We start from the raw sequence: 144,179 nt of genomic DNA, 5'->3' as shown, positions 1-144,179 counted from the left end.
TGAAGATTGTTCCATGTTGGAACATGGATATGTTGGGATATCACATTATCTATTATTTTAATTAATGCATCTATATAGTTGGTAAAGGGTGGAAAGCTCAGTCTTATGCCTGGTGTTTTGTTCCACTCTTGCCGCCCTAGTTTCCGCCATACCGGTGTTATGTTCCTTGATTTTACGTTCCTTACGCGGTTGAGGTTATGGGACCCCTTGACAGTTCGCTTTGAATAAAACTCCTCCAGCAAGGCCCAACCTTGGTTTTACCATTTGCAACCTAAGCCTTTTCCCCTTGGGTTCTACAGACTCAAGGGTCATCTTTATTTTAACCCCCGGGCCAGTGCTCCTCTGAGTGTTGGTCCAACCTATCAACCGCCGGTGGACACCAGGGGAAACTCTGGGCTGTCCTACTGGAAGTTAGGACAATCAGGTGTGCCCTGAGAACGAGATATGTGCAGCTCCTATCAAGATTTGTCGAAACAGTCGGGTGGTCTTCCTGGTCTTGTTTTACTATTGTCGAAATGTCTTGTAACCGGGATTCCGAGTCTGATCGGGTTGTTCCGGGAGAAGGAATATCCTTTGTTGATCGTGAGAGCTTGTGATGGGCTAAGTTGGGACACACCTGCAGGGTATAAACTTCGGAGAGCCGTTCCCGCGGTTATGTGGCAGATGGGAATTTGTTAATATCCAGTTGTAGAGAATTTGACACTTGACTTAACTAAAATGCATCAACCGCGTGTGTAGCCATGATGGTCTCTTTTCGGCGGAGTCCGGGAAGTGAACACGGTCTTATGTTATGCTTGAACGTAAGTAGTTTCAGGATCACTTCTTGATCACTTATAGTTTTTCGACCATTGCGTAGCTTCTCACCTTACTCTTATTTGTGTATGTTAGCCACCATATTTTCTTAGCGCTTGCTGCAGCTCCACCTCACTACTTTATCCTACCCATAAGCTTAAATAGTCTTGAACTCGCGGGTGTGAGATTGCTGAGTCCTCGTGACTCATAGATACTTCCAAACAGTTGCAGGTGCCGATGATACCAGTGCAGGTGATGCAACGGAGCTCAAGTGGGAGCTCGAGGAAGATCTTGGTCGTTGTTATGTGTCTTTTCCAGATGATCAGTAGTGGAGCCCGGTTGGGATGATCGGGGATCTAGCATTTGGGGTTGTCTTCCTTTATTTTGGTTCCGTAGTCGGACCTTGATTCTACTCTGGATGATGTATGTTTAACTTGTTCTTTGTGTGAAGTGGCGATTGTAAGCCAACTCTTTATCCCTTTCTTATTCAGTGCATGGGATTATGTGAAGATTACCCCTCTTGCGACAAAACCACCATGCGGTTATGCCTCTAAGTCGTGCCTCGACACGTGTGAGATATAGCCGCATCGTGGGTGTTACACGTTAGTCCCAAAAATTATATAAATAGCATATAAATGCATATAAAACATGCAAGATGGATAATATAATAGCATGGAACAATAAAAAATTATAGATACGCTGGAGACATATCGGTCGCGGGCTGAACCACCGGCCCCCGCCCTACCCTGAACCGCCCACCACCTCCGGTCTTCCGCCACCCCCGACCATCCCTCTAGCTAAACCCAACCCCACCCGCGTCGAGTTTTGCCTCTGGCAAGGCCCCACCATAGCCCGACAGCAGCCCCCCCACAACCAGTGTCCCCACCCGAAACCCTAAGATAGATAATGGGGCAACCCTCCGGCGAGCCCCTTCCTTCCCTCCGGCGAACTCCCAAAAATGGATTGACCCCAATTTGAGATTCAGTCGACTGTCATTTAAGCTAATATGGAATATAAAAGGGGAACCTCATAAGCATTGCAAGTATAGTGGTGAGCGTGCCATGGCAGATCTGAAGGTGTGAACCAGACAAAGGCAACTTCGCAACCAATGTTTGGCTTCAACTAACAAGTAAGATGAAGCTAGAGGACGCGATGCAAGGATCCTGGTCCAAAGCCGTGGATGAGAGAGGTCGATCTCTTGTAATGGATGATGGTGTCAGGGTATCAGCTCCGGCATGGTGGAGGAGGACGGCGGTGGATGGGGTGGCAGACGGAGGAGACTAGGGTGGAGAGGGTGTTTTGGCGCCCACGTAGTATGAATGGGGAAATGGAGGGAGAGAGGTAGGGGGAACCATGTATTTCGAGCGTGCTTGTCTCAAATGCGAGGAAATTTACAAACTTAGCCCCCGTTTATTAGTCGCTTGGGGATAGGACGGTAATCTCACATACACCGAATATTTGCTGACGGAGATTTCGGTCGAGGCGAGTTTGTTTTTGCGCCCACCGTGTATGAATCGGGGAGGTGAGAGGCGATTTTGGCCGAGGAGAAATTGTGTTTTGGTGCCCACCATGTATGAATCCGAGGAGGTGAGAGGCGGAGGCGGTTATGTCACATTTGAGTGAAATTACAAGCCTACCCCTATTGAATCCTATAGAAATCAAGCCAATAGGTTTTGCCTGTGAGGGATAGGCAGTAATTTCCATCTCACAGATTTTGGTTTCGGGCGATTACTGTGAGTTTCCTAGCTTCGTTCAATTTTTGTGCAGAAAAAGATTGCACGGTTACCGTGCCAACTCAATTTGAATCCATTTTTTCCGGGCATGATCCATTTTGTATTCAAATACAAATCTATATACATCATTTTTTTAAATATACTTTCAAAAGCACAACGCCCTTTATGCATAAATATGGTTTACAAATGGCATGATCTCAGATTCATAAGGCTGGATTCATCTTAATTTGGATTTTCAAATATTTGAAACCACTTTATGTTGAAATCCAATGTATGCATTCCTCACTAACTGTCTCCAATTAATGTGTGTTTCATGGGGGATTTTTTACTTCTCAAACATGTATAATGTGTTTGACACATGCAACATATAGTGTAATCCCGTTTAGACATTAATTGCATATAAACCATGCATTGTCTCTAATTAAAGAATCTATGGATCACTAATATTGATAAACTATATAACATTACACGTGTCCCCAAATTCAAATGAATATGCATGTTTGATAGACCAATTTTCGTTATGATATTATCGATGTCGTGATCTCTAATTTAAATATTTGAACCCCCTTTAATCCAGATATTCGTCTCATATAGCTATCACTCATGCTTATATAGACCTATACGCCTTCACCGTCTCTCGGGTATCTCTCGTGCTACTTGTATGCCGACAATGGTCTTTTATCTTCATAACACACTGGCGGTACTCTCTCCCTCAACCTTCTTCACTCTATCTCTCTCAACTATATCTCGCTTCCTGATATGTGTCTCTAACTATGATGCTCCCTGTGAAATCTCTTTCTCTCACACAAACACAAGCTTTGTCTCCCGGGCTCTCATTTCTCTCTACTATTCCCCTATATGCCACTCGCACACCCCCTCTCACACAGAGATGTCTTGCACTCCTTAGGTATGAGAAGCTACGACTCTCCCTCTTAAATATCTCTTTCTCACACACAAACACAAACTCTGTCTCCCAGGGTCTCATATCTCTCCACCATTCCCTTGTATGTCGCTAACACACACTCTCTCTCCCTAGGGATATCTCGTGTTCACTGACATGTCTCTCTAGCTATGACTCTTCTTGTGAAGTATTTTTCTCTCTCGCAAACACAAAACTCCGTCTCTCGGGATCTCATTTCTCTATAATATTCATTTGTATGTGACTCACATGCACCGTCTCTCTATCTCTCTCACACCCACACACATAACTCAGCCTTCTGTTCCACTCGTCTCTTATCTCTAACACACACACACACTAGCCGATCTCCCTCTAGCTAGCATCTCCATCTTTATATTTATCTTTTTATCCATCAACCTTCTTTCTCGCCCTCACTCTTGCTTCCTATCACACACACTACATATGTTTCTCTCTACATGCAGTCATGCGCCCTCTTTTTATCTTTCTCTCACACACACATAACTCACCCCTCTGAACCACTCGGCGGTATTCTCTAACACACAAACTAGCCGATGTCCCTCTAGCTAGCATCATGATAACCCACAAGTATAGGGGATCGCAACAGTTTTCGAGGGTAGATTATTCAACCCAAATTTATAGATTCGACATAAGGGGAACCAAACAATATTTGAAGGTATTAGCAGCTGAGTTGTCAATTCAACCATACCTGGAGATTAATTATCTGCAGCAACATTATCAGTAGCAAAGTAACATGATAGTTTTGATAATAGTAGCAGCAGTAACGGTAACGATAACAATGATAACAGTAGTTTTGTAACAAGTGCAACAGTAACGATAGCAATAGTAACTTAGCAATATCAATATAAGATAAATTTGTAGGCATTGGATCGGTGACTTGTTGGATGATATTCATCATGAGACAGTTATAACCTACGGCGATACGACACTAGCTCCAGTTCATCAATATAATGTAGGCATGTATTCCGTAAATAGTCATACGTGCTTATGGAAAGAACTTGCATGACATCTTTTGTCCTACCCTCCCGTGGCAGCGGGGTCCTATTGGAAACTAAGGCATATTAAGGCCTCCTTTTAATAGAGAACCGGAACAAAGCATTAACACATGGTGAATACATAAATTCCTCAAACTACGGTCATCACCGGGAGTGGTCCCGACTATTGTCACTCTGGGTTGCCGGATCATAACACGTAGTAGGTGACTATAACTTGCAAGATCGGATCTAGAACATGGATATAATGGTGATAACATAAACGGTTCAGATCTAAAATCATGGCACTCGGGCCCAAAGTGACATGCATTAAGCATGGCAAAGCCATAGCAGCATCAATCTTAGAACGTAGTGTATACTAGGGAACAGGCCCTAACAAAACTAACTCGATTACATGATGAATCTCATCCAACTCCTCACCGACCAGTGAGCCTGCGAAGGAATTACTCACTCCCGGTGAGGAGCATCATGGAATTAGCGATGGAGAAGGGTTGGTGATGATGAAGAATGAAGACCCCCCCTCTCCGGAGCCCCAAACAGACTCCAGATCTGGCCTCCCGATGAAGAACAGGAGGTGACGGCGACTCCATCTCGTGGATCACGATAATTCTTTTTGCCTGTTTTTTCTAGAAAAATAGGATTTTATAGCATCGGTTTCAGGGTCTGCGGGGCCACCAGGTGGGGACAACCCACATGGGCGCGCCCTGGTGGGTTGTGCCCACCCAGGTGCCCCCCGGTGGATCTTGGCTCCAGAAATTCTTATTTATTGTATAAAAAATCCTCGCAAAGTTTCGTTCCATTTTGAGAACCTTTATTTCTGTAGAAAAACAACACCATGGTAGTTCTGCTGAAAACAGCATCTGTCCGGCGTAAGTGTCATTCAAATCATGCAAATTAGAGTCCAAAACAAGAGGGAAAGCATTAGGAAAAGTAGATACGTTGGAGACGTATCAACTCCCCCAAGCTTAGACCTTTGCTTGTCCTCAAGCAATTCAGTTGATAAACTGAAAGTGAAAAAGAAAAACTTTTATGAATTATTTTGCTCTTGTTTGCATAAATAAGCTTAAATAGCTCCCAGGTTTTGAGACAACATTATAACTAACCATGCCTACAATAACTCTTAAAGATTATATTAATGCATATCAATAACATAATCAGTTAGCGAGCAATAATAAAATATCTCAAATGGCAACACGTTGTCAAAACAACCATGATATAATATGACAATAGTGGTATCTCGCTAGCCCTTTCTGAGACCACAAAACATAAATGCAGAGCACCTCCAAAGTTCAAGTAGTGACTAAACATTGTAATTCATGGTAGAAAAGATCCAATCATGATGCACCCAACATTATCTACAAACAATGCATAAGTCATGACAGCGGTGCTCTCAGGTTCTGGCGCTTGTTTTAGAAGGTGATGACACAACATAAAAGTAAATAGATAGTCCTTTCGCAGTGATTTGCAGAGGTGCCAGAGCTCAAGTTTTTAAGACAGAGGTAAATGATATTTTGAGACACACACCCTTCTTATTTACTTCATGACTATCAGTTATGAATATCTTCCATGCTAAGCACGCTAGTGGCGGTTCCCAAGCGATAAAAGTAAAGGTTTTGACCCCATTGGGAGTTTTTGTTAGATTATTTGTAAGCTTTTTTGTTTGCGGTTTGGGACTGGGCATCCCTATTACCACCCTTTTCTCGTGGGATGGCGAGTGAATAAACACTCGACCTGAGAATAACCCGCTTAGCATGGAACATATCGACCACCTCCTGTCATTCCATGAACAATCCAAGCACACAAAAAGGATATTTATTAGAAATTTTTAGAGGTGGCACATGCAAAATTACTTAGGACGGCGGGGTAATACCACATATAGGTAGGTATGGTGGACTCATCTGGAATAACTTTTGGGTTCAAGGTTTTTGATGTGCAAGTAGAATTCCCACTTAGTACATGTGAAGGCTAGCAATTAGATTGAGAAGCAGCCAGCTAGAGAGCAACAACGGTCATGAACATGCATTATGCATAAGTAACATTGGACACTAGCATGAGTACAATATGAACACCATGAACATAAATATCATAGAGGCTATGTTGGTTTTGATTCAACTACATGCATGAACATGTGTCAAGTCAAGCCACTCGAACATTCAGAGGAGGATACCATATCATCATACTACATCACAATCATTTTAATGCAATGTTGATATCTAAGATAAATCATTATTCACTCCTAGCTACTTATGCATGCCATGAGAAACTATAATCTCTAATTGTCATTGCAAACATGTTTAATCATAATGGGCTGAATCATGGGTACTAGGTTAAACATATTTACACAAATAGAACAAGTCAAGTTCATACCCGTTTCTCTCTGCCACGGCCAGTTCATCGAATATCGTCATTATTGCCTTTCACTTGCACGACCGAACGATATGAAAATAATAATAGTGCAAGAGTGACATGCAATAAGCTGGAATCTGCAAACATTTTATTCAACAGGAGAAGACAAGGTAAATGGGGTCTTTATTAGATCAACAGTTATTCATATGAGAGCCACTCAACATTTTCATCGTGGTCTTCTCCTCGGTAAGACTCGAATAAAAAGAAAATAAATTCAGAGAAACACATTGAAATATTTTTGGAGTTTTTGGTTTTCTTGAATAAGCAAATAAAAGGGAAAAGCAAAAAAACGAGAAAAACTATTTACATGGGAAAGCTCCCAACAAGCAAAAGAAGAACAAGGAAATCTTTTTGGGTTTTCTTTTTAATATTACAACTAAGCATGCATAGAACATAAATTAACTACAACTATTTTTTTGTTTTTTCTAAGATTTTTCAAACACACAAGAGAAAGCAAGAAAATAAATTAAGCATGGATTATACAATGAAAAAGTGTGAACACTGACAGATGAAATAAGTGAACATGAATGTAATGTCGGTGTGAAGCACGTACTCCCCCATCCTTAGGCTTTTGGCCTAACTTGGTAAACAGTTAGTAATCTAAATAGTAGTCGGCGTGGTAGCTCACGGAGGCTCTCGGTGTAGATGCCTAGGCCTGCCGTGCTGCCTCCACCGCTGCGTTGTGAGCTCGGGCCTCGCTCTCAAGAAGAAAATATCTTCCTTTGCTGTGATAGTCAAAAAGAGCAGGCGCGGGCAAATATGTGTGCACAGCAGATGTTTGGTTAAACAACAGATTGTAAGTGAAGTTGTGAATTTTTCTTTTAAGGATCTTATGACTTTTTAAAGCATCAAAGTCTAAATACTGCGTGGGTAGGATAGGGTCAAAGGGCAAAGGTGAAACACCCAGCCCTCGTGCTAAACGCGTAGCATATATTCCACCATAGAAATAGCCATTGTTAGCATTATGCTGCAGTCTGCGTGCAACAGTCGCTCCAAGGTTATAACTCCTTTCACTGGTGAGAGCGGTGTGTATGAGGCTCAAGTATGGAGCACAAAGCGTACAATAGTCCTGCTTGCCTACTATACATTTCCCGTTAAATAATGCAAAGTACTGAATTGCGGGAAAATGACTGCTCTTTATTCTACCTTGTGTCACTCCCCTCGTCTCACTGTAGCAAAGACTAGTCAAGAATGATTGGTACTCAGCCCTTGGCGGTTCGTCAAGCGAACCCCAGAATGGGAATTTGCAGTGGTGAGCAAAACTCTCTAGTGAGATGGTAAATGCATTTTCATAAAGCTTAAATGACACCTAGACTAAAGGGGATGGAATTTAAATCCTTTGACAAATGATTCAGTGAGAGTGTGGTGTTGTTCACACTTATCTGAAATGTAGGGACCGAGACCGGCATTGTGAACATATTGCTCAAATTCCTCCTTAATGCCCACACGCATCATATACTCATCGCAAGGCCATAAGCATGTTTTGGTGGTTGCATCTCGAATGGAACTTTCACTTGGTTTGACATAAGAGAGACGAGCGGAGTTGTCACTAGAAGATGCCCCCGAGGATCTCTTCCTCGAAGAACTCCTTCCAAATAGGTTCATCATGTTCGTGTACAATTTTTTGAAAAAATTTGAGTGACAAAAATTTATCAACGAAACTTTATAAGATTGATAGCAACTACTCATAGGGATGCATAGAGGCCACAGCAAGCATTCAAACTACTTAGAACTCTAAGAATTCAACATGCAAGATCATCTACAGCATCCCCAGTAAAACAAAAACTAATTGGACAAACGGTGGAATCACATACCAAGCAACAATCCCCCGAAATAGTTTTGAAAACGGAGCTTCAAGCAAAGAGATCGAAATCCATAGATTTGAGAGCAAGAACACGGGAGAGATAGAGCAATGGAGAATTTTTTTCTGGAGGTAAGTGATGATGTGGTGTGAAGGAATAAGTGTGGGGGCCCACGTGGGGACCACAACCCACCAGGGCGCACCCAGGTGGGTCGTGCCCACCTGGTGCACCTCCCTCTGATGTTATTTGCACCAGAAATTCTTAAATATTCACAAAAGAATCGTATTAAATTTTCAGAGCATTCTGAGAACTTTTATTGTTGGGTCATATTTTATTGCACAGGAAATTCAGAAAACAGACAAAACATGGCATTTTGTTTTATTTAACTGATAAAAACAGAAAATAAAAAGTAGGGACAGAAGGTAGTGCTTACTAAATTCATCAACTTCATACCGCTCAAAAATGATCCATTAATAAGGTTGATCAAGTCTTACTAACAACCACTTTCGATTAGCATGAAACCGAAGAACTATCGTAAATCACTAAGTTACCTCAACGGCGATATGAATGTCCCCAACAATAAGCATTCATATTTCTTTTTGACAGTAGGTAGAGGTATTTGAAAACTTCCAATAGTGGTTGTCGGAGATTTTTCAATAACATTAATACCATTCACTTGGAATTGTTTCTTTGAAAAGTGCACCATATGATCATTACCATTGATATGAAAAGTAACCTTGCTTTTATTGAAATCAATAACAGCCCCTGCAGTATTCAAGAAGGGTCTACCAAGGATAATGGACATGTTGTCGTCCTCAGGCATCTCAAGTATAACAAAGTCAGTCAAAATAGTAACATTAGCAACAACAACGGGCACATCCTCACAGATACTGCTAGGTATGGCAGGTGATTTGTCAGCCATTTGCAAAGATATTTCAGTAGGTGTGAGTTTATTCAAATCAAGTCTTTTATATAAAGAGAAAGGCATAACACTGACACCAGCTCCTAAATCACACAAAGCAGTTTTCACATAATTCTTTTTGATAGAGCAAGGTATAGTTGGTATTCCCGGGTCTCCAAGTTTTTTAGGTACTCCATCTTTAAGAATATAGTTAGCAAGCATAGTGGAGATTTCAGCTTCTGGTATTTTTCTCTTATTAGTGATGATGTCTTTCATATACTTTGCGTAAGGAGGCATCTTCAAGATATCAGTCAAGCGAGTACGCAAAAGGACTGGCCTCAACATTTCAGCAAAGCGTTCAAATTCTTCATCATCTTTCTTTTTAGTTGACTTAGGTGGAAAGGGCATAGGTTTTTGAACCCACGTTTCTCTTTCTTTACCACGTTTTCTATCCACAAAGTCTCTTTTATCATATATTTTATTCTTATGTTGTGGTTTATCAATATCAACAGGTGGTTCTATCTCAACATCATTGTCTGGTTCTTTTTCATTATTAGGTTGGGAGTCTTCATAAACATCAGTATTATCTTTTTCATTATCACTAGGTGAATGTTCATTGTCAGACTGAGTTTCAGCATCAGAGATAGAAGTTTCATTATCATTATCAGTAGGTTTTTATATTTTAGGTTCACTAGGAGCACGCAAAGTCCTATCAATTTTCTTTTTCTTTTTCTTTTTAGAAGAACTAGGTGCACTAGTGTTATTTATTTGTGAGTCTTTGATAATCCCCAAGTGCAGGGAATCATCGTAGCAATTTCCAAAGGTGGAAGTGATAAGTATGGAGTGTGGAACCCACAAGGAGCTAAAGGTAAGATCAATATTCTCTCAAGCCCTATCTGCGACTGATATGACTCTACGTACACCGAACATTTGCTTCCAACTAGCAACGAGAAATAAAACTATGTTGTGGGTGTGAAGTGGATAACTTTGCATGATATCAGAGAGATAAAATATGAAAGTGGGTGCTGTTATCATAAAGTTAGAATATATTAAATATTATAAATAGCGAGTGTGGAATAATGGTGGATCGGTGTGCAAAATTGTCCTAGGCAATTGTTAACAAGACCGATAGTCGTCATTGCAATTTCATATGAGGGAGGGGCATAAGCTAACATACTTTCTCTTCTTGGATCATATGCACTTATGATTGGAACTCTAGCAAGCATCCGCAACTACTAAATATCATTAAGGTAAAACCCAACCATAGCATTAAAGCATCAAGTCCTCTTTATCCCATACGCAACAACCCCCTTACACGGGTTTGTGTTTTAGTCACTCACGCAACCCACTATAGGCGAATCATAAACGTATTGCAACACCCTACAACGGGAATCCCTCACGCTTGCACGACATGGAGGGCACCATAGGACAGCACCAAAATAAAACATACAACTCGTACCAATCTAGATCATCAATCAACCCAAAGACAAAAGATATCTACTCAAAATATCATAGGACGGCAACACATCATTGGATCATAATATGTGGCATAAAGCACCATGTTCAAGTAGGGATTACAGCGGGGTGCGGGAGAGTGGACCGTGTAAAAGAGATGAGGATGGTGATGATGATGGTGATGTTGATGAAGACGATCACCGCGGCGATGATTCCCCTCTCGATGGCACTCCAGTGCCACCAAGAGAGAGGAGGAGAGGTTCTCCCCCTTGTGCTTCCTCCTCCATGGCCTCCCCTGGATGGGGAGAGGTTCCCCCTCTGGTCCTTGGCCTTCATGATGATAATAGTCCCTCCGGTATCCTCCTCCATGCCCTCCGGTGATGATGGCCCCCTCCGGCAGGGTGCCGGAGAGGACCTAGATTGGTTTTCGGTGGCTATGGAGGCTTCTGGCGGTGGAACTCCCGATCTAGGTTCCTTTCTGGAAGTTTTGGTTTATATAAGAGGTGTTGGAGTCGGGGACAAGTCAGGGGAGTTCCCGAGGCAGCCACGAGGCAGGGGGCGTGCCCAGGGGGTAGGGCGCGCCCCCCACCCTCGTGGTGGCCTCGGGACTCTTCTGGCCCACCTCCGGTACTCCGTGGGCTTATTCTGGTTCAAAAATGATCTCCGTGAAGTTTCAGGTCAATTGGACTCCGTTTGATTTTCCTTTTCTACGATAGTTAAAAACAAGGAAAAACAGAAACTGGTACTGGGCTCTAGGCTAATAGGTTAGTCCCAAAAATCATATAAAATAGCATATAAATGCATATAAAACATCCAAGGTTGATAATATAATAGCATGAATACTTCATAAATTATAGATACGTTGGAGACGTATCAGCATCCCCAAGCTTAATTCCTGCTCGTCCGCGAGTAGGTAAATGATAAAAGAAATAATTTATGAAGTGTGAATGCTAGCAAGTGCGTAAGTTTCATCAATGATAGTTCCAATCACTTTTTCTAGCATCAATATATATATCATAACAGTAGCTCATCTTCATAAAACTTTTCATGATCAAGTAACAAGCTATTCACATGTTAAAGTATAGATCATAAACTTTCTTGAAACTAACAAACTATATTCTCAGTCATCAAACAATTGCAATTCATCTTATTTTTAGGAAGGGTCTATGTCAGAGCTTTGGTTTAGCAAACTCCATGTCGGTGTCAAAACCGGCGGATCTCGGGTAGGGGGTCCCGAACTGTGCGTCTAGGCCGGATGGTAATAGGAGGCAGGGGACACAAAGTTTTACCCAGGTTCGGGCCCTCTTGATGGAGGTAAAACCCTATGTCCTACTTGATTAATATTGATGATATGGGTAGTACAAGAGTAGATCTACCACGAGATCAGAGAGGCTAAACCCTAGAAGCTAGCCTATGGTATGATTGTTGTTGTCCTACGGACTAAAACCCTTCGGTTTATATAGACACCGGAGAGGGTTAGGGTTACACAAGGTCGGTTACAAAGGAGGAGATATCCATATACGTATTGCGTAGCTTGCCTTCCACGCCAAGTAGAGTCCCATCCGGACATGAGACGAAGTCTTCAATCTTGTATCTTCATAGTCTAACAGTCCGACCAATGGAGATAGTCCGGCTGTCCGGAGACCCCCTAATCCAGGACTCCCTCAGTAGCCCCCGAACCAGGCTTCAATGACGATGAGTCCGACGCGCAGTATTGTCTTCAGCATTGCAAGGCGGGTTCCTCCCCAAATTCTGTGTACCTGTCGAAATAATGTCCGGTTTCTTGTGAATGTTTGTACCCCTCGGCTTCTACGCCCAATAATGGCCACTCTCCACGTGTTGAGCGAATGTGAAGAGCCACGGTGTTTTCACATTAACCCCCCTAGCTGTGTGAATGAGCTGCCTATTTAAAAAGACGAGGATTCAGATCCAAATCACACCATCCTCCCTTGGCGAGCCTTCATTGGAGCGTACCCGACAGAGATCCATTCCATCATGGCCGGTCGACGCAGCTCCTCCTCTCGCACCCCTAGCTCCAAGCCCGGAGATTGGGAGAGATGTTCCGTCCCGCACAGCAAATTAGTGATGCTTCAGTCCAAGGGATTTCTTCCCCCAACGTACCTGGTCCCGGTTCGAGCCGGGCTTGCCACCTATAATGGCGGAGAGCAAGCGAAGAGCCTTCCCAATCCCTCCAAGGGAGATCGGGTATGCCTTGTCCCTTATTTGGTAAGAGGGCTCGGATTCCCAATTCATCCGTTTCTTCGGGGGCTCCTGGAGTTCTACGGCCTCCAGTTGCACAACCTTACTCCTGCTTCCGTGCTGCATATCACAGGATTCGTAGCCCTTTGCGAGTTGTTTTTGGGCTGTGAGGCCCATTTCGCTCTGTGGAAGAAGCTGTTCTGCCTTGTGCCCCGTTCTCAGAAGGGGTCAATATATCAAGTGGGCGGAGCCGAAGTGTGGCGTATTGCCGGGACCGGATACCTGTCCGGGACCCCAAAGAAGACGTCCGAAGACTGGCCTTCAGAATGGTTTTATATAGAAGACGTCCCCCTCCCGGATCCTATTCGGATCGGCCTTCCTGAGTTCGACAATGCCCCTTTGAAGAAGCGCCGAAGCTAGCGTCCACGGAGCTCCCTGGAGGAAGATGACAGGGATATTCTTTACCTGATGAGCCAGATAAGTTTTTTAGCTCGATCCGGATTGACCATGATCGAGGTCATGGCTACATGCATCATGCGGGGGCTGCAGCCGCTTCAGTATAGAGGCCACCCCATGTGGGATTTCAACGGGGAGGATGACGCCACCTACCACGGCCGCAAAGGGTCGGGATCGGCTGCCGATCTAATAAAGATCTTATCCACTTTGTACAAGGGAGAAGAGGAGGAATTCCTTCGTGTCAACCCGCAGGGCGGATTTTCTATGTACAATCCTCTGAGCTGGGTAAGCAGAACTTTTTATCGCCCATCCATTTCGTATTCCCGTAGTTAAGTATTCATTCCAGCGATTTCATTGCAGGAGCTGCGCCAGGCTGTAAAGGAGATAAACAGCCTTCCTCCACAACCCGAGGACCCTGGACGGTCCCTTGACCCGGCCTCCCAGGAGGATCCGGACATATCTGTGGAGCTGATCGATGGGGTATTTTACCAATCGAGTAATGACAATGCTTTGGTGGCCATTACGGCCGATTACCCTGGGCTAGTTCCAGCCTCACAGGTGACTGAGACCGAAGTCCCGGAGGTTCAAAAAGGGATCCGTCCTTGCGTGTTTTTGATTGCCGTATAACAGCCGTGTTTTGCAGGGGAGGTCCTCGAGGCCGAAGGCCGAGCCTGCGGCGACTGGCCAACAAGGGGTCGCGAGGCCAGGCGGGTTGAAAAGACCCGCAGTCCAGATTGAGACACCGGCGCAGCGGTATAGCGCGCCGTCCTTATTACAAGACATTATTCTCAGAGGCATATTAACGCCCACGCCTTCTTTTCAGGAAAAAGAGCGCTCGCCGAACTATACCCGGAGAGGCTACCAACCGCGCCTCCACAAGCCAGGCTCCAAGGCCGGATTCGGAGACGGGAACGAATATAGGGCGTGCACCGGGTGATCCTCCGACAGAGGATGCGGATAAACTATCCGCCACCCATTCTGAGGTGGAAAGTGCCATGAACCACAGGCGTCGCCGGACTGTTCTTCGTGACACTTGTTTCTCCCAAGAGGCATTGGATGCTTTCAACTCGGGAGACACGCACCTCCGTGCCGCTCAAAATGGTCTAGCCAGAGCCACGGAGTAGTATGTATAAGACATACGGGTGAGAAAATTTGATGATTATATATATATCAGTAGCCCCTGAGACTTGAAATAGTTAGGATAACTGATTTAAGGATCTTTTGTTATGCAGGTTCTTATAGAAAAGAATACTCAACTATCCCAGGAGCTGGAAGAGTGCAAAGCCCAACTTCAGGCCGCACTGGCCGCGGCATGGGAGCCCAAAGAGATCCCCTCTGGTAACATATCCTTTGAATGATAAGTATCATATAGAATGCGGCGTATATGCAGATCTGACGATAAAATTGCAGATGACGCTGGAGTAAATCCGGATAAGCAACAACTCATACGCCAGCTGAAGGCCGGTGAGAGCGTGCTTACGAGGGTGAGGCAGGAGAAAAATGATCTCCAAGATGCCAACACCAAGCTGGGCGTGGAACTACAAGATGTTCGTGCCCAACTGTCGAATTCTGTTAAGGAAAATCGGCGGCTTCGACGCGGCATGTTTAGTAAGTGCTTGAACGAACTTTGAAAAAGAGTTCGGCGAGGAAGCTAGCTGACAGAGTTATGTCTGTAGGTATGCTAACAGGTTGTCCTGCCGAGGAAATGCCCGGTTCAACGGGTGACCTTCCCGAGCTCTCACAGCTGCACGAACGAGTTCGGCAGGTGATGCAAGGCATCGCCTAGGCCTTGTGGCCATCCATCTCCATACCCGAAGGCCTTGGAGAGCTTGCAGAAAAGCTGAAGGGAGCACGGCGGCGCTTCCGATTATGGAAGATATCGGCCTGCCGTCAGGGCGCTAGGGAAGCCTGGGCAATGGTGAAGACACGGTACACAGAGGCTGACCCGAACCACATGGCCGAAGTCGGACCTGTGGGGCCTGATGGGAAGGAGATTCCTGTGAGCTTAGTGTACGTCCAAGTAGAATTAGCCGCAAAGTATTCTCAACAGGACTGTAGACTAGACAACCTATTGGATGGTATTGAAGAGGAATTCAACCAGTCAAATTGACTATGTAATTTTAAAGTGACATGTATAATGCCTTCTAGCCGGATTGTAGATCGTTTGTCATGGTGGACCTTTTCGCTTCAACCTCGGGACCCGACAGTCCGGAGTGTATCCGAATACCCTCTCGGTTATTTAAGAACCGGGGCATGCATGGAGACCAGGCGTAGGGGTCATTAGTGCTTTATCAGACAAGTGCCCAACTAGTTATGTTATATTACATGGGTAGTAAGAAACATCTTCCAGGGAGAATAGTTCCGTTAAGGGTTCCTTTCCCTGGGTAAGCATGCCCGAAAGTGCACGTCTGGACTGCGATAAGAAGCGTAGAAAAATCATCTGGGGGCAGATATGAATAATAAAAGTCATCTTTTGTTCACCGACCAAATATTCCCTTAAGAACGCTAGCTTTCGGCTTCACCCAGTCTGAGGTACACGTCCGGCTAACCCGGCGGTAACAATCGCAGAGGTGCTCCCCTTATGCCCTAGCCGAATTAACGGGAACGTAGGGCATAAATACAAGAGCCAGGCAACCCAGCTTGGCCAAAACTTAAGTCATATCGATGCATATAATGGTGAAAAAAGGTACATGCGGAAGTATAACACATGTGTTGGGCGTGAGGCCCAGGAAAATAACTTAAGCTTCTGTGAAAGAAGCCCCCAGGTATGAAGAGTGTGGCCAGCACATCTGTAATGTACGAGTGAGGCGCAAGGTGACCCTTGAAGGCCTAAAGAAATAAAAGAAAGAAAGGGAAACATGACAGATGATGCATATGCAGAAAATGGACAAAGGGAGGGGACTAACATAGAGTCCGGTGCTAGGCGTAGAATCTTCGAAGCCTGGCTGCGTTCCATGGGTTCGGCTCGAGTCGAATAGTCGATGCATCCCGCAGCCGGTACGCTCCACCGGTCAGAACTTGGTCGATAATGAAGGGACCTTCCCATTTGGGCTCGAGCTTGTTCTTTTTCTTATCCGGCAGTCGTAGAACTAGTTCGCCAACGTTATAAGTTTTGGCCCGTACTTCTCTGCTTTGGTATCTGCGAGCCTGTTGCTGGTAAAATGCGGAACGGGCTTTGGCTACGCCGCGCTCTTCCTCCAAGGTGTCCAGACTGTCCTGCCGATCGAGCTCGGCTTCTCTTTCTTCGTACATGCGCACTCGAGGTGAGTCATGAATTATGTCACAGGGTAGGACTGCCTCTGCGCCGTATACCATAAAAAACGGTGTATATCCGGTACTACGATTTGGCGTGGTCCGCAGCCCCCAGAGTACGGAGTCGAGCTCCTCTACCCAGTGCATGTCAGACTCCGTTAAGGAGCGCACTAATCTGGGTTTAATGCCGCTCATTATAAGACCATTTGCTCGTTCGACTTGACCGTTCGTTTGTGGGTGATAGACTGAAGCATAATCGAGCTTGATGCCCATTTTGCTGCACCAGAGTTTTACCTCGTCGGCCGTAAAGTTCATGCCGTTATCAGTGATGATGCTGTGGGGGACGCCGTAACGGTGTACAACCCCGGATATGAAATCTATCACCGGTCCGGATTCGGCTGTTTTAACCGATTTAGCCTCTATCCATTTGGTGAATTTATCCACCATGACCAATAAGTATTTTTTCTTGTGGGTTCCCCCTTTAAGGGGTCCAACCATGTCAAGCCCCAGACCGTGAAGGGCCATGTAATGGGGATTGATCGGAGGGCGGTGGGTGGCATGTGGCTTTGATTTGCAAAGAGCTGGCAACCGGCGCAACGTTGGACCAAGTCCCGTGCATCTGCCCAGGCCATTGGCCAATAGAATCCTGTACGGAAGGCCTTGCTTACAAGAGCCCCGGCTGCGGTGTGATGACCGCCGAATCCAGCGTGAATTTCTGCCAAAAGGTTCCGCCCTTCCTCTTCGGAGATGCACCTTTGAAGGACTCCAGTAGTGCTTTTTTTGTACAATTCTCCCTCATGGACCCTGTAGGCCTTGGATCGCCGCACTATGCAGCGTGCCTCATTTTGGTCCTCCGGAAGTTCCTATCTAGTTAGGTAGGCCAGGAATGGTTCTGTCCACGGGGCAATAATGGCCATTATTTCGTGGGCTGATTGTGTTATTTCGGTGGCGGAGCCTCCGATTATGTCAGAGAGTTCGGTATCGGGTATTTTGGCCGGGTCCAGACTGTTGTTACCAGTGTCCCCTTCCCATGCTATGGATGGCTTGAAGAGCCGTTCCAGAAATATGTTGGGAGGTACCGCATTGCGTTTTGCGCCGATGCGGGCAAGGATATCCGCCGCCTGGTTGTTTTCCCGAGCCACATGGTGAAATTCGAGCCCCTCGAACCGAGCTAACATTTTTAGGACGGCATTGCGATAAGCTGCCATTTTCGGATCCTTGGCATCAAAGTCTCCATTTATTTGGGATATCGCGAGATTCGAATCCCCACGCACCTCTAGGCGTTGAATGCCCATGGATACTACCATCCGGAGACCATGTAGAAGGGCCTCATATTCGGCTACGTTGTTGGAGTCCGTATACATTATTTGTAGTACGTATTGAATGGTGTCTCCTGTTGGAGACGTCAAAACGACGCCAGCCCCCAGACCAGCCAACATTTTGGAGCCGTCGAAGTGCATGATCCAGTTTGAATATGTGTCGTACTCTTTAGGGAGTTCGGCTTCCATCCACTCAGCAAGGAAGTCAGCCAAAACTTGCGACTTGATAGATCGCCGTCGCTTGTAAGTTATGTCGAATGGGAGGAGCTCAATGGCCCATTTGGCAATCCGGCCTGTCGCGGTTGTTTATAATATCGTTAAGTGGTACTTCCGAGGCTACCGTTATCGAACACTCTTGAAAGTAGTGTCGCAGCTTCCGGGATGCCATAAATACCGCGTACGCTATATTTTGATAATGCGGGTACCGTGATTTGCATGGATTAAGGACAGTGGACACATAGTAAACCGGCTTTTGAAGGTGGAATTTGTGTCCGTCCACTTCTCGCTCGACGACGAGCACTACGCTTACTACTTGAAGAGTTGCCGCAATGTATAATAGCATTGGTTCGCCAATGTTTGGCGCGGCCAGGACTGGGTTTGTTGCTAATATGGCTTTTATTTTGTTGAGTCCGGCCGAGGCGGCATCCGTCCACTCAAAGTGTTCGGTGCGCCGGAGGAGGCGATAAAGGGGTAATGCCTTTTCTCCCAAGCGGGAGATAAAGCGGCTTAGAGCCGCCACGCATCCAGTCAATTTTTGTATTTGTTTGAGGTCTGTTGGGGTAGCCAAATGTGACAACACTCGAATTTTGTCCGGATTAGCTTCAATACCTCTACTGGAGACAATGAATCCCAGGAGCTTTCCGGCTGGTACGCCGAAAACGCATTTTTCTGGATTGAGCTTGATGTCATATGTTCGGAGGTTGTCGAATGTGAGCCTCAAGTCGTCTACTAGAATTTCGACATGCTTGGTTTTAACGACCACGTCATCCACATATGCCTCCACTGTTTTGCCGATCTGGTTTGCCAGACATGTCTGAATCATGCGCTGATATGTTGCGCCGGCGTTTTTGAGCCCGAAGGGCATTGTGTTGAAGCAGAATGGGCCATATGGTGTGATGAATGCCGTTGCGGCTTGGTCTGGCTCCGCCATTTTAATTTGATGGTAGCCGGAGTATGCGTCGAGGAAACACAATGAATCGTGTCCTGCGGTAGCATCAATGATTTGATCGATGCGGGGGAGGGGGAAGAGATCCTTTGGGCAAGCCTTGTTAAGGTCCTTAAAATCGATGCACAAGCGCCAGGATTTGTCCTTCTTTGGTACCATCACCAGGTTTGCTAGCCAGTCCGGATGTTTTATATCTCTGATGAATCCGGCCTCCAATAGCTTGGCTAGTTCCTCTCCCATGGCTTGTCTCTTAGGCTCGGAGAAACATCGAAGAGCCTGCTTGACTGGCTTGAATCCTTTTAGGATATTTAAGCTGTGCTCAGCCAGCCTGTGTGGGATTCCTGGCATGTCTGAAGGGTGCCAGGCAAAAATGTCTCAGTTCTCACGTAGGAACTCTCGCAGTGCGGCGTCGACATCAGGGTTTAATTGTGCCCCGATGGAAGCTGTTTTTGTAGGGTCCGTTGGATGGACTTGGAATTTGACTATTTCGTCCGCCGGTTTAAAGGATGTGGACTTGGATCTTTTATCGAGTATCACATCATCCCTGTTCATCGTGGAGCGCAGCGCAGTTAGTTCCTCGGCCGCTAGGGCTTCGAATAGTGCCTCGAGGGCCAGTGCGGCTGTCTTATTTTTGGCGCGGAGTGCTATGTCCTGATCACTAGCAAGAGTGATGATTCCGTTGGGCCCGGGCATTTTGAGCTTCATGTACCCGTAATGGGGTATGGCTTGGAAGATTGTAAACGCCTCCCGCCCTAGTAGAGCATGGTATCCGCTACTGAACGGGGCCACTTGGAATGTAATTTCTTCGGGCCTGTAATTATCCGGCGTGCCGAATACCACATCTAGTGTGATTTTCCCAGCACAGCGTGCTTCCTGACTGGGGATGATTCCTCTAAAGGTTGTGCTACTTTGCTCAATGCGGCTCCAGTCTATTTCCATCTTTTGAAGAGTTTCCTCATAGATGAGGTTTAATCCGCTGCCGCCGTCCATGAGTACCTTGGTGAGTCGAAAGCCGTCCACGATTGGACTGAGGACCAGTGCGGCTGGTGCTCGGGCTGTTCGGAATTTGGGTTCATCACTGGCATTGAAGGTAATAGCCGTGTCACTCCAAGGATTTATTTCTGCTATGTGGCAGATTTCGACCATGCTGCGGAGTGTTCGCTTGCGTCTATTATTTGACGCGAAGGTCTCAAAGACCGTTAACATCGTATTGTTGTCCACGGTATGGTGCTATGTGGTTTTTGGGAGGAGTAGATCCTCACCACTTTTGGCCACCTGCCGGAGTATCCAACATGCTCTAAGGCTGTGCGTTGGTATTGCATCCGCTGTACTATGAATTTTGCAGCGTCCATTGAGCCATCCCTCCAGTACGGTTCCTTGCCCCGTAGAGGGCTTTTGCTTTTTGATAGTTAACCCAGGTGTATTGTGATAATGCACCCTTTTATTTCGGACTGGGTTTGTATTCAGGGCCGGATTATCCCAAAATTTTATTTCGGTTTTCCAGGCGCTTTCCATCGCACAGTACTTTCGTACTATGGACACCAAGTCGGCAAAGCGTGTAATTTCGCGGCGACTTATGGCGTTGAGGATTCCCTTGTCCATGCAATTATTGCAGAAAAATGAAATTGCGTCTTCCTCGCGGCAGTCCTTTATCCTGTTCATGACCAGGAGGAATCTGGCCCAGTAATGGTGTACTGTTTCTTCGGGCTCTTTCCTGATTTGGGATAGATTGCGTATGTTTGGGTGGGTGGGTGGAATTGAATCCGAATCCTTACCCAATCTGAGACTCAGGGGCCAAGGAGTTTTCGAACTCGAAAGTTTGGATTCTTGGATGTTTTCCGATAAATCTAGCCCGCTGCCTTATTCTAGGTTCAGGCCTTGAGTGACGTCCTCCCCTTCGTGGGTATCCGGCTTGGAGGGATCGGGAATCCAGACATAGCTAGTCCTTAAGATAGATGAAGGGTTGCCGCATTGTTCCTCAACCACTGCAACGTGATGGGTGACCTGGGGAGAGTTGATCTCTCTCAGATCGGGTTTAGGCCCAATCTGATCGTAGTCTGTAGCGACTCCCAGGGCGGCAATGCGATCCAAGAGCTCGTTTAGGGAAGAGAGCTCCATTGGATCTAATTGCTCGGCGAGTTCCGAGTTGACGTGAAGATTGCTTTCGATGACCCGAGAAGTTATCATCGGCGCAGCGGCCGAACAGGCGGTCATAAGAAAACCACCTAGCCAGAGAGTTTGGCCGATAGCCAAAGCTCCCTCAGCAATAGTGCCGTATTTAAAGACGGGATGAGACATCCTTCCTGGTGGCGACAGCACAACGGAACTCTCAATGAAAGCACCAATGTCGGTGTCAAAACCGGCGGATCTCGGGTAGGGGGTCCCGAACTGTGCGTCTAGGCCGGATGGTAACAGGAGGCAGGGGACATGAAGTTTTACCCAGGTTCGGGCCCTCCTGATGGAGGTAAAACCCTATGTCCTGCTTGATTAATATTGATGATATGGGTAGTACAAGAGTAGATCTACCACGAGATCAGAGAGGCTAAACCCTAGAAGCTAGCCTATGGTATGATTGTTGTTGTCCTACGGACTAAAACCCTTCGGTTTATATAGACACCGGAGAGGGTTAGGGTTACACAAGGTTGGTTACAAAGTAGGAGATATCCATATACGTATTGCCTAGCTTGCCTTCCACGCCAAGTAGAGTCCCATCCGGACACGAGACGAAGTCTTCAATCTTGTATCTTCATAGTCTAACAGTCCGGCCAATGGAGATAGTCCGGCTGTCCGGAGACCCCCTAATCCAGGACTCCCTCACTCCACATACTCAACTATCATTTAATCTTTCACAATTTCTAACACTCATGTGATATTTATGGGTTCAAAGTTTTAATCAGACACAGAGAAAGATAGGGGCTTATAGATTCTCCTCCCAACCTTTTACCTCAAGGGTAATGTCAACAATAATAGTTCATGATAACTTACATCCAATTGGATATATATTAGGATCTTTCCAACACAATGTGCTTGCCAATGGATAAAATGTAAAAAGGACAGGTGAAGATCACCATGACTCTTGCATAAGGTAGAAGATAAAATTAAAAGATAGGCCCTTCGCGAAGGGAAGCAGAGGTTGTCATGCGCTTTTATGGTTGGATGCACAAAATCTTAATGCAAAAGAACGTCACTTTATATTGCCACTTGTGATATGGACCTTTATTATGCAGTCCGTTGCTTTTATTTCTTCCACATCACAAGATCGTATAAAGCTTATTTTCTCCACATTAATAGATCATACATATTTAGAGGGCAATTTTTATTGCATGCACCGATGACAACTTACTTGAAGGATCTTACTCAATCCATAGGTAGGTATGGTGGACTCCCATGGCAAAACTGGTTTAAGGAATGTTTGGAAGCACAAGTAGTATTTCTACTTGGTGCAAAGAATTTGGCTAGCATGAGGGGGAAAAGCAAGCTCAACATGTTGGATGATCCAAGACAATATACTTTATTTTGGATATAAGAAAACATAACCCATTACGTTGTATTCCTTGTCCGACATCAACCTTTTAGCATGTCATATTTTAATGAGTTCTCATAATTACAAAAGATGTCCAAGATATTATATTTATATGTGAAATCTCTCTTCGTTCAATATACTTTCATAAATTGTTCAAGTGACCAATTCTACGTTTGCTAACTTTCAATAAGTTTACTAACTATACTTATTCGGTGTGAAGTCATTACTCCCCATGGTATAAGCATATCAAACATATATAAATTCAGATTTATCATATTCAATTCATTCAACCATTACTCATAGGATATATGTGAAGCACGTGAGTAAATGACAAACTACTCCAAAAAGATATAAGTGAAGGACACTGAGTAGTCAAATAATTAACTAGCCATGGGAGGATTCTTTTTTTATTCAAGATTTCAGATCCAATGATTTTATTCAAAAAAAAAGTAAAATTGAAAATACGCTCCAAGCAAAACACATATCATGTGACGAATAAAAATATAGCTCCGAGTAAGGTATACCGATAATTTTGAAGACGAAAGAGGGGATGCCTTCCGGGGCATCCCCAAGCTTAGGCGCTTGAGTCTTCCTTGAGTATTACCTTGGGGTGCCTTGGGCATCCCCAAGCTTAGGGTCTTTCCACTCCTTATTATCCTCATATCGATATCTCACCCAAAGCTTGAAAACTTCAATCACACAAAACTTAACGGAACTTCGTGAGATAGGTTAGTATGATAAAGAGTAAACCATTCACTTTGGTATTATCAAAGACAAGGATCATAATTGTTCTCACACAATGCCTTCTGTACCATATCATTTCTACAATTTATATTGAGAAATATAAGCCATAGAAACTTGAAAACAAGCAAACTATGCAATGAAAACAGAATCTGTCAGAAACAGAACAGTCTGTAATGATCTGAACACCAACCATACTTATGCTACTAAAAAATATATTAAATAAATTAGTGGACGTGAGAAATTTGTCTATTAATCTTCTTCAAAAAGAATCAGGACCAAAGCACTCTTATGTAAAAAATGGCAGCTAATCTCGTGAGCGCAAAGTTTCTGTTTTTTACAGCAAGATCACATTAACTTTCACCCAAGTCTTCCCAAAAGTCTTACTTGGTACTTTATTGAAACAAAATATATAAAAAATGATTAATACAGTATCTTAATCATGTAAACACACACAAAACAATAAGGGTAAATATTGGGTTGTCTCCCAACAAGCGCTTTTCTTTAATGCCTTTTAGCTAGGCATGATAATTTCAATGATGCTCATACAAAAGATAAGAATTGAAACATAAAAAGAGCATCATGAAGAAGATGACTAGAACATTTAAACCTATCCCACTTCCTACGCCTAGGGATTTTGTGAGCACACAATTTATGGGAACAAGAATCAACTAGCATAGGAAGGCAAAACAAGTATAACTTCAGAACTTTAAGCACATAGAGAGGAAAACTTGATATTATTGCACTCCTACAAGCATGTATTCCTCCCTCATAATAATTTTCAGTAGCATCATGAATGATTTCAACAATATTACCATCACATAAAGCATTCTTTTCATGATCTACGAACATAGAAATTTTACTACTCTCCACATAAGCAAAATTCTCCTCATTCAGAATAGCGGGATCACTAGTTCCTAAAGTTGACACTCTTCCAAAGCCGCTTTAGATGATAGTGTTATTCATACTCCAAAAGATATAAGTGAAGTTCATGGAGCATTCTACAATTAATATAGACTAACCCATATCCAAGCTCAAAATTTATAAGTGAAGCACACGAAACATTCTATAAAACCATACTCAAAAGATTTAAGTGAAGCTCAAAGACCAATTCTATAAGATCATACTTAAAAGATTTAAGTGAAGCACATGAATTATTCTATAAATTGATGAAGGGACATCTCATACTAGCATGGTTATTTAAGAAAAAGAAAAACACAAAGGACACAAATCATGTGAACAAAACAAAAACCGAGTGAGGGAGTCCTGGATTAGGGGGTATCCGGACAGCCGGACTATATCCTTTGGCCGGACTGTTGGACTATGAAGATACAAGATTGAAGATTTCGTCCCGTGTCTGGATGGGACTCTCCTTGGCGTGGAAGGAAAGCTTGGCAATAGGGATATGTAGATCTCCTTCCTTGTAACCGACTCTGTGTAACCCTAGCTCCCTCCGGTGTCTATATAAACTGGAGGGTTTAGTCCGTAGGACGAACAACATACAATCATACCATAGGATAGCTTCTAGGGTTTAGCCTCTCTGATCTCGTGGTAGATCAACTCTTGTACTACTCATATTATCAAGAACAATCAAGCAGGACGTAGGGTTTTACCTCCATCAAAAGGGCCCGAACCTGGGTAAACATCGTGTCCCCTGCCTCCTGTTACCATCCGCCTAGACGCACAGTTCGGGACCCCCTACCTGAGATCCGCCGGTTTTGACACCGACATTGGTGCTTTCATTGAGAGGTCCTCTGTGTTTTCATCGTTAGGCTTGATGGCTCCTTCAATTATCGATAGCGATGCAGTCCAAGGTGAGACTTTTCTCCCCGGACGGATCTTTGTATTCGGCGGCTTCGCACTGCGGGCCAACTCGCATGGCCATCTGGAGCAGATCGAGAGCTACGCCCCTGGCCATCAGGTCAGATTTGGAAACTTGAACTACATAGCCGACGTCCACGGAGACTTGATTTTCGATGGATTCGAGCCTTGCCGAGTGCGCCGCACGGTCACGATGAGCATGATTTAGCTCTACCATCGGACAGTGTTTAGGAGATGCACCGGCGACCGCTCCGACCCTCAATTCAGAGCCAACTGCGCCCTCCAGGGACGGGTGGATAGACCCCGCCACGGAGGCCGCATTCTCATCGGCGATCGAGCCAAGTATCGACCTTACCCTTCACTAGAGCCATGACGCCAAACTGCCGGATTCTTCCCCCGCCACGGACTCCCAACCGCCTGCGCCCGTGCCTATCGAATCTGACTAGGCTCCGATCATGGAGTTCACCTCCGCGGATATCTTTCAGCACTTGCCCTTCGGCGACATACTGAACTCATTAAGGTCTCTTTCCCTGTCCGGAGAGTCCTGGCCGAACTATGTCCGGCAGGATTGGGATGCGGATGATGAAGAAATTCGCCGCCCACCCACCACCCACTTAGTGGCCACTGTCGACGATTTGACCGACATGCTCGACTTCGACTCCGAATACATCGATGGTATGGACGACGATGCAGGAGACGAACAGGAGCCACTTCCCACATGGCACTGGACGCCCACTTCATCATATGATGTATACATGGTGGACACACCCAAAGAAAGCGACGACGAGGAACGGAAGGACGCAACGAAGGGTTGTTTCCTCGAGATGCAGTCAAAACGGCGGCGTAAGCGCCACTCCAAATCCCGCCTCGGCAGAAACAGCGATCATATAGACCCAGCGATAGAGCAGGGTGAGCCAGCGGATGACAAACACGGCATTGAACCATCATCCGACCACGGCAACACGGGGAATCAAACCGAATAACCCGACTCCGTCGAAGATAACAGTCCGGACGACATCACACCGAACAGGCACTCGGAGCAACAGAATAAACATCAAAGGCTTGTTGCCACTGCGAGGAGTCTGAAAAAGCAGAAGCAAAGGCTCAGGGCTGCACAAGACACACTCAGAATTAGATGGAGTGAAGTACTCAACACTGCAGCAAAGTACGGCGGTAGTGGCCACACAAAGAGCTACCCGAAGCGAAAGCTTCTACCTGAATTCGATGAGGAGGCCTTAGATCCCCCTCAATCAAAAAACAAAACAGCCATCCGGTCGGATAGACAACCTCGTGGCCAACACAGAGCGGCAAACGATGCCGCACGCAAGCCAGTACGCGATCCACGTGAGGGCTCGCATCAAAAGGACGGCGCAACCAGATCCATCTATGGGCCAAGCAAGCGCGCTCCAGCACACAATGCAACACAACAAACATCCGAACACCACGGTACACCCAAATACAGGGGTGTCGCACACCCCCAATGTTTCATCGATGAGGTGCTGGACCATGAATTTCCAGAGGGATTCAAACCCGTAAACATAGAGGCATACGGCGGAACGACAGACCCTGGGGTCTAGATTGAGGACTACATCCTCCATATCCACATGGCTAGAGGAGACGATCTCCACGCCATCAAGTACTTACCCCTCAAGCTCAAAGGGCCAGCTCGGCATTGGCTTAAAAGCCTCCCCGAAAACTTCATTGGAAGCTGGGAGAAGCTCGAAGACGCTTTTTGGGCAAATTTTCAAGGGACCTATGTCCGACCACCGGATGCAGATGATTTAAGTCATATAACTCAACAACCCGGAGAGTCGGCCCGAAATCTTTGGAACAGGTTTCTCACTAAAAAGAACCAAATAGTCGACTGTCCGGACACCAAAGCCTTAGCAGCTTTCAAGCATAGCGTTCGAGATGAATGGCTCGCCAAACACCTCGGCCAAGAAAAGCCGAGAACAATGGCAGCATTAACAAGCCTCATGACCCGCTTTTGCACGACGAGGACAGCTAGTTAGCCCGATGTAGCACCAGCGATCCAAGTATATCCGAAGTCAGGGATGGAAACGGGAAGCCACGACGCAGCAAAAACAAGTGCCGGAATAAAGAAGACAGCCGAAAAGCACGGCGGTAAACGCCAGATTCAGAAGCTATCGGCCAAGTCAGCAAAAGTTACCCTCCAAAGGCAACAGAGACGAACTGTCCAGCCTAAATAAGATTTTGGACAAAATATGTCAGATCCACAGCACCCCCGATAAACCTGCAAATCATACCCATAGAGAATGTTGGGTCTTCAAGCAGTCTGGCAAGCTCAACGCCGAACACAAGGGGTATGATACACCAAGCGAAGACGAGGACGAGCCTCGCAAGCAAAGCACTGGGGAACAGAAGAAATTCCCACCAGAAGTCAAAACAGTAAACGTGTTACACATGACAAAGGGGAGAAACAAAGCGGCACTCCTAGAGACACATGCCCCAGGGCCTATCACCGCGGAGTTTTGCCACTGTTCGTCCCAACCGATCACCTTTGACAATCAGGATTACTCGGCAAGTATCCGGCATGCAGGATGGGTTGCCTTGGTGTTAGACCCGATAATTGACGGATACCACTTCACACGAGTCCTGATGGACGGCAGCAGTAGTTTAAACCTGATATATCAGGACACAGTCCGCAAAATGGGGATAGACCCAACAAAAATCAGCCATAGCAATACTACCTTTAAAGGAGTAACGCCAGGCCTAGAAGCCCATTGCACGGGCTCCCTGCTACTAGAGGTTATATTCGGCTTTCCCGGTAACTTCCGCAGCGAAAATTTAACCTTCCACATCGCTCCGTTCCAAAGTGGCTATCAAGCATTACTCGGATGCGAAGCTTTCGCTCGCTTTAATGCAATATCGCATTACGCTTATCTCATGCCCAAGATGCCCAGTCCACGTGGCATCATTACAACAAATAGAAATATTGAGCGCTACTTGCGCGCGGAAGACCATGCGGCCGTCTTGGCAGCCGCACACTAGACGTCCTCACCAACTAGAGCATCTGACAGGTCGTTAAGACCACGGCCACGGTTAGACAAGTCCGGTGTAGCTATATATAATTAATACAGGTTTGATGGCTATACCCCTATAAGAATACAAGGGGCTTAATGCGTGTAAACAAGTGACAATTAGGCTCAACTTTACTCATCTTGAACTGTACATGGTTTATTTAGTATAACCTACCTTTTTGCACGACAACTTTTCAACTAATTTCCTCTCTTTTATAGATGACCATCGTGCTACACCCGTCCAGGATATGGCACAACGGAGACAGAGGCGCAGACATGCAGCAGTGACCCGTTTCAAGGATTCTTTTTAGATTAAGACCCTGCGTAAACCTTTTTTACTGTCTCTTGTTGATACACATCCCTCGAATTCTCAGTATAATTGAGAAGGATGCTGACGTATTGGCATGTGGCCACGTCAGAATATTGCACATACCTGGACACTAGGGGCTTATTACAAAGGGCACTGTTTAAGCCCGGTTTACATCATAAAGACCGAATACCTTAGGGAGTGTGCGGCGTCGCGAGTTTGGCCTTATATGCACAGCTCCGAATCATGTCTTTGGTCAAATGTTGGGTTTGCCCGGCTCCTGTGTTTTGCTGCCTTACGTTCCGCTCTATCGGCTAAGGCGTCACTAGGAGAACTACTGCGATTGTGCCCTGGTTCATCCGGATGAGCACCTCAGTAGAGAAAGCCAAAAACTGACTGTCATGATATAGCGTGAGACTGGTCAACCACTCGATGACCTAGCGGAATCTTCGGGATTCCTCCGCCTTGACGAAGGGCCGTTTCCCGGTCAGGCATGTACACGCCCCGAATTCGGATGAGCGCAGAGCCACCAGGGGATATATAGTAGCCCCACTGTCAAACTCCTCTGGCTAAGTGAAAGTGTTAAAACATAATAGTCCGATTTCCTAGTTCGCTGCGCTATCACCTCCTTAATGGACCAAGACGTTGGATCAAGTGTGAACATGCGTCTTCTGCGAACACCCCCGCATTATATGCGTGGGGGCTGAAGCCGACGACTGCCATCTTTCAGGTTATATCTTTCCCTAATAATAAAGCACGGATTGACTCAGTGGGTTCACCGTCACAATACGCTTTTGCCCAGTCGCAATACACTTTTAGGATTCGTATAGACAAAATCGTAATATAAACGAGGTGGTACTAATAGCATGATGTTAGCACGTTTTCACCGTCGCGTCCTTTCTACACGAAGGTCACTGTACCATTTAGTAATTCGGCCCGCAGTCCTCATATTAACTGAACCTGGGCGGTACGAGTGATAGAATAGAAAAACAAACCCAGCCTTCCTCTCGATCTCATCTGGACATCCAGCCCCGCCCCGCCCCTCACAGCCGTCCGCCGCCGCCTCCTACCCCGCCACCGCGCCTACCCCTACACCAAGTGCCAACACACTCGCACCCATCCACTACCGGGGACCCGCGGCCTTCTACCGCCGGTGGCACTCGACGTCGCGGCCATTGGCGGCTCCCCGACCTTGCTACCATGGCGCCTCCGGGACTCCTCCCCGCTGCTTCCACCTTGACATTGGTTTCCCCAACACCGCTGGCTTCGCCACTAGCCACTCCTAGGCACACTCTATCTGCCGTCGGACCCATCCGCCTGGTTCCAATGGTGAACATCGCCACCACCCTATTGTGAGGCGAGGTGATGTTCTTCGAACTGCCGGCTTGATTCTGCCTAGGTAATTTCTTCTTTCTACTGTACCACTTCATAGAAAAATTTGACTGCCTAAAAATTCCCCAATTTGGTACACTTTTTTTTTTATCAGTGAGCTTTTCAACGGAAATTATACTTTGATCCTATCCAATCTTACTGTGACAGTAATATATTCCCCTTTCCTTTATATGAAAGGAAAATTGCGGCTCTTTATCATATTGTCATTATATTGTAACCGTGTGCAAGTGTGTTCAGTTCAACTAGATGTAACTCATTGACATATGAGATTCCATTGGGCCTGATAATCTTGAATTTTGCTTCACAATTTAAAATGTAGTATTAGACCTAGAGTTTTTATGTATTACAGAACCTGTCCTATAAATATGCCAGTTACAAATAAAGGTGATATTGATGTGGAAACACAACACACATGTAGTAGATAAATTGTATGAAGTAAATCGCCTTGGAATGATGGTTGCTGAATGTTACAATTATAGTCATCTACCTGGACGACCTTCAAGCACCAATAACTTAATCCTTTTAGGTTTTGTTCTTCTTTCTTTGGTACAAACATAATATTGTTTGGTGCTTCCCAATACTTGGATGTGAAAAATAAAGAAGTTTTACATTTTAAGAACTAATAGATTTTTAACAAGAAAATATGGTCCAAGTGGGACTACTACTTCTAAATATTTTGTCTTTCACGGAAGGGGATATCATACTTCTCCTAATCAGGATTGTTGTGTAATGGAATGATGGTAGGATGGTAAGTAACTACATCCTTTTTTGGTATGGCAAAGAAAAAAATACATCTTACCCATTAGATGATTTGCATCTGCAGCTGAATAATAATGGAAGAAAAAGGAGTAGAGGCTTTACCTAATGTACCTACAGCAACAATGGGTTGCCCCACCAAACATCACTAGAGGACTAGGAAGGGAAACGGTGATTTCTCAATCAGGTTCTATTGGCCGTTCTAGCATTAGCATCATGAAGATTCTGGAACAGTGCACGACGCCCAATCCCAAGGTCTTCCCTTAGCTGGTGAAGCACATGAGCCGGTGTCAAGCAATATCCCCCGTATACTTTGTCCTTGTGTTCTTTCCAGGTATGCATCCATATCAGCTGCATCAGGGAGCTCCATTCACAGTGGTACTACTTCCGAACGTGTAGAACATGCAATTGTATGTAAATCGCCTTGAAATGATGGTTGCTGAATACTGCATTATGCTTGATAGTCGTCTACCTGGACGACTTCAAGCGCTAATAGGTAAATCCTTTTAGATTTTGTAGTTCTTTTCAGTACAGAGATAATTCTGTTTCTTGCTTCCCAATTTTTGGACGACAAAACAGAGAGGCTTTACATTATAAAAGTTACAGTAATAGATTATAAATAAGAAAATAAGGTCCAAGCCAGACTCCAACTTATAAAGGTTTTGTCTTTCACGTAAGGGGATATCATACTTCATCTAATCATGGTTGTCGTGTAACCTAATGATGGTTAGTTACTACTCCCTCCGTTCCTAAATACTTGTCTTTCTAGCCATTTCAACAAGTGACTACATACGGAGCAAAATGAGTGAATCTACACTCTAAAATATGTCTACATACATCCGTATGTAGTAGTCATTTGAAATGTCTAGAAAGACAAATATTTAGGAACGGAGGGAGTACATCCATAGAGAAAATGAACATGGAGATATTCTCATGTCCATAGTTTCCAGCGATGAGAATGGGCTACCCGGCATTGCTCGGCTGCTGAAACTGAGCAAACTTTGTGTAGTTATTCATGGTAGAAATTCCTACTTAAATTATCTATTTCGCCAGATTGAGAAACTGCATACATGCCTTCGTCAATGCGCAATCGAACAGCCGTCAGGTGGTGATGAGAGGACTACTAAAAGCAAGGGAAACACACTTAAGTTTGCTATCCACAGTTTCTTCAGAATCTAAATACCAGTGGCATCACAAGTGGGCTTCTCAATTAATCCAAAAGATCCATCAGGTTGCAAAGATAAAAACAATGAACAGAACATATCTGAAAGCGGCCCAAGCATCCTCTACTACTTTCGTTTAGATGTTATTTATCTTGCTCTGTGTTGACATATTTTCTTCTTCCGTAGATGCAAAGCATCCAGGATGTGATCAATCATATGCTGGAGAATGGCATTGAGACCTTACTTCACTGGATAATGGCATTTATATGCGATTCCAGTCCTTTCACAGTGCAGGTGAACTGGAAATTCTATCAAAGACAACTGTCCTTTCTTTAGTGTACATGCATGATATTACATGATTAAACATACCATTTTTAACTTCATTTAGTTGTCTATATTATTCTCTATGTGCTATTACCAACAAAAATAGTGTTACCTCCGTACCAGGCCTTCCAAATATCTTATATTTTGGTACGGAGGTAGTACTTTTAGCCTGCAAAGCGACTTCTATGCCCATTGTGGCAATAATGTGTTTGCACCACTGAAGAGATAACTTATTTTTTTTCATTGTAAGAAACACATCATGTTTCTTCCCCATCATTTAAGTGTGTGCCATGTTATCTTTGTTCATGTTGCTGGCTGTACATTTTCAGTATTCTCAGGATATATCTGATTATGATGATGTTCCGTACTGCTCTAGAGCCGACAACTTTTTGGACTGCTCGATGTTTATAACCAATGAGACTACTTTTTTGGTTGTTGGCTGGAGCTATCACTATGACTGAAATTTTCTTTCCACCCAAGTAAATTTATATGGTCATCAAAAACCAACGACAGGTCAACACTTGTCAGCAGTTTGCAATTTGTATTACAGTATGCCTAAGCCAATGTTCAGACAATGTTGTTTTAGTTAGGAAATGTAGAAAACATGGTCATGATTTATGTAGATTGGACAGTCCCTTCAAACTGCAGTCTTTGATCTAGAGTGGACAATCTAACTATATGTTTCCTTTTAGAAAATGACTATATGTTCCATGAATTCACTGCTTATTTTGGCCAGATCAGATTAAACTAGGTCTTGATTTCAAGGTTCAGTTAAGGCAGTTGGTGCAGGTTTGTTTGCTGTAATACTAACTGTGCTATTTAGACAGAGACATTTGCTCTTTCTCATTCCTCGACATTTTCCTTTGCTACCAAGATTTTTCATTCTAGGTTGTGGAAAACGCATGTCGCGTTCCTTCTACAAGTCGTCATGAGCTGGGACATAGAAGAAGAGAGCCGACGAGAAGTCGCAAAGCGGTTCGCTCCGGTGTCGCTGCCAATGGCGCTGCACAAAGTGCAGATTGCAGGCTAGATGCGTACAAGTCCGTCCCTACTTCCACGACGTGGAAGCAAAGGAAATTTAGTCAATTAGATAGTATTTTTGGTTATGAAAGTTATCTTTTGTGTATGCAGTTTTGCCATCATTTTGTAAAAGCTTTGAGTTTTTTATAATGTAATTGTCTTACTAATCACACTTTTAATTGATTTGTGCCAAGGCTAATAGCCAAGTTATGCACAAACTGTTCATGTTTCCTTGATGACTGCTATTGTCAGAAGATTCTTTTCAGCATTTAAGTAATACCGATCCCACTTTCAGTTATGTGTGCAAAGGCCAGTAGCAAAATAATGACTGCTCCTTGCTGGTCGGATATTTCCTACTTCCAGGATATCTCATTATGCTTTCCGCAGCATGCTGATTTGTGAACGAGAACCTACATGATCACCCACCCTGATTTGTTAATTCGTAGTCACATCCAGACACTCAGGTATGCAATATGGTTTTGCTCTTTTGTGTGATTGTGAGCATTCCCCACTGTTTTTTACGATCAGAGAAAAACAAAAGAAGATTTCACTCTACAATGGACGTCTTTCTCCCAGACATATGTAATTTCACCTCTCTGATTGCCATCTATCTTTGATGGCGACGATGCTCTACCTCAACGCGGTCCAAGTCTATCTCCACCAGGTACGGTGCCATGAGGAAACACCCAAGGTACATGTGTGTGTGGGCGCTAATATAGATTAACTACAGATATGTACATCGATCCCATCAGTGATCACCTTGTAAATCAGCAGCAGCCAGCAGTACACGAATTCTCTTATAAATACTAAAAAAACATCCTACTTATTTTAACTCAAAACTAAGCTACTATTGTTCTAAAAATAATAAAATCACTTGACTTCGAAAACAATATTCTGGTTGAATTTAAGGTGACTTGCATATACTTAATGCTTTAGTCTATTCTTTCAAAGTGGAAGTTTAAAATACTTATTTTAGATTTTATATGGTGGAGAAATAATTTATTAGAAATAATTATGGATTTTTAAATAACTTCAACATTAAATGTTGTTGACCATGCCATAAGTTGGTGATGCTTGAACCGAAAACCGTCCATGATGCATGCATGTCTCCGTATAGTGTGCTAATGTATCATCGTATATTCTTGTCGTTTTCCTTTACCCACAATAACACATTATTCCACGTATGTCTTGAATAAATGGATTATCGCTAGCCTGTTTGTATGTACTTTTTAAATCTACATGCAAAGCATGTTGAAATAGACGAGCTGGAATTATGAAACAGATTCCTAGATTGTATACCATCTTTTCTAGATTAGAAGAGAATGTGATATATTTTTCTCCCGTTGCAACGCACGGGCCCTTTTGCTAGTATATATATATATATATATAAACGGCCGTACAGGAGGCATTATAGTACTTTCGGGAAAAAGTATAAATACAGCCTGGATAAATTCAATAAAACATTGTTTTTACAATGGGAATACATGTCACTCAAACATAATATTTTTCGAGCACTGAGCCTCTATCGAACGAGCGCCTTCAAGAACTTCTTCAAAGTAGTGCTCGGCAACCACTCGGCCTATGGACGAACCTTGTGACGCAATAGTGGTGGCATCCATCTCCGCCCAATATGTTTTGACACTGGCAAGGGCCATCCGCGAGCCTTCTATGCACGCCGACCTCTTTACAGCATCGATGTGTGGCACAACACCAAGGAATTGTTGCACTAAGCTAAAGTAGCTATTCGGCCTTGGCCCTCTCGGCCACAGATGATCCACAATGGACCTCATGGCAAGTCCGGATAATCTATGGAGCTCGGCCCACTCGGTCATTTGCTCATTCAACAGCAGCGGACAGGCTGGAGCATGAAACTGTGACCAAAATAGTTTTTCCACTTCGTGATCTTTCCGATCCTTGAAGAACTCAACCGCATCAGGAGCACTTGCAGCCAAATCCCCGTAGGCGTCCGCAGAACTCCATAGCCGGTCCAGAGGTGCATACTTCGGATCCCCAAACTTAGTCCGCAACAAGAAGGGCTTCCCAGATACAATATCAGCAGCTTGATGCAGCTCCTCCTTTGTCGCTCTAATTTTGGAGCGGGTTTCCTTGGCAGCCACCCGGGCCTTTTCTAGGTCCGTCGCCTTCGCCCAGTTTTCTTCTTCAAGAAGCTGGTAACGGTCAGCAGCATCTTTTAACTCTACAGCCATATTGGCTATTTTTTCTTTGCTCTCGCAATGCGCGGCCTGTTCGGCCCTTACCTCTTCGGCCGCCTTTAAAGCGGCCGCATTGCTACTCCTTGCTTGCTCCTTGGCTCGGGCAAGCTCCGCCCGAAGGGTCTCCACGGTGGCAGCTCCATCTGCAGTCACGACATATTAAAGATACATGCATCATGCTGCTCTTATTATGTGACAATCACCAGAAAAATCACTGACCCTATCCCTCGTCAAGCCGCTTGTTGACAAGCACGATGTCGGCATCTGCCGCATCCAGCTACCGCTTTAGTTCGGCAAATCCATCAGTCCGGCTTGCCACCGGAGCTTCAACCACCTGCGCATAAAGGCGGTCTGATTATTACCTGGGACTATGATCCTCTGTTTGCCGCCGTTTTCGACGACAACCAGAGTCTCAGGGGCTACTATCTACACAGGGCACATCTAAAAATGTGCGGTACTGTCAAAAATATACATCATTTCACGTACCTCAAAACCCGTCAGTAGACTCATAAAGGCTTCATGCAACCCGCTTTCGGCGGACGAAATCCTTTCGATCACCGTACTCATTAACGTGCGGTGCTCTTATGAGATAGCCGCTTGCTCCAGCAGATCCCTCAGTACGTCCGACCGCACACCAGACGGTGCCGGACTCTTTCGATTGCTCTCTTCGATAGCCAGATACTGAGGACTTCGGCTGTCCATAGGATTACCTTCTGGCCTTGCCGGATCAGGAGAAACCCTCCGCGACGACACCTCGGGGTCGCCCACCTCGTGAGGCGGTGTGGCAGGGGGAGGCGTTTCGCTCTCCATCATCTCTGGAAGAAGATCCCCTGAAGACGAGCTCTGCTGAGAAGGGCTAAGATCCGAACTGCAAGATAAATGCCTCGGTTAGTTTCCTCAGAGGTAAAGCGAGATATTTTCATTTACCCTTTTACTTACAGCTCGGTGGAGGGCTGATCCCCTTGAGGGCATAGTGGTGCCAGGGTATCCTCCAGGGCAGGACCCTTCGGCGGAGATTTCTTCCCCCGTTTGGAGACCGTTGTCTCCGGGTCCTCAGAGGCGGTTCTCTTCCGTCCCTGGGGAGAGGAAGTTTCAGTTCCCCCCCGGCTAACCTCCTTCGCGGAGGCGCTAGCCTCCTTGTTCCCCCCTTTATCTTCTCCTGAGGGCGCTTGATAAGGCGCGATCTCCAGCATCCTGGTTAGCACGGGATTTGATGAGGTCTCAGGGAGGGGGGCCGAACACCTAATCAACTTTGCCTTCCCTATCCAATCATGGGTCAAAGAGCGGCTTTTTTGGGGCAATGTTGCGATAAATAAATGGACAGTGTGTTCGGATGCGGGGCTACTTACTTGGGTATCTGGGCGATTGCAGCTCAGACCTGCATCCTCAGTGATGTCCGGACACATTATTTGTGGTCCGAAGAACAATTTGTACATCTCTTCGTGCATCATGCCGAGGAAATGTTGAATAGCTCGCGGTCCTTCCGGGTTGAATTCCCACATGCGAAGGGGCCGACGTTTGCAAGGCTGGACTCGACGAACTAGCATGACTTGCACTACCATAACCAGACTGAAATCTCTCTCAAAGAGATCTCGGATACGGCTTTGCAGTATTGGCATGTCCTTGGCGGACCCCAGCTCAGACCCCTGTTGATCCATGACACCAGTTGTGGTGGGGGCCTGAGCGAAAGGTGGGGGCAGCTACCCACTTGGCACTTCGAAGAGCTGTGATGTAGAACCACTCCTGCTGCCACAGTCCGGACACCTCTGGAAAGTAACCCTCAGGCCATGGAGCGTCAGCAATTTTGCTTATTGAAGCACCTTCGCACGCTGCGTGCTGCCCCTCGATCATCTTCGGCTTCACATCGAAGGTCTTGAGCCACAGGCCGAAGTGAGGGGTAATGCGGAGGAAGGCCTCACATACGACAATAAATGTCGAGATATGAAGAAGGGAATCCGGGGCCAGATCATGAAAATCTAGCCCGTAATAGAACATAAGGCCCCTAACAAAGGGATCCAGAGCAAGGCCTAGTCCTCGGATGAAGTGGGAGATGAACACAACGCTCTCGTTGGGTTCGGGAGTAGGGACGACTTGCCCTCAGGCAGGCAGGCGATGCGAAATTTCGGCGGTCAGATATCTGGCCTCTCTCAACTTCTTGATGTCCTCCTCCGTGACAGAGGAAGGCATCCACCGACCATGAAGGTTGGATCCGGACATAGTTGAAGCTCTGAAGTGCCTAAACCTGAGCTTTGGGTGTTGGAAGTCGAGGCGGGAGGCGGATTCGATTAAGATCAAGAGGAAAAGGCCTTGTCCCCTTTATAAAGAGGGTGAATAACAAGCGTCCTCCTCGTGGCCATTTGGGACTTGCCTAAGATCTAGGAGTCCTACCAATAGGCACGGTTGGGTTACCCGCGTCCGTATTTATGAGGATCCCGTAATAAAGGGGACACGATCTCTGCTTCGACAAGACGTGCCAAGGAAACCGCCTCGCGAAACACGCTGAGATTGGTTATGAAAAATGATTCGAATTAAGACCTGGCTGTGGTGTGATGTCACACTACGGGGTACGTCAGCAATTAGATTTATGGAAATATTATTCTCTCTACGGTGGTATGTGGAACTTGTTTTGCAGAGCCGGACACGATCCTCGTGTTCAAAATCTTCTATGAAGTATTCGGAGGAGGAACCCGCCTTGCAATGTCGAAGATAATCTGCGTGCCGGACTCATCGTCATTGAAGCCTGGTTCAGGGTCTACTGAGGGAGTCTTAGATTAGGGGGTATTCGGACAGCTGGACTATATCCTTTGGCCGGACTGTTGGACTATGAAGATACAAGATTGAAGACTCCGTCCCGTGTCTGGATGGGACTCTCCTTGGCGTGGAAGGCAAGCTTGGCAATACGGATATTTAGATCTCCTTCCTTGTAACTGAATCTGTGTAACCCTAGCCCGCTCCAATGTCTATATAAACCGGAGGGTTTAGTCCGTAGGACGAACAACATACAATCATACCATAGGCTAGCTTCTAGGGTTTAGCCTCTCTGATCTCGTGGTAGATCAACTCTTGTACTACTCATATTATCAAGAACAATCAAGCAGGACGTAGGGTTTTACCTCCATCAAGAGGGCCCGAACCTGGGTAAACATCGTGTCCCCTGCCTCATGTTACCATCCGCCTAGACGCATAGTTCGGGACCCCCTACCCGAGATCCACCGGTTTTGACACCCACACCGAGGTATACCGATATTTGTTGAAGAAGAAAGATGGGATGCCAACCGGGGCATCCCCAAGCTTAGATGCTTGAGTATCCTTAGAATATTTACTTGGGGTTCCTTGGGCATCCACAAGCTTGAGCTCTTGCCTCTCTTTATTCTTCTCACATCGGAAACTCCTCGTTCTTCGAACACTTCATCCACAAAAAACTTTTAACAAAAACTTTGTGAGATCCGTTAGTATAATAAGCAAATAACTATCTTTAGGTACTGTTGCAAACTCATTATAATTTCATATTCGAACTATATCTACTGTATTCCAACTTCTCTATGGTTCATACCCTCCGATAATAGCCATAGATGCAACAAAATAATCAAACAACACATGAAAAACAGAATCTGTCTAAAACAGGACAGTCTGTAGTAATCTGGATGTTTAGTAAACTTCTGTAACTCCAAAAATTATGAAATAAATTTGAAAAAATGAAAAATTTATATATAAGTAATGTGCAAAAAGTTTCAGACCCATTTGACTTTCCAGTAAAAAATGTAAAATCACGCGCTACAGCCAAAGTTTCTATTTTTGTTCTAAACGTAGTAAGCAAGCAATCTAATCATCCTAAAACCAAAGCTTGGCACATTATTTTTATAATACAATGCATATATATAATGGGATAATTATTTACAGAGAAACTTCCATGAAAAATTCTACATTGTTTCCGTGAGCATGAACACGAGTGCTCAAGGTCGACCCTCACTTCTTCAATGCATAACTTTCCAATCACTTCTCTTTTTGAAAAACTTTTTAGGCATGAGAGGAAAGTAATTTTTTTGTATTTTCATTATTTTAATTATTTTGTATGTTTCACCCACAACTAAACAGAAAAAAAAGGAAAAACAAAATCTACTTAGTGAAGAAAACAAACAAGCACACACGAGAATATCAACCCCACGCTATTGCTCCCCGGCAACGGCGCCAGAAAAGAGCTTGATAATCCCCAAGTGCAGGGAATCATCGTAGCAATTTCCAAAGGTGGAAGCGATAAGTATGGAGTGTCGAATCCACAAGGAGCTAAAGGTAAGATCAATATTCTCTCAAGACCTATCTACCACTGATATGACTCTACGTACACTGAACGTTTGCTTCCAACTAGCAATGAGAAATAAAACTATGTTGTGGGTGTGAAGTGGGTAACTTTGCATGATATCGGAGAGCTAAAATATGAAAGTAGGTGCTGTTATCATAAAGTTAGAATATATTACTAAATATTATAAATAGCGAGTGTGGAATAATGGTGGATCGGTGTGCGGAATTGTCCTAGACAATTGTTAACAAGACCGATAGTCGTCATTGCAATTTCATATGAGGGAGAGGCATAAGCTAACATACTTTCTCTTCTTGGATCATATGCACTTATGATTGGAACTCTAGAAAGCATCCGCAACTACTAAAGATCATTAAGGTAAAACCCAACCATAGCATTAAAGCATCAAGTCCTCTTTATCCCATACGCAACAACCCCCTTACTCGGGTTTGTGTTTCAGTCACTCACGCAACCCACTATAAGCGAATCATAAACGTATTGCAACACCCTACAGAGGGAGTCCCTCACGCTTGCGCGACACGGAGGGCACAATAGGACAGCACCAAAATAAAACATACAACTCGTACCAATCTAGATCATCAATCAACCCAAAGACAAAAGATATCTACTCAAAACATCATAGGATGGCAACACATCATTGGATCATAATATGTGGCATAAAGCACCATGTTCAAGTTGGGATTACAGCGGGGTGCGGGAGAGTGGACCCTGTAAAAGAGATGAGGATGGTGATGATGATGGTGATGTTGACGAAGACGATCACCGCGGCGATGATTCCCCTCTCGATGGCACTCCGGTGCCACCAAGAGAGAGGAGGAGAGGTTCTCCCCCTTGTGCTTCCTCCTCCATGGCCTCCCCCGTGGATGGGGAGGGGTTCCCCCTCTGGTCCTTGGCCTTCATGACGATAATGGCCCCTCTGCGATCCTCCTCCATGCCCTCCGGTGATGATGGCCCCCTCCGGCAGGGTGCCGGAGAGGGCCTAGATTGGTTTTCGGTGGCTACAGAGGCTTCTGGCGGCGGAACTTCCGATCTAGGTTTGTTTCTGGAAGTTTTGGTTTATATAAGAGGTGTTGGAGTCGGGGAAAAGTCAGGGGGGGTTCCCGAGGCGGCCACAAGGCAGGGGGGCGCGCCCCCACCCTCGTGGTGACCTCGGGACTCTTCTGGCCCACCTCCGGTACTCCGTGGGCTTCTTCTGGTCCAAAAATGATCTACGTGAAGTTTCGGGTCAATTGGACTCCATTTGATTTTCCTTTTCTGCGATAGTTAAAAACAAGGAAAAAACGGAAACTGGCACTGGGCTCTAGGTTAATAGGTTAGTCTCAAAAATCATATAAAATAGCATATAAATGCATATAAAACATCCAAGGTTGATAATATAATAGCATGAATACTTCATAAATTATAGATACGTTGGAGACGTATCAATCTTGTTCAATTCTTTTTGGGTATCCCTCAGGATAAAGTGGTTCCTGAGTCATTTTACCTCCTCTAGTTGCAACTCTAACAGCAAAGTCATGTATATTGGTATTCACTTCATCAAGCAATTCTCTTTGAGATTTAGCAACTTGTTCTAACTGAGTTTGAACCATAGAAGCATGCTTTCAACACCTCTAACATCATTTGAGATTCTAAATAACAAGTCACTCAAGCGAGCAATCATATCAGAATTGTATTTCAATTGTTTCATAACATTTGCATTGGAGTGATCCTGTTTTCTAATTTAGTTTTCAAACTCATAAAGACATTGGCTAGGGTGCATATTGTGAGGATTTTCATTATCATTGAAATTCATTAAAGAATTTACCTCTACCACCTTAGGCAGTGGTGGTGTATTAAGCCCATGTATTTCTTCGATAGGAGGTAATTTTTTGACATCCTCGGCTTTAATACCTTTTTCCTTCAAAGATTTCTTTGCCTCTTGCATATCTTCATGACGGAGATATAATATACCCCTCTTCTTCGGAGTGGGTTTAAGCGGTGGTTCAGGAAGAGTCCAAAAATCATGATTTTGCAATATATTATTCAATAATTGTTCAGATTGCCCAACAGTTCGTTTCCTGAAAACACAACCAGCACACCTATCTAGGAAATCCCTAGAAGCATCGGTTAGTCCATTATAGAAGATATCAAGTATTTCATCTTTCTTAAGAGGATGATCAGGCAAAGCATTAAGTAACTGGAAAAGCCTCCCCCAAGCTTGTGGGAGACTCTCTTCTTTGGTTTGCACAAAGTTAAATATTTCCTGTAAAGCAGCTTGTTTCTTATGAGCAGGGAAATATTTTTCAGAGAAATAATAAATCATATCCTGGGGACTACGCACACAACCAGGAGCAAGAGTATTGTACCAAGCTTTAGCATCACCCTTTAATGAGAACAGAAATAATTTGAGAATAAAGTAATAGCGAGTTTTCTCATCATGAGTAAAAAGGGTGGCTATGTCATTCAACTTAGTAAGATGTGCCACAACAGTTTCAGTTTCATAACCATGGAAAGGATCAGATTCAACCAGAGTAATTAACTCTTGGTCGACAGAGAATCCATAATTCTTATCATCAATAAAGATCAGTGAAGTAGCAAACTTAGGATCATATTTCATTCTAGCATTCAGATATTTTTCTTTATACTTGGATAATAATTTCTCTAGACCATCTGTAATGCCCCGAGACCGTTGCGCCAGGTGTCTTCAGTTATTCGTTGTTGTTGCCTGGTCTTTTGCTTGCGTGTTGCATCTTATCATGTCATCATGTGAATTGCATCATCATGTTTTAAAAACTTGCATCTGTCCCGGTCTCCTCGTTCCTTTCGTTGTCCGTTCTGAGCCCAACCACACTTGCACGCGCCTGCGGCATGTCCGAAATAGTATTTCATAAGTGGCCGGAAAATGTTCTCGGAATGGGTTGAAAGTTGGCATGTGGTGTTGTTATGTCGTAGGTAGGCCGCCTGCCAAGTTTCATCGCATTCAGAGTTCGTTTGATAGCCCAACGGATAACTATAGCGACATTATAGTCGGTCTAACGTCGGACGTTTTCGGTCTCCGGAAACATATGCCGGGCCCTCCCTCTCTCTTCTCCCCCTCGCAGTCTCGCCACAGCCCACCTAGTCCATCCTCCTTCCCCTCTTCGCTTCCGGAGTTGTCCGATGCGACCGCACAGTCCGAAACCCTCTCTGCACAGTGCATCGAACTCCTCCCGCGCGCGTCCGAAATCTGTCCCGGACCCGACCCGGACAGTCGTTACCGCTGTGTCCGGATCGTCCCCAAACGTCTATAAAACATCTCTGTTTTGTTAACTAGACTTCCTAACCTATATTTTCTCGACCGCTCGATAATGATCGGATGTACCAGATTAGTCCCAAACCTAAATCCGCCCGCTATATATATCGCCAACCCTAAAATTGAGGAAGCTGTCCCATCAATCCCGTCTCCGCCGCCGGCTGACCAACCCCCCTCCTTCATCGGGATCTTGCCCGATCCAATCCAACAACAGCCGCCACCCTCCTTGGAATCCTCCCGATCAAATCCATCCATCTCCTCCATCCAATCAATCCAACCCATCGCCGCAGTTTCCTCCTCCTCCTGCCGAGCTACCACGTCCGCAGCGACGCCGCGCACGAGCCCCACTGCCTCCTCTGCTTCCTGAGCGCCACCGCAGCAACAGATGCAGGCCCCTTCCTCGTCCCCTTGCACCGCCAAGCCGCCCGAGCGCGTCGCCTCACCGACCCCGCTGTCGCTCCCTCCAGCGGCCTCGCTCGTCGGTGTCCTCACCACCAGCAGGAGCCCCATGACGACGCCATGGAGGGTTGCAGCCCGAGCTCGCATCCGTCACTGCAACAGAGTCACCACTGCATCTCCACGGATCCGTCGGGTCTTGGCCATCCTCGTCGTTGCCGGACCTGCTTCCTCTGCCTCGCCCCAAGCCGCGTCCTCGCAGGATCCGTCGCCTCGCCAAGTACCTCGCCGGAGAGCACCTCCATGGAGCCGAGGAGCTCCTGCACGCTGCCTCCGCCCCGGTGCACTTTGCCTCTGCCGTCTCCAGCACCACGCCATGGCCGCGCCCTTTGAAGCTTGGAGCTCCAAGTCCGCCAGCCCGCCGCCGCGTTGATCCAGCAGGGAACGGGCACACCAGCGACCTCCTACGACGGGATCCTGGTCCGCCTCCCTCTGCCCGTCCCTCTCCTTCTCGTTTTCCTTCCTCCCTCACCACTGCTTCTCTGAACTTGTTCCCCTGCCATGTCCTTGTAGCTCCTCCGCCGCCCTACTCCGTTCGTCACCGTCTCCGCAAGCCCTGCACCCCTTTCGCCGGAGCACGCCGCCCCGTTTGCATGGACCCGCGCCCGGACCCCTCCATCCCCGGCGAGCTCCGCCTCCCGTTCCCGTCGCTCCGGCCGCTCAAGTCCCGCCTCGCCGTGCCTCTACTTCGTGCGGGCTGAGACAAGTCGACCGCTGCCGTACGCGGGTCGTGGGAGCGTTGACCACGCCTTGCCTCCAAGGCCCAGATCCAGCGCCAAGGCCGGCCCAATACCAAGACGCCAAGGCCCGGTTCCCTAAAGCCCAATGTGAGGAAGCCCACCTCCTGTTTGCTCCTGTGCGGCCTAGTTCGGGCCAGTTTCGGCCCGACTCCTGTTTTTTTTCCTGAGGAGTGATTTATCTATTTATCCAGTTAAAAACAGAATTGCAAAAAAACCCTCAAACTTCATGCATATCATATATCTCAAACTGTGCATCATATGGAAAAACTTTATATATGAAATATGCTTAGAATTGCATCTAGTTTCATATTATGCCATTTTCCTCCATGTTTGATATGTTTAAAATGTTGTTTGTTTAAATTTGCTCAAATGCCATGCTAAACTGCTTTATTTCATAACTAATTAACCGTAGCTCGGTTTTAAACAAACTTTATATATAAATGGGGTAGAAAAATGCCTAGTTTAACATGGTGTACTCACTTTGCATGTTTGATAACTCTAAAATATGGTTTAGGGCAGAACAGTACCAAACCTAATATATGCATATGGGGATTTACCGAAATTGTTGTTCGTTGCTTCCGGCCTCATTTAAACTTGACTAGATAGGTAGTTTTAACTTTGCTTCACCCTCTTGCCATGTTTAACAACATTTAATATTGTTGGGTACATAAACAAGAGGAACTAAATAATTGATGTGGTGGTTCGTTAATATGCAACTCGTTGCATATTGAGCTCCACTTAATTTGTAGGGTGTTTGTGCACTTTGCCATGCCATGCCTCGTTAAACCGGACATGCATCATACTTGTTTGCGCACCATGCCATGCTTATGTGGTGGTTGTTTACCATGATTGTTTGCTCCTTTCCGGTGTTGCTTCTTCGGGTTGGTTCCGATAACGTCGTGTTGTGAGGATTCGTTCGACTTCGTCCGTTTGTCTTCTTCATGGACTCGTTCTTCTTCCTTGCGGGATTTCAGGCAAGATGACCATACCCTCGAATCACTTCTATCTTTGCTTGCTAGTTGCTCGCTCTTTTGCTATGCCTATGCTGTGATACCTACCACTTGCTTCTCATGCCTCCCATATTGCCAAGCCAAGCCTCTAACCCACCTTGTCCTAGCAAACCGTTGTTTGGCTATGTTACCGCTTTGCTCAGCCCCTCTTATAGCATTTTTAGTTGTAGGTGAAGATTGAAGTTTGTTCCTTGTTGGAACATGGAGATGTTGTTCCTTGTTGGAACATGTTTACTTGTTGGGATATCACAATATCTCTTATTTAATTAATGCATCTATATACTTGGTAAAGGGTGGAAGGCTCGGCCTTATGCCTGGTGTTTTGTTCCACTCTTGCCGCCCTAGTTTCCGTCATATCGGTGTTATGTTCCCGGATTTTGCGTTCCTCACGCGGTTGGGCTATAATGGGAACCCCTTGACAGTTCGCCTTGAATAAAACTCTTCCAGCAATGCCCAACTTTGGTTTTACCATTCGCCACCTAGCCTCTTTTTCCCTTGGGTTCCGCGGACTCAAGGGTCATCTTTATTTAAACCCCCCCGGGCCAGTGCTCCTCTGAGTGTTGGTCCGACCGAGCAGACTGCGGGGCCACCTCGGGGAAACTTGAGGTTTGGTTTTACTCGTAGGATGTCTCATCTGAGTGTGCCCTAAGAACGAGATATGTGCAGCTCCTATCGGGATTTGTCGGCACATTCGGGCGGTGTTGCTGGATTTGTTTTACCTTGTCGAAGTTATCTTGTAGAACCGGGATGCCGAGTCTGATCGGAATGTCTCAGGAGAAGGTTTATCCTTTGTTGACCGTGAGAGCTTGTGATGGGCTAAGTTGGGACTCCCCTGCAGGGATTGAACTTTCGAAAGCCGTGCCCGCGGTTATGGGTAGATGGGAATTTGTTAATGTCCGGTTGTAGATAACTTGAAGCTTAACTTAATTAAAATGCATCAACCGCGTGTGTAACCGTGATGGTCTCTTTCCGACGGAGTCCGGGAAGTGAACACGGTGTTGGAGTTATGCTTGGCATAGGTTGTTCTAGGATCACTTCTTGATCATAGTTTCTCGATCGTACTTTGCCTTCTCTTCTCGCTCTCATTTGCGTATGTTTAGCCACCATATATGGTAGTCGCTTGCTGCAGCTCCACCTCATACTTTTACCTTACCCATAAGCTTAAATAGTCTTGATCGCGAGGGTGTGAGATTGCTGAGTCCCCATGACTCACAGATACTTCCAAAACTAGTTTGCAGGTGCCGATGAATCCGTGTAGGTGACGCAACCAAGCTCAGGAGGAGCTCGATGAAGATCTTGTCCTTTGTGTTGTTTCGTTCTAGTTGATCAGTAGTGGAGCCCAGCTGGGGTCGATCGGGGATCTGTGTAGCATTTGGGGTAGTCTTCTTTTATTTTGGTTCCGTAGTCGGACCTTGATTGTATCTGGATGATGTAATGCTTTATTCATGTAATTGTGTGAAGTGGCGACTGTAAGCCAACTATGTATCTCTTTCCCTTATGTATTGCATGGGTTGTGTGAAGATTACCTCACTTGCAACATTGCTTTCAATGAGGTTATGCCTCTAAGTCGTGCTTTGACACGTGGGAGATATAGCCGCATCGAGGGCGTTACAAGTTGGTAATCAGAGCCTTCCCTGACCTTAGGAGCCCCTTGCTTGATCGAATAGCTGGCGTTGTGGAGTCTAGAAAAAAATGTTTTCAGTCATTTAGGAATTATATATCAGAGAGTTTAGGAATTCTTTTTACTCCCCAGTCCCTTCATCGCTCTGGTAAGGCATCCTAACGTAGAGTTTTGACTCTTCTCTTCTCAAATTTCACTAAAAAAATTTTAGGATCATGCAGGTATCTTGGAATCGTTCCGATGGATTTGTGACGAGAACATTGTTCTTGGTGCCTCCTGTCATTTAGGGTTGTGGCAGTGTCCCGGGGAGTTGAGCTCCGAGGTGTTGTTGTCACAATTTTATCGTTGCAGTTCTGGAATACCTGAGATTAGTTTCGCCGACATCAAAAATCTCTTTTATGCAGTTGTTGGTGAGATAACCTCGACGCCACCCAATACTGGGGCTGGAGTTCGGGAGTATTGCCATAACTTGTATAACGGATGCTTTTCGAAGGTTGAGGTAGATGATTTTCGAAGGTTTCTTGGTTATGTGTTGAAGGATGGATACAGCTGGATGTAGGATTTGCTAGTTCTGGGTGAGATATTATGCTTCCCCTATATCCCCAACACCTGATTGCATAACCGAAAAGTTTCGGGAGTTTATAAGTGGGAATTCAAGTAGCTCTTAGGATATCTTTCCAACAGATGTATGATATGAAATTGGGGTTCGACGTCTAGTGGTCCGCCTATTCACGGTTGGTTTTACAGTGGTCTCGTTGTGTCTTAAAGAGTCCTTGGCTATGCCGACTCGGGGACGCTTCGTATGTCATGTGCACTGCCTTGTACATGATGGTGTTGTACGATCGAGCCCGTGTAGGCCCCACCACGAAAACTTCGGACGAAATCTCTATCATATGTCTGTTCCGGTTTATTCTGCAAGCCAATCATTTGTTTTGTTTTGAGTTGTGGTATTCGAGTTGCTTCAGAGACAAATGTGGATTCCATCCCTTTCCTAAATGGTCTTCTCATATTTATATGTGGATACTAATCCTTCTCGATCATCGAGTCGGTCATGTCAATCCTGTTCAACCGGTGTGTTTTCTCTTCAAGCGGATCCGTTCATTTTCAACATCCGCAAGATTCAATCTCAGATTTCTCAATGTTGTTTGTTTCATCCATCCCATGTTGTCTTTGTTTTTCCCACCCTCCCACCCTCTTTCTTCGAGGACTCGGATGTCTTAATCAAGTATCATTTTATTGATGTGAAGTCTCTTCTTTCTTTCCTTTCAATGTTCTTACCCGGTGTTTCTCATGAAGATTCTAACGGAGCTTCTAGTTCATCATTATTCATCCTTTTCTTCTTTGGTGGGTCGAATTCAAGTTTTGGTGTTGACCATATCCTTTCCTCGTTTCAAATGTTTTTCCATGCCGGTGCACCTCTTCATTTGTTCGGGTGTGCTGAAGGTATCTCGAAGGTTCATGTTTCCACTCCGCATTCATTCAAGCTCTTTCGAGATTGTTATCTCATTCAAGCCATTTAATTCAACCGGTGCAACCTCTCTTTTAAATCATTTCAACGGTGCTTCTTCAGTGGGCCCTAACCCACAGGTCTTTTCCCAGGATCTTACCTGTCTCTTCTTATTTTTCCGGAGCTTCTCAAATTCTTTTCTAAAGTTTGACGTAAGAATGAATTATCATAAGTCTTATGTTTTTCTCCAAGATCGTCCACAGACTTTTCATCGTTGGCTCAACATCTTTGCTTTTGATTCTTCCAGAGTGTCTCAACAATTCATGGTGATGTTTCTCGTCGTCATTCTCGGATTTTGAATACCGAAGAAGAGTTTCTCTTTAATCTTCCTCCATTCTCTTCAAGGTTCATGGTTCTAGCTTGATGCCACCATCTCATTATTATTTTTTATTGTGGGAATTCTCTTCATCCATCTGGAGCATTTCATGAGTTGTTTTCTCTTTTCCTTCCTCCGGAGCCCATCATTTCAGAAGACTTATTCATTCTCAGCTTTCAGCTCTCTTTCTCCAAATCTTACCAGTGCATCATTCAAGTTTTCTCTAATCAGCTCGGGATCTCTTCGTTCTCATGGATCTAAATTCCCTCAAGCACCTTCATTCATTTGATAATTCTTCCTGGTGTTTCTTTATCTTCTCTTCGTTCATTTTCAATTCTTACGGTGGTTTGCTCAAGATTCTATTCCATGGTTATCATATCAACTCATTCGTTGTTTTCCAAATCCTACCGATGGCTTGTTCAAGACCGTCTCAAGTTTATGTTATATCTCTCTTAATCTTTCTACGAGAATAAGTAATATGTCAAATCCATTGTTTGTCATCAATTTAATTGGTGAAGGAGAAGCATAATGTAATTCTTATTCTTGTTTGATCGACTAAATTCAATTCCTTATTCTGGAGGATCATCAAATTCTTGGTTTCAATAGCTCATCTTTCTTTTCTGGAGTTCCAAGCTCTCGCAATTATATCATCTCGGAGATACATCTAAAGCATTACAAGGTTTCACCTTGTGTTTTTTCGACCTCTCTTTCCTTCTGTTTGATCATTTCTTTTGTTGCCGGAGTTCTTCATGAAGGTTCTTCATGATGGTTCATCAAGGATTTAATTCCTTCTTGAAGTGTTCATTGAGATTCTTTTCAGAGGAGCTCAATCATTCTTCATCTTGCAATCCGGAGTGCAATTCTTTCTACCGTATCATCGGAGGTGGTATTATGTCACTCTTGACAATTTCAGTTCGTGTTTTATGATACAACAATTGTCAAGAATGCGATAGTTAAACCCACCAATTTCTTCGAGCATGAGCTCTTCTCAATCCATCAATCGCTTTGTTGGAGTTATCTTGGGTTGTATTTCACCTAAAGCTTTCCCTAAGGATTGTTGCTATTTATGGTGCTTATAAATGACCCAAGTTCTTCATTTATCCTCCCGATGAAATAAGTTTCTTGTCTCCTTGTTCATATCAATCCAATCTTGTTTCCATTTATGGCAGGTTTTCACCTCAAGTTCTTGAGATATTTTCCATAAGCCCTCAACAAGCCTGTTCTTTTCGTTGTTGATTTACCAACAACTCCGTTCAATCCTTCTTTTTATGGATGCTCTCCCAAATTCATTTCAGGCAGAACTTGTTGTCTTCTTCTTTGTTCTTTTGTTTCCATTCTTATATTTCTTCCGGAGGCATTGTGATGATGCTCTCTTCACTCATCATCTCGTATTGTGAAGTTCATGTTCTTTCTTTTGCTTATCCATCCAACCGGAGTGTCGTGTTTTCATTTGAGCTCTCTCATCTTATAAAATTTTGACTCCCTTCTCAACCAGAGTGCTGTTTGAGATCCTTCTACCCCCCCTTGTGCCATTCTTTCAATAGTTCCGAAGACAGTGTATTGTTGATTTCATCAAGCATACTCTCTTCTTGTCAAGTTCTTATTCAATTCCTTTTCTTTTCAGTCGGAGTGCTGTCTAAATTATACCATTCTTAATCCTTCTCTATCTTGTTTTAATCGGAGTGGTTTCAATATATATCTTGCCCTTCAACCTCAAGGTTTTTTTCGCAATGCTCCTTGTTCCTCTTTTCTAACAGAGTGTTTTCGACTTTTTTCATCTCCGTTGTATTATTTTCTCGAGAATGGCTTAACCTTTTCAAGGTTCTGTGGTCTCACTCGTTTGTTAAAGAAGCAACTTAGTTTTACCTCTTCTCTTTCTCTTCCGTTTTCCCTCCGGTGCCATTCTAGATCTCGGGACGAGATCCTCTCGTAGTGGTGGAGTGTTGTAACGCCCCGAGACCGTTGCGCCAGGTGTCTTCCAGTTATTCGTTGTTGTTGCATTGTCTTTTGCTTGCGTGTTGCATCTTATCATGTCATCATGTGCATTGCATCATCATGTTTTAAAAACTTGCATCTGTCCCGGTCTCCTCGTTCCTTCCGTTGTCCGTTCTGAGCCCAACCACACTTGCACGCGCCCGCGGCATGTCCGAAATAGTATTTTATAAGTGGCCGAAAAATGTTCTCGGAATGGGTTGAAAGTTGGCATGTGGTGTTGTTATGTCGTAGGTAAGCCGCCTGCCAAGTTTCATCGCATTCGGAGTTCGTTTGATAGCCCAACGGATAACTATAGCGACATTATAGTCGGTCTAACGTCGGACGTTTTCGGTCTCCGGAAACAGATGCCGGGCCCTCCCTCTCTCTTCTCCCCCTCGCAGTCTCGCCACAGCCCACCTAGTCCATCCTCCTTCCCCTCTTCGCTTCCGGAGTTGTCCGATGCGACCGCACGGTCCGAAACCCTCTCTGCACAGTGCATCAAACTCCTCCCGCGCGCGTCCGAAATCTGTCCCGGACCCGACCCGGACAGTCATTACCGCTGTGTCCGGATCGTCCCCAAACGTCTATAAAACATCTCTATTTTGTTAACTGGACTTCCTAACCTAAATCCGCCCGCTATATATATCGCCAACCCTAAAATTGAGGAAGTTGTCCCATCAATCCCGTCTCCGCCGCCGGCTGACCAACCCCCCTCCTTCATCGGGATCTTGCCCGATCCAATCCAACAACAGCCGCCACCCTCCTTGGAATCCTCCCGATCAAATCCATCCATCTCCACCATCCAATCAATCCAACCCATCGCCGCAGTTTCCTCCTCCTCCTGCCAAGCTACCACGTCCGCAGCGGCGCCGCGCACGAGCCCCACTGCCTCCTCTGCTTCCTGAGCGCCACTGCAGCAACAGATGTAGGCCCCTTCCTTGTCCCCTTGCACCGCCAAGCCGCCCGAGCGCGTTGCCTCACCGACCCCGCTGTCGCTCCCTCCAGCGACCTCGCTCGTCGGTGTCCTCACCACCACCAGGATCCCCATGACGACGCCATGGAGGGTTGCAGCCCGAGCTTGCATCCGTCACCGCAACAGAGTCACCACCGCATCTCCACGGATCCGTCGGGTCTTGGCCATCCTCGTCGTTGCCGGACCTGATTCCTCTGCCTCGCCCCAAGACATGTCCTCGTAGGATCTGTCGCCTCACCAAGTACCTCGCCAGAGAGCACCTCCATGGAGCCGAGGAGCTCCTGCACGCTGCCTCCGCCCTGGTGCACTTTGCCTCTGCCGTCTCTAGCACCACGCCATGGCCGCGCCCTTCGAAGCTTGGAGCTCCAAGTCTGCCAGCCCGCCGCCGCGTTGATCCAGCAGGGAACGGGCACACCGGCGACCTCCTGCGACAGGATCCTGGTCCGCCTCCCTCTGCCCGTCCGTCTCCTTCTCGTTTTCCTTCCTCCCTCACCGCTGCTTCTCTGAACTTGTTCCCCTGCCATGTCCTTGCAGCTCCTCCGCCGCCCTACTCCATTCATCGCCGTCTCCGCAAGCCCTGCGCCCCTTCCGTCGGAGCACGCTGCCCCGTTTGCTTGGACCCGCGCCCGGACCCCTCCATCCCCGGCGAGCTCCGCCTCCCGTTCCCGTCGCTCCGGCTGCTCAAGTCCCGCCTCGCCGTGCCTCTGCTTCGTGCGGGCTGAGACAAGTCGATTGCTGCCATACGCGGGTCGTGGGCGCGTTGACCATGCCTTGCCTCCAAGGCCCAGATCCAGCGCGAAGGCCGGCCCAACACCAAGACGCCAAGGCCCGGTTCCCTAAAGCCCAACGTGAGGAAGCCCACCTCCTGTTTTCTCCTGTGCGGCCTAGTTCGGGCCAGTTTCGGCCCGACTCCTGTTTTTTTCCTGAGGAGTGATTTATCTATTTATCCAGTTAAAAACAGAATTGCAGAAAAACCCTCAAACTTCATGCATATCATATATCTCAAACTGTGCATCATATGGAAAAACTTTATATATGAAATATGCTTAGAATTGCATCTAGTTTTGTATTATGCCATTTTCCTCCATGTTTGATATGTTTAAAATATTGTTTGTTTAAATTTGCTCAAATGCCATGCTAAACTGCTTTATTTCATAACTAATTAACCGTAGCTCGGTTTTAAACAAACTTTATATGTAAATGGGGTAGAAAAATGCCTAGTTTAACATGGTGTACTCACTTTGCATGTTTGACAACTCTAAAATATGGTTTAGGGCAGAACAGTACCAAACCTAATATATGCATATGGGGATTTACCGGAATTGTTGTTTGTTTCTTCCGGCCTCATTTAAACTTGACTAGATAGGTAGTTTTAACTTTGCTTCACCCTCTTTCCATGTTTAACAACATTTAATATTGTTGGGTACATAAACAATAGGAACTAAATAATTGACGTGGTGTTTCGTCAATATGCAACTTGTTGCATATTGAGCTCCACTTAATTTGTAGGGTGTTTGTGCACTTTGACATGCCATGCCTCGTTAAACCGGACATGCATCATACTTGTTTGCGCACCGTGCCATGCTTATGTGGTGGTTGTTTACCATGATTGTTTGCTCCTTTCCGGTGTTGCTTCTTCGGCTTGGTTCCGATAACATCGTGTTGTGAGGATTCGTTCGACTTCGTCCGTTTGTCTTCTTCATGGACTCGTTCTTCTTCCTTGCGGGATTTCAGGCAAGATGACCATACCCTTGAAATCACTTCTATCTTTGCTTGCTAGTTGCTCGCTCTTTTGCTATGCCTATGCTGCGATACCTACCACTTGCTTATCATGCCTCCCATATTGCTAAGCCAAGCCTCTAACCCACCTTGTCCTAGCAAACCGTTGTTTGGCTATGTTACCACTTTGCTCAGCCCCTCTTATAGCGTTGTTAGTTGCAGGTGAAGATTGAAGTTTGTTCCTTGTTGGAACATGGAGATGTTGTTCCTTGTTGGAACATGTTTACTTGTTGGGATATCACAATATCTCTTATTTAATTAATGCATCTATATACTTGGTAAAGGGTGGAAGGCTCGGCCTTATGCCTGGTGTTTTGTTCCACTCTTGCCGCCCTAGTTTCCATCATATCGGTGTTATGTTCCCGGATTTTGCATTCCTCACGCGGTTGGGCTATAATGGGAACCCCTTGACAGTTCGCCTTGAATAAAACTCTTCCAGCAATGCCCAACTTTGGTTCTACCATTCGCCACCTAGCCTCTTTTTCCCTTGGGTTCCGCGGACTCAAGGGTCATCTTTATTTAAACCCCCCCGGGCCAGTGCTCCTCTGAGTGTTGGTCCGATCGAGCAGACCGCGGGGCCACCTCGGGGCAACTTGAGGTTTGGTTTTACTCGTAGGATGTCTCATCTGAGTGTGCCCTGAGAACGAGATATGTGCAGCTCCTATCAGGATTTGTCGGCACATTTGGGCGGTGTTGCTGGATTTGTTTTACCTTGTCGAAGTTGTCTTGTAGAACCGGGATGCCGAGTCTGATCAGAATGTCTCGGGAGAAGGTTTATCCTTTGGAATGTCATTCAACTTAGTAAGATGTGCCACAACAGTTTCAGTTTCATAACCATGGAAAGGATCAGATTCAACCAGAGTAATTAACTCTTGGTCGACAAAGATTCCATAATCCTTATCATCAATAAAGATCAGTGAAGTAGCAAACTTAGGATCATATTTCATTCTAGCATTCAGATATTTTTCTTTATACTTGCATAATAATTTTCTAGACCATCTCTATCCCTACAAGCAAGAATATCTCTAGTTGTCTCCTCATACATAACATAACCTTCTGGTACCTTAGGCAATTCATATCTAGGAAGGCTAGTTCTAGCAGGTGTTTCAAGAGTTTCAGTTTCAAGCTCATCATCAGATTCAACAACATCATGTTGTATTACTCTAGCAATTTGTTCATCAAGAAAATCACCAAGTGGCACATCATTACTATAAGGCAAGGTACTAGCATCATCATAATTATCATTCATAGCAGAAGTAGCATCATCAATAACTTGCGACATATCAGGATTAATAACATCTGGTGGTGTTGCAAGTTTTCTTATAACAGAAGGTGAATCTAAAGCAGAACTGGATGGCAGTTCCTTACCTCCCCTCGTCTTAGAGGGATAAATCTTGGTCTTAGCATCCTTCACATTCTTCATAGTGATAAATTGATAATAATCCCAAGTGACTCAACAAATATAGCTATTCTCCAGAGCAATGGCGCTAGAAAAAGGTCTTGATAACCCACAAGTATAGGGGATCGCAACAGTTTTTGAGGGTAGAGTATTCAATCCAAATTTATATATTCAACACAAGGGGAGCCAAAGAATATTTGAAGGTATTAGCAGCTGAGTTGTCAATTCAACCACACCTGGATTTTAATTATCTGCAGCAACGTGATCAGTAGCAAAGTAATATGATAGTTTTGATAATAGTAGCAGCTGTAACGGTAACATAACAATGATAACAGTAGTTGTGTAAGAAGTGCAACAGTAACGATAGCAGTAGTAACTTAGCAAGATCAATATAAGATAAGTTCGTAGGCATTGGATTAGTGACTTGTTGGATGATATTCATCATGAGACAGTTATAACCTAGGGCGATACGGCACTAGCTCCAGTTCATCAATATAATGTAGGTATGTATTCCGTAAATAATCATATGTGCTTATGGAAAGAACTTGCATGACATATTTTGTCCTACCCTCCCGTGGCAGTGGGGTCCTATTGGAAACTAAGGGATATTAAGGCATCATTTTAATAGAGAACCGGGACAAAGCATTAACACATGGCGAATACATGAACTCCTCAAACTACGGTCATCACCAGGAGTGGTCCCGACTATTGTCACTCCGGGGTAGCCGGATCATAACACGTAGCAGGTGACTATAACTTGCAAGATCGGATCTAGAACATGGATATAATGGTGATAACATAAACGGCTCAGATCTTAATCATGGCACCAGGGCCCAAAGTGACATGCATTAAGCATGTCAAAGTCATAGCAACATCAATCTTAGAACATAGTGGATACTAGGGATCAGGCCCTAACAAAACTAACTCGATTACATGATGAATCTCATCCAACTCCTCACCGACCACCGAGCCTATGAAGCAATTAATCACTCTCGGTGGGCAGCATCGTGGAATTGGCGATGGAGAAGGGTTGGTGATGACGAAGAATGAAGACTCCCCTCTCCGGAGCCCCAAACGGACTCCAGATCTGGCCTCCCGATGAAGAACATGAGGTGATGGCGGCTCCGTCTCGTGGATCGTGATAATTCTTTTTCCCTGATTTTTTTCTGGAAAAATAGGATTTTATAGCATCAATTTCAGGGTCTGCAGGGCCACCAGGTGGGGACAACCCACCTGGGCGCACAGGAGGTGCGGGTGCGCCCTGATGGGTTGGGCCTACCCAGGTGCCCCCCTCCAGTGGATCTTGGCTCTAGAAATTCTTATTTATTGTATAAAAAATCCTCGCAAAGTTTCATTCCATTCCGAGAACTTTTATTTCTACAGAAAAACAACACCATGGTAGTTCTACTGAAAACAGTGTCAGTCTGGGGTTAGTTTCATTCAAATCATGCAAATTAGAGTCCAAAACAAGAGGAAAAGCGTTAGGAAAAGTAGATACGTTGGAGACTATCACATTTCTATCTCTCTATGTATCTGAAGTTTCTCCATCAACCTTTCTTTCTCGCACACACTCTTGCTTCCTATCACGCGCACTATATTTGTCTCTCTATACATGCATCTATGGGTCGATCTCTTTTGCACAATCATTGTGTCTCGCTCTCTCTCCTCATCATAGATGCATGCTCCAGCCCACGTCACTATCTCTTAAAGACAAAACATATGCTCAATTATCGGGCCTTCTTCCCTCCACTCTGACATGCATGCATACTGTCACACCGATCCGTCTATCCCATGCCGTTGATCTTATGACTTATGTATTCTTTCTTTTATCTTGATCACGCGTGCGCGTGCACACACATGTCCCACGTATACATGTTTACCTCTCGCACATGCACATTCAAGGTCTCCTATGTCTCCATATGTAGTTAATTACCCTAAGCCCTCACCCCACATCGAATTGTTCTCTTCGTGTGTGCACATGACTTCCGCCTGGATGGGTCTCTTCTCTAAAACACACACTCACACTTAACAATCTCCTTCTAGCTACCCCCTCTCTCACTCCTTCCCCATATCCCCGAAACTAGTAAGACTATACCTTCATTTAATTCCCACCTAGATGCACCATCAATATATAGTAGTCTTCCTTAGTGTCTCTTGAACAAACACGTTATATCGATGTCCACTCCTCTCACGCGCACACACCTTCTCTTCCCTCTTTGCGGGCCTATTCTCTCTCGCACCCCCTCGTTGGAGGCCTCTGCCATACACATCACCTCTCCACGATGAAGCCACACACACTTAAATTACTTTCCCCACCGAAGACTCCGTGTGACGCCCCCGATTCAATCATACACTAATCATACACGCAAATGTGTACAATCAAGATCAGGGACTCACGGGAAGATATCACAACACAACTCTACAAATAAAATAAGTCATACAAGCATCATATTACAAGCCAGGGGCCTCGAGGGCTCGAATACAAGAGCTCAATCATAGACGATTCAGCGGAAGCAACAATATCTGAGTACATACATAAGTTAAACAAGTTTGCCTTAAGAAGGCTAGCACAAACTGGGATACAGATCGAAACAGGCGCAGGCCTCCTGCCTGGGATCCTCCTAAACTACTCCTGGTCGCCGTCAGCGGGCTGCACGTAGTAGTAGGCACCTCCCAAGTAGTAGTAGTCGTCGTCGTCGACGAAGGTGTCGGGCTCCTGGGCTCCAACGTTTGGTCGCAGCAATCGGGTATAGAAAGGGGGAAAAGAGGGAGCAAAGCAACCGTGAGTACTCATTCAAAGTACTCGCAAGCAAGGAGATACACTACATATGTATGCATTGGTATCAAATGGAATACGGGTATCATATGAGGACTGAACTGTAGAATGCCGGAATAAGAGGGGGATAGCTAGTCCTGTCGAAGACTACGCTTCTGGCAGCCTCCGTCTTGCAGCATGTAGAAGAGAGTAGACTGAAGTCCTCCAAGTAGCATGCTCATAGCATAATCCTACCCGGCGATCCTCTCCTCGTCGCCCTGTTAGAGAGCGATCACCGGTTGTATCTGGCACTTGGAAGGGTGTGTTTTATTAAGTATCCGGTTCTAGTTGTCATAAGGTCAAGGTACAACTCCAAGTCGTCCTGTTACCGAAGATCACGGCTATTCGAATAGATTAACTTCCCTGCAGGGGTGCACCACATAACCCAACACGCTCGATCCCATTTGGCCAGACACACTTTCCTGGGTCATGCCCGGCCTCGGAAGATCAACACGTCGCAGCCCTACCTAGGCACAACAGAGAGGTCAGCACGCCGGTCTAAATCCTATGGCGCAGGGGTCTGGGCCCATCGCCCATTGCACACCTGCATGTTGCGAGGTCGGCCGGAAGCAGAACTAGCCCCCTTAATACAAGAGCAGGCTTACGTTCCAATCCGGCGCGCGCCGCTAAGTCGCTGACATCACGAAGGCTTTGACTGATACCACGACGTCGAGTGCCCATAACTGTCCCCGCGTAGATGGTTAGTGCGTATAGGCTAGTATCCAGACTCAGATCAAATACCAATATCTCGCTAAACGTGTTATCTTGAAATAACCACAAACGCCGACCAGGGCCAGGCCCACCTCTCTCCTAGGTGGTCTCAACCTGCCATGTCGCTTCGCCACAAAGATCCACTCGCGGTGTAACACCCCGGATGTAACTTTCCCAATTTGTACCCAACTCTTTCCATTTCCGGCGTTAAGTTATATTCATTTTCCTCGGGTTCGGGTTTTGTCTCCGTGTGTTGTTGTCGTTGTCATGCATCTCATATCATGTCATCATGTGCATTGCATTTGCATACGTGTTCATCTCATGCATTCGAGCATTTTCCCCGTTGTCTATTTTGCATTCCGGCGCTTCGTTCTCCTCCGGTGGTCATTTCTAGCTTTATTTCGTGTGTGGGGATTAAACATTTCCGGATTGGATCGAGACTTGCCAAGCGGCCTTGGTTTACTATCGGTAGACCGCCTGTCAAGTTTCGTATCATTTGGACTTCGTTTGGTACTCCAACGGTTAACCGGGGGACCGAAAAGGCCTCGTGTGTGTTGCAGCCCAACACCCCTTCAATTTGGCCCAAAACCCACCTAACTCTGCCCCATCATCTAGAGCGTTCGATCACGATCGCGTGGCCGAAAACCAAACCTCATTTGGACTCTCCTAGCCCCTCCTATGCCTATTTATACCCCCTCCCCGAAAAATCCGGATCCCCTCGTCCTCAAACCCTAAAAATCCGTCTCCGTCGCCGCCGGACGTGTCCAGGGGAGCCGGACAACGTCCGCCCGCCACCGCAGCCAACCGCCGGCCGCCACCTGTCCGCGCCCCGCGCCCACTTCCCCGCCGGCCCGCCGGGCCCGCCTCCGGCCCCCGCGGCCCAAAGGTCTCCGCCGCCCGCGCCCGATCTCCGCCGCCCGCGCCTGTCTCCGCCCCGCGACCGGACCCCGCCGGCCGCCGCGCGCCGCCGCCTCGCCGGTCGAGCTCGTCGCGCCGCCCCCAGGCCGAGCTCGCCGCGGCGCCCGCCGCCCACGCCGCCGACTCCAACCGCCGCCGCCGCGCCGTGGCCGCCGCCCCCGCCGCCTCTCTGGCTCCCCGCCGGCCGGATCCGGCGAGATCCGGCCCGGGAGCACCTCGCCGCCGTCATCCCGCTTCGGCGAGCTCCATCCCCACCGTGAACAGTGCTCACGCCGCCGCCTCGGTTTGCGTGCAGATCTGGAAACCCTAGGTCGTTTTTTTTCTCCAACTCCCGAAATTGCAGATGCAAGTGCCTCTGTTCGTGGCCCCGTAACTTTGCATCCGTAACTCCGATTCATGCATATAGCATATCAAAATGTTAATCTCAGAGAGTACATCATTTCATTCCATTGCATCATTTTCATTTGAGTTCATCTTGATGCCCGAAATGCTGTTAGAAGAGGGCTACTTGAGATATTTGTCAGATCTGCTGCTCCATTTAGGTTTTTGTCATTTTTGCCATGATTAATGTGTGCATGTTATGCCCTGATGCTCTACATATGTTTTGTTAAGGGTTTTGTCATCTTTCCATAGGTGCAAACCATGTATTTTTGTGATGTGTGTGGTGACTTGTGCAAGCTTGCAAAGTGGTGCACTTGCTAATTCTGTTTTCAGGGACTTAGCAATTCCACTAAGTCCTTGAGCTGTTTATCTCATGATGCCATATGTTCATGTTGTTTCCTATTGATACGTGCCTCTTTTGAGGATGATCAGTAAGGATGTTTTGTTAATCTTGTAGTGCTCTATCCATCCATGTCTTTGTTTGCAATTATGGAGCACCCTAGCTTGAGTCAATCGAGCTCTACTTTTGCTACTTTGTGAATCTGGGTAGATTGTCAACTTGTTTGCAATTTTGCCGATGTTGTTGTAGTTGATCCGTGCATGCTATGCTATTGTTCTTTCCATGTCTAGATTGCATTTTGTGCCTTCTTGATGGATGTATGCTTGTCCTGCCATGACTTGCACCGTAGTGAGTGCATCGAGCTCGTAAACATGCCTACTTGGGTTATATTTCAGCATGTGTCAGTTTTCACTAAGTCTGAAAACTGATTATGTTTTTGCTATGTTCACATGCTTGCAATTGTATTTTCTGATCCCTTTTGGCTCAAGGTCACTAAGGGACTTTTGTTAAGCTCTTTGAGTAGCTCCATGCCATGCTTTACTTTTCCATGATCAGATCCTGTAGCATGGAGTTTTGTTGCTCCGAAGGGGGCTACCTGATCTGAAATTCCAGACAAGTGTTGATTTCACTAAGTCTGAGATCTGTTTGTCATATGCATTTTTGCCATGCTTGTTTGAACCTGTTAATGGATGAATTGCCCGTAGCTTAGAGCTAGAATTTTGTTAATCATCTTGTGTGCATCCCTGCCATGTATTTTGTTGTCATGTTTGGGTGCTGTAGCATGTTCATTTCGTTGCATTTAGATGCCTACTTGCTGTAAATCGCAGACCGGTGTCATATTTGAATCGCTTGCCATTTCCAAACCGTAACTCCGATTCCGGCGTTCTTTATATCGTTTTCAAGCGATTTCATCTCATATTTCCAGTGGCACATTTGGTTTTCCAAGTTGAGGCCAGGTTCATGCATTTCCTGTCATATCTTGCATTTTGCATCCCGCATCGCATCCCGCATAACATATCATCATTTCATCATATTGCTTGGTCTTGCACGTGGTTGATTGTGTCCTTGTTGCTTGTTTGTCTTGTTTGGGTAGAGCCAGGAGACGAGTTCGCTAACGAGGAGCCCGTTGAGTTTGCTTTCGAGGATCCAGTCAACTCTGACAACTGTGCAGGCAAGATGATCATACCCTCGAAATCACTACTATCTTTGCTATGCTAGTTTGCTCGCTCTTTTGCTATTCCAATGCTACGATGCCTACCAATTTCTTGCAAGCCTCCCAAATTGCCATGTTAAACCTCTAACCCACCATGTCCTAGCAAACCGTTGATTGGCTATGTTACCGCTTTTGCTCAGCCCCTCTTATAGCGTTGCTAGTTGCATGTGAAGATTGGAGGCCGTTCCTTGTTGGGACATTTATTTACTTGTTGGGATATCATTATATTGCCATGTTATCTTAATGCATCTATACACTTGGTAAAGGGTGGAAGGCTCGGCCTCTCGCCTAGTGTTTTGTTCCACTCTTGCCGCCCTAGTTTCCGTCATATCGGTGTTATGTTCCTGGATTTTGCGTTCCTTACGCGGTTGGGTTATAATGGGAACCCCTTGATAGTTCGCCTTGATTAAAGCTTTTCCAGCAATGCCCAACCTTGGTTTTACCATTCAAGGGTCATCATTATTTTACACCCCCGGGCCAGTGCTCCTCTGAGTGTTGGTCCAAACTGTCAGCCGCCGGTGGCTACCAGGGGCAACTCTGGGCTGGCCTACCGGAAGTTTGGACAATCTGAGTGTGCCCTGAGAAAGAGATATGTGCAGCTCCTATCGGGATTTGTCGACACATTCGGGCGGTGTTGCTGGTCTTGTTTTAACCTGTCGAAGTGTCTTGAATTACCGAGATACCGAGTCTGATCGGAATGTCTTGGGAGGAGGTCTATACCTTCGTTGACCGTGAGAGCTTGTCATGGGCTAAGTTGGGACTCCCCTGCAGGGATTTGAACTTTCTAAAGCCGTGCCCGCGGTTATCGGCAGATGGGAATTTGTTAATGTCCGGTTGTAGATAACTTGAACCTTAACTTAATTAAAATGAATCAACTGAGTGTGTTACCGTGATGGCCTCTTCTCGGCGGAGTCCGGGAAGTGGACACGGTGTTGGAGTAATGTTTGCGCAGGTTGCTCTCTAGTTTCTCGCACGCGCTTTGCCTCCTCTTCTCGCTCTCTTTTGCGAATAAGTTAGCCACCATATTTTTGCTAGTCGCTTTTTGCAGCTCCACTCATATATTTACCTTGCCATACCTATAAGCTTAAATAGTCTTGATCGCGAGGGTGCGAGATTGCTGAGTCCCTGTGGCTCACAGATTACTATTACACCAGATGCAGGGCCTGATGATTCCGCTCCAGCAAACGCGTATGAGCTCAAGTGGGAGTTCGATGAAGACTCTCAACGTTACTATGTTTCCTTTCCCGATGATCAGTAGTGGCGCCCAGTTGGGGGTGATTGGGACTGTGTCGCTTGTTGGGTTCTCTTTTATTTTGGCGCCATAGTCGGGCCATGAGTGTTTGGATGATGTAATGTTATTTATGTACTTGATTGACGTGGCGAGTGTAAGCCAACTATGTTATCTCCCCTTTCATTATTATATTACTTGGGATGTTGTGAAGATTGCCTAACTTGCGACATATGCCTTCAATGCGATTATGTCTCTAAGTCGTGCCTCGACACGTGGGAGCTATAGTCGCATCGAGGGTGTTACAAGTTGGTATCAGAGCCTTCCCCGACCTTAGGAGCCCCATTGCTTGATCGTTTTTAGCGGCCGAGTTGTGTCTAGAAAAATGTTTTGAGTCTTTTAAGAATTATATATCGGAGAGATTAGGAATTCTTTTTACTTCCCAGTCTCCTCATCGCTCTGGTAAGGCATCCTGACGTAGAGTTTTGACTCTTCTCTTCCCAAATTTCACTAAAAAATTTTAGGATCACGCGGGTATCTTGGAATCGTTCCGATGGTTTTATGATGAGAACATTGTCTTGGTGCCTCCTGTCAGGGGTTTAGTGGAAGTGTCCCGGGGAGTTGAGCTCTAAGGTGTTGTCATCATAATTTTATCGTTGCAGTTCTGGAATACCAGAGTTTAGTACGCAGACAACAAAAATCTCTTTTATGCAGTTCGTTGGTGAGATAACCTCGACGCCACCCAGTACTGGGGCGGGAGTTCGGGAGTATCGCCATAACTTGTATAACGGATGCTTTTTGAAGGTTGAGGTAGATGGTTTCCGAAGGTTTCTTGGTTATGTGTTGAAGGATGGATACAGCTGGATGTAGGATTTGCTAGTTTGGGTGAGATATTATGCTTCCCTTGTATCCCCAACACCTGATTGCATAACCGGAAAGGTTCAGGAGTTTCGTAGGTGGGAATTCTAGTAGCTCTAGTTCTTCTTCCACGGATATTGGTTTGAGATTGGGATTTCTTACCGATTATTCGTTCTTGATCCGTACCTTGTTGATTTATTTCTCTACCTTAATTCTACGTGGCTTCTCAATTTATGGATATGTGACCATTTCAAGAGGAATGCATTCGTTCATTTTGTTCGGATGTGAAGACTATATGTTGCAATTTTCATTCCATTGGATTCAGCTTCAATATTTTTCTATCAATGTGCTAATGGTGGTCAACCTCTTCAGGATGGCTCCTCCAACGCGCACGACTCCGAATCCTGATCCGCCACCACCTCCACCTCCTCCGGAGGCATGGCAAGCTGTGATGGCCGCAACCAATGCAAACACACAGTTGATCATGCAAATTCTTCAAGAGCGCAATCAAGGCAACCAAGGGAATCAAGGCAGCAATCAGAATCATTTTGCTTCACTCAACTAGTTCCTTGCTAACGGGCCAAAGACTTTCAGCAATTGTGTTGAGGCAACCGATGCTGACGATTGGCTTGTGGATCTGTGCAAGCATTTCGAGTGCAGTAACGTCAGGCCTGAGGACTTTGTTAAGTTCGCTTCCTTCCAACTCAAAGATCAAGCTGCAGAATGGTTCCAGCAGTACAAGGACTCCAGAGGTGGACGTGTTATCACTTGGGATGATTTCCATCGAGATTTCCGAGCTCATCATATTCCACAGAGCGTGGTTGAAAGCAAGCGTGAGGAATTCCGCAACCTGAAGCAAGGCTCTTTGTCTGTCTATGACTACAACAAGTTGTTTCAGAAGCTCGCCCGCTTTGCCAAGCAGGACGTCCCTGATGAGAAGAGCATGATATACCAGTTCAGGGGTGGTCTCAGAGAAGAAGTTCAGCTAGCTCTTGTTCTCTTCGAGCCCTTGAAGTACGATGAGTTCTACAACATGGCACTGAAGCAAGAGGCTGCTCAGTTGAGGTGTGATGCTTCCAAGAAGCGAGTCAGAGATGTTACTCCTTCTCCCTCTACTCAAGTGGCCAAGCAGCAGAAGTATTGGCTTCCTCCTCCTCCGTTCCGTCAGCCGTATCAGCAGAAGAGCAAAGGTGGCAGTGGTTCTTCCCACCCACCCAACCCTGGCTTTCAGAACAAGACTTCGTCTCTACCTCCAAGATCGAGTGCTCCGTATCACCGTCCGCTTTCAGAGGTCACGTGCAACAAGTGCCAACAGAAGGGTCACTATGCCAACAAGTGTTTCAACCAGAGGCGTCTTCCTCCTCCTCCTCCTGTCAGATCGACAAGTACAGCTGTGGTCAAGCATAACCCCAAGCATGCCAAGGTCAACTTGATGAATGCAGCTCAGGCAGAGGACTCGTCAGATGTGATCATGGGTAACCTTCCTGTTAACGATGTTCCTGCAAAAGTTCTTTTTGACACGGGTGCATTGCATTGCTTCATCTCGAAACCTTTTGCATCTAAGCATGAGTTGACTTCCCAAGTTATCCATAAACCGTTAGCAGTTGTCTCTCCGGGTAAATGTTTGCTTGCTAATCACGAGATTCCGGATATTTCTATCACGTTGGGCGATTACAAGTTTCTTTCTTCTCCTATGGTGCTTGGTAACTCAGATATTGATCTTATTCTCGGAATGGATTGGCTTTCTAAGCACAAGGCTCAGCTTGATTGTGCAGCCAGGCAGATTCAATTGACTCATTCGTCTGAGGATGTAATTGTCTTTGCCGCTCGGGATAATACCATCCGTCTGTTTTCTCTCAATGAGAAGGGTGAACTCGATGCCATCTCTCAAATTCCAGTCGTTTGCGAATATCAAGACGTCTTTCCAGAAGAGCTTCCAGGAATGCCTCCGCACCGGCCAGTTGAATTCGTTATTGATCTTGAGCCTGGCACGGAACCTGTGTGCAAGCGTCCTTACAAGCTCGGACCTAAAGAGTTGAAGGAGCTGAAGAAGCAACTCGATATTCAAGAGAAAATGGGTCTCATCCGCCCTAGTTCTTCTCCGTGGGGTTGTGGTGTTCTTTTTGTGAAGAAGAAGGATGGAACGGACCGACTTTGTGTTGATTACCGTCCAGTGAACAAGAAGACCATCAAGAACAAATACCCACTTCCCAAGATCAATGAGCTGTTCGAACAACTCAAAGGTGCCCAAGTATTCTCCAAGCTTGATCTCCGTATGGGTTATCATCAGATTCGAATCCGTGAGCAAGATATTCCCAAGACGGCTTTTAGGACAAGTTTTGGTTCATATGAATACACTGTCATGTCTTTTGGCCTCGTCAACGCTCCTCCGACGTTTTCTCGCATGATGAATTTCATCTTCAACACCTACACCAATGACTTCGTTTTGGTCTATCTCGATGACATTCTGGTTTTCTCCAAGAACAAGGAAGATCATGCCAAGCACTTGTGTTTGGTTCTTGATAAGCTCAGGGAACATCAGTTCTACACCAAGTTCTCCAAGTGTGTATTTTGGCTCGATGAGGTTCTTTATCTTGGTCATATCATCTCTGCCAAGGGCATTGCCGTGAATCCTGAGAAGGTGTCTGCAATTGTGAATTGGGAACCTCCTCAGAACGTGAAGCAACTCCGCAGTTTTCTCGGTCTCGCAAGCTATTGCCGAAGATTCGTTGAAAACTTTTCTAAGATCGCGAAGCCTCTCTCTAATCTTCTCCAGAAGCACGTCAAGTACGTTTGGTCTCCGGAGTGTGACATTGCTTTAAACACTTTGAAAGAGAAATTGATCACTGCTCCAATTCTGACTCCGCCTGATGAATCCAGGCCGTACGAGGTCTTTTGTGATGCCTCTCTCCAAGGTCTTGGCGCGGTATCGATGCAAGAGAAGAAAGTTGTTGCTTATACATCTCGCCAGTTGAAGCCTAATGAGAAGAACTACCCCACTCATGATCTCGAGTTGGCGGCAGTTGTGCATGCTCTTTTGACTTGGAGACATCTTCTATTGGGAAGAAAAGTGGACATTTTCATTGATCACAAGAGCCTCAAGTACATCTTCACTCAGCCTAATCTCAACCTCAGGAAAACTCGATGGGTCGAAATGATTCAAGAGTATAATCCGAGTATCGAGTATACTCCAGGCAAGGCCAATGTGATTGCTGACGCTTTGAGCAGAAAGGCTTACTGCAACAGTCTGATTCTCAAGCCTTATCAACCCGAGCTTTGTGAAGCCTTCCGCAAACTTAATCTGCAAGTTGTTCCTCAAGGTTTCCTCGCCAACCTTCAAGTCTCTCCTACCTTGGAAGACCAGATTCGCCAAGCTCAGCTTCTTGATGCTATGGTGAAAAAGGTGAAGATTGGGATTGCCAAGAGTCAGTCCAAGTACAAGTGCTACCGCCTTGATGACAAGGACACTATCTTCTTTGAGGATCGTATTATTGTACCCAAAGGTGACCTCCGTAAAGTGATCTTGAACGAGGCTCAAAATTCTCTCCTCTCCATCCACCCTGGGAGCACGAAGATGTATTAGGACCTTAAGCAGGCTTATTGGTGGACTCGAATGAAGCGCGAGATCGCTCAATTCGTGAACGAATGTGATGTTTGCAGAAGAGTGAAGGCAGAACACCAAAGGCCAGCGGGTCTCCTCCAACCTCTTGCCATTCCAGAATGGAAGTTTGACCACATTGAAATGGACTTCGTGACTGGGTTTCCAAAGTCCAAGCGTGGCAATGATGCTATATTCGTTGTCATCGACAAACTCACCAAAGTGGCTCATTTTCTGCCTATCAAAGAGTCGATCACTGCAGCTCAATTGGCGGAACTCTATACCTCTCGTATTGTCTCTCTGCACAGTATTCCTCAAGTGATCTCTTCAGACCGTGGCAGCATCTTTACATCGAAGTTTTGGGATTCTTTTGAGAAGGCCATAGGCACCAACATCCGTTTCAGCACAACTTTCCATCCTCAAACTAGCGGTCAAGTCGAGCGTGTCAACCAGATTCTTGAAGATATGCTCAGGGCTTGTGTGATCTCCTTCGGCATGAAGTGGGAGGATTGCCTTCCTTATGCTGAATTCTCCTACAACAACAGTTTTCAAGCAAGTTCGGGCAAGGCCCCATTTAAAATTCTGTATGGCAGGAAGTGTCGTACCCCTCTCAACTGGTCTGAAACCGGTGAATGTCAGCTTTTGGGTAATGACTTAATCACAGAAGCAGAAGAAATGTGCAAAGTCATTCATGATAACCTCAAAGCAGCCCAATCCCGCCAGAAGAGCTACTATGATAGTAAGCACCGTGATTTGGCTTTCGAGATCGGAGATCATGTTTACCTCCGCGTCTCTCCTATGGAAGGTACTCGTCGTTTCGGTATTAAAGGGAAGCTTGCCCCTAGATACGTGGGACCTTTCAAGATTGTCAGCAAGAGAGGCGACCTCGCCTATCAACTCGAGCTTCCTTCAAACTTTGCAAATGTTCATGACGTGTTCCATGTCTCTCAGCTTCGAAAGTGCTTGAAGACTCCTAGCCGCACCGTCAACTTCGAGGACATTAAGCTCCAAGAAGATCTCTCTTATCGTGAGCACCCAGTTGCTATTCTTGAAGAGACTGAACGCAAGACTCGCAACAAGTCAATCAAATTTCTCAAAGTCAAGTGGTCACACCATTCCGACCGTGAAGCTGCCTGGGAACGCAAGGATCACCTCCGTTCTGAGTACCCGGCGTTCTTTCAGTCCTAGACCTCGGGACGAGATCCTTTCGTAGTGGTGGAGTGTTGTAACACCCCGGATGTAACTTTCCCAATTTGTACTCTAACTCTTGCCATTTCCGGCGTTAAGTTATATTCATTTTCCTCGGGTTCGGGTTTTGTTTCCGTGTGTTGTTGTCGTTGTCATGCATCTCATATCATGTCATCATGTGCATTGCATTTGCATATGTGTTCATCTCATGCATTCGAGCATTTTCCTCGTTGTCCGTTTTGCATTCCGGCGCTTCGTTCTCCTCCGGTGGTCATTTCTAGCTTTATTTCGTGTGTGGGGATTAAACATTTCCGGATTGGACCGAGACTTGCCAAGCGGCCTTGGTTTACTACCGGTAGATCGCCTGTCAAGTTTCGTATCATTTGGACTTCGTTTGGTACTCCAACGGTTAACCGAGGGACCGAAAAGGCCTCGTGTGTGTTGCAGCCCAACACCCCTTCAATTTCGCCCAAAACCCACCTAACTCTGCTCCATCATCTAGAGCGTTCGATCACGATCGCGTGGCCAAAAACCGCACCTCATTTGGACTCTCCTAGCTCCTCCTATGCCTATTTATACCCCCTCCCCGAAAAATCCGGATCCCCTCGTCCTCAAACCCTAAAAATTCGTCTCCGTCGCCGCCGGACGTGTCCGGGGGAGCCGGACAACGTCCGCCCGCCACCGCCGCCAACCGCCGGCCGCCACCTGTCCGCTCCCGGCGCCCACTTCCCCGCCGGCCCGTCGGGCCCGCCTCCGGCCCCCGCGGCCCAAAGGCCTCCGCCGCCCGCGCCCGATCTCCGCCCCGGCGATCGGACCCCGCCGGCCGCCGCGCGCCGCTGCCTCGCCGGTCGATCTCGTCGCGCCGCCCCCAGGCCAAGCTCGCCGCGGCGCCCACCGCCCACGCCGCCGACTCCAACCGCCGCCGCCGCCGCGCCGTGGCCACCGCCCCCGCCGCCTCTCCGGCTCCCCGCCGGCCGGATCCGGCGAGATCCGGCCCGGGAGCACCTCACCGCCGTCATCCCGCTTCGGCGAGCTCCATCCCCGCCATGAACAGTGCTCGTGCCGCCGCCTCGGTTTGCGTGCAGATCTGGAAACCCTAGGTTGTTTTTTTCTCTAACTCCCGAAATTGCAGATCCAAGTGCCTCTGTTCGTGGCCCTGTAACTTTGCATCCGTAGCTTCGATTCATGCATATAGCATATCAAAATGTTCATCTCAGAGAGTACATCATTTCATTCCATTGCATCATTTTCATTTGAGGTCATCTTGATGCCCGAAATGCTGTTAGAAGAGGGCTACTTGAGATATTTGTCAGATCTGCTGCTCCATTTAGGTTTTTGTCATTTTTACCATGATTAATGTGTGCATGTTATGCCCTGATGCTCTACATATGTTTTGTTAAGGGTTTTGTCATCTTTCCATAGGTGCAACCCATGTATTTTTGTGATGTGTGTGGTGACTTGTGCAAGCTTGCAAAGTGGTGCACTTGCTAATTCTGTTTTCAGGGACTTAGCAATTCCACTAAGTCCTTGAGCTGTTTATCTCATGATGCCATATGTTCATGTTGTTTCCTATTGATCCGTGCCTCTTTTGAGGATGATCAGTAAGGATGTTTTGTTAATCTTGTAGTGCTCTATCCATCCATGTCTTTGTTTGCAATTATGGAGCACCCTAGCTTGAGTCAATTGAGCTCTACTTTTGCTACTTTGTGAATCTGGACAGATTGTCAACTTGTTTGCAATTTTGCCGATGTTGTTGTAGTTGATCCGTGCATGCTATGCTATTGTTCTTTCCTTGTATAGATTGAATTTTGTGCCTTCTTGATGGATGTATGCTTGTCTTGCCATGACTTGCACCGTAGTGAGTGCATAGAGCTCGTAAACATGCCTACTTGAGTTATATTTCAGCACGTGTCAGTTTTCACTAAGTCTGAAAACTGATTATGTTTTTGCTATGTTCACATGCTTGCAATTGTATTTTCTGATCCCTTTTGGCTCAAGGTTACTAAGGGACTTTTGTTAAGCTCTTTGAGTAGCTCCATGCCATGCTTTACTTTTCCATGATCAGATCCTGTAGCATGGAGTTTTATTGCTCCGAAGAGGGCTACCTGATCTGAAATTCTAGACAAGTGTTGATTTCACTAAGTCTGAGATCTGTTTGTCATATGCATTTTTGCCATGCTTGTTTGAACCTGTTAATGGATGAATTTCCCGTAGCTCAGAGCTAGACTTTTGTTAATCATCTTGTGTGCATCCCTGCCATGTATTTTGTTGTCATGTTTGGGTGCTGTAGCATGTTCATTTCGTTGCATTTAGATGCCTACTTGCTGTAAATCACAGACCGGTGTCATATTTGAATCGCTTGCCATTTCCAAACCGTAACTCCGATTCCGGCGTTCTTTATATCTTTTTCAAGCAATTTCATCTCATATTTCTAGTGACACACTTGGTTTTCCAAGTTGAGGCCAGGTTCATGCATTTCCTGTCATATCTTGCATTTTGCATCCCGCATCGCATCCCGCATAGCATATCATCATTTCATCATATTGCTTGGTCTTGCACGTGGTTGATTGTGTCCTTGTTGCTTGTTTGTCTTGTTTGGGTAGAGCCGGGAGACGAGTTCGCTAACGAGGAGCCGTTGAGTTTGCTTTCGAGGATCCAGTCAACTCTGACAACTGTGCAAGCAAGATGATCATACCCTCGAAATCACTACTATCTTTGCTATGCTAGTTTGCTCGCTCTTTTGCTATTCCAATGATAAGATGCCTACCACTTGCTTGCAAGCCTCCCAAATTGCCATGTTAAACCTCTAACCCACCATGTCCTAGCAAACCGTTGATTGGCTATGTTACCGCTTTTGCTCAGCCCCTCTTATAGCGTTGCTAGTTGCAGGTGAAGATTGGAGGCCGTTCCTTGTTGGGACATTTATTTACTTGTTGGGATATCATTATATTGCCATGTTATCTTAATGCATCTATACACTTGGTAAAGGGTGGAAGGCTCGGCCTCTCGCCTAGTGTTTTGTTCCACTCTTGCCGCCCTAGTTTCCGTCATATCGGTGTTATGTTCCTGGATTTTGCGTTCCTTACGCGGTTGGGTTATAATGGGAACCCCTTGATAGTTTGCCTTGATTAAAGCTTTTCCAGCAATGCCCAACCTTGGTTTTACCATTTGCCACCTAGCCTTTTCTTTCCCTTGGGTTCTGCAGACTCAAGGGTCATCATTATTTTACACCCCCCGGGCCAGTGCTCCTCTGAGTGTTGGTCCAAACTATCAGCCGCCGGTGGCTACCAGGGGCAACTCTGGGCTGGCCTACCGGAGGTTTGGACAATCTGAGTGTGCCCTGAGAAAGAGATATGTGCAGCTCCTATCAGGATTTGTCGACACATTCGGGCGGTGTTGCTGGTCTTGTTTTAACCTGTCGAAGTGTCTTGAATTACCGAGATACCGAGTCTGATCGGAACGTCTTGGGAGGAGGTCTATTCCTTCGTTGACCGTGAGAGCTTGTCATGGGCTAAGTTGGGACTCCCCTGCAGGGATTTGAACTTTCGAAAGCCGTGCCCGCGGTTATGGGCAGATGGGAATTTGTTAATGTCGGGTTATAGATAACTTGAACCTTAACTTAATTAAAATGAATCAACTGAGTGTGTTACCGTGATGGCCTCTTCTCGGCGGAGTCCGGGAAGTGGACACGGTGTTGGAGTAATGTTTGCGCAGGTTGCTCTCTAGTTTCTCGCACGCGCTTTGCCTCCTCTTCTCGCTCTCTTTTGCGAATAAGTTAGCCACCATATTTTTGCTAGTCGCTTTTTGCAGCTCCACTCATATATTTACCTTGCCATACCTATAAGCTTAAATAGTCTTGATCGCGAGGGTGCGAGATTGCTGAGTCCCTGTGGCTCACAGATTACTATTACACCAGATGCAGGGCCTGATGATTCTGCTCCAGCAGACGCGTATGAGCTCAAGTGGGAGTTCGACGAAGACTCTCAATGTTACTATGTTTCCTTTCCCGATGATCAGTAGTGGCGCCCAGTTGGGGGTGATTGGGACCATGTCGCTTGTTGGGTTCTCTTTTATTTTGGCACCGTAGTCGGGCCATGAGTGTTTGGATGATGTAATGTTATTTATGTACTTGATTGACATGGCGAGTGTAAGCCAACTATGTTATCTCCCCTTTCATTATTATATTACTTGGGATGTTGTGAAGATTGCCTAACTTGCGACATATGCCTTCAATGCGATTATGTCTCTAAGTCGTGCCTCGACACGTGGGAGCTATAGTCGTATCGAGGGTGTTACACGCGGGTACTCCTATGAGCCGACCCGTCTTTTAGTCATCACATGTATCATGTATAAAGTATATAGTATATACCCGTGATCACCTCCCGAGTGATCACGGCCCGATAGTATAGCATGGCAGACGGACAAGAATGTATGGCCATTGATGATAAACTAGCATCCTATACTAAGCATTAGGATTGCAGGTAAAGGTAACAAAACTAGTAGCAAGGACAGGCTATGCATCAGGATAGGATTAACAGAAAGCAGTAACATGCTACACTACTCTAATGCAATCAATATAGAGAAGAGTAGGCGATATCTGGTGATCAAAGGGGGGCTTGCCTGGTTGCTCTGGCAAGAGAGAGGGGTCGTCAACTCCGTAGTCATACTGGGTAGCAGCGGCGTCGATCTCGATGTCCAGCGAGAGAAGAGGGGGAAGAAACAATAAATATAATGCAAACAAATGCATGACGATGCATAACATGACAAGTAGCGGTGCTAGGGGTGCCCTAACGCGGTAAGAGGTGGTACCGGTGAAGGGGGAAAACATCCGGGAAAGTATTCCCGGATGTTTCGCGTTTTCGGACAAATGAACCGGAGGGGGAAAGTTGCGTGTTTGCTATGCTAGGGATGCGTGGCGAATGAACGGGCTGCGTATCCAAATTTGTTTCGTCGTTCTGAGCAACTTTCATGTTGAAAATAATTTAATCCGAGTTACAGATTTTCTAAAGATTTTATTAATTTTTGGAATTTAATTAATTATTTAAATTAATTCAAAATTGGATTTATGACATCGGCATGATGTCATGCTGACGTCAGCAGTCAACAGGGTTGACTGGTCAACCTGACCAGTGGGTCCCACTAGTTAGTGACACATTTTAATTAAACAATTTAATTGACCTAATTAGTATTAATTAGGAGGGTGGGCCCCACTATCATACTAATTAATTAGCTAATTAACTAACCAGGTTAATTAGATAACTAATGTTTAATTAGTTTAATTATTTGTTTAGTCTAATTAATCAAAATTAATTAAGTTAATTATTTCTGTAATTAATTAATTAATTAATTAAATTATATATATTTTTTATTTCTTTCTTCTTATTTTTTTCATTTTCATTCTGGGCGTGGGCCCCGTTCATCATAGGCCCAGGGGGAGGTTGCGGGCGCCGGGCGAAATGGGCACCGGGCACCGCGGGTGTGGCCCGAGCGGGCGCACGCCCAGGGGCGGGCGTACCCGGCCGGGCACCGGAGCAGAGGAGGTCAGAGGCCACGGCACCGCCCAGGCGGTCGGAGTGGCGCGGCGAAACTGCGGCGAGGACGAGTGGTGGAGGCGGCGATGGCGCCTGGAGATGGCGCCGCAGTGGAGGGGCACGCCAGCGAGGCGGCGATAGGCAGCGGTGGGGCGCGGCGCCGGCGAAACATGTGCGGGCGGCACGAGCGGCGGCGAACAGGGGCCGCGGGTGGGGCCGGCGAGGTGCCTGCAGGGGGCGGTGGCGAGCGCGTTCGGCTGCGGTGGCGGGGCGATGCGGCGGCAGGCACGGTGAGGTCGCGAGAAGCAACGGCAGCGGCGCAGCAGGGCGCACGCGGGGAAGGGCGCGGCCCGAGCGAGCGCAGTGAGGGGGAACACGGGCGCGGACCGCCACCGGTGAACGAGCAGCTGCGGGCAGCGGCGAAGGCAGGCGCCAGTGCGGGCGAGCAGAGAGGGGGGGTCCGCGGGTGCTGGCCGGCAGCAGCGGACGGTGGGGTGCGTGTTGCGCGACACAGGGGTGAGAGGAGGGCGAGGCGTGTGTGGGCCGGCGGCGAGATGCGTGCGTGCGGCCGGAGCGCGTGCGGGGCGGCGAGCTGCAGAGGAAGGGGCGAGGGAGAAGGCGGCGGCTCACATGGGGGCGTAGGGACGGGGCAATGGGCGCAGGGAGGTTCGGGGAGGGCCATTATGGAGGAGGACAAGGCAGCCCGGGGGGACGCGCCGGCGAGGAGGAGGCGAGCGGTGACACGGGCGCGGCGTCGGGGCGCCGTTCGCGTCATGGACGCGGTCTTGGCCCGATCCAGATCTGGATCGGGGGTGGAGGGAGGGGATCGTGGGGGTGGGGGCGAGTGGTGGGGGGGCTAGGTCACGGGGGGAGAGGGGGTTAGATGTGGGGTGGCTCGGTCTGAGTGGGTCGGCCAGTTGGGCCAAGGGGGCCTTTTATGTTTTCTTCTGTTTTGTTTTGTTTGTCTTTTGTATTTTCCCTTTTCTTTTATTTCCTTTCCTTTTCTGTTTTAATTAATTCTAGCGCATTTAAGGATTTTATAAAATTGTATTTTCTTTACTATAATTACCCTTGTAATATTCAGCACCGCCCGAACATTTTTGTTACAGCTTTTGAAAACTTTTGTTGTTTAAATTAATTTAAATTTGAATTTGATGCGGTTTGAACTAACGATAGTTTAGCAACAGTAATCGAGGTGACGTTGCATGATTAGCGTGGAATTACTGTAGCTTGATTACCCGGGCGTTACAAAACTCCTCCACTACAAGAAATCTCGTCCCGAGATTTTAGGAGGTAGAAGGAAACAGTGCGGGGTATTCATCACGCAGGCGGTCCTCGCGTTCCCAAGTGGCTTCGTCTTCAGAGTGATTCGACCACTGGACTTTGAGGAACTTGATCTCCTTCTGATGCGTGCGGCGTTCAGCTTGGTCGAGAATGCGGACCGGATGCTCTTTATAGGAGAGGTCCTGTTGCAATTCGAGCACTTCACGATCCACTGCTCGGATTGGATCCTTGAAGCAATGGCAGAGTTGTGACACGTGGAACACATCGTGAACCTGAGAAAGGTTCGGCGGAAGCTCCAGTTGATATGCCACTTTTCCACGCCTTTCGAGAATAGTGAAGGGACCTATATAGCGAGGAGCTAGCTTGCCCTTGATCCCGAAGCGGTGAGCACCCTTCATTGGTGTAACTCGAAGATAAGCCTTTTCGCCAGGTTGATAGACCATGTCTTGGTGATGACGGTCATACTGACTTTTCTGATGTGACTGAGCAGTCTTGAGATTCTCGCGAATAATGCGAAGTTGTTCTTCGGCCTGTTGGATAATATCCGGACCGAAGAGTGGACGTTCCCCAGTTTCTGACCAGTTCAGAGGGGTTCGACACTTTCGTACATATAGCACTTCGAAGGGGGACATCTTCAGACTAGCTTGATAGCTATTATTATAAGAGAACTCGGCATATGGAAGAGATTCCTCCCATTTCTTGCCGAATAAAATTACACAAGCTCGAAGCATGTCTTCGAGACCTTGGTTGACACGTTCAACCTGTCCTTGCGACTGAGGATGAAACGCCGTACTGAACGATAGGTGAGTTCCCATAGCTTCTTGGAAACTTGCCCAGAATCTTGAAGTGAATAAGCTGCCATGATCTGAACTGATAACCAGTGGAATACCATGAAGTGAAACAATTTTGGACATGTAGAGAGTAGCAAGCTGACTAGCAGTGATTGTCTCTTTGATCGCCAGAAAATGTGCAACTTTAGAAAGCCGGTCAATGACGACAAGAATAGCATCATTACCTTTCTGCGATTTGGGAAATCCAGTGACGAAGTCCATTTCAACATGGTCCCATTTACACTCAGGAATAGAGATAGGTTGCAGAGTTCCAGTGGGCCTTTGATGCTCTGCTTTGATATGGCGACAAGCGTCACACTCAGCAACATAACGAGCAATATCCTGCTTCATATTAGACCACCAGAATCTTTGACGAATATCTTGGTACATCTTTGTACTACCAGGATGAATAGACAAAGGCGTATCATGAGCTTCTTTCATAACCCCTTTAGTCTGATCCAGGTTTTTCCTTGAACGTGGTACCACTAGGCGGCCTTTGAAGTACAAGGCGCCATCATCGGCGATAGAGAAGAAGGAGGGCTTTCCTTCTGCTAGATGACGTTTAATCTTATGGACTTCAGAGTCACAACCTTGAATAGTCTTTATACCAGCTACAAGATCTGGTACGACAGCCAGGGTATTTAGAGAACCCTTAGTAACAACACGAAGATTCATCTTCTGAAACTCTGGGGGAGGGGGCGAGTGCTCCAGGAGGAACAATATGAAGGTTCAGCTTTCTAAATTCTTCGACAAGCGAGGGCTGAACTTTGTGAACCTGGAGGTGATTGCAGTAAGACTTGCGGCTCAAGGCATCAGCCATTACATTAGCCTTGCCGGGGGTATAGGATATACCCACGTCAAAGTCTGCAACAGTCTCTATCCATCTCTGCTGACGGAGGTTCAGATCTGGCTGAGTAAACATATACTTCAGACTTTGGTGGTTGGTGAAGATTTCGCAACAATTTTCGAGAAGGTAATGTCGCCACTGCTTCAGTGCATGAATGACAGCAGCAAGCTTGAGGTCGTGAACTGGGTAGTTTTCTTCATGAGGGCACAGTTGACGAGAGGCATAAGCAATCACTCTGCGCTCTTGCATTAGGACACAGCCTAATCCTTGACGGGAAGCGTCGTAGTAAATGACGAAGTACTTCTTAGTATGAGGTGGAGCAAGCACGGGGGCAGAAGTCAACTTGTCTTTGAGCGCCTGGAAACTTTCCTGACACTTGTCTGTCCAGTCAAACATGACACCCTTATGTAACAGATTAGTCAGAGGCCTGGCAATCTTAGAGAAGTTCTCGACGAATCGACGACAATAGCTGGCGAGACCGAGAAAACTTCGGACTTGCTTGACATTCTTCGGAGGAGTCCAATCGAGAATAGCCTGAACTCGTTCAGGGTTGACGGCAATACCATCCTAGGATATGACATGCCCAAGATAGGTTACTTCGGGGAGCCAGAATTCACACTTGGAATACTTAGCATACAGTTGATGCTCTCGAAGCTTTTCCAGCACAAGACGAAGATGTCCAGCATGTTCTTCCTTGTTCTTGGAAAATACCAGGATATCATCCAGATAAACCACGACGAACTTGTCGAGGTAATCCATGAATATATAATTCATCAGGCGAGAGAAAGTGGCGGGAGCATTCGTTAAGCCGAATGACATGACGGTGTACTCGTATGACCCATACCGAGTCACGAAGGCGGTTTTTGGGATGTCCTCTTCACGAACACGGATCTGTTGTTAACCCAACCTCAAGTCGAGTTTGGAGAACACTGAAGATCCAGCCAGTTGATCATACAAATCATTGATCCGAGGAAGAGGATATTTATTCTGAATGGTAGCTTGGTTTATAGGACGGTAGTCTTGGGCTAATCGGTTTGTCCCATCCTTCTTCTTAACAAAGAGAGAAGGTGCTCCCCAAGGAGAGCAACTTGGGCGAATGAAACCTTTGACAAGAGATTTGTCGATTTCCTCCTTAAGCTCAATGAGTTCATGTGGCGGCATCTTGCAGGGACGTTTGGCTATAGGGGTGGTGCCGGGTTTCAAGTCGATGATGAATTCGACAGCTCTAGTAGGGGGGATCCCTAGAAGTTCTTCTGGGAAGACGTCTTAGAATTCACGAACGATGGGAATGTTTTCAATGCCCTCGAGTGGTGCAGCGTTCAACGCATTCAAGGCATAAAGCCGTGCCTCGGCGTTCTGAACTAGATGAGCTTGGTAAGTAATTATTTCATCAGAAGGGTGTAGCAGATGGACGACCTTAGTGGCGCAAACTATAGAAGCAGTATGCGCTTTCAACCAATCCATTCCCAGAATGAGGTCGATGCTACAAGACTTCAGTACGATGGGAGAGGCAAGGAATTCTAGTCCTTCGATTTCAACGGGGACGTCGTTGCAAATCATGGAGGTCTGACATTGGCCCGCGGGAGTATGTACTAATAGCGAAGTGTTCAGGTCCTCGCTTTTAATGCCATGCATGAATGAAAAATCCTCTGACATGAATGAATGTGATGCACCTGTATCAAATAAAACAGATGCTGGTGCTGAATTTACGAGGAGTGAACCCATCACGGTAGCGGGCTGGTCTAGAACTTCATTGAGATCAACGTGGTTTGCATGAACACGACCATAGGACTTGGCATTGTTGTTGCGGGGCTGGTTGTTTCCACGGCCAGTTGCTGGGAGGGCCAGTTGATTCTGGTTCTGATTGCAATCCCTAGCACGGTGACCTGGTTGACCACACTTGTAGCACAGACCATTATTGGGAGTGGGAACAAGAGCTTGGGGTGGCGGAGCTGGAAGTCTTGGCTGCCTAGTTGGTGGAGCAGGCAGACAAGGTGCAGCATAGGACTGCCTTGGGGCAGGTGCAGTTGGCTGGTACATGCTGTTGGGAATCCATATCTTACGCTTCTGCGAGGACGGGCCCGAAGATGAGCCCGTGTCACAGTTGCGCCTGTGAGAGCTTTGGTATTCCTGCAGACCAGTTTCGACATTGATGGCCTTGTTCACCAGGGTGGCGAAATCAGCAAAGTCATGCACTAGAAGTGCGAGCTTGATGTCAGCTTGAAGGCCATCACGGAACTTCTCCTGTCTACGTGCATCAGTTGCAATGTCTTCTTCAGCATAGCGGGACAAGTCAAGAAGCTCCCGCTGATAAGCTTCAACAATCTTGTTGCCTTGGGTGAGGTTGCTAAACTCGCGCTTCTTACGGGCCATGACTCCCTGAGGAATGAAGCGAGCACGGAAGGCAGCTTGGAAATCTGGCCAGGTGATGATTGTTCCAACTGGCAAGTACGCCTGTGGCTGTCCCACCATTGAGCTGCGGGTCCCTTCAGGAAGAAGGAAGCAAAGGTGACATAGCTGGCAGGGGCTACATCAGCAGACTCCATCTCATAGGTGATGTCACGGAGCCAGTCATCAGCATCCAGAGGCTGAGTTGAGTTGCGGTAAACAGTTGGGTTCAGGCGCATGAAATCCTGCAGAGTTACTGGGGTTGGCTGCTGGTTCATATTGGGGCGAGGAAACTAAGCCATCATATTCTCCATGAACTGGTGATTCATCTCAAGCTGTTGGATCATACCAGCCATGTACTCAGGCGGTGGTGGGAGGTTGCCACCACGTCCACGACCACCTGGTCTAACCATCCTGCTAATATATAACAGGGGTAGTTCAGCATCGAGAAATTTGCAAAGACAAGAATCATTCATGATGAAACATGCAAAATGAAAGCAGCACGATAGATACTACATAGTAGTCGGCATATCTTACAAAAGAGATCATGCATAGAGTTCGGTACATAGAGTTCAGTACATAGACTAATACATCATAGGCGGCACGCAGGCTCGCGACGAATGCATCTAACACTAACAAGCAAGCCTACATCAGTCCCAGGAGGAACTGTGGAGGTAGGTGTAGCCTGACAGCTGGTAGTGACGCGAAGGGAAGACCTCCACGCGAGTAGCATGGGGTCCGCAGATACTCTGGTGCGGAACCCGATGCACGGGTGACAGGAGAGGACCAAGTGCAGGAGAGTAGCCCCCCACATCTGGCCAGCCGACGCCCTGGGGCATCACGGTCCTGGCAGGGTAGATCGCAGAACGCGACAGATCACTAGAGCGGACAGAGGGGTGCAACAGCGTCAGAGCACGATACATATGCTGACGGGTGGTATACAACTCGTGGCGAAGAGCTCGGTTAGCTCTATCCAGCCCATCAGCATGCAGAACCAGGTTCTGATGGTAGAAGGGCTCTCGGGTGACAGTGGAGTAGGCAGCAGTGTAGTATCCCTCCGCACCAACATCAGATGCGATAGCAATGTGCCTGAAGGGGGAGGTGTCCAACTCCTGATACTCTCCACGAAGACGTGTCAGAGCAGCATAAGCAGCATCGTGGACCGCCATGTCGATAGTCACTCCAACACCATGAGCAGTGTGCAGCACGGTAGTGGAGTCATACTCCCGAGAGTAGAGGTGGACAATGGCACGGTACTGCTCCTGGTTGAAGTCCTGGTACTCCTCATAGATGGTGTACTCAGGGTGCCAGCGATAACCCAGATAGGTCATCATCTCAACCAACACAGCAGGTGATCCTGAGGCACCAATGGCCGTCATGTGGTGCACGACCTGCCTCGTGGGTTCCATCTGAAAACAAAGATGTTTTCACAGGAGTCAAATGACAATATGGATAATGTTCAAATACTACTCTAAAGAATAACTAGGGCTTATCCAACTTTGGGGTGAACGTGGTCATGGGATCCTAGTGTCAGAGTTAGTAAAATCGTTTAACCCGAGTAGGAGAGAGTTCAGAGTCCCAGAGTAAGGATCGAGGAGTAAAAGATCCTAATACCACCGAGATGGCGGCGTGGGCCCGCAAGGCACACAGCCATGTTAGTAAAAGTTTTTGTAATGTCTAGACTTGACTTCGGCCAAGGAGTGTGGAAGGGGGATTCCTACAGGCAGTCGGCTCTGATACCAACTTGTGACGCCCCCAATTCAATCGTACACTGATCGTACACGTTTGCGTGTATGATTAGTGTATGATTGAATCGGGGGCGTCACACTCCGCTTCACACACACACATACACACGCGCGCGTGCACACACACACACTAAGACTCCATTTCACACACACGCATGCTCTAGGTGGAGCATTTGTTCCTACCACCCTTCGTCCAACCCTACCCATATGATAACCAATCACCTTAGTTTACTTATATAACATGGACAAATTCCACTTTATTTTAGTAGTTAGCAAACTTCTCATAATTATATAACGCAAATCACGAGTAGAAAGTGACTTTTTTACACAACCATGTTAACATGGCCACGTAAATCACAAGTTAAAGTGTAATACCATTATACTTATATCCCGATGCAAAAGGTAGAGTACAAGTCCGAAGAGTAGAGGCGCAGACACGCACTCTCTCTCTCAGAATCTCACACACATACCAGTTACGTGACGCCCCCCTAAGCAGACCCGTATGTTACAATTTGTGCACCCGCGGGTACACGTGATGGTGTGCATTTATTTAATCCAGACGGTGAACCCAAACAGTAGTTGCATTCATTCCCCTCCCGCTGCCTCTTCTTCGGTCGCCGTCGCCCGTTATCCATGGCCCGGCCGAAGGTAACGACATATGCCTTGCTCCCGCCGGAGCGACACTTTGAGCTGCTTCCGGAGATCTAGAGGCGGCGCGAAGCCCGGATCACAGCCGCGCTGCCTCCGGAGTCCGGACTAGCCAGAGCTAGAGGAGGAGGCAGTGGAGGCGAAGCAGCACGCGGAGCCAGAGGAGGAGAATGATGACTCGAGCGAAGAGGAGCCTGAAGAGGAGGACGACAACGCGGGCGAGGTGGAGCCGGCGCCACCGGCTGCATGCTTCGCCATGGCGGAGTTGACCCAAGAGGAGGGGCGGCGGAACATCAGGCCATCCTCTAGTCCATCCTGTCGAAGGCCAAGGTGGAGGCCAACCGCCGCTTCCACCGATAGCGAGAGTGGGGGATCAATGAGATGTTCGCCAAACTGGAGGAGGAGCAGGAGGACCTGGAGTTGCAGCATGCAGCTACCTACCCATCTCCAACGACGAGTAGTGTGGTCTAGCTTAGGTTATATACTTACTATTAGTTACTACTATTGCATGGTACTATCTAGAGATATCTAGTACCCGCTCCAAAGCTAATGTCATCTTTAGGTTGTGCACCGTGACCAGGGTAAAGGGGAAAATGAGAGAATTTAATGCTTATTTGCTAATTAATAACATTGCATGCAATGAACTGACCACTTCATGTCGTGTTTGAAAGTCTCAACTAATTGAAATCATACATGCCCCACGTCTCTTCTTATTGGTTGATTCCTTTATTTATGTGAAGAAACGAGGTGAAATTTATTGCACCACATCTAAGTGTTTTGTGATTATTTGGTTTTCGTAAGATGACTTATACAGTACTACTCCTTGATGTAAAATGCTTTTAAGATGAGTGAATGAAAGCTTGGCGAGCGCCTTCTATTTGTTAAAAAAACATACTTCTAATACTCCCTCCTTTCTTATTTAAAGGGCTCATCTAAAAAATAGATTTCCATTATACTCAGACTTAAAGGGCTTTGAGTTTCACGCCACATTTATTTCATAGAGATAAGAGAAAGGAAATTTTAGTGGTCATGCATGCATCTTTTTGCACTAGCACTCATATATAAGGGTTGACTGGTCGCTTCCCGCGGACGTGCACGGGCGGTGGAAGAGGAAGGAGAAGGGAAGCGGGTTGTGGAGTACGCCAGTTCCAGCAAGAGCTCCAAGGAACGTTCATGCCAAACAATGCATAGTAGTACAGTATAGTCCAGCGGAGTATGAATTGGCCTTGAGGTTGCGCATGGATGACATGGCTGCAACATGCATGTTGTAGTTCGATAGCCTACCGCTCCACCTCGCATGGTTTGTTCACACAAGATTTGCATGCATGCATGTCACGCACGTACTTGTCGAAGGCGTGCTCGAAAAAGTCCGCTAGTCCGTATTGGTCCATGCGCCCGGAAAACAACTAATCCTAGTCGCTGTAAATGTCATGCGTGCTTTCATTCCATGCATTAAACATGGATTGCAACAAGGAAATACAATATATCAAAGAAAAATTATCATAATTAAAGTCCTTGAAATCCAAAAGAGTGGGTTCATCGCTACTTAAAGTTTGACCTCTCCAATCCCACTTTTATCAATTTTTTTCCTTAAGATCTTTAAACTCGGAATCATTGGGACGTGTTCTAGCTAAAGTTGACTCATCTCCAGTCCCATCTTTACCAATATTAGAAAACAAAGATTCAATAGGAGTCACACCAATCACTTTAAGATCTTCACCATTATTCTCACAAAAACTAGAAGAACATGCTTTTACAAACCAACCTCGCTTAGCATGCATCCTAGCGGTTCTTTCTTTACACTCATCAATAGAAATTTTAATGGCTTTAAGATATTCATCAATATCATGCTTGGGTGGCATAGATCAAATTTTCAAAGAATCAATCTCAAGAGAAATTCTATCCATGTTCCTAGCCAAATCATTAATCTTAAGAAATTTTTCTTCAACCATAGCATTGGAATTCTTTTGAGAACTAATAAAATCTTTAATATTATTTTCAAGATCAGAGGGAATTTTATTATAATTTGCATAATAATAGTTTTAGGAATTACCATAATTATTAGAGGAATTACTAGGAAACGGCCTAGGGTTGAAATTACCTCTATATGCGTTATTACCAAAATTGTTCCTACCAACAAAATTTGCATCCATAGATTCATTATTATTCTCAATCAAAGTAGACAAAGGAATATCATTAGGGTCAATAGGAGCATTCTTACTAGCAAAAAATTTCATAAGTTCATCCATGTTTCCATTCAAAGTATTAATTTCTTCAATCGCATGCACCTTTTTACTAGTAGAAGATCTTTCGGTATGCCATTGAGAGTAATTAGACATAATATTATATAGGAGTTTAGTATCTTCTCCTAATGTAATTTCCATAAAATTACCTCCCACGGTGGAATCTAAAAGATTTCTAGATGCAAAATTCAATCCGGCATAAAAAATTTCTATGATCATCCACAAACTTAAACCATGAGTAGGGCAATTTCTTATCATCAATTTCATCCTCTCACAAGATTGTGCAACATATTCAAGATCAAGTTGCTTAAAATTCATTATATCGTTCCTAAGGGAGGTGATTTTAGCGGGAGGAAAATTCTTGGAAATAAAAGCATCTTTACACTTGTTCCACGAATCAATACTATTTTTAGGCAAATATGAAAACCAAGTCTTAGCATGATCTCGTAGTGATAACGGAAATAGCTTCAATTTAACGATATCATTATCCACATCTTTCTTATTTTGCATATCACATAACTCAAGTGAAAGTATTTAGATGGGATGCGGCATTTTCACTAGGAAGGCCAGAAAATTGATCTTTCATAACAAAATTCAACAAAGAGGCATTAATTTCATAAGATTCCGCACTAGTGCTGGGAGCAATCAGAGTACGAATAAAATCATTATTATTAGTATTGGAAAAGTCACACCATTTGGTATTTTCTTGAGACATCGTGACCAAGCAAGTAATCTAGCACACAAGCAAACAAAAGGCACACGAAATGACAAACGAAAGAAGGGTGAATAAAAAGGGCAAATGTTTTTGTATTTTTCTGAAAACATTTAGAAGTGGGGAGAGAAAAACGAGAGGAAAATGTCAAATAATGTAATGCAAGAGATGAGAGTTTATGGTGGGTACTTGGTAGGCTTGATGTAGAACCTCCCCGACAACAGTGCCAGAAATTCTTCCTGCTACTTCTTGAGCTTGCGTTGGTTTTTCCCTTGAAGAAGAAAGGGTGATGCAGCAAAGTAGAGATCAGTATTTCCCCTAGTTTCAGAACCAAGGTATCAATCTAGTAGGAGGTACAAGCAAGTATCCAATCTATGCACCTGCACAAACAATCAAACACTTGCACCCAATGCGATACATGGGTTTTCAATCCCTTCACAGTCACTTGCAAGGATGAGATCTGATAGAGAAAGGTATAAAATATTACTAAAACATAAAACAAAGTAAAAACAAATAAACTACAACAAGGTATTTTTGGGTTTTTTGGTTTATAGATCTGAAATATATATGATGGAAAATAGACCCGGGGGCCATAGGTTTCACTAGAGGCTTCTCTCTTGAAAGAAAATGGTGGGTGAACAAATTACTGTCGAGCAATTGATAGAAAAGCGCCAAGTTATGACGATATCCAAGGCAATGATTGTGAATATAGGTATCACGTCTATATCAAGTAGACCAAAACGATTTTGCATCTACTACTATTACTCCACACATCGACCGCTATCCAGCATGCATCTAGAGTATTAAGTTCATAAGAACGGAGTAATGCTTTAAGTAAGAAGATATGATGTAGAGAGATAAACTCAAGCAATATGATGAAAACCCCATCTTTTTACCCTTGATGGCAGCAATACAATACGTGCCTCGCTAGCCCTGCTTTGTCACTAGGTGAGGACACTGCAAGATTGAACGCAAAACTAAGCACCTCTCCCATTGCAAGAAAAACCAATCTAGTTGGCCAAACCAAACTGATAATTCGAAGAGAAATACAAAGATATTTAATCATGCATAAAAAGAGTTCAGAGAAGACTGATACGTCCATTTTGCATCATGCTTTTATATTGATATTTATTGCATTATGGGCTGTTATTACACATTATGTCACAATACTTATGCCTATCCTCTCTTATTTTACAAGGTTTACATGAAGAGGGAGAATGCCGGCAGCTGGGATTCTGGGCTGGAAAAGGAGCAAATATTAGAGACCTATTCTGCACAGCTCCAAAAGTCCTGAAACTTCACGGAAGTCATTTTCAGAATATATAATAAATACTGAGCGCAAGAAGTTCACCAGGGGGGCCACACCCTGCCCACGAGGGTGGGGGGTGCGCCCCCCTACCTCGTGGGCCCCATGGTGGCCCTCCGATGGCCATCTTCTGCTATATGGAGTCTTTCGATGAGGAAAAAAAATCATAAGCCATCTTTCCGGACGAGACTCCGCCGCCATGAGGTGGAACCGTGGCGGAACCAATCTAGGGCTCTGGCGGAGCTGTTCTGCCAGGGAAACCTCCCTCCGGGAGGGGGAAATAATCACCATCGTCATCACCAACGCTCCTCTCACCGGGAGAGGGAAATCTCCATCAACATCTTCACCAGCACCGTCTCCTCTCAAAACCCTAGTTCATCTCTTGTATCCAATTCTTGTCTCCAAGTCCGGGATTGGTACCTGTGGGTTGCTAGTAGTGTTAATTACTCCTTGTAGTTGATGCTAGTTGGTTTATTTGGTGGAAGATCATATGTTCAGATCATATATGCATATTAATACCCCTCTGATTATGAACATGAATATGCTTTGTGAGTAGTTACATTTGTTCCTGAGGACATGGGAGATGTCTTGCTATGAGTAGTTGTTGGAAATATGCCCTAGAGGCAATAATAAAATGGTTATTATTATATTTCTTTGTTCATGATAATTGTCTATTGTTCATGCTATAATTGTGTTATCCAGAAATCGTAATACATGTGTGAATACATAGACCACAACACATCCCTAGTGAGCCTCTAGTTGACTAGCTCGTTGATCAAAAGATAGTCATGGTTTCTTGACTATGGACATTGGATGTCATTGATAACGAGATCACATCATTAGGAGAATGATGTGATGGACAAGACCCAATCCTAAGCATAGCTCAAAGATCGTGTAGTTCGTTTGCTATAGCTTTTCTGAATGTCAAGTATCATTTCCTTAGACCATGAGATTGTGCAACTCCCGGATACCGTAGGAGTGCTTTGGGTGTGCCAAACGTCACAACGTAACTGGGTGACTATAAAGGTACACTACAGGTATCTCCAAAAGTGTCTGTTGGGTTGGCACGAATCGAGACTGGGATTTGTCACTCCGTATGATGGAGAGGTATCTCTGGGCCCACTCGGTAATGCATCATCATAATGAGCTCAATGTGACCAAGTGGTTGATCACGGGATCATGCATTACGGCATGAGTAAAGTTACTTGCCGGTAACGAGATTGCACGAGGTATTGGGATACCGACGATCGAGTCTCGGGCAAGTAACGTACCGATTGACAAAGGGAATTGTATACGGATTGATTGAATCCTCGACATCGTGGTTCATCTGATGAGATCATCGAGGAGCATGTGGGAGCCAACATGGGTATCCAGATCCCGCTGTTGGTTATTGACCGGAGAGTCGTCTCGGTCATGTCTGCGTGTCTCCCGAACCCGTAGGGTCTACACACTTAAGGTTCGGTGACGGTAGGGTTGTTGAGATATTAGTATACGGTAACCCGAAAGTTTTTCGGAGTCCCAGATGAGATCCCGAACGTCACGAGGAGTTCTGGAATGGTCCGGAGGTGAAGATTTATATATAGGAAGTCAAGTTTCGGCCATCGGGAAAGTTTCGGGGTAATCGGTATTGTACCGGGACCACCGGAAGGGTCCCGGGGGTCCACCGGGTGGGGCCACCTATCCCGGAGGGCCCCATGGGCTGAAGTGGGAGGGGAACCAGCCCCTAGTGGGCTGGTGCGCCCCCCTTGGGCCTCCCCCTGCGCCTAGGGTTGGAAACCCTAGGGGTGGGGGGCGCCCCACTTGGCTTGGGGGGCAAGCCACCCCCTTGGCCGCCGCCCCCCCTTGGAGATTGGATCTCCTAGGGCCGCCCCCCCTAGGGACCCTATATATAGTGGGGGAGAGGGAGGGAAGCCGCACCCTAGCCCCTGACGCCTCCCTCTCCCTCCCGTGATACTCCTCCCTCTCCCTGAGCTTGGCGAAGCCCTGGCGAGATCACCGTTGCTTCCACCACCACACCCTCGTGCTGCTGGATCTTCATCAACCTCTCCTTCCCCCTTGCTGGATCAAGTTGGAGGAGACGTCTTCCCAACCGTACGTGTGTTGAACGCGGAGGTGCCGTCCGTTCGGCGCTAGGTCATCGGTGATTTGGATCACGACGAGTACGACTCCATCACCCCCGTTCTCTTGAACGCTTCCGCGCGCGATCTACAAGGGTATGTAGATGCACTCCCCTCTCCCTCATTGCTAGATGACTCCATAGATTGATCTTGGTGATGCGTAGAAAATTTTAAAATTCTGCTACGTTCCCCAACAGTGGTATCAGAGCTAGGTCTATGCGTAGTTTCTATGCACGAGTAGAACACAAAGCAGTTGTGGGCGTCGATATTGTCAATTTGCTTGCCGTTACTAGTCTTATCTTGATTCGGTGGCATCGTGGGATGAAGCGGCCCGGACCGACCTTACACGTACGCTTACGTGAGACTGGCTCCACCGATTGACATGCACTAGTTGCATAAGGTGGCTGGCGGGTGTCTGTCTCTCCCACTTTAGTCGGATCGGATTTGATGAAAAGGGTCCTTATGAAGGGTAAATAGAAATTGGCATATCACGTTGTGGTTTTGGCGTAGGTAAGAAACGTTCTTGCTAGAAACCTATAGCAGCCATGTAAAAACTTGCAACAACAATTAGAGGACGTCTAACTTGTTTTTGCAGCATGTGCCGTGTGATGTGATATGGCCAAAAGGATGTGATGAATGATATATGTGATGTATGAGATTGATCATGTTCTTGTAATAGGAATCACGACTTGCATGTCGATGAGTATGACAACCGGCAGGAGCCATAGGAGTTGTCTTTATTTATTTATGACCTGCGTGTCAACATAAACGTCATGTAATTACTTTACTTTATTGCTAAAGCGTTAGCCATAGTAGTAGAAGTAATAGAGGACGAGACAACTTCAAGAATACACAATGATGCAGATCATGATGATGGAGATCATGGTGTCATGCCGGTGACAACGATGATCATGAAGCCCCGAAGATGGAGATCAAAAGGAGAAAATGATATTGGCCATATCATGTCACTATTTGATTGCATGTGATGTTTATCATGTTTTACATCTTATTTGCTTAGAACGACGGTAGCTTAAATAAGATGATCCCTCGTAATAATTTCAAGAAAGTGTTCCCCCTAACTGTGCACCGTTGCGAAGGTTCGTTGTTTCGAAGCACCACGTGATGATCGGGTGTGATAGATTCTAACGTTCGAATACAACAGGTGTAAGCCAGATTTACACACGCAATACACTTAGGTTGACTTGACGAGCCTAGCATGTACAGACATGGCCTCGGAACACAGAAGACCGAAAGGTCAAGCATGAGTCGTATAGAAGATACGATCAACATGAAGATGTTCACCGATGTTGACTAGTCTGTCTCACGTGATGATCGGACACGGCCTAGTTAACTTGGATCATGTTTCACTTAGATGACTAGAGGGATGTCTATCTGAGTGGGAGTTCATTGAATAATTTGATTAGATGAACTTAATTATCATGAACATAGTCTAAAAATCTTTACACTATGTCTTGTAGATCAAATGGCCCACGCTAATGTTGCCCTCAACTTCAACGCGTTCCTAGAGAAAACCAAGCTGAAAGATGATGGCAGCAACTATACGGACTGGGTCCGGAACCTGAGGATCATCCTCATAGCTACCAAGAAAGATTATGTCCTAGAAGCACCGCTAGGTGACGCACCCATCCCAGAGAACCAAGACGTTATGAACGCTTGGCAGTCACGTGCTGATGATTACTCCCTCGTTCAGTGCGGCATGCTTTACAGCTTAGAACCGGGGCTCCAAAAGCGTTTTGAGAGACACGGAGCATATGAGATGTTCGAAGAGCTAAAAATGGTTTTCCAAGCTCATGCCCGGGTCGAGAGATATGAAGTCTCTGACAAGTTCTTCAGCTGTAAGATGGAGAAAAATAGTTCTGTCAGTGAGCACATACTCAAAATGTCTGGGTTGCATAACCGCTTGACTCAGCTGGGAGTTAATCTCCCGGATGACGCGGTCATTGACAGAATCCTTCAGTCGCTTCCACCGAGCTACAAGAGCTTTGTGATGAACTTCAATATGTAGGGGATGGAAAAGACCATTCCTAAGGTATATTCAATGCTGAAATCAGCAGAGGTGGAAATCAAAAAGGAACATCAAGTGTTGATGGTGAATAAAACCACTAAGTTCAAGAAAGGCAAGGGTAAGAAGAACTTCAAGAAGGACGGCAAGGGAGTTGCCGCGCCCGGTAAGCAAGCTGCCGGGAAGAAGCCAAAGAATGGACCCAAGCCCGAGACTGAGTGTTTTTATTGCAAGGGAAGTGGTCACTGGAAGCGGCACTGCCCCAAATACTTAGCGGACAAGAAGGCCGGCAACACTAAAGGTATATGTGATATACATGTAATTGATCTGTACCTTACCAGTACTCGTAGTAGCTCCTGGGTATCTGATACCGGTGCGGTTGCTCACATTTGTAACTCAAAGCAGGAGCTACGGAATAAGCGGAGACTGGCGAAGGACGAGGTGACGATGTGCGTCGGGAATGGTTCCAAGGTCGATGTGATTTCCGTCGGCACGCTGCCTCTACATTTGCCTACGAGATTAGTTTTAAACCTCAATAATTGTTATTTAGTGCTAGCTTTGAGCATGAACATTGTATCAGGATCTCGTTTAATTCGAGATGGCTACTCATTTAAATCCGAGAATAATGGTTGTTCTAGTTATATGAGAGATATGTTTTATGGTCATGCTCCGTTGGTGAATGGTTTATTCTTAATGAATCTCGAGTGTAATGTTACACATATTCATAGTGTGAATACCAAAAGATGTAAGGTTGATAATGATAGTCCCACATACTTGTGGCACTGCCGCCTTGGTCACATAGGTGTCAAACGCATGAAGAAGCTCCATGCAGATGGACTTTTGGAGTCTCTTGATTACGAATCATTTGACACGTGCGAACCATGCCTCATGTGTAAAATGACCAAGACTTTGTTCTCAGGAACAATGGAGCGAGCAACCAACTTATTGGAAATCATACATACTGATGTGTGCAGTCCAATGAGTGTTGAGGCTCGCGGTGGCTATCGTTATGTTCTCACCCTCACTGATGACTTGAGTAGATATGGGTATGTCTACTTAATGAAACACAAGTCTGAGACCTTTGAAAAGTTCAAGGAATTTCAAAGCGAGGTTGAGAATCAACGTGACAGGAAAATCAAGTTCTTGCGATCAGATCGTGGGGGAGAATACTTGAGTCACGAATTTGGCACACACTTAAGAAGATGTGGAATAGTTCCACAACTCACGCCGCCTGGAACACCTCAGCGTAATGGTGTGTCCGAATGTCGTAATCGCACTCTATTGGATATGGTGCGATCTATGATGTCTCTTACCGATCTACCACTGTCATTTTGGGGCTATGCTTTAGAGACTGCGGCATTCACTTTAAATAGGGCTCTGTCGAAATCTGTTGAGACGACACCATATGAATTATGGTTTGGGAAGAAACCTAAGCTGTCGTTTCTGAAAGTTTGGGGATGTGATGCTTATGTCAAGAAACTTCAACCTGAAAAGCTCGAACCCAAATTGGAAAAAATGCGTCTTCATAGGATACCCTAAAGAAACTATTGGGTATACCTTCTACCTCAGATCCGAAGGCAAGATCTTTGTTGCCAAGAATGGGTCCTTTCTAGAGAAAGAGTTTCTCTCGAAAGAAATAAGTGGGAGGAAAGTAGAACTTGATGTAGTATTACCTCTTGAAGCGGTAAGTGGCGCAGCTCAAGAAAATGTTCTTGAGGTGCCTGCACCGACTAGAGAGGAAGTTGATGATGATGATCATGAAACTTCAGATCAAGTTGCTACTGAACTTCGTAGGTCCACGAGGACATGTTCCACACCAGAGTGGTACGGCAACCCTGTCTTGGAAATCATGTTGTTAGACAACGGTGAACCTTCGAACTAAGAAGAAGCGATGGCGGGCCCGGATTCCGACAAATGGCTGGAAGCCATGAAATCCGAGATAGGATCCATGTATGAAAACGAAGTATGGACTTTGACTGACTTGCCCGATGATCGGCGAGCCATAGAAAATAAATGGATCTTTAAGAAGAAGACAGACGCGGATGGTAACGTAACCATCTATAAAGCTCGGCTTGTCGCTAAGGGTTATCGACAAGTTCAAGGGGTTGACTACGATGAGACTTTCTCACCCGTAACGAAGTTGAAGTCCTCTGAATCATGTTAGGAATTGTCGCATTCTATGATTATGAGATATGGCAAATGGATGTCAAAACGGCATTCCTTAATGGTTTCCTTAAGGAAGAATTATATATGATGCAGCCGGAAGGTTTTGTCGATCCTAAGAATGCTGACAAGGTGTACAAGCTGCAACGCTCGATTTATGGGCTGGTGCAAGCATCTCGGAGTTGGAACATTCGTTTTGATGAGATGATCAAAGCGTTTGGGTTTACGCAGACTTATGGAGAAGCCTGCATTTACAAGAAAGTGAGTGGGAGCTCTGTAGCATTTCTCATATTGTGTGTGGATGACATACTGTTGATGGGAAATGATATAGAATTCTTGGAAAGCATAAAGGCCTACTTGAACAAGTGTTTTTCAATGAAGGATCTTTGAGAAGCTGCTTATATATTAGGCATCAAGATCTATAGAGATAGATCGAGACGCCTCATTGGTCTTTCACAGAGTACGTACCTTGACAAGATATTGAAGAAGTTCAAAATGGATCAGTCAAAGAAGGGGTTCTTGCCTGTATTGCAAGGTACGAGATTGAGCACGTCTCAATGCCCGACCACGGCAGAAGATAGAGAAAAGATGAGTATCGTCCCCTATGCCTCGGCCATAGGGTCTATCATGTATGCTATGCTGTGTACCAGACCTGATGTAAACCTTGCCGTAAGTTTGGTAGGAAGGTACCAAAGTAATCCCGGCATGGAACACTGGACAGCGGTCAAGAATATCCTGAAGTACCTGAAGAGGACTAAGGATATGTTTCTCATTTATGGAGGTGACGAAGAGCTCGTCGTAAAGGGTGACGTCGATGCTAGCTTCGACACAGATCTGGATGACTCTAAGTCACAAACCGGATATGTGTATATTTTGAATGGTGGGGCAGTAAGCTGGTGTAGTTGCAAGCAAAGCGTTGTGGCGGGATCTACATGTGAAGCGGAGTACATGGTAGCCTCGGAGGCAGCACAAGAGGCAATCTGGGTGAAGGAGTTCATTACCGACCTAGGAGTCATACCCAATGCGTCGGGACCGATGACTCTCTTCTGTGACAACACTGGAGCTATTGCCCTTGCCAAGGAGCCCAGGTTTCACAGGAAGACCAGGCATATCAAGCGTCACTTCAACTCCATTCGTGAAAGTGTTCAAAATGGAGACATAGATATTTGTAAAGTACATACGGACCTGAATGTGGCAGATCCGTTGACTAAACCTCTCCCTAGAGCAAAACATGATCAACACCAGAACTGCATGGGTGTTCGATTCATCATAATGTAACTAGACTATTGACTCTAGTGCAAGTGGGAGACTATTGGAAATATGCCCTAGAGGCAATAATAAAATGGTTATTATTATATTTCTTTGTTCATGATAATTGTCTATTGTTCATGCTATAATTGTGTTATCCGGAAATCGTAATACATGTGTGAATACATAGACCACAACACGTCCCTAGTGAGCCTCTAGTTGACTAGCTCGTTGATCAAAAGATAGTCATGGTTTCCTGACTATGGACATTGGATGTCATTGATAACGGGATCACATCATTAGGAGAATGATGTGATGGACAAGACCCAATCCTAAGCATAGCTGAAAGATCGTGTAGTTCGTTTGCTATAGCTTTTCCGAATGTCAAGTATCATTTACTTAGACCATGAGATTGTGCAACTCCCAAATACCGTAGGAGTGCTTTGGGTGTGCCAAACGTCACAACGTAATTGGGTGACCATAAAGGTACACTACAGGTATCTCCGAAAGTGTCTGTTGGGTTGGCACGAATCGAGACTGGATTTGTCACTCCGTATGACGGAGAGGTATCTCTGGGCCCACTCGGTAATGCATCATCATAATGAGCTCAATGTGACCAAGTGTTTGATCACGGGATCATGCATTACGGCACAAGTAAAGTGACTTGCCGGTAACGAGATTGAACGAGGTATTGGGATACCGACGATCGAGTCTCGGGCAAGTAACGTACCGATTGACAAAGGGAATTGTATACGGATTGATTGAATCCTCGACATCGTGGTTCATCCGATGAGATCATCGAGGAGCATGTGGGAGCCAACATGGGTATCCAGATCCCGCTGTTGGTTATTGACCGGAGAGTCGTCTCGGTCATGTCTGCGTGTCTCCCGAACCCGTAGGGTTTACACACTTAAGGTTCGGTGACGCTAGGGTTGTTGAGATATTAGTATACGATAACCCGAAAGTTGTTCGGAGTCCCGGATGAGATCCCGGACGTCATGAGGAGTTCCGGAATGGTCTGGAGGTGAAGATTTATATATACGAAGTCAAGTTTCGGCCATCGGGAAAGTTTCGGGGGTAATCGGTATTGTACCGGGACCACCGGAAGGGTCCCGGGGGTCCACCGGGTGGGGCCACCTATCCCGGAGGGCCCCATGGGCTGAAGTGGGAGGGGAACCAGCCCCTAGTGGGCTGGTGCGTCCCCCTTGGGCCTCCCCATGCGCCTAGGGTTGGAAACCCTAGGGGTGGGGGCGCCCCACTTGGCTTGGGGGGCAAGCCACCCCCTTGGCCGCCGCCCCCCCTTGGAGATTGGATCTCCTAGGGCCGGCGCCCCCCTAGGGACCCTATATATAGTGGGGGAGAGGGAGGGCAGCCGCACCCTAGCCCCTGGCGCCTCCCTCTCCCCCCCGTGACACTCCTCCCTCTCCCTGAGCTTGGTGAAGCCCTGCCAAGATCACCGTTGCTTCCACCACCATGCCATCGTGCTGCTGGATCTTCATCAACCTCTCCTTACCCCTTGCTGGATCAAGTTGGAGGAGACGTCTTCCCAACCGTACGTGTGTTGAACGCGGAGGTGTCGTCCGTTCGGCGCTAGGTCATCGGTGATTTGGATCACGACGAGTACGACTCCATCAACCCCGTTCTCTTGAACGCTTCCGCGCGCGATCTACAAGGGTATGTAGATGCACTCCCGTCTCCCTCATTGCTAGATGACTCCATAGATTGATCTTGGTGATGCGTAGAAAATTTTAAAATTCTGCTACGTTCCCCAACAGTAGTCATGTGAATTTGGTATTCGTTCGATATTTTGATGACATGTATGTTGTCTCTCCTCTAGCGGTGTTATGTGAACGTTAACTACATGACACTTCACCATTATTTGGGCCTAGAGGAAGGCATTGGGAAGTAATAAGTGGATTATGGGTTGCTAGAGTGACAGAAGCTTAAACCCTAGTTTATGCGTTGCTTTGTAAGGGGCTGATTTGGATCCATATGTTTCATGCTATGGTTAGGTTTACCTTAATACTTTTGTTGTAGTTGCGGATGCTTGCAGTAGAGGTTAATCATAAGTGGGATGCTTGTACAAGTAAGGGCAGCACCCAAGCACCGGTCCACCCACATACCAGATTATCAAAGTACTAAACGTGAATCATATGAACGTGATGAAAACTAGCTTGATCATAATTCCCATGTGTCCTCGGAAGCGCTTTTCTTTATATAAGAGTTTGTCCAGGCTTGTCCTTTGCTAAAAAAAGAATTGGGCCACCTTGCTGCACTTTATTTACTTTTGTTACTTGTTGCTCGTTACCAATTATCTTATCATAAAACTATCTGTTACCTATAATTTCAGTGCTTGCAGAGAATACCTTGCTGAAAACCGCTTATCATTTCCTTCCGCTCCTCATTGGGTTCGACACTCTTATTTATCGAAAGGACTACGATAGATCCCCTATACTTGTGGGTCATCAAGACTCTTTTCTGGCGCCGTTGCCGGGGAGTGAAGCGCCTTTGGTAGGTGGAATTTTGTAAGGAAAAATTTATATAGTGTGCTGAAATTTACTGTCACTTGTTACTATGGAAAGTAATCCTATGAGGGGCTTGTTCGGGGTATCTTCACCCCGACCAGTAGAGCAAAGAGTTTCTCCTCAACCTACTGAACCTACTGAAAATGAAAATGTCTTCTTTGAAATTCCTTCAGGTATGATAGAAAAACTGCTAGCTAATCCTTTTGCAGGAGACGGAACAGTGCATCCTGATGAGCACCTAATATATGTGGTTGAAGTTTGTGGATTATTTAAGCTTGCAGGTGTACCCGAAGATGTTATTAAGAAGAAGGTCTTCCCTTTATCTTTGAAGGAAGATGCATTGACATGGTATAGGCAATATGATGATATGGGGTCATGGAACTACAAATGGTTGAAATTGGAATTTCATCAGAAGTTTTATCCTATGCATCTTGTTCATCGTGATCGCAATTATATATATAATTTTTGGCCTCGCGAAGGAGAAAGCATCGCTCAAGCTTGGGGGAGGCTTAAATCAATGTTATATTCATGCCCCAATCATGAGCTCTCAAGAGAAATGATTATTCAAAGTTTATATGCTCGACTTTCTGATAACAATCGCACCATGCTCGATACTTCTTGTGCTGGCTCTTTTATGACGAAGACTATTGAATTCAAATGGGATTTATTGGAAAGAATTAAACGCAACTCTGAAGATTGGGACCTCGACGAAGGTAGGGAGTTAGGTATGACACCTAAGTTTGATTGTGTTAAATCTTTTATGGGTACCGACGTTCTCCATAAATTTAGCACTAAATATGGACTTGACTCTGAGATAGTAGCTTCTTTCTGTGGATCTTTTGCTACTCATGTTGATCTCCCTAGAGAGAAGTGGTTTAAATAGCATCCTCCCATAGAAGTAAAAGTAGCTGCACCTATTAAAGTTGAAGAAAATACTATCACTTATAATGATCCTATTGTTCCTACTGCTTATGTTGAGAAACCACCTTTTCATGTTAGGATAAAGGATCATGCTAAAGCTTCAACGGTGGTTCGTAAAAGCAATATTAGAACTTATACACCTGCTGAGCAAATTAAAGTTGAACCTAATATTGCTATTGTTAAAGATCTCTTGTCTGATAATATTGATGGGCATGCTATTCATTTCCGTGATGAGACTGCTAGAATTGCTAAACCTTGTGCTAAAGATAAACCTAGATCTTTGGTAGGCATGCCTGTTATTTCTGTTAAAATAGGAGATCACTGTTATCATGGCTTATGTGATATGGATGCCAGTGCTAGTGCTATACCTCATGACTTATACAAAGAAATTGTGCATGATATTGTACCTGCTGAGATAGAAGATATTGATGTCACAGTTAAACTTGCCAATAGAGATACTATTTCACCAATTGGAATTGTTAGAGATGTTGAAGTCTTGTGTGAGAAAACTAAATATCCTGCTGATTTTCTTGTTCTTGGTTCCCCACAAGATAGCTTTTGTCCGATTATATTTGGTAGAACCTTCTTGAACACTGTTAATACTAAGATAGATTGCAAAAAGGATGTTGTTACTATTGGTTTAGGTCATATGTCTCATGAATTTAATTTCTCTAAATTTTAGACAACACTGTGAAGTGGAATTGCCTAGTAAAGATGAAATTATTGGTCTTGCTTCTATTGTTGTACCTCCTAGTGATCCTTTAGAACAATATTTGCTAGACCATGAAAATGATATGTTTATGAATGAAAGAAGGGAAATAGATGAAGTATTCTTTAAACAGGAACCCATCCTGAAACACAATTTGCTTGTTGAAATCCTAGGGGATCCTCCTCCACCCAAGGGTGATCCCATGTTTGAGCTTAAACCGTTACCTGATACTCTTAAATATGCTTATCTTGATGAGAAAAAGATATATCCTGTTATTATTAGTGCTAACCTTTCAGAGCATGAAGAAGAGAGATTATTGAAAACTCTGAGGAAGCACCGTGCTGCTATTGGATATACTCTTGATGATCTTAAGGGCATTAGTCCCACTCTATGTCAACACAAAATAAATTTGGAGGAAGATGCCAAACCAGTTCGTGATCATCAACGACGGCTGAATCCTAAGATGAAGGAAGTGGTAAGAAAGGAAGTACTAAAGCTTCTTGAGGCATGTATAATTTATCCCGTTGCTGATAGTCAGTGGGTAAGTCCTGTCCATTGTGTCCCTAAGAAGGGAGGTATTACTGTCGTTCCTAATGATAAAGATGAGTTGATCCCGCAAAGAATTATTACAGGTTATAGGATGGTAATTGATTTCTGCAAATTAAATAAAGCTACTAAAAAGATCATCACCCCTTACCTTTTATCGATCAAATGCTAGAAATATTATCCAAACATACACATTTTTGCTTTCTATATGGTTATTCTGGTTTCTCTCAAATACCTGTGTCAGCCAATGATCAATCAAAGACTACTTTTACTTGCCCTTTTGGTACTTTTGCTTATAGACGTATGGCTTTTGGTTTATGTAATGCACCTGCTACCTTTCAAAGATGCATGATGGCTATATTCTCTGACTTTTGTGAAAAGATTTGTGAGGTTTTCATGGACGATTTTTCCGTCTATGGATCCTCTTTTGATGATTGCTTAAGCAACCTTGACCGAGTTTTCCGGAGATGTGAAGAAACTAATCTGGTCTTGAATTGGGAAAAGTGCCACTTTATGGTTAATGAAGGTATTGTCTTGGGGCATAAAGTTTCTGAAAGAGGTATTGAGGTTGATAAAGCCAAGGTTGATGCTATTGAAAAGATGCCATGTCATAAGGACATCAAAGGTATAAGAAGTTTCCTTGGTCATGCCGGTTTTTATAGGAGGTTCATTAAGGAATTCTCCAAAAATTTCTCGGCCTCTGACTAATTTATTACAAAAATATATACCATTTGTTTTTTATGATGATTGTGTAGAAGCATTTGAAATACTTAAGAAAGCATTAATCTCCGCACCGATTGTTTAGCCACCTGATTGGAATTTACCCGTTGAAATTATGTGTGATGCTAGTGATTATGCTGTAGGTTCTATTCTAGGGAAAAGAGTTGATAAGAAATTAAATGTTATTCAATATGCTACTAAAACTCTAGATAATGCCCAGAGAAATTATGCTACTACTGAAAAAGAATTCTTAGCAGTTGTATTTGCTTGTGATAAGTTCAAACCTTATATTTTTGATTCTAAAGTAACTATTCACCCGGATCATGCTGCTATTAAATATCTTATGGAAAAGAAAGATGCTAAGCCTAGACTTGTTAGATGGGTTCTCTTGCTACAAGAATTTGATTTGCATATTATTGATAGAAAGGGAGTTGAGAACCCCGTTGCAGACAACTTGTCTAGGTTAGAAAATGTTCTTGATGACCCACTACCTATTGATGATAGCTTTCCTGATGAACAATTAAATGTCATAAATGCATCTCATAATGCTCCATGGTATGCTGATTATGCTAATTATATTGTTTCTAAATTTATACCACCTAGTTTCACATACCAGAAAAAGAAAACGTTCTTCTATGATTTGAGACATTACTTTTGGGATGACCCAGATCTTTATAACAAGGAGTAGATGGTGTTATTAGACGTTGTGTACCTGAGCATGAACAGGAACAGATCCTATGCAAGTGTCACTCCGAGGCTTATGGAGGACACCATGCTGGAGATAGAACCGCACACAAGGTATTGCAATCCGATTTTTATTGGCCTACTCTCTTCAAGGATGCCCGTAAGTTTGTCTTGTCCTGTGATGACTGTCAAAGAATTGGTAATATTAGTAGACGTCAAGAAATGCCTATGAATTATTCACTTGTTATTGAACCATTTGATGTTTGGGGCTTTGATTATATGGGACATTTTCCTGCCTCTAATGGATATACACATATTTTAGTTGTTGTTGATTACATTACTAAGTGGGTACAAGCTATTCCAACTAGTAGTGTTGATCATAACACTTCTATTAAAATGCTTAAAGAAGTTATTTTTCCAAGGTTTGGAGTCCCTAGATATTTAATGACTGATGGTGGTTCACATTTTATTCATGGTGCTTTCCGTAAAGTGCTTGCTAAATATGATGTTAATCATAGAATTGCATCTCCTTATCACCCGCAGTCTAGTGGTCAAGTAGAATTGAGTAATAGAGAACTCAAATTAATTTTTCAAAAGATTGTTAATAGATCTAGAAAGAATTGGTCCAAGAAACTTGATGATGCATTATGGGCCTATAGAACTGCATATAAAAATCCTATGGGTATGTCTCCGTATAAAATGGTTTATGGAAAAGCATGTCACTTACCTCTTGAACTAGAACATAAGGCTTATTGGGCTATTAAAGAGGTTATTTGAGATTAGCTCACTTGATGAATGGATAACCCAAGCCTACGAAAATGCCAAGTTGTTTAAAGAAAAAGTTAAAAGATGGCATGACAAAAGAATACAAAAGCGTGAGTTTAATGTAGGTGACTATGTATTACTATACAACTCCCGTTTAAGATTCTTTGCAGGAAAACTTCTCTCTAAATGGGAACGTCCTTACGTTATCGAGGAGGTCTATCATTCCGGTGCCATAAAAATCAACAACTTCGAAGGCACAAATCTGAAGGTGGTGAACGGTCAAAGAATTAAACATTATATCTCAGGTAATCCTATAAATGTTGAAACCAATGTTATTGAAACCATTACCCCGGAGGAATACATAAGGGACACTTTCCGAAAGGTTTCAGACTCCGAAAAGGAATAGGTATGTGGTACGGTAAGTAAACCGACTCCAAAATAGTTCTAATGGCAATATTTCTCCATTTTGGAATATATAGAAAAATAGAAAAATAAGAAGCAGTCTGAGAAGGACACGAGGCCTCCACGAGGGTGGAGGGTGCGCCCTATCCCCCTGGGCGCGCCCCTACCTCGTGGGCACCTCGTGTGCTCTCCGGACTCCGTTTCTTACACGTTACGTATTTTGGTCGGTAAAAATTCACTATATAATCTCCCGGAGGTTTTGACTCCCGTATCACGCAAATATCTCCTGTCTTTGTTTCGAGTTGTCCTGCTGTAGATTTGATCAACATGTCGTCCCAGGATTCGGAAGGAGAGAGCTATGTGGCTGATTACCTTGCAGATCCTAAAGTCTATGGGGATGTGGAGAATTGTGGTTGGACTACGGAAGAAGAAGAAGAGGACTATGAACCTAAGGGAAAGGAGGAGACGAGCTCAGATGAAGATGAAGTCCGACTACCTCAACCTGGGGCCATGCATGTGGAGTTCAAAAAGTCAAGCCTCCCTGATAGAGTAAAGAAACCTAAGATCAAGTTTATCCCTTTTCGCCTCTTGCAGGAAAACAAACAGGAACTATGCAAAAAGATATTGAGCCTGGAGCAGGAGATCGAGGACCTAAGGGACCAAAATTCTGTCCTCAAGCGCAAATTAAGGAAGAAGCCTACGCCATCAACAAAACCATCACCTTCTCCACCAACAAAGGAGACATAATCACATGGGTATGGGCACTCCCCTTGGCAACTGCCAAGCTTGGGGGAGTGCCCTGGTATCGTATCACCATCACTTTTATCTTTACCGTTTTTCTTAGTTCGATCCTTTTGATAATATTTTGATCTAGTAGAATAAAAGTTTTTAGTATGATCTAGTTGTGAGTTTTGCCTTATGATCCTTCTATGTAATCAAGCCGGTGAGCTATATATAATAAAGATTAGTGTTGAGTCAAGGGCTTGATTATTTTGCCATGATCTTGGGTGAATAAAAGAAAAAGAGAAAGAATAAAAATAAATAAAAGAGATCATATGGATCTTATGGAGAGTAATGAGCTCACATAGAAAAAGTATGATGAATAAAAGTCATAAAGAAAGAGAGGTCTTCACATATAAATGTATTATCTTGGACATCCTTTATGATTGTGAGCACTCATTAAAATATGACATGCTAAAGAGCTGACATTGGACAAGGAAGACAACGTAATGGGTTATGTTTTCTTACATCTGAAATAAATTATATTGTCATGGATCATCCAACATGGTTGAGCTTGCCTTTCCCCCTGATGCTAGCCAGATTCTTTGCACCAAGTAGAGATACTACTTGTGCTTCCAAACACCCTTAAACCAGTTTTGCCATGAGAGTCCACCATATCTACCTATGGATTGAGTAAGATCATTCAAGTAAGTTGTCATCGGTGCAAGCAATAAAAATTGCTCTCTAAATATGTATGATTGATTGGTGTGGAGGAAATAAGCTTTATACGATCGTGTGATATGGAAGAAATAAAAGCGATAGACTGCATAATAAAGGTCCATATCACAAGTGGCAATATAAAGTGACGTTCTTTCGCATTAAGATTTTGTCCATCCAACCATAAAAGTGCATGACAACCTCTGCTTCCCTTTGCGAAGGGCCTATCTTTTACCTTTATCTCCTACCTTACACAAGAGTCATGGTGATCTTCACCCTTCCTTTTTACATTTTATCTTTTGGCAAGCACAACATGTTTGAAGGATCTTGGTATATATGGCTAATTGGATGTGAGTTTTCATGAACTATTATTGTTGACATTACCCTTGAGGTAAAACATTGGGAGGCAAAACTATAAGCCCCTATCTTTCTCTATGTCCGATTAAAACTCCATACCCATAAGTATTGCGTGAGTGTTAGCAATGGTGAAAGACTATATGATAGTTGAGTATGTGGACTTGCTAAAAAGCTCTTATATTGACTCTTTCCTATGTTATAATAAATTGCAATTGCTCCAATGACTGAGATTATAGTTTCTTAGTTTTCAATGAAGTTTATGATTCATACTTGAAATTGTGATTGAATTGTTACTCTAGCATAAGAGATCATATGAGAAGAATTATATAAGTTGTTGTTCTAAGAATGATCATAATGCTCTCATGTCCGTATTTTATTTTTATCGACACCTCTATCTCTAAACATGTGGATATATTTTTCGATTTCGGCTTTCGCTTGAGGACAAGCGAGGTCTAGGCCTGGGGGAGTTGATACGTCCATTTTGCATCATGCTTTTATATCGATATTTATTGCATTATGGGCTGTTATTACACATTATGTCACAATACTTATGCCTATTCTCTCTTATTTTATAAGGTTTACATAAAGAGGGAGAATGCCGACAGCTGGGATTCTAGGCTGGAAAAGGAGCAAATATTAGACCTATTCTGCACAGCTCCAAAAGTCCTGAAACTTCACAGAAGTCATTTTCAGAATATATAATAAATACTGAGCGCAAGAAGTTCACCAGGGGGGCCACACCCTGCCCACGAGGGTGGGGGCGCCCTACCCCCCAGGGCGCGCCCCCCTACCTCGTGGGCTCCCTGGTGGCCCTCCGATGGCCATCTTCTGCTATATGGAGTCTTTTGATGTGGAAAAAATCATAAGCCATCTTTCCGGGCGAGACTCCGCCGCCACGAGGCGGAACCTTGGCGGAACCAATCTAGGGCTCTAGCGGAGCTGTTCTGCCGAGGAAACTTCCCTCCGGGAGGGGGAAATCATCGCCATCGTCATCACCTACGCTCCTCTCATCGGGAGAGGGCAATCTCCATCAACATCTTCACCAGCACCATCTCCTCTCAAAACACTAGTTCATCTCTTGTATCCAATTCTCGTCTCCAAGTTTGGGATTGGTATCTGTGGGTTGCTAGTAGTGTTAATTACTCCTTGTAGGTGATGCTAGTTGGTTTATTTGGTGGAAGATCATATGCTCAGATCCTATATGCATATTAATACCCCTCTGATTATGAACATGAATATGCTTTGTGAGTAGTTACGTTTGTTCCTGGGGACATGGGAGAAGTCTTGCTATTAGTAGTCATGTGAATTTGGTATTCGTTCGATATTTTCATGAGATGTATGTTGTCTCTCCTCTGGTGGTGTTATGTGAACGTCGACTACATGACACTTCACCATTATTTGGGCCTAGAGGAAGGCATTGGGAAGTAATAAGTAGATGATGGGTTGCTAGAGTGACAGAAGCTTAAACCCTAGTTTATGTGTTGCTTCGTAAGGGGCTGATTTGGATCCATATGTTTCATGCTATGGTTAGGTTTACCTTAATACTTTTGTTGTAGTTGCGGATGCTTGCAATAGAGGTTAATCATAAGTGGGATGCTTGTCCAAGTAAGGGCAGCACCCAAGCACCGGTCCTCCCACATACCAGATTATCAAAGTACTGAACGCGAATCATATGAATGTGATGAAAACTAGCTTGACGATAATACCCATGTGTCCTCGGGAGTGCTTTTCTTTATATAAGAGTTTGTCCAGGCTTGTCCTTTGCTACAAAAAGTATTGGGCCACCTTGCTGCACTTTATTTACTTTTGTTACTTGTTGCTCGTTACCAATTATCTTATCATAAAACTATCTGTTACCCATAATTTCAGTACTTGCAGAGAATACCTTACTGAAAACCGCTTCTCATTTCCTTCCGCTCCTCGTTGGGTTCGACACTCTTACTTATCGAAAGGACTACGATAGATCCCCTATACTTGTGGGTCATCAAAGACTCGAATAATATTCATAGATAATCTGATCATAAATCCAAAATTCATCAAATCTCGACAAACACACCGCAAAATAATATTACATTAGATAGAACTCCAAGAACATCGAGGAGAACATGGTATTGAAGATCATAGAGAGAGAAGAAGCCATCTAGCTACTTGAGATGGACGCATAGGTCCGTGGTAAACTACTCACGCTTCATCGGAAGGGCAGTAGAGTTGATGTAGATGCACTCCGTGATCGAATCCCCCTCCGCCAGGGTGCTAGAAAAGGCCCCAAGATCGGATCTCACAGGAATAGAGGCTTGCGACAGTGGAAAAGTATTTTGGTGGATGATTCTAATGTTGGGGGAATATTTGGGTATTTATGGAGCGAAGATTGGGGTTAGGAGGTCTACAGGGGGTCCACAAGCCTAGGGGCGCGCCCCTTGGGCTTGTGGCCTCCATGTAGGTCTTTTAGCCTCCTCTCCAAGTCTCCTGGGCGTCTTCTGGTCCAGGAAAAATCATCGCGAAAGTTTTATTCCGTTTGGACTCCATTTGATATTCCTTTTATGTAAAATTAATAAACAAGGAAAAAACAGAAACTGGCACTCGCACTGGGCTCTGGGTTAATAAGTTAGTCCCAAAAATAATATAGAATAGCATATTAATGCATATAAAACATCCAAAACAGATATATAATAGCATGGAACAATCAAAAATTATAGATACATTGGAGACGTATTAGTTTGCCATGCGTCCTCGAGGACGAGGATGTTTCCTTGGGGGTCTCTCCAGCGCGGCGTGGCCGTAGTTGCAAGTTGACACCCCTTGAGATGCAGATGTTGAGGGGCACTTGGATTTTGTCCGATGAGCAGGTAAGTGATGAGTTTGATCACGTAGTAAATGCATTCTGAAGACTACTTCTGTGTCCATTTCCTAATTCCCCTGTTGCCCACTGTTTCACATGTTAGGCTTGGTGCCAGTGGAGATTGGCTTGCATATATACGGGAGGGTACCAACATCAATTTGCACAACATCTACAATGGTGACACCGTTCCCGTAGAACCTTTGTCCAACATTGGGATTGCCCATGCAATGGGCCATCGCCTAAATTGGTACGATGGAACCACAGTGAGGTTGAAGAAGATACCAATCCCGGAAGCCCCATAAGGTCGTCCGCCAACCGAAATTACACTCTCATCGCGGTGTTCGACATCGATTGCTTTCACGAATCCTGCACATGGCGGTCAAAGGTGGACCATGCTGTCTACTGCCTATTTGTTTGTCGTACGAGTACAAAGACGCTGTGCTCCATTCTAACCGCATCTTCGCCGTGAAAAACTAGGGGAATTGTTTCATATGGGACACATCATATGGTATACTCCCTCTCTTCTAGTTTATTTCTTTGAGTTTTTCTATTTTACAAGTTTCAAATTCAAATTTAGAGCACTGCATTACTCGCATAAAAAGAGCTCCCCATCACATGTTGAGATTACAATGTGAATGTAGTAGTTTTTTATTGTTCACGCATGCATGCATTGCGAGTAACATTTTTACCACAATTTTTTAGGAAACTGAGTGCAATAATTGAGTAGTTTTGCAAACTACCAGTACTACACCTGAACTATTGCAAAATAAATACCACCACCACGCCCGTGTCTGACCGCCCTGGCCGACCCAAACCCCCTCCCTTGCCGGCGCAAGCTTCCCGCCTGAAACGGTCTATGCCACCATAGAGCGTCAGTGCCGCATTAATGCCCAGCCAGAGCGGAGGCGACCTCTCACTGGTGCCGGCTTTGAAGCAGCGCGATGGCTGACAGAGCGCCACTTCCCGGTGCACGCGACTGCTCCATGTCGAGGCTGGCCATAGCTGGTACATACACTCGGGAATATCATACATGGTGATGTGGCAGAGAATTAAAGAGGAGACAGGGGGTCATGCATGGCAATAAATATGATCATCTATGATACTACTCTATGATACTACTACCTCTGTCCTGGTTTGTAAGTCACCTTTGTAGTTTGTGCCAAATTTTGACCAAAGATTTAGCTAACAAAATGTTAATGCATGTCAACAAAAATTACATCGTTGGATTCGTATTTGAGCATAGTTTTCAATGATATAATTTTTGGTAGTTAAAATTTGTTCGTTCTATCTATAGTTAAAATTTGACACAATATACAAAGGGAACCAATAAACCAGGATAGAGGTAGTATGCACTATAAAAGTAGTATATCATACACTAGTATCATGCACTAGTATATTGTATATGATACTCCCCACTATGAGTAGCCTCAAACGACACCACGACCGACCATCGTCCATGCGCCACCCACATTACAGTTGCAACTTGTTTAGAGTAGGTTTTACTCCAGTTTGTATGAAAACTGTAATGTAGCTCGTCCGGTTTATATGAAAAGTTTTTGAAATGTAATGATTTTCATCCGGTTTATATGAATTCCGCCTTGTTTGCATGATTATGCAGGGCAAAGTCATCCCCCGATCAAAATCAGATCGCCAATCATGGTTGTGCATGGGGCATTTGGTCTAACTTGGAACCTTGTAGCTCATGACACCCAGTTGGGACGTACATCTTAGCAGTCGTTACCCATGGTACCATTGAAGGGCAACAAGGTGCCACAATTTATCATGATCGGACCCTGATCATGTACCCAGGTAATCCCTTCTCTCAAATCCAAGAGTAGTAGAGCCAGGAGGTATTATCTTATTGCCATGTCATCTAATAACATTTCAGTACATGTCTCTTTATACTCCAGGAGTAGGAGTAGTTCTTTCCTTCTTTTTTGATTGGGATTGTCATCTACGCAACTTTATAATGCCAGTTGTATAAACTATAAAGGACTTAACAATTTCAATTCTGTGTAGTACTATCTAGGTAGCCATAATCCCATCAAACAAAACTACTCCTACTTTAGTTAATGTATATGGCCCCGGTAACACTATCAAATTGTTTGTCATCGCCCGTGCCGCAGCTGGTCTATACATTGCTTCCCTTCCCCCTCATAGAAATAAGAAATTTAAAGTATTTTATTTCAATCGGTATCCTATGCTTACGTCACCTTATTATACTACATGGACCGTAACCATGCACGTCACCATGTATGCAGGTTTGAGATGCCAGGTGTACCAGATGGACGGCGGCGTGTTCGACCCCCGTGATGCTACCTAGGTGAAGATGAACACACTTGAAGAGTACTCAATTTTCATTGGGGACAACTACCCCATAGTGCAAACGATGGCACCTTCCATGCATGAAACCGATGGCCTGCCTTCATGAAGAACGGGTGCATTTTCATTGCACACCAACGGATTCATATCTTGAACGTCCCTATCCCTGATCTATGCCGCTTCAGTCTGGACGAGTCTCCATCATGGGGAGCCACACTAAGAAGCTGCAATGATATGGACTCCCGTTGCCCATCATTATGGGTCATGCCATCTATGAAGAACACGTGGGTCTAGAACTACAAGATGGACATGTACCCGGGGATGTACGAACCTGAGTAATGTAGTGCGGTAAGTGAAGTAGAAAGGCACAAATAGTATGAACATGCATGGCATATAGGCATTTGTCTTACTACCACTAAATGTTGTACGTGCAATGCACGATTATATTATGATGTACGTGCCTAAGTACTCTACTACTATATTAATTGAGGCACATATTAGGTTTTACATTTGTTTACGTGTATGGTCCGAGACCTTCCAACTAGACGTGATTGTCTCTCCGGGTCGCACTTTGTATTGTTATATACTACTAGTACTACGTGTGGTCTCTGACCTAGAAGTGGAAGAAGTGGAGATGCTCTACCATGCTGTTCATGTCCCACTCCTTCCGCTGATGTGTGGGACATCCAGCACGTGCCATGTTTCGCACTCCTTCGTCGTAAGACTTGAAATGCTAGCTTTCATCTAAAAAAATCAACAATGATACTATACCACACGGTTTCCTTGCTCCTCGCACTAAAAAAATGCACTTCCGTGATGATACGTGTTTGTCATAGTAGGTCACCATTTTTGTCATGCATGTACATCCATGAAGATTTTATGACAGAATCAAGATAGTCATACCTGTGTTGTCGTAGAAGTGTTCCATGACAATACCAAAATTATCATCATGGAAGTGTCCACTTCCATGATGATAAATGGCGCGTCATGGAAGTGCTTTCGTCAAGGGTAACCGACACGTGGCATCCACCATAACGGGTCACCGTTAAGCTATCGGGTTCCGGTTTGGATCTGATAACCCGTTAACAGCCCAGACCAATGGGGATTTTCCATGTGTAAAATCATCATTGGCTAGAGGAAACACGTGTCTACTCCAGGGTGGGCCAGATGTCATCCGTCCAATGGAGGGGACATGCTTATGATACGCCGACACATGGCAGGGCCCAAAAGAGGCCCATATAGGTTAAAAGGTCGGCCTAGTCAAAGGCCCATAGTATTTACTCAGGTACTAGTGGGCCAACCCAATAACGGCATGTTTAAACATGGCCCATTTACGGCCCAAAGCCAGATCTGACCCGTTAATTGTTCACCGAATATTTGGGCCCAATTACAGCCCAGTGACATTTTGGCCTGTTAGAGGCCCGTTGTAGACATGGGCCCATTTCAGCCTGGTGTGTCTTTCGGCCTGGGAATGCTCGTGCTGCCCATGAGCCATATATGGTCCGACGCAACATCCGTCCCTCTAATGGCCCGTGATAAAGATGGCAACAGTTCAGCCCAACGTGACTTTGGGCCTGTTAAAGGCATGTCGTATAATTCGGCCGGTTGATGCCTCTACTAAGCTTTCGGTCTCTTAAAGGTCCATGATATCAGTGTGCCAACTAAGGCCTGAGATATGTTTCGGCCTGGTAATGGCCCATCATATAACTAGGCCAAAAAAGGTCTGGTCTACATTTTAGCCTGCTGAAGGCCCATCGACGTGTAGTGAAAATTGAGGCCCAACATGCATTTCGGCCTGCTAAAGGCCCATAGTTTCTTCTGGGCCATAACAGGCCAGCAGAATATTCAGCCTGTTAGTGGCCCAAAGCTACATGGGCCCAACTGAGCGTTGGGTCCACTAAAGACCCAACTAAACTTTGGGCCGAATATAGGCTCGTGTAAGTTGTGGGCCTGCCGCAAAGTGTGAAGGCCCCAATGGCCTTTCAGGCCCAAGAAATTTGCAAGCCGGCCCAATTGTGGCCCGCTAAAAAGTAGGCCCGTTAGAGGCGAATGTTTCGGCCTGGTCGACTACATCAGATTTTCTCCATTTTCTTCAGATAGCAAATGATGGAATTAACTAGTAGGAATTAAGAACAAACCTACTCTATACAATAAAGAATTATGACATAGTAACTTATAATAAACCTACACTATACAATAAAGGATTTATGGCATATTACATCCACTAGGCATCGAAGTTCACCACCAGTGATCATAAAGCGCAACGAAGAAGCAGATTACAAAAACTGGGCACCATTGCAGCGTAACAAAATAATACTGAACCAAGACCACTTCCAAGACAGTTCAAGAAAGGTTAGCCTTGCGCGGGAACTGCTGCGCAAGCTGCTGAGCAAGGCTGTGAGACTGACCTAGCATGTTGGTCATAGCTTCCAGGTGTAGCTGTTTAGTAATGAGGTTCTCATTGGTGTTCTCCACAATCTTTCTTACAGATAGGACTTCAAGTCAAAGTTGAGTTGCAGAATGCCTTTCTGCTAGAACTTGGGACTGAACAAGTCGAACTGATTCAGACAGCGAACTCTGTGAGCTTGTCTAACTACCAGTCTCAAGTAACTTGAACACTGCATCAAGAAAAGACTTTGGGGTTGTCTCGCTATCTTCAAGATGGTTTGCCTTCTTTGTTGCAATATATGTTGGGTTTGTCTCATAGCCTTCAGCAGACTTGTGCGTGCCATCAGACATATCACCCTGAAACAAGCAGAGAGATGACAATGTTTGCACGTCTATAAACAAAGATGATAATTGTGCTGTCAATTCCATCCAATTTCAAATTAAAAAATGAAGAGTAAGTTCAAAATATCAATAGCATAATTTGGCATTGTTCATAATGCGGGGAGCTTCACCACACTACTGGATTACCATGTCAACATAACAAGCATAGATGAAGGGCAAAGACAATCATTGTATCTATTTTGGTTAATGTGCATGGCATGTTGTTCATATCATCAGCCACATCAGTAATATAAAATAGGAGATGACAAGGTGCAAACGTGGGCTGCTTCACCACACACTAGATTATAGATCCACAAAAACAAGCATACATATAGGGAGTATTGAGTAATGTGCATGGTATGAATAAGAAATTTGGTTTTACAAGTAAAACTTGGAACTTATGGTTGTTGCGAACATGCATTTTGATAGAAACAACAGTTAACGATAGGGAGTATGAGAAAATTAAACAGCGGTTGAGGATAAAGGCTTTAGAAGGACTGACTTACATTAACAGTTAACATCGGCTTTATAATGCCCTTCTCCATGTCAAGGGAAGGATAACTCCAGAATTTCAGCACAGGATCTTCTTCATAAGGATTGCATGTACTCTACATTTTGTAGAGAGTAATTATAGATATGATAATACTGGAAGGGATAGAGGATAATGAAGATAAGATGCAGATTGATGCTACATAATCAACTATCAATCCCTGGAAGTACAAGTGTTACAAGACAAAATGTATTGACAAGAGCAATGGGCTACACTTCTGCACTGGCATTGTTTGTGTATTCAACTTTTTGGTAAGATTAAATATAGATCTGATATTTTTAGTAAATGGTGGGCGAGGGAGATAAGATGCAGAATGCTACACAATGAACTAATCCCTCTTCCCATAATATAAGAGTGTTTTGAACACTGGTGTACTGTACAAAACATTCTTATATTATGGGACAGAGGGAGTAGCTGTTAATGTAAGTACAGTGATAGACGATGTTCAGTCCTTACAAGAGGACTGCAGAGCTAAACCTCTTCAAAAGCATTGGGTTGATTATAAATTAATGTAAGACTCCATACGGATCTTATAATGTCCACCAAATGGACGATGACGAGGCTAACATGTGCAGTGATGCTACATAATCAACCAGCTATGAAAGTAAGTATGGTCATACAGGGCAAGAGGTACTCACAAGAGCAATGTAGTGTGTAGTATAGTTGCGAGATTCTATGGTCCCTCGAGAATGAATGTTCTTCTGCAAACAGTTTTCGTAAAAGTGGGACGTTAAGGCACATGCAGAAACGTAGTTCAAATTGTGATGTGATACCATAAACAGTTCCTTACGCTGCAGACGAGACCAATGTGTAACAAGATTATTCTAGTCACGGTCTGATAAATGTAGCACCGAAGACTTTACAGAAATTTCATTTAGAGGCTTGCCATCGAAGTGCGCTTGCCTCAGGTAGGAACAATACTTCATCAATGAGTGCTTGAAAAGCGCAACCAACCCTTGCTCGTCTTGACAATCAAGTTTGGTCCTTGCCTATTTAAAAGAATGAAATCTTGTGTCTTCTATCAGCAGAAACATATGCAGTAATTACCATGAATAACATTAGTACATTACTTACACGTAAATTGTGGAGGAAGACTGGAAATTGTTCTGTGTCTGCGGTATAGTCTTTCCATGAAGGAAAGATGCGCACAAAGTTCCCGACAATAATATAAGCTTCGTGTTCTAAACTGGGAAGAAATGGAACAGCGGTCCTATTTGCTGCAATTGGGGCTCTCTCTCGTTCGAAAAGGGATTCGGCAACTGTATTTGGTGTACTCTTTGCTGGAATGGGGGTTTAGCATCGTAGAGCTGGTGCTATGTCAACTGGCATCATCATACTGTTTGCTGTAGTTGGGGTCTACTGAGTTGGGGCATCAGAGATGACCAGTGTAGTAGGGCTAGAGTCTGCTAGAGTTGGGCCGTGTTTTGTGGGTTAGGTGATATTGCAACTACACCTAATTGGCTATTTGATTTATCAGGTGTCACTACCTTTCCAAATACTTTGCTCGTGCTCCTTTGCGATCAGCAATCGCCCTCTTCCTTTTGAACGTCTGATACACAAGAACAACATTTGAATGGATAAATTGGTATGATGATAGATGGAATATGTACTAAAAATGGATAGACATGGTGTATTCACATACACGATGTGTAAACTAAGCTAATGGCAGTGCAACAAAGTAGAAGCAATGCAAAGCATCAGTTGCAAGATATGTGCGACTGATGTCTCTTGAAGCTACGTCGGTATTTCCCCAAAGAGGAAGGGATGATGCAGCACATCGGTAGTAGGTATTTCCCTCAGATATGAAACCAAGGTTATCGAACCAGTAGGAGAACCAAGCAACACAACGTAAACAACCCCTGCACACAAATAACAACCACTCGCAAGCCGACGTGTTAAAGGGGTTGTCAATCCCTTTCGGCTAACGACGCCTCAAACAGTGCGTGGACGGGAGAAATTTGTGATAGATTGAATAATAGATCACAAATAAAATAAAGTGAGCAAAGTATTTTTGTATTTTTGGTTTAATAGATCTGAAAATAAAAGCAAGAGAAAAATAGATCGCAAAGGCAAATATATGAGAAAGAAGACCCGGGGGCCATAGGTTTCACTAGTGGCTTCTCTCAAGAAAAATAGCGAATGGTGGGTAAACAAATTACTGTTGGGAAATTGATAGAACCTCAAATAATTATGACGATATCTAGGCAATGATCATTACATAGGCATCACATCCCAGAATTAGTAGACCGACTCCTTCCTGCATCTACTACTATTACTCCACACATTGACCCCTATCCAGCATGCATCTAGTTATTAAGTTCATGGAAAAACGGAGTAATGCAATAAGAACAATGACATGATGTAGACGAGATCCATTTATCTATGGCGGTAGATATAGATCCCATCTTTTTATCCTTAGTAGCAACGATACATACGTGTCGGTTCCCTTTCTGTCACCGGGATCAAGCACCGTAAGATCGAACCCACTACCGGGCACCTCTTCCCATTGCAAGATAAATAGATCAAGTTGGCCAAAAATAACCCAAATATCGGAGAAATACGAGGCTATAAGAGATCATGCATAAAAGAGATCAAACAAACTCAAATACTTTCATGGATATAAAAAGATAGATCTGATCATAAACTCAAAGTTCATCGATCCCAACAAACACACCGCAAAAGAGTTACATCATATGGATCTCCAAGAGACCATTGTATTGAAAATTAGAGATGGCACATGCAAATTTGCTTAGAACGGCAAAAGAATATCACATATAGGTAGATATAGTGGACTCATGTGGCAAAACTAGTTTAAAGGATTTTGGATGCACAAGTAGAGGTCATACTTAGTGGAAAATGAAGGCTAGCAAAAGATTGGGAAGCGAACAACCAAGAAACGAATAATCTCATAAGCAAGCATTAAGCATAACTAACACCGAATAATGCACCAAAAGTAGGATATAATTTCATTTCATGATTATTAATTTTCGTGCATGCATAGGGAATCACAAACCTTAACACCAATATTCTTACTAAAGCATAATTACTCATTAAGATGACTCACATATCACATCATCATATCTCAAAACTATTACTAAGAATCAAGCTTATTTTGTCCAATGATCTTCATGACATTTTTTCTTTTTTTCTTTATCCTTCTTCTATATCTATCACTTTGGGACTAATTTTCATGTGTTGCTTTTCATAAGCTCAAACAAATATAAGTGAAGATCATGAGCATAACAAATTTTCTTTCTCGCAAAATAATTGAAGTGAAGCAAGAGAGAATTTCTTAAAATTTTTACTAACTTTCAAATAAATCTAAGTGAAGCAAGAGAGCATTTCTTCAAAAATAACAAAGCACATCGTGCTCAAAAAGATATAAGTGAAGCACTAGAGCAAGTCCATTGCTCATAAAAAATTTAAGTGAAGCATAGACAACAATTCTAACAAGTCAAGATATAATTTTGGCTCTCTCAAATAGGTGTGTCTAGCAAGGATTTATGACTTAAAACACAAAATGAAACAAGTAAAGACACATATCATACAAGACGCTCCAAGAAAAACACATATCATGTGACGAATAAAAATATAGTCTCGAGTAAAATACCGATAGTTGTTGGAAGAAAGCGGGGATGCCACTCGGGGGCATCTCCAAGCTTAGTTGGTTTCTCACTCTAGGATAATAGCTTGGGATGCCGGGCATCCCCAAACTTAGGATCTTACATCCTTCCTTCATCCATCGTAAGATAACCAAAAACTTGATAACTTCAATCACACAAAACTCAACAAAGCCTTTGTGAGATCCGTTAGTATAAAAATAATAGTTCACTACTATAAGTGTTGTATCAAAGCAATTCATATTTTTTTTGTATTATATCTACTGTATTCCAAATTTTATATGGCAAAAACTCATCAAAGAAAACCATAGAGCCGTCAAAATAAGCACACAACACAAAGAAAACAGAATCTGTCAAAACAGAACAGTCTGTAGCAATCTGACTATGTCGAATACTTCTATAACTCAAAAGACTCTGAAAAATTAGGATGACCTGCGAAAATTGTATATTGATCTACTGCAATTGGATTGGGTATTTTATTGCTCCCTAGTAAAAAAAGGAAAATTAATTTTGTTAGCGCAAAATTTTCTGTTTTTTAGCAAGATCAAACAACTATTGCCCAAGAAGATCCTAAAGGCTTTACTTGGCACAAACACTAACTAAAACACAAAAAACACAATCATAACAGTAGCATAATTGTGCTAACACTCAAAAATAGGAAGCAAAAAGCAAAAATAAATTTTATTCATTGGGTTGCCTCCCAACAAGCGATATAGTTTTACGCCCTTAGCTAGGCATAAGGCAAGGATTTAAGTTTTGTCATCTTTTGTTCGAGATCCATAAGATGCCCTCATGATTGATTCATAAGGTGGCCTAATTCTTGTTCTAGGAAAGTGTTCCATACCGTTCATCAAAGTAAATTGGAACTTAATATTGACTTCTTTCATATCAATCACGGCAATGATAGTGCGTAAAAACGGTCTACCAAGAATAATTGGACAAGACGGATTGCTATCAATATCAAGAACAATAAAATCTATGGGCACATAATTCCTATTTGCAAGAATAAGAACATCATTAATTCTTCCCATAGGCTTTTTAATAGTAGAATCCGCCAAGTGCAAATTCAAGGAACATTCTTCAATATTGGTAAGACCAAGCACATCACATAAAGATTTCAGAATTGTAGAAACACTAGCACCCAAGTCATACAAAGCAAAACACTCATAATTTTTAATCTTGACTTTGATAGTAGGTTCCCACTCATCATGCAATTTTCTAGGAATTGAAACTTCTAATTCCAACTTTTCTTCTAAAGCTTTCATCATAGCAACAACAATATGTTTAGTAAAAGCTTTGTTTTGTTCGTAAGCATGGGGTGAATTCATCATGGATTGAAACAAAGAAATACAATCAATAAAATAGCAACTATCACAATTAAAGTCTTTGTAATCCAAAAGAGTGGGTGCATCACTAGCTAAAGTTTTGACCTCTCCAAACCCACTTTCATCATTTTTCTCAACAAGATTTTCACCCTCCGAAATATTGGGACGCCTTCCATCTAAAGTTGACTCTTCTCCAGTCCCTTTTCCACCATTCTTAACTTTACTAAACAAATAACCAATAGAATAAACACCACTCATTTTAAGATCTTCGTCATCTTTGCAAGAACAATCACTAGAAAAGCTTTTTCTAAAAATTCTCTTTTAGTTCTAAGCATAGCAGTTCTTTTCTTACTTTCATCCATAGAAACATAAAAGATCTTTGATTGATTCATCTACTTTAGGCACACAAATTTTCATCTTGAGATTTTCCACATCATGAGCAATTCTATCAACACTTCTAGACAAATCATCAATCTTACTCAACTTTTCTTCTATGGAAGTGTTGAAAACTTTTTGTGTGTTGATAAATTCTTTAATATTATTCTCAAGATAAGAGGTGTTCATATTATTATTATAAGATTGATTTCCATAGGAACTACCATAATTATTATAGGAATTACTAGGAAAAGGCCTAGGATTAAAATTACCTCTATAAGCATTGTTGTTGAAATTATTGCGAGAAATAAAATTCACATCAATGGCATCACTATTTTGCTCAAGCAAAGTAGACGAAGGCATATCTTTAAGATCAATAGGAGAACTTATACTGGCAACCAATTTCACAAGAGCATCAACTTTTTCACTCAAAGAAGAAATTTCTTCAACCAAATTAACTTTTTTACTAGTAGGAGCCCTTTTGGTATGCCATTGCGAATAATTTGCCATGATATTGTCAAGCAATTTGGTGGCTTCACCCAAAGTAATTTCCATAAAAGTACCACCCACGGCGGAATCTAAAAGATTACAAGAGACAAAATTCAATCCCGCATAAAAAAATTGGGCAATTCCTTAGCATCATTTTCATCCTTTCCCAAGATTATGCAACATGCTCATGTTCAAGTTTCTTGAAATTCATGATCTGGGTTCTAAGGGAAATAATTTTTGCGGGAGGAAAATACTTAGTGATAAAAGCATCTTTTCACTTATTCCCAGAATCGATACTATTGTGAGGCAAAGAAGAGAACCAATTTTTTGCGGAGTCGCGCAAGGAAAACGGAAATAATTTCATTTTGACCACATCATTGTCCACATCTTTTTTCTTTTGCATATCGCATAACTCCATGAAGGTATTAAGATGGGATGCGACATCCTCATTAGGAGTACCGGAAAATGGGTCTTTCATAACAAGATTCAGCAAAGTAGTATTAATATCACATGTCTCCGCACTAGTGGCGGGAGGAGCAAGCATAGTGCCAATAAAATCATTGTTGTTGGTATTTGAGAAATCACATAACTTGGTGTTCTCTTGAGTCATGGTGACCACACAACAAGATTGCACTCAAAATAGATCCGACAAGAAAACGGCAAAAGGAAAAAGAGAGGCGAATAGAATGGCAATTTTTGTGATGTAGGGAAGAGGAAAATGAGAGGCAAATGGCAAATAATGTAAATTGCAAGGAGATGAGATTTGTGTTTAGGAACCTGGTATATGTTGAAGATCCTCCCCAGCAACGGTGCCAGAAATGGCATGTGGCTGGGAGACTATCTTGACTTGATCCTCCCCAGAAACGGCGCCAGAAATGGCACGTGGCCGGGAGACTATCTTGACTTGATCCTCCTCGGCAACGGCGCCAGAAATGGCACGTGGCCGGGAGACTATCTTGACTTGATCCTCCCCAGCAACGGCGCCAGAAATTCCTTTTGATGTCACTTGAAGCTACGTCGGTATTTCCCTAAAGAGGAAGGGATGATGCAGCACAGCGGCGGTAGGTATTTCCCTCAGATATGAAACCAAGGTTATCGAACCAGTAGGAGAACCAAGAAACACTACATAAACAGCCCCTGCACACAAATAACAACCACTCGCAACCCAACATTTTAAAGGGGTTGTCAACCCCTTTCGGGTAACGGTGCCTCAAGCGGTGCGTGGACGGGAGAAAGTTGTGATAGATTCAATAATAGATCGCAAATAAAATAAAGTGCATCAAAGTATTTTTGGTTTAATAGATCTTAAAATAAAAGCAAGAGAAAAATAGATCGCAAAGGCAAATATATGAGAAAGAAGACCTGAGGGACATATGTTCCACTAGTGGCTTCTCTCGAAAAAAATAGCAAACGGTGGGTAAACAAATTACTGTTGGGCAATTGATAGAACCTCAAATAATTATGACGATATCCAGGCAATCATCATTACATAGGCATCACGTCCAAGATTAGTAGACCGACTCCTGCCTGCATCTGCTACTATTACTCCACACATCGACCGCTATCCAGCATGCATCTAGTGTATTAAGTTCATAGAAAAACGGGAGTAAGGCAATAAGAACGATGACATGATGTGTAGCGACCCGACCTCAGACGGTCAAGCCTCTGTGTATCGGTGCCATCCTTGGATCAGTATGCTGGCACACACAGTACATCAATGTATATATCAAAGTGCAATCACATGTATAATTAACGTAAAACTGATATATACCTTATAAGTCTCAGCGAAAACAATCACCGGGTGTGGTGTCCCATCAACGCCATTGGCAAGTTGAGTGTAGACCGTAACCCTGTATCGTAACTCTTACTCGTATATGTTGCAGCCGTGTAGGTCGGTACATTGAATGTACTGGCAAGATCACAATAAGAGAAAACAAATGATAAACTATACTATATGCAATATGGCTTTGTGGCTCTGTATCTAAGTTTTGTTTGCATAAAATCTGGTTTTATTTTCCCTACATCAAAGGAATTAACCGGATCTATACTACGGAGTTTTCTTTCATGACATGGTTCCGCCAACCGATGTCTCATAGCCTGAATCATCATAAGTTGCCCACAATTAAGTTATCAATCTGGTGTTGACAGTTCCGAGATAGATCCAAGTCCAGAGGCTCAATTTGTCCGTAACCAGCAACACGGCTAATCGATTAGGTTTTAACCCTCTGTAGAGGTTTGTACACTTTACCCAGAAGATTCGATCCCTCTTTTTACGTTCTCGCACTTCAGGGTGTTTGAGAACAAGACGACCGAAACATGGTCTTCTAAACAGTTCCCCTGACCACTGTCTAGTGCTCATTCAATCCTACCGTAGTTCTACATCTGCTAGCACCGTCCCATCCAGAGTCACAACTAAGGTCAACCAAGCCAGAGCCCATAGTGACTTGCGGATGCATAGGTAAGCTTCCGGGCATGAAGTATTCTTCCGTCTCTTTGAGTCTGGGTGAAGCTTTCCGCAAGATGTCATGGTGCTTCTCCATGCATCCCAGCCATCCACTGTTTTCTCCAAGGTGCCCGTCAACCGTCCTTCACCCAGTAGTGTGTATTGAATTCTTGTCTCGAGTCTCGTAATCTTGAGGTCACGAAGATGCAGTCCTTGCCGATGCCATCATGAAGTTGTCGTCATTGATGTAGAGTCCTCCATTCTCACACCACTCCCAAGCACTCATACCAACCCCGTCTACTATAGCGTCGCATTAAAATAAATAATGTCCCGGGCTTGGTAACAGGGAGATGGGTTCCTACCTCATGCATTCTACTCAACTACAAGGTCCAGTAACACTACTGGAGGGACTATGTAAGGTGATACTAAATGCAATAAAACATAGGTATGAATAACATGGTCAAAGTGAACTTGCCTGGTATTACTTGATGAAGATAATAACGCTCACGGAGTAAAGACTTGGTAGTACTATTCGTCACTCCGTTGAAAATCTATTAAGTCAAACATAACATTCACATAAGCAAAACATTCTAACAACCAATTCTATCAATCATATTAACACTCAATCAAAATAAAAGCAACGAAGAAAACCAAATACAAATCCAAAGAAAATTTCAAAGAAAACTAGGGAGAAATCAACTCACACAATATCAACCAATACTTTCGTAGCAACACTAAATTACTCTAATAACTTTTCTACAGAAAAGAAAATATAAATCCTAATGCAACAACATAAAATAATTTACTAAATTAATAACTAGCAAAAAAAACTAATATAAAAAACTACTATAACTATCTAGTTAACACTAGAAAAACTATAACAACAAACAAAGCACTAAGACAATAATAAATAATACTAAATAATTATGAATACTAATTTACTTCTAAATAACAGAATCAATAACAACATATATTTAAGGGGCAACATTTTTTTACTTTCAAAACTAATAAAACTATTATTATCAACTATCACTATGAACTAAACAAACAAATACTAAAATAGTAGCTAAACACTAATAGATAACTACAAAAACTTAACTACTGTAGTCTAACAGAAATATATAACAATAACTGAGAAGCTACAAAAAGAATTAACTAAAAATAATTAAAAACACTAATTATATGACTAAAACAACTACATAAGCAAACCAGTACTGTTTCTGCAATAAACCTAATTTAAACTAAACTAAAAATAAATTACTTTATTCTACTGGATATAAAAAACCATAATGAAACCGTAGCAAAAAGAATCAATCAAAAATATTTTATAAAACTCAAAGTATGGCCAAAATAGTGATTTGAATAAATTTCATCAAACTAAATTTTAAGCTACTCAAATTTGAAGTCCAATGAAACTACCAGAAACTTCAAGAAATTTTGAATCTAACGCAAAAAGAATCACTCAATTCGGATCTAAAACATAAAAGATGTTGCATATCTAAGATTGAAACTTTTCTGTTTTTAAAACAGAAACGAAAAACACAATCAGATCGGCACTAGCTACAAGTCGGGCTGCTATTGGGCCAGGGAAGTGTGCGGTCTGAATCTATACGGCACTCGGCTCTAAGATAACTAAAACTCTAGCGCGCTCTTAATTAAAAAAATAGCGGACCGGTTCGTACTAAACCGATCTAAAACAGAAAGTAAAAAACGATCTAAATAAAACGATCTAAGCAACAGTTTTTTCCTACAGGAGAAAGAAAAGAGTACGGGAGTGTGCGTGCGCGTACATGGTTGGGGCGTCGGCATGGGGCAGCGACTCTGGCGAGTTTCGGCGGAGGTTGAGGAGGGTGTTAGGTACGTCTCGTCGAGGGGTTTCTTCAGGTGGTGGAGCTAGTCGTTGGGAACGTCGACGTTGAGCGGGGCGTCCTCGTTTCTCTGGTGAACTCCGGTGCTCTCGGGCGGCATTCGAGCTCGAAGTAGCTCTCTGACATGGAGAAGAAGCGAAGAAAAGATGTCACATAGATGCACAACCATGAGAGACTGGGATTGGCACACGAAGATGGTCCGGGTTGGCTTACCGGCGTCGAGAACGTCCGGTGAACTCCGTGAATTCCGGCAAGATCCAAACAGCGAGGGCGTGCAGTATGATGAGTTTTGGCGAGAGGCTTCAAAGGGAATCGGTCAAGGAGCCTCGTGGCTATTTATAGGACATGAAACTTGAAGAAGGGGTGGATTTGGGGTAGGGTTCCCGAAGAAATCGGACGCGGCGGCGGCGTCGTGCGCGAGCTGAGATCTTGTTTGGTTTCACGCAGAAAAAGAAGGAAAGAGGTGGGGTCCAGCACCAGGTGTGAGAGTCAACGAGAGAGAGACACGGGCGAGCGAAGGGAGGCAGCGGACGAGGGAAATGTGCGCTGGGAGCTCGGCCTCCTTATCATTTTTTTTGAAGCACGTGGGGCTGGGGCGCTGGGCTCGCTGGCTAGCGCTAGCGCTATGGCGGCTGGCTGCATGGCTGGGCCATGTCCTCGTTGGCGCTTTGGCTGGGCCGGCTGGCTGCGTGGCCTGGCATTTTTTTAATACAAAATAGCGAGGAAACAAAATAAATATACAGAAGCAAAACATTTTGTATAGGCATATTATATACCAAAATTTTCAGAATAAAATTTCCTAAAACATGAACATATTTTCATGACCAAATAAAATACTTTAAGAAAAATCTTTTTTGCAATAACTCCAAAATGAAAAAGAATTTGAGTTTCAAATAAATTGCCAAACATTGTCTCTGATTTTTTTGGAGTGTCATAATCCTCCTCTCATATATTTTTTATCAGAGAATTTTTGACAAAAAGCAAACTTAAAATTAGGTAGGGATTCAAATAGAAAATTTTGGGAAAGTCCTTTTATTCCCTCTCATTAATTTTTTTAAGTTTCAAATTCCACTCACTTTCAGCCAATCATTCAAACAAAAAATCAAATTTATTTAATTAATATAACATTCCAAAATTTAGAATTTTGGGATGTTACAAACCTACCACACATAAAATGAATCTCGTCCTCGAGATTCCAAAAGGCTAGAAATAAAAGGTTAGGGTTTGGGGGTCTTCCAGCAAATCCATCGATCATCACAGAGGCACGGGGTGCTACCACACTTAAAAGCAAAGCTATGGTTCAGACAAAATTCATGTACTCCATCCTTTGGGTTGACGGTGTCGGTCTTCTCATATCTTCATGATAATTCCCACTCCGGGGTCCCTTTTTCTAAAACATGTGTCCTTTCATCCTCGTGAGGTTCTTCGGAGACTGGGTCTTCTTAGCTGACCGGTCTGTCGCCAATGCTAAACAACTATCAAAACCTCATGGTATTTATGGTTTTCCTGCAGAAAATGGGTCTGGGCTAAATCTCACCGTATAACCTACGTTTGGCAGCGGTTGCCTGTACATGGATCAGTCTTCCTACCATTCTAGGGTCTAAACAAGGTTTTGACATCACCGTCACTCTACTATGGGTGAGTCACTCAGATTTACCATCCCAAATAGCAAGAGCGAATGATACGAGTAAGTCGGTATGGTGATCAATCCATTCCGCACCCAAATCATTACCCTTTATAAGGTTTAGCGAATCTCGCATCTCTAACACTCGGTCATTCTCACAAGCATTGCAGAATTTCTCTTTTCCTCGAACTGGGTTCGGGTAATTTCATTATTTCTACAAGCCGAACAAAACATCTACTTCATGACTCTCGGTTTTTTGCGTAACCACCTACGAAACGTCTACTGATCAAATCATAGCTTCTTCCAATATTTCTTCTTCCCGGGAGTTCTTGATCCTTATTAATTTCCTGGGCCTGTGGGTTATGGACCCACTTCAACACTTGTATAGCTTTAACTCGGCCTGGGAGTTGCAATTATTCCATATTCCGACATTACACCTCCATTTAAATCCAATAATACTTCATTCCTTCATATCCATCATATCAAAGATAAAACTCCAACTCATTTTGTCCAAACTCCACTCCGTGGAATATCATTATCCTTTCCATGGGTCAAGTGTCCTTACAGGGTACTATCACTCTTGAAATGCACAAATTCTTCCATGGAACATATTTCTCATATCCTCGAAACTGGTCCAGATATGTGTTCATAGAGTAATAACTCATACAATTCAACATATGCAATTAGGACACTTTAACTTTATTTATTCATGAACCATTACAATATCCGAGACTTCCATTACATAAATTCAATTCCATAACCTTATGAAAATAAATGCTTCCTACTACACTTATTATCAATATCAAATTTTCAACTACTCAGCTCCAATTTTCAACTTGTCGGGATATTTAGTAGCATAATGTCCTGCTTCCTTGCAACAAAAACAAATAACTTCTGATAAGTCTTTGGGCTCCTTGGGGATGGTGTCTGCTCTTTGGGTTCTTGGCTTCTTCTCTGGACATTTATCAGCATAATGACCTAAATCCTTGCATCTGTAACAAGTGATATGACTCAGGTCCTTCTCTGCAGAAATTGGGTTGTTCTGAGGATGCCTTCGTTTTCTCTTCCTGGATTTCCTCATAATGATCAGAGCTTTTATTTCCTAAGGGTCAAACTTCACTTCTGTTGTCGGGAAGTCTCTGAGATACTCTTGGCTTTCCTTCGTGCAATACCGTGAAAAATGTCCTTCTTCTCCACATGAATAGCAGGCTTGGGCGAAAAATCTGTTTAGGCCTTCTCCATCAGGGTCTTCAATAAATTCCTTCATCACAGATTCTTCAAAACTTTCCCTAAGGGCTTATTTCATGGCTTCCTTCTGCTGCTTGATAATTTCTTGTACCTTGGGGTAAATCTGACACTGAGCAGGGTAGTGCGTAGTTCCTTCACATAGGGAACAAGTAACTTGCCCAGTCGGGCACTCTTCGGCTGGGTGATTCTCCTCACAACGAGGGCATCCACCCTGGTGTTCCTCTTGGGTGAGTCATATTTCTCTACAAATCTTGTAAGCACAAGGTTTCTTTTTCGGGTTATCATAGAGCTTCCGAATAAGACGAGATCTCAACAGAGTCTTCTTGAATTCCTCCCAAGTTTTTGCTCCGTTACATCCTTGTATGGCTTGATGCATTTTCCACCAGATTGCAGCACTTTCTGTAAATTACCGAAGATCATATTAAACCTCATACTTCCTTGAAATCAATTTTTTTCCCGAAGTGGTCCTCCATGTTCTGAATCCATAGTTCTGCCTCCGGCTGAGTCATTGGTCCAGAGAATACCAGTGCTTCATTCATCATCTATTGGGTCCAAGAGTTTTGGGATGTGATACAAGAGAAGAATGGAGGGATATACACACAATACAAACAATAGTTTTTGAAGAAACGGGTTTTATTTTGTGGCCATCGGAAAACATCAAACAAATGACAGCTCACAAATCGTCGTATCTAATGTACGTATATAACAGGGGTTTGGTCTTCTAAAGGTCAAATAATTCTTCTGATTCTTCAAATTCTTCAAGTCTTCGGAGTCTTCAACTGTTGTAGCTTCAACTCTTCTAATGCATGGTGAAATTCTCTTTACTCTGAAGAGGTCATCGGTTGTCCGATATCTTGTCCTTCTTGGAGCGACTTTAGTTGATCCTCCGTGTGGTCAAAAGGGAAAGTGGTATATTCTAAGTATTTGAGATAGGAGAGGATATTTGATAAAATCAGAAAAGATGAGAATTAATGGATTCTTTTGAAAATAAAGTTTAGAGATTTCCTGTCCTAGGAGCTTTCTGATTTCTAGGGTCACGTCCTACAGTTAACATGTGCTCTAATATCATATCTGTAGCGACCCGACCTCAGACGGTCAAGCCTCTGTGTATCGGTGCCATCCCCAGATCAGTATGCTGGCACACACAGTACATCAATGTATATATCAAAGTGCAATCACATGTATAATTAATGTAAAACTGATATATACCTTATAAGTCCCAGCAGAAACAATCACCGGGTGTGGTGTGCCATCAACACCATCGGCAAGTTGAGTGTAGACCGTAACCCTGTATCGTAACTCTTACTCATCGAAGAAATATCTGCAACATGATACATTGCAGCCGTGTAGGTCAGTACATTGAATGTACCGGCAAGATCACAATAAGAGAAAACAAATGATAAACTATACTATATGCAATATGGCTTTGTGGCTCTGTATCTGAGTTTTGTTTGCATAAAAGCTGGTTTTATTTTCCCTACATAAAAGGAATTAACCGGAGTCTGTACTATGGAGTTTTCTATCATGACATGATTCCGCCAACTGATGTCTCATAGCCCGAATCATCATAAGTTGCCCACAATTAAGTTATCAATCCGGTGTTGAGAGTTCCGAGATAGATCCAAGTCCAGAGGCTCAATTTGTCCGTAACCGGGGACACGGCTAATCGATTAGGTTTTAACCCTCTGTAGAGGTTTGTACACTTTACCCGCAAGGTTCGATCCCTCTTTTTACGTTCTCGCACTTCAGGGTGTTTGAGAACAAGACGACCGAAACATGGTCTCCCGAAGAGTTCCCCTGACCACTATCCGGTGCTCATTCAATCCTACTGTAGTTCTACATCTGCTAGCACCGTCCCAGCCAGAGTCACAACTAAGGTTAACCAAGCCAGAGCCCATAGTGACTTGCGGTTGCACAGGTAAGCTTCCGGGCATGAAGTATTCTTCCGTCTCTTTGAGTCTGGGTGAAGCTTTCCGCAAGATGTCATGGCGCTTCTCCATGCATCCCGGCCATCCACTGGTTTCTCCAGGGTGCCCATCAACCGTCCTTCACCCAGTAGTGTGTATTGAATTCTTGTCTCGAGTCTCGTAATCTTCAGGTCACGAAGATGCAGTCCTTGCCGATGCCATCATGAAGTTGTCGTCATTGACGTAGAGTCCTCCATTCTCACACCACCCCAAGCACTCATACCAACCCCGTCTACTATAGCGTAGCATTAAAATAAATAACGTCCCGGGCTTGGTAACAGGGAGATGGGTTCCTACCTCATGCATTCTACTCAAATACAAGATCCAGTAACACTACTGGAGGGACTATGTAGGGTGATACTAAATGCAACAAAACATAGGTATGAATAACATGGTCAAAGTGAACTTGCCTGGTATTACTTGATGAAGATAATAACGCTCTCGGAGTAAAGACTTGGTAGTACTATTCGTCACTCTGTTGAAAATCTATTAAGTCAAACATAACATTCACATAAGCAAAACATTCTAACAACCAATTCTATCAATCATATTAACACCCAATCAAAATAAAAGCAACAAAGAAAACCAAATACAAATCCAAAGAAAATTTCAAAGAAAACTAGGGAGAAATCAACTCACACAATATCAACCAATACTCTCGTAGCAACACTAAATTACTCTAATAACTTTTCTACAGAAAAGAAAATATAAATCCTAATGCAACAACATAAAATAATTTACTAAATTAATAACTAGCAAAAAAACTAATATAAAAAAACTACTATAACTATCTAGTTAACACTAGAAAAACTATAACAACAAACAAAGCACTAAGATAATAATAAATAATACTAAATAAATATGAATACTAATTTACTTCTAAATAACAGAATCAATAACAACATATATTTAAGGGGCAAAATTTTTTACTTTTGAAACTGATAAAACTATTATTATCAACTATCACTATGAAATAAACAAATAAATACTAAAACAGTAGATAAACACTAATAGATAACTACAAAAACTTAACTATTGTAGTTTAACAGAAATATATAACAACAACTGAGAAGCTACAAAAAGAATTAACTAAAAATAATTAAAAACACTAATTATATGACTAGAACAACTACATAAGCAAACCAATACTGTTTCTGCAATAAACCTAATTTAAAATAAAGTAAAAATAAATTACTTTATGCTACTGGATATAAAAAAACCATAATAAAACAGTAGCAAAAAGAATCAATCAAAAATATTTTATAAAGCTCAAAATATGGCCAAAATAGTGATTTGAATAAATTTCATCAAACTAAATTTTAAACTACTCAAATTTGAAATCCAATGGCACTACCAGAAACTTCAAGAAATTTTGAATCTAATGCAAAAATAATTACTCAATTTGGATCTAAAACATAAAAGATGTTGAATATATAAGATTGAAACTTTTCTGTTTTTAAAACAGAAACGAAAAACACAATCAGATCGGCACTAGCTACAAGTCGGGCTGCTATTGGGCCAGGGAATTGTGCGCTCTGAATCTATACGGCGCTCGGCTCTAAGATAACTAAAACTCTAGCGCGCTCTTAATAAAAAAATAGCGGACCAGTTCGTACTAAACCGATCTAAAACAGAAAGTAAAAACCGATCTAAATAAAACGATCTAAGCAACAGTTTTTTCTACAGGAGAAGGAAAAGAGTACGGGAGCGTGCGTGCGTGTACAGGGTTGGGGCGTCGGCATGGGGTGGCGACTCCGGCGAGTTTCGACGGCGGTTGAGGAGGATGTCGGGTACGTCTCGTCGAGGGGTTTCTCCAGGTGGTGAAGCTAGTCGTTGGGAACGTCGGCGTTCAGCGGGGCGTCCTCGTTTCTCTGGTGAACTCCGGTGCTCTGGGGTGGCGTTCAAGCTCGAAGTAGCTCTCTGACATGAAGAAGAAGCGAAGAAAAGATGGCACATAGATGCACAACCATGAGAGACTGGGATTGGCACAAGAAGATGGTCGGGGTTGGCTTACCGGCGTCGAGAACGTCCGGTGAACTCCGCGAATTCCGGCGAGATCCAAACGGCGAGGGCGTGCAGTACGGTGAGTTTGGGCGAGAAGTTTCAAAGGGAATTGGTCGAGGAGCCTCATGGCTATTTATAGGACATGAAACTTGGAGAAGGGGTGGATTTGGGGTAGGGTTCCCGAAGAAAAAGAAGAAGGAAAGAGGTGGGGTCCAGCGCCAGGTATGAGAGTCAACGAGAGAGAGAGACACGGGCGAGCGAAGGGAGGCAGCGGACGAGGGAAATGTGCGCTGGGCGCTCGGCCTCCTTTTCGTTTTTTGAAGCACGTGGGGCTGGGGCGCTGGGCTCGCTGGCTAGCGCTAGCGCTATGGCGGCTGGCTGCATGGCTGGGCCATGTCCTCGTTGGCGCTTTGGCTGGGCCGGCTGGCTGCGTGGCCTGGCGTTTTTTTTAATACAAAACAGCAAGGAAACAAAATAAATAAACAGAAGCAAAACATTTTGTATAGGTATATTATATACCAAAATTTTTAGAATAAAATTTCCTAAAACATGCACATAGTTTCATCACCAAATAAAATACTTTAAGAAAAATCATTTTTGCAATAACTCCAAAATGAAAAAGAATTTGAGTTTCAAATAAATTGCCAAACATTGTCTCTGATTTTTTTGGAGTGTCATATTCCTCCTCTCATATTTTTTTTATCAGAGAATTTTTGACAAAAAGAAAACTTAAAATTAGGTAGGGATTCAAATAGAAATTTTTTGGGAAGTCCTTTTATTCCCTCTCATTATTTTTTTTAAGTTTCAAATTCCACTCACTTTCAGCCAATCATTCAAACAAACAATCAAATTTATTTAATTAATATAACATTCCAAAATTTAGAATTTTGGGATGTTACATGATGTAGACGAGATCCGTTTATCTATGGCAATAGATATAGATCCCATCCTTTTATCCTTAGTAGCAACGATACATGTGTGTCGGTTCCCTTTTTGTCAGTGGGATCAAGCACCGTAAGATCGAACCCAGTACCAGGCACCTCTTCCCGTTGCAAGATAAATTGATCAAGATGGCCAAATAAAACCCAAATATCGGAGAAGAAATACGAGGCTATAAGAGATCATGCATAAAAGAGATCAAAGAAACTCAAATACTTTCATGGATAGAAAAAGATAGATCTGATCATAAACTTAAAGTTCATTGATCCCAACAAACACACCGTAAAAGAGTTACATCATATGGATCTCCAAGAGACCATTGTATTGAGAATCAAGAGAGAGAGAGAGATGAAGCCATCTAGCTACTAACTATGGACCCGAAGGTCTACAAAGAACTACTCACGCATCATCAGAGAGGCACCAATGGAAGTGGTGAACCCATCCGTGATGGTGTCTAGATTGGATCTGGTGGTTCTGGACTCTGCGGCGGCTGGATGAATATTTCGTCGACCCCCTAGGTTTCTGGGATTTTTGGGGTATTTATAGAGCAAAGAGGTGGTCTGGGGGCACCTGAGGTGGGCACAACCCACCAGGGCGCGCCTGGGCCTCCTGGCGCGCCCTGGTGGATTGTCCCCTCCTCGGGACTCCCCCAGGTGCAACCAGGGCCCAACATCTTCCTTCTGGTCCATAAAAAATCTCCTAAAGTTTCGTGGCATTTGGACTCTGTTTGATATTGATACTCGGCGGTGTAAAAAACATGGAAAAAACAGCAATTGGCACTTGTCACTATGTCAATAGGTTATTACCAAAAAATGATATGAAGTGACTATAAAATGATTATAAAACATCCAAGATTGATAATAAAACAGCATGGAACAATAAAAAATTATAGATACGTTGGAGACGTATCAGCGACCAATATATCCTTGGAAAGTTAGAGCAAGCACCTTGATGGGTGAATAAGATAGGGCATTTGCCTCTGACTCCTCCACTAGGGAGCTATATTGACTTAGGTCTCCCTCTAGCTTAGAATCACCGTTAGGATCATATTCTGAGCATGAATCTGTAGGTGGAGAGTGTTTGCATTGCATTGTATCCAGACCTGATTTTAGTCCCTTAATGCCAAGTTTGACAGCCATGGCATTGTCCTGCTTTATTCTTTTCATGCGCGCAAGCTCATAATCATTATGATGTTGTTCAGTATGTGAGATTCATGAAAACACAAAAGTAGTCAGATTATCTATGGAATGCATTGCGGATTCAACTCGAAGAGTGTCTCCCTATAAACCCCTGCATATGCAAAGTTCACCCCCCAGCCATGCTGACCAGACCACACACACAAATACAAACCTCTTATGTCTCTATAACAGGAAGTCACATATTTCAAAATTGAAGTAGGAACATTAGAATCATATCAAATTCGTATTTGAACAAATAAACTAAGGAATTGTGAGTGGAATAATTTTTAGCTTCAAGGGTGGAGTGCTGGTGGTGCGACACAAAGCAAGCAGGCACATTGTATTCCATGTAAAAGATCGTAGTCTATGTAAAAGCTGGAAATGACACTTTCTTTCTATACAATGCGGTGTTCATTGCCTACACATGATGGAAGAGATCACACAGAGAAATACTATTTACTTTTGTCTGCAGTTCCAGTAGTTTGAAACAGGGTGGTCCACCCTAAAAGAATATTGAGACCAAATATGACAAGGCAAGCATAGATGTAGTGAATCAATCATTACTTGTGAGCTTACTAGGACAAGTATGCAGAATTGTAACTGCAGTAAGAGACCATCCAAAATCTGAATCAAGAAGTTGGTCTAGCACTTATTGTTTGCAACTAATCGACGTGAATAATTGGATATCATATCGAATGAGTAAGAAAGACAAGTAAAATTGTCAACAAACCTGGCCTGCAGTAGTAATCTGGGTCAATTTCACTATGACCAACAATCCAAAATGACTAGTGTCTATTCCTAGGGATGGAATTTTGAAACCTTGTGAACTTTACAGGTACTAAAGATGACTGAAATACATCTGAACCATTAAGTGTAGGTAGCACTCAGTACACAACAAACCCTAATGACAGTCATGCCTAATGAGTAATGAATCAATTAGAAAATGGGTGATGAGGAGTGGCTGCTAACTGTTGAGGACGTATCTCAGGATAAATTGGGTTGGCTTAGTGGCTGCTGCATGCCTGAGCCCTGAATGGACTGGGAAGGTAGGCACGGCGGCGCTCCCGGGCAGCGGTGACGCTGTTGGGCGAGCTGCTCCTGACCTTCTGTTAGTCCGGCGTCTCCTCTTAGAGTCATGCCGTCCAGGGACGGCAAGTCGCCGGCGAGGCAGGCGGCTGGGGGTGAGTAGAGATCGGAAGCACAGCAGAACAGAGGGGAATCAGGGCCTGGGCCGGCCCAAAATCCCAGGGTGGGCCGCAGCCCACCGTGGGCACCCTGTAGATACACATCCGAGCGGCGTACATGCATTTTCGAAACTAAATTAGGAACATTTAGCTGACCAATTAAACGACTCTGTTTCAATAATATCATATTCGTATTTGAACAACTAAGCTTGTTTAGCTTGATGGGTGGAGCAGTGCTATTATGACACGAAGCACGTATGCTGATCGTATAGTGATCATAAAAGGGGGAAACCCTAAGCAGTTTTTTGAGCAAAGGAGGGTTTCCCCTCGGATTTCTATTAAATAAACCACCACGGAACCAACATGATCAATTAAACCCTAAGCATGATCAATTAAACCCTATTATGACTGTGCCATGGCATATTTAAAGTTGCAAACCGTAGAAATGCTATTTAGCATCCATTGTTTGCTTTGAACTAAGAACTAAATTCTAAGAGCTGAAAAGAAAGTACAGTAACCAAGTTATGATCTATTTTTTGGTTGAGATCAAAAAGTTGAACAGATATGAAGTACCACCTCTCTTGCGACGCTGTGTAGGCATTGGGGATGCGATGGTTGTCGGTGGCGTTGAAGCAAATCTACGACGGTACACGGGTGCATTGGGAGATATGTCCCGTTGCGATGGATGAGAAGGTCGTGTGAGCGGCCTCGGCAAAGAGGACGACGGCGCCGATGAAGCGAGAGGACGCGATGCAAGGCTCCTGGTCCATCGCTGTTGATGAGAAACGTCCATCTCTAGCAGTGGACGACAGGGTCTTGGTAGGCGCTCCGGCATGGTGGAGGACGGTGGCGATGTATGGGGTGGAGGACGGCGGCGATGTATGGGGTAGCAGATGGAGGAGGCTGGTGTGGGGATGGTGTTCTAGTGCGGACGGTGTATGAATGGGAAAATGGAGGGAGAGGTATAGGGAACCATGTTTTTGGGACGCGCCTATCTGAAATATGGGAAAGTTACGAACTTAGCCCCCGTTTAAAATTTGGACGTCTCGTCAGTTGGGGATAGGATGGTAATCTTGCATCTCGCCAATATTTTCCCAAAGCGGTTTCGGGCGAGGAGAGGGTGTTTTGGCGCCCACGGTTGGCGTCCACGGTGTATGTACGTGGCTGACAGGTAGGGCGGTTGTGTCACGTGTGAGTGAAGTTACAAACTAGCCCCTATTGAAAATATTTGCCTACATCAATTTCAGCCGAGTCGAGTTTGTTTTGCCGCCCACCGTGTATGAATGGGGAAATGGAGGGAGAGACATAGGTCTTTCATACGAGCTTGAAGCAAATGTGTTTTGCCGCCCATGTTTTGCACCCACCATGTCGGAATGGGCTTAGAGGCGGTCGTGTCGTGTCTAATTGAAGTTACGAACCTACCCCTATTGAGAGTAGTGGAAATCAGGCTCGTGGATTGTCCGTGTAAGGGGTAGACAGTAATTTCCATCTCCCAAACACTGGCTTCGGGTAGCCGACATGGCGGTGGACATTTTGCCGCTTTTTCAAACTTTGGGACAATAAGCATCCACGTTTACCCTGGCAACTAAATTCAAATCCATTGTGTATTCTTATACGAATCTTTATAAATCACTATATGTGTTTTTATATATCTTCAAAAGCACGACAAAGATGTATTCCACTGTCATATGTGAATATGATTTACAAATGTCGATACTCGAATTCAGAAGCTAGAATCCATTTTAAGGTGAATTCGAATATTTGAAACCACTTTATGTCCAACTCAAGTGTCACACGCAGCATAATGTGTACTCCCATTTAGATATGTACACAAGCGATGTATCAAGATTCAAATACTGAGTCAATCAACCAATAATGTCCAAAACTAATAGACATATAAACACTTATAGAGTATACGGATCAATAATATCAACTAACATACATAAGCCAGGCCGCTGTACTTTTTTTTGCTAGAAGAGCATCCTTTTTTTAGTGAAGCTAGTACAAAATCTTGGCCCTTTCAGATGCATGCTACTTAAGGACCATCTATACTACTATTATTGTTGAATGCACATTCAGCCCGATTGGCATATTGGTAGGTCTGGCACAACAATCAAAATGAAATGTCTTAGAGTATTATCAATTCATACAGACTTGTGCTAAAAAAATTACAAATCAAAAAACAAAAAAAATTATTACATGATCTCTAAAACAAATGTCTTGATTTATTACATGAACAAACAACACAAAGGTTATTCAACGATGGACATAACATTTCACCTATGATTTACCAAGTGGGAATTTAATTTCCTTTTTCCCTTCAGGACCTTAATAGTGCGGTCAGTCTGATCTTGCTTCGTTTTGAAATCCACCAAATATTTAATGGTTGTCTTGAGTACAACTTGTGATTGTGCTGTTTGCTTCCTCAACAAGTCAACTTCATCTCTAAGTGCAGAAGCAGAATCTCTTTCTACCAATAGTTTAGCCTCTAGAGCATCAACAGTTGGCAATTCATGATGCACGATTGGGCCGGTTCCACTTGTGTGGGATGATACAATGTCCATGGGGACCTCGCTCTTTGATCTTGAGCTAACCTGTTTTGCCATTAAAGTTCCGATTGGATTCCGAAAAGTTGAAGTAAGCAAAACATCTCAACTGGGAGTTATAACAGCAAACCGGTTAAATAAACAAGGAATTAAAGAGTTTCAATTGGATGCTGAAAAGTAGTTATTAACATCATTGTAACCGGTTACAGAAGCAAAGCAGTTAAACAAACAAGTTTTGCAAAAGGTACCTGTTGTAGCATTGGAGTTTCTCTTGGATCCTGAAAAGTTGAGTAGCCAGTAACGTGATTAGAGCAACCGGTTGCAGCAGCAAATTAAAGCAGTTAAACAAACAAGTTTTGCAAAAGGAACCTGTTGTGGCATTGGAGTTTCTCTTGGATCCTGAAAAGTTGAGTAGTTAGTAACTTGATTAGAGCAACAAGTTACAATAGCAAACCTATTACACAAATATATTTTTGAAAATGTACCTGTTGTGCAATTGTACTTCCAATTGGATCCTGAAAACTTGAAGTTGGTAAGATGATTACAGCAACAAGTTACAACATCAAACCAAGTAAACAAGGAAGTTTCTGAAAACATACCTATTGTGCCAACAGAATTTCAGTTGGATCCCGCAAACTTGAATGTTAGCAATCATAAATGAAGTGTTGCAAGAGCCATAAGAAACTAACATCAAACTAGTAAAACTAACCAGTTTTGGCAACGTATTTAATTGCACATGAACAGTAAAACTAACAAGTTCTTGGCAACGTATTAAAGTAATAGGTCGATGCCGTTTACCAGCAACATAGACATATGTAAATTTCTTTGATGTAAGCAAAATGATTCCAACACACACACACACACACACACATATATATATATATATATTAAAAATACGGTGTCCCTCATATAAACCTGACAGTTTTCTATTTATGAGCATGCAAACATTACTCGCGCTACAAGTGATAACAGCAAACCATTTAAACAAACAGGGTATCAGAACGTAAATTACACGTGAATTCTGCTGCACCCTAGAAGTACATATGTGTAACACCCACAATGCGGCTATATCTCCCACGTGTCGGGGCACGACTTAGAGGCATAGCCGCATGGTAGGCTTGTCGCAAGAGGGGTAATCTTCACACATCTCATGTACTGAATAAGAAAGGGATAAAGAGTTGGCTTACCATCGCCACTTCACACAATACATAAATAATCCATACAACATCTAAGGTACAATCAAAGGTCCGACTACAGAACCAAAATAAAGGAAGACAACCCCAAATGCTAGATCCCCGATCGTCCCAACTGGGCTCCACTACTGATCATCCGGAAAAGAAACATAGAAACGGCCCGAATCCTCGTTGAACTCCCACTTGAGTTCGGTGCCATCATCTGCACTGGTATCGTCGGCACCTGCAATGGTTTGGAAGTATTCGTGAGTCACGAGGACTCAACAATATCACACCCGCGAGATCAAGACTATTTAAGCTTATGGGTAGGAAAGGGTAGTGAGGTGGAGCTGCAGCAAGCACTAAGCATATATGGTGGCTAACATACGCAAAAGAGAGCGAGAAGAGAAGCAACGCAATGGTCGAGAAGCTAGAAGTGATCAAGAAGTGATCCCGAAGCTACTTACGTTCAAACAAACACAAGACCGTGTTCACTTCCCGGACTCCGCCGAAAAGTGACCATCACGGTTACACACGCGGTTGATGCATTTTAATTAAGTCAAAGTGTCAAGTTCTCTACAACCGTACATTAACAAATTCCCATCTGCCACATAACCATGGGCACAGCTTTCGAAAGTTTAAACCCTGCAGGGGTGTCCCAACTTAACCCATCACAAGCTCTCATGGTCAACGAAGGATATTCCTTCTCCCGGCAAGTGTAGCGACCCGACCTCAGACGGTCAAGTCTCTATGCTTAAGTGTCATCACTGGATCGGTATGCTGACACACACAGTACTCGAGGATTTATAACAGAGGTAAATCACATGTATAAAGTAACGTAAATACTATTACCTCAATCCAAATAGCGGAAGTAACAACAAGGTTGTGGATTCCCATCAACACCAACGGCAAAGTTGAGTGTAGAAATCGTAACCATAACGTATCACTTACTCGTCGTAAGATTCCTGCAACATGAGACGTTGCAGCCATAAAGGGTCAGTATATTGAATGTACTGGCAAATTCACACCAGAGGATAATGATGAATAAAGGCTATCACTACATGCATATTTGGCTGGTGCAAAAGCTCTATGGTTATAATGTTATTGCAAAAAGCCAATTTTTCCCTACATCAATGGAATATATTTTATTTAACTACAAAGTTGGTTGGTAAATATTGAGAAGGTTCCTCCAACTCAATCCCAAATTAACATCAACAACCCAACAAATTATTTAAGTAACGTGATGAGATCAATATGATAACCCAAGTACCAGAGACTCAAGATGTCCATAACCGGGGACACGGCTAATCATGATTAGTTTGTACACTCTGCAGAGGTTTGCGCACTTTCCCCATAAGACTCGATCTCCTCCGTTGGATTTCTCGCACTACATGGTGTTTGAGAAACGGATGACCGAGACACAGCCTTTCAGAAGCATTAACTCTCTAATCCGGATATACTATACCACCTACAACCCACTACATCTGCTAGTCTATCTCTTCAAGAGCTTCACGCAACTTACTCAACTATGCCAGAGCCCATAATGGCTTGTGGCTGCACACGGAAGTTTCTAGCATAAATAATCTTATGATCCCTTTGAGCCTGGGTGGCATTCCATAGGGTGATCACACGGGTCCTCCGGGATCCCCTTGGGCAAGCACTGGGTTCTCCAGGTGCCCGGGCAAACCATTGGGTGCCCCAACCAATCCACCTAGATGTGTATTAAAGTAGTCACCTTAAGTTAACCATTAAATAATAACTCTCACATCTGTCATGAATTCTCTCAAACCAATCCACGTCTACGAGCATAGCATAGCAATATGAACATAACGTAAAAGTAACTCCCAAGGTTTGAATGCATGACAATAGGTTCTACCTCATCAACTACTTCCCAAAACCCACATGTTAAACACTTTCTAATCATGCAATGTTTGAGGATGGGAACTAATGCATAAAAACTAGGTAATGAAAAGTATGATAAAGTGTGAACTTGCCTTGTACTGTTGATGAAGATGATCCGCACTCATAACTCTTGATAGTTCTACTTGTCACACTCCGTTCAATCTATCGTGCGCAAGCAATAGTAACCACACATAAGCAATCACTCAAAAGATCGGAAAGAGCGAAGAAGACGATTTGGAAAACATCAAAACCAAGCAAATAACTCTTGCAACATAACACAATTTCTAACAGTACCAAAATTATGTGAATTTGGTCTTATCAGAAAGTTTAGGTCAAGAGCTTCAATTTGCAAAAAGAATCAACCAAATCGGAGTTACGAAACTCAAGTTATGATCAAAACAAGTTTGAATATGAATCTGAACAAAATTCGAAATTTGAAAATTTCAAAAAGTTGATGTGTCAGGTTCACTGAATAGGTGAAAACAAGACGAAGCTACAGTCGCTGGTTTCATCTAATTTGGATAAACGAGTGAAAAGTTATGGCTATTTGAAAAATCAGGGCCAACCTGCACGGAAGAAAAAATAGCTACGTCTAGGAAGTAGAAAAAGAAAAAAAAGATACATTTATAAGGCAGAGAAAAGACGACTTTGGAGAGAAAAGACAATTTCCAGAAGTCACGCGGGAGAGAAGAAATATATTTTTCTTAAATGAATCTAGTAAAACCAAAATATTAATTTAACCCGAATCGGATGATTTTTAGAGGCTCTATGGGTCTATATTTATAAATGGAAAAGAGGTTTGGGAGTCAAAGGCTAGACAATATGAGACTAAACATAGACGTAATTAAATGAAACAGAGAAGAAAAAGGCTAACGCCTCGCACGGGCTTAAAGGCCTCGGTCGGCCGCGCACGTACACGGGCTGCAGTTTTTTTCGAAGTCTACTTTTTTTCATGAAGTTTCTTTAAAAAAGCTAATCATTAAGGAAAATAAAATAAAAAAACAAAAGAAAACAAAAGAAAAACGGGCCGGCCTGGTGCTATGCTACGCATGTGGACGACGGTTAGTTCCACGCGCACGCGTAGATTTTTTTTTCTTTTTTTAAATAGAAACAAAAAGGAGAACTAGATAACGATAATAAAATAAAATTTTATATAGGCATATTATATATCAAAATTTCTAGAAAAAGATTTTCTACAACATGAACATTTCTCTAGTGCCAAATAAAATTCACAAAAAATTCAAATAATTCAAACAGTGCTAGTTCTACAATAAAACCCAATAAAAATCATTTTAGAAATACCAAAATGATTTCAAAATTATTTCTCTCAAATTTTTTGATGTAGGGGATCATTTTACCCTATTTTCCATTTATTTTATTTTTGGAGAAACATAATTTGAATAAAACCCAAATAACTCTAAATTGAAAATAATTTCAAACGGACTTTAAATTTGATCCTTTTAAACTTCCAACTCGTATTTCATATATTTTGAAGAAGTCATTTTATCTTCTCTCATGAAAATCATTGAGTTGCTTAAAGTTTCTGAATTTGAAATATTTCCAAATAAAATTCAAATCTTTTCAAAAACCCCTTTTCATTTAATTAAATGGAAGAAGTCATATCATCTTCTCTCGAGGGTTTTGTATTAGAAAAGAATTTGAATTCACGGAGATCAAAATGTGAAAAGGTGAAAGTTTGGGAAAGTCCTTTTATTCCATCTCATTTAACTTTCAAAAAGTTTCGAATTTCACTCAATCAATCACCCAACAATCAAACAAACAATCGATCTATCTATTTATTATAACATTCCAAAATTTAGAATTTTGGGATGTTACAAACCTACCACCCTTAAAATGAATCTCGTCCTCGAGATTCAGAGAGGCTAGCAAGAAATAGGTTAGGGCCGGGGTCTTCTCAAAATCCATCGATCGTCTCCAGGGGTCTGGAGTGCTACCGCCCTTAGAAGCATGGTTACGGTTCCATCAGAACTCATATACTTCATCCATATTGTTAACAGTGTCGGTCTTCTCAGATATTCAGGATAATTCCTTATCTGGGATTTTTCGGTAGTGGCATATCCTTTTCCTCAATTCTTCTGTCTTTCATCTTGGTAAGGTTCTTCTGTGATTGGGTCTTCTTAGCTGACGGGTCTGGCGCCAATACTAAACAACTATCAATATCTCATGGTGGTCAACCATTTATGGCTTCTCCTGCAGGAAATGGGTCTAGGCTTCATTCTCACCGTATGTCCTACGATTGGCAACAACTGACTTGTACAAGGGAAAATGATTATACCATTCTAAGGTTTAAACAAGGCTTAATATCATCGTCTCTCTACTATAGGTAAGTCACTCAGATTTACCATCCCATATAGCAAGGCGAATAATAAGAGTAAGTCGGTATGGTGATCAATCCATCTCGCACCCAAATCATTACCTTGTATATGGTTTAGCGAATCTCGCATTCTAACACTCGGTCATCCTCTCAAGCATTGCAGAATTTATCTTGTCAATGAACCAAGTTTGGATAAATCCATTGATTCTGCAAGCCAAACAAACATCTATCGTTTCTTCACAACTCTCAGGTTTTGCGTAAACTCCTATAAGATCGTCTGCCGATAAACGTAACTTCTTCCAGGGTTTTTCCTTCAGCAAGGGTGCTTGCTTCTTGGCAGGTCCTGGGGTCTGTGGGTTATGGCCCATCTCATCACTTGGAAACCTTGAACTCATCCTCGGGGCAACTGATCTTTAATCCAACATCCAACTTCCAGCTTCCTAGCATACTTAAAATCCGTCCAATTGTATTGTCTCTCTTCCTTCTATTGGCACCAAACTAAGACGTGATTACTCAGGCTCATCATGGAGTTACAACTGCTCCTTATTACCAACATTACCTCCACTATATCCAATAGTACTTCATCTCTTCATATTCTTGGGGTATCCCGCATATCGAGATAAAACTTATACTTTTGAAGTCCACTCCGTGGAACAACATTATTCCTTTCCAGGGGTCAATTCTCCTCACAGGGTGCTACCACCCTTAAAATGCTCCAATCTTCCATAGACCATATTTCTCATATCCTCAAACATGTTCAAAAACTTTCTTCATAGAGTAACAACTCATAAAATCCAAATAGTACCCATGATACTAACTTTATTGATTCTCAAAGTATTACAATCTCCTGCACTTCCATTACATGCCTCAACTCAACACCTCAATACAAAGGAAAATGTTCTCACTACTACGAATATACTTTTCACAGACACCACTAATTATCACAAGTCTCCTTCTCCTTGGGGAATTCTCTGGCAAAATGCCCTGCTCCATTACAACGAAAACATATTACTTCTGACAAGTCTCGAGGTTTCCTTTTTGGGTAAATGCTGAGGTAGTGCCCTGACTCCTTGCACCTATAATAGGTGATATGACTCAGGTCCTTCCTGGAATCCAATCTACTTCTCTTCCTAGACCTTTCCATGCCAATCATGGCTTCTATTTCTTGTGGGTCATACTCTACTTCCTCCGTCGGGAATTCTACTAGATCCCCATTCATACAATTCTGGGAGATGTGTCCTTCTTCTCCACATGAATAGCATGACTTGGCGCAGGGTTTAATTGGTTCTTCTTTGGGTGTGTCCCCGACATCTTCCTTCATCACGGGTTCTTCTAAAATTTCCATAAGGGCTCCTTTCTTTACTTCTTTCTTCTACTGTACGGTTCTTCGTACCATGGGGTAAATGTGACACTGAGCAGGATAGTGGGTAGTCCCTTCACACAGGAAACAAGTAATCTGCCTAGTTGGGCATTCTTCAACTGGGTGAATTCCTTCACAATTAGGGCATTCATCCTTGTGTTCCTTATGGGTGTGTCCTATTTCTCCACAAATCTTGCATGCACAAGGTTTCTTCATATCCTTTCCACGAGGCTTCAACTTCTGGGACACAAGATGAGATCTTTGCAGAGTCAACTTAAATTCTTTTCAAGTGGTTACTCCTTACCATCCATTCATGGTTTGGTACATCCTCCACCAAGTAGCAGCACCTCTTTCAAAGCACTGAAGAGCATGATGGGCCATATCCTTTCCGGCTATAGTGTTATTCTTCATATGATCTTCCATGTTCTGAATCCATTGGTCTGTCTCCAATTGAATCATCGGTCCAGAAAATATGAGTTCTTCTCCATTCATCCTCTATTGGGTCCATGGGTTTTGGGGTGAGATGAGAGAGAGGGAGAGGGATGCACACAATACAAACAATGGTTTTGAAAAGACAGATTTTGTCTGTGGCTGTTGGAAAAACATCAAACAAATGACAGCTCACAAACGCCGCATCTAACATAGGCATATAACAGGGGTTGGGTCTTCTAAAGGTCAATAAATCTTCAAAGTCATCAATCTCTACGAGTCTTGTTCATGTCTCCGATGGCTTCTTTCGATCGTGCTTGTCCTTCTCAAGTTCTTTTGCCAGATCATTCCTGTTGATGCGAAGTCTCTCATGACGTCCTTTAATATTATGGAGTTGCATTCCAAACTTCTGGTTCCAACATCCTTCGCATGAACCATGGTTCTACTATCCTTCAGTTCCTGACGAATCTCCGGTATCTTGAGGTTTTGCTTATCCAGCTTGGCTACTTTCAGCTTCTGGGTCCTAAGTTCTTCACGAAATGCTTCCCTGTCAAATACGGCTTCCTGGAGCTCCATCTTAGAATTCTTGATGTACTACTCCGGATCCTCGTGATACACCGGCTAAGGTTAAAACTTCATCTTTTGCTGATAGGTGCTCCATCAGCCTTCTACCATCCAATCCTTCCGAAGAAATGCATGCTTAACTCAGCCCGGTGACAATAGTATAGGCGGGCAATAACATCATGGATAACCGTGTTTCTGCTCTTGTCATTTCCATGAGCTTTCATTCCATAATTGATATCTCCTGCCTTAGGGTTTTTTTGACAAAACTTTGAGTTTTTAACTCTCCATGTTTCGGTCTTTCTCCAATACACCTTGATCTCGGGTATTGACAGCTTCCATAGTCTGCCAAGTTCCATAAGGGGTGCCTTCCTAGGTCATACAAATCTAGAAATTCTACAGGGCCTTCAAATTCTCCTAGTCTTCGGAGTCTTCAACCGTTGCAGTTTCCGTTATTAAAATGTATGGTAAAATCCTCTTCATTCCAAATGGTCGCAGTTGTCCGATATCTTGTACTTCTTGGAGTGGTCTCATTAGTCAAATCTTCGTGTGGTCAAAAGGGGAAAGCGTTATGGATTCACTAAAGGGAATATTTGAATAAGCTCAGAAGAGAGGAGAGGTAAAAGATCTTTTGAAAATGAAGTTGTAGAGAAAATCTTTCCTATGGGCTTGCCAGTTTCTAGGATCACGTCCTACAGTCAACATGTGCTCTGATACCATCTTGTAGCGACCCGACCTCAGACGGTCAAGTCTCTGTGCTTAAGTGTCATCTCTGGATCAGTATGCTGACACACACCTTACTCGAGGATTTATAACAGAGGTAAATCACATGTATAAAGTACGTAAATACTATTACCTCAATCCAAATAGCGGAAGTAACAACAAGGTTGTGGATTCCCATCAACACCAACGACAAAGTTGAGTGTAGAAATTGTAACCCTAACGTATCACTTACTCGTCGTAAGATTCCTGCAACATGAGACGTTGCAGCCACAAAGGGTCAGTACATTGAATGTACTGGCAAATTCACACCAGAGGATAATGATGAATAAAGGCTATCACTACATGCATATTTGGCTGGTGGAAAAACTCTATGGTTATAATGTTTTTGCGAAAAGCCAATTTTCCCTACATCAATGGAATATATTTTATTTAACTACAAAGTTGGTTGATAAATATTGAGAAGGTTCCTCCAACTCAATCCCAAATTAACATCAATAACCCAACAAATTATTTAAGTAACGTGATGAGATCAATATGATAACCCAAGTACCAGAGACTCAAGATGTCCATAACCGGGGACACGGCTAATCATGATTAGTTTGTACACTCTACAGAGGTTTGCGCACTTTTCCCCACAAGACTCGATCTCCTTCGTTGGATTTCTCGCACTACATGGTGTTTGAGAAACGGATGACCGAGATACAGTCTTTCAGAAGCGTTAACTCTCTACTCCGGATAGGCTATACCACCTACAACCCACTACATCTGCTAGTCTATCTCTTCAAGAGCTTCACGCAACTTACTCAACTATGCCAGAGCCCATAATGGCTTGTGGCTGCACACGGAAGTTTCTAGCATAAATAATCTTATGATCCCTTTGAGCCTGGGTGGCATTCCATAGGGTGATCGAACAGATCCTCCGGGATCCCCTTGGGCAAGCACTGGGTTCTCCAGGTGCCCGAGCAAACCACTGGGTGTTCCAGGATGCCCCAACCAATCCATCAGATGTGTATTAAAGTAGCCACCTTAAGTTAACCATTAAATAATAACTCTCACATCTGTCATGAATTCTCTCAAACCAATCCACGTCTATGAGCATAGCATAGCAATATGAGCATAACGTAAAAGTAACTCCCAAAGTTTGAATGCAGGACAATATGTTCTACCTCATCAACTACTTCCCAAAACCCACATGTTAAACACTTCCTAATCATGCAATGTTTGGGGATGGGAACTAATGCATAAAAACTGGGAATGAAAAGTATGATCAAAGTGTGAACTTGCCTTGTACTATTGATGAAGATGATTCGCACTCATAACTCTTGATAGTTCTACTCGTCACACTCCGTTCAATCTGTCATGAGCAAGCAATAGTAACCACACATAAGCAATCACTCAAAAGATCGGAAAGAACGAAGAAGACGATTCGAAAAACATCAAAACCAAGCAAATAACTCTTGCAACATAACACAATTTCTAACAGTATCAAAATTATGTGAATTTGGGCTTATCAAAAAGTTTAGGTCAAGAGCTTCAATTTGCAAAAAAGATCAACCAAATCGGAGTTACGAAACTCAAGTTATGATCAAAACAAGTTTGAATATGAATCTGAACAAAATTCGAAATTTGAAAATTTGAAAAATTTGATGTGACAAGTTCACTGAATAGGTGAAAACAAGATGAAGCTATAGGCGTTGGTTTCATCTAATTTGGATAAACGAGTGAAAAGTTATGGCTATTTGAAAAATCAGGGCCAAGCTGCACGGAAGAAAAAATAGCTACGTCTAGGAAGTATAAAAAGAAAAAAAAGAAATATACCTTTATAAGGCAGAGAAAAGATGACTTTGGAGAGAAGAGACAATTTCCAGAAATCGCGCCGGAAAGGAGAAATATATTTTTCTTAAATGAATCTAGTAAAACCAAAATATTGAT

At 44.0% G+C, this 144,179-nt stretch overlaps 1 long non-coding RNA gene across 1 annotated transcript; it reads left to right on the top strand.

The window, feature by feature from the left end:
* Positions 1-29,840: 29,840 nt before the first annotated feature.
* On the top strand, positions 29,841-33,733 carry LOC125551333 (uncharacterized). Its single transcript, XR_007302445.2, has 2 exons — positions 29,841-30,241; positions 31,058-33,733. It is a non-coding gene; the product is annotated as an uncharacterized LOC125551333 (long non-coding RNA).
* The last annotated feature ends 110,446 nt before the right edge of the window (positions 33,734-144,179 follow it).

This window comes from Triticum urartu, chromosome 4A (genome assembly GCF_056163025.1).
Source record: "Triticum urartu cultivar PI428250 chromosome 4A, HENAU_Tu73, whole genome shotgun sequence".
Taxonomy (NCBI): domain Eukaryota; kingdom Viridiplantae; phylum Streptophyta; class Magnoliopsida; order Poales; family Poaceae; genus Triticum; species Triticum urartu.
Note: the sequence above shows the minus strand (reverse complement) of the source record. Positions and strands in the feature narration are given on the sequence as shown.